We start from the raw sequence: 144,179 nt of genomic DNA on the forward strand, positions 1-144,179 counted from the left end.
GCAAAATATTAGAAACTTACTGAAGCTCAGTATGATCTAATTTGAGAAAAAAAGTCTATATAGATTAAGAGTTATCCCTGAGCAATGGGAGAAGGCAACCAGTCCCTTCTGCTGCACTTTTGTAATGTTTTTATAGTATCAATAGCTGCACAGTAAGACTAGATTGGCAGAATGGGCAGGATAGGTCTTTAATGGCTGAAGTCCTTCTTTAATAGAAGTGATAGATACTCGCTTGTCTTTGTCAAGTATTTTCTTATGAAGGACTCCTGTTTGACTTTCTGGTGGTCAACATCTATGTACAATAATTGGAGATAAATGAAAACAAAAACAGACTACTGGGAAGCTACAAAAATATCCATCTGCTCCTTCCTTTGCCCAGTGAGCTGTTCCTTTCCGATCTGATGACCATTTGCAAATTTTTTTTTTTTTTTTGCTAAGAGCCAGTTGGCTCAAGTTCAGCTGAGCAAAATGGATCTAGGCAGTTGGGAAGGTATTAAAATACACCACTTACAACCCCCACAGGGAAGTCCTAACCTGGAGATCGTCAGTAACCTACTACTGTTGATTAGCTTGGCCATCCCAACACTCTCCAGAAATTATCCTTTTCCCTCTCTCAAGCCTCATGACTGATTTGCTTTTCTTTCGGAATTCAGCTTTGTCTATGATGGAAAATGGAGCAGCAAATTGTTCGTTCATCTTTGTCCAGTGCTTTGAAGATGTAACGTATTTTTGGAAGCTGCTTGAAACAATTGCTCATATTCTCCTCAGGCAAGGGACTCTAACATTTGCTCTCCACGGTCTGCCCTTAGCCTGGGATTCAAGATGCTCTTGCTCCCCGTATGTTCCCGCAAGGTAATTGGATGTCCTTCCTGCCAGTTCTGATGGAGGACACTGATTCAAGGACCCCATATATGGAATGTGTTTGGCAGAGTTCCTCTGTTGCTATACTTTAGTTCTCAGCGTGAATCCTATCTTTCCGGCATCATTCCTCGCTTGTCATTTTCAGTTCTTATTTTTCACTATCTTTTCATTTTGACTAGTTCCTTTTCAAATCTGCACCACTTTTAGAGATTTGATTGGTTTAAAATTCGTAAGTACTGGTCCATGTTTTAGATTTAGCATCTAGGGTGCTTGATGTCTTCAACTGCAGTTTTCTGAAGTAACATAAAGTAAGTAATTCAAATACAGTGATAACAATGCTAGATATTTTACAGAATACAAGTACATTTCTTTTCAAGTTCTTAGATCTCTTGCTATGAAGTATCAGTAATCCTGTGCTAATAGACATCTGTGCTGTCTAGATGTAGCTGGTCATGGTTTTTCTTTTTTCAGCTAATAGAGCAGGAATTATTCCTGTGGCAACCAGATCCTGCAGGGTTAATACTATTTTTCTGAAGTCACAGCTGATATTGCTTGCTACATCTTTTTGTCATGGTTTTTCAAAGTATGTTCTCTTGCACAGATTGTCAGTTTAAAGGAACCCAAAATGGGTGCCAGGATAGGAAAACCTCTGTTTTAAAGCAGTGATAAAACTCTAATCTTACAAATATGAAAATGATATGCAGTGCACATAAGCTCTGATGAGGTTTTGCTTTTACAGTTCTTATAGCGAACAAGACTTACCCATATAAAACCCTTTCCATCCAGGATATAAAACTAATGATACTATATGTTAATAGCAGTACATTTTAAGACAGGAGTACCCTTCTGATATTAGATAATTAGAAAAGTTACACAGGTGCACTTCATTCCTTGAGTTGTCTCATTCACTTCAATTCCTCCGTTCCACCCTGACAATGATTTTCCAACACAGTACCTTGCTGTTTAGTAACATTTCTGTTTGCAGTTCTCTGTTTTTCACTATTAAATTTTTTTAAAAAAGCTTTAAAGCTTATTTTAAAAGTTTAAAGCTGTATTTAAAGCTTTATTTTAAAAGTTTACTTACAGTGGATAGCTGCTGCAGCCTATGCACCTAATTCTAGTAATCCATTACTCCATAAAAGGAGCAGTTCATCCTTTTTAGTAAAGGAAGCTGGCTCATTCATGACTTGTTTTACAGGCTCCCTCTCATTTCTCTTCATAATTTCACTTGTTATTTAGATGTTGGTAGTAAATAGATGCTTTTGTACATCTCACTCCCTTTATCTTTAGACATTTAAGTATCTTTGTAAATAATAAACATATTTAGGAGCCCCAAAACAGACAGGCTTTCAGAGGTGCACAGGACCTCACTTTTCCACAGCAAACTTCCACAGGTGATTTCCACAGCAAAACAACACAGATAAAAACTGCCATAGACAATAATCTAAATGCTTATAGGTTTAGGCTCCTGTGTCATTTAAATACTTTTGAAAACTTTACCCATTATTCTGTGTCACTTTCCGTTCATTTCAGCATTTCTTCTCATAAGATGTTTAAATACTGAAGTCAGTGCTTTTGTAAGCGCTGACCTAAATTATCGAAAGTGGTCAGTAATTTCCCATGCCTCAGCTTGCGGGTGCTCAATTAAGAGTGGATCTTGACTAGGTGGATCTTTCCCCTTTGCTTTCTGAAAGTCTTTCAGTTTCCCCTCTAAGGATTGAGATACTCTAAAATCGTTTGCTGCTTTTGGAAATTTCAGTAGGTGGGTAATGAAGTGAAAGTGAAATCCTCTTCAAATTCTATCACGTGTACAAATTGAACTAAAAAGCATTGACACAATGTAGAGGTTTGAATTTTCATGTACAAATTAGAAAATGCCAGATTGCTTTATTTGCTTGGACAAGTTCTATTTGCCCACTGAAATACAGTGAGATCAAACCATGTGCAAAAACTTAAATGGCAGCTTTTGAAAAATTGCCCCATTAACCTGATGAGTTTCTAATTACAGTAAGATGTAAAAGCTTTTTTTCCAGTGCTATGTAAGATTTTGTCCTAACAGTTTTTTAAAGGTACCCTGCTGTTAAAATGATTTAGCTGCAGTGTTTGAGTATAATTTGTCCTATATTTCTTTTGCTTTCTCTGAGGAGTTACATAACTTTTTCATTTCTAATGACTTTTCCTAAATATAAACTGTGATGTTATATTATGCACCTCCTTTGGCTCCAGACCAATTAATTTCAAGTGGTTCAAGGCCAAAGAGAAGTCTAGAATCACATCCTAGAAACTCTGGTGAAAGGTATGTTTATGCACTTCTTGTTTTAAATAAATGGTTCAGCGGTTAAGTCAATCTTTTGCTGAGATTGATCTTATCCTTAAAATGCATGTAATACCCTGAATTAACAGAAGGATCATTTGGGTATCTGCATGACCTTGTGCAACTTGCATGTCGTTTAAAATCCATTTTTATAATAGCCAAAACATTACTGTGCTTTTCTAAATCAGATAACTTTAGCCATTTAAATGAAGGTTTAAATCATAAGCAGGATTAACCTGGGGAGAGATCAGTGATCAACCTCACTTTACCCCTAAAGCAGTCATTCCCTGCCATTAAGTAGACCCCATCACTGCTCTCTCCCCAAATCCCCCTGCCAGAGCTCTGCCTCCTCATCGCCAGGACTGTCACCTTTCTGCCCCGGCTTAGCAAGGCTGCGGGTCTGGTGGCAGGGAGCACAAGAGGCTTGGAGCGCAGTCTGTCTGTCCGTACTGCCTCTCCCTCTCTCCTTCAGACCCAGAGCGCTCAACTCTGCTGCTGCATTTCTGCACCTTATCCTCACCAGGAGACAAGGCTGCAGCTCTACAGATGGTGTGAGGGGGCCTGGTGCATAATCTACCTTGCAGCGCTTTTCCCTCCTGCAGTATCTGCCAGCACAGAGTACTGACTCTCTCAGCAATGCTTCTGTTTTTTTGCTGCTTTACATTTTATGTCAGTGCATCACTGTTGTTTGCTTCATGATTTGAGAAATGCTGCTCCTGAGAATCTGAGTGCTTACAACTTTCTCCATTTCAGTATTGCTCCGGTGTAGACAATTTGCCTTCTGAAAAACCTTATTTAGGTGTCTAACTGAAAAATCACGATTTTTTGCGTATTACCATTTTCTGTTATCAGCAAGATATCCTCATCTGAAACTGTCTCTGACTCATTTTCAAGTCATTTTTGTTCATGCACAGGTTCACAGCTATTGTTTTTACACAAATGTCTGCTTATCCATTTCAGCATGGATTTAGCAGTTCTGCAATGGTTTGCATATAAGCCTCTCACATGCAGAAATGAGAGAATAAAATGCTAAAGAGGAAGGATGGATTTAATCATGTAAGAAGTTAAGTATTAGTTTAAGTGCTGTCCAGACATGGATTTACTGAGTAGACAGAAAGACTAAAGGGGCTATATACATCTTAGCACTGTAGCCATAGAGCTAGCTGCATCTGTCTGACTCTGCCATGCTTTTCTTGAATCTCCTTTGATACATCACTTAATCTCTGTTTTTTCCTATTGCTGAGTAATGGAGTTTAATATTAAGCTACAAGGATGCTGTGAAGCTTAATTCACCAATTTTTTCAATGTGTTTTCAGACCTGCAGATGGAACAAGCATATAAAATGTGCTTTTTTGAAGATTATTGTGTTATTAAGATGGACTAGTGGTTTGTGAGCATTTATCTGAGAATGCTATTATTCCTTTGGTATTCGCAAGTAACCTCGATACTGACAGGATGCACCACTGGATATTTTAGGATAAATAAACTGCTGGGACACCTGACAAATGACAATAGGTAGTACATCTTTACTTCAGCAGAGATTGTCCCTTTTCGTGAATGCTTATGTTGCACAAACAATTGCTGCATTGCACTACATCAGCACTGTTCCTAATCCTGATTTGGAATCATCAACTGATAACTTGACAAAGTGTGACACATGGTATGTTAAAGTGTTTTCAGCTGCACTAACACAACAAATTGTAATGGCTCCAAAAGAGCCATTTCACTTGATTGTGTCAATAAACTACAAACACAAAGATACGCGGCCAACCTGAATAAAGCATCATCAAATCCTAGTGTGTTAATGGTCACATTTTTTCTCTCGTTTTTAGAAGAAATATTTTTCAGAAAAAAAAAAAAGAGTGTATTTACTGGAGCTTTTGCCACTGTTTAATAAGAAGTCCAGCCCCATGGCACTTCTCAATCTACATCATTTTCTTCATTTCCATATGTAGAGAATGCCTAACTCCAATCCTCATACTTCTGCTAAAGGCTTGACGTATGTTCTCAGTTTAGGTCAAAACGTAGGCTGTCTCGTGCACTTGTTCTTTCTCCTGTTTTTGTGCGACATAAGCCTACTGTTATTTAAGGAAGACTTCAGTATCATTTCCTGGATGAATTGCCAGCAGGCACAAGCTTAGTATTACTGCCTATTTTTCCACATTAGGCAGTTCATTAGGAAGGACTACACCTGCTTGATGATGGTCTAGATTTTCTCCTTTCTTAGTAGGGCTGATGGTACACACAGAGTAAATTCTAACCTCACTGAGACCATTAAGGTTTCAGAGTAAGTAAATCAGGGTACAATTTGACTTAATGAGACTAGCCACCAGGTCATCAATCCAGCAGCATGGGCTGCTTTTTCTGTTGCCTGCACACCAGTCAAAACCCACAAGGATCTATCACATTTCCTCAGAGATCACTAATGTTAGATAAAGATTGATGTCCATGACTCTTAAGTGCCTCAGCAAGGATGTGCATCATTTGTTAAGCACCTGGAACTTGCTGAGTTACCCTGTAGCAGATACACATATGAGGACAGTCCTTTCCCAGAATTTACAACCCACTGAACAACCATAGTAAAATGACCTACAGTAGGAGCCCTGGAGAAAAGAGGTGTGTTTGTTCTGAAGATAAATTTTTTTCAATATTCTTTATGTTAATATTCAGCTCTTTGCATCCTTAAGGCAGCAGCTTCTGACTAGGGAGCATGGCTGTTTTCTTGATAACTTATCTCATTCTTTTTTCTAAGATCACCAGGAGCAATCCATCATTGGTTATTTGACACCAGAAATGAAATCCTCTGACTGCTTGTTTCACATACCTAACAAGTGAAGATAATGGTTTTGTCACAGGTATTTGTGTGTGTGTATGTACATACATACGTATAGATACACACGCATCTTTTTATCTGTCGTATCATAGAATCTGGTGTGAACTGCACTTAAAATGAAATATGGCAAGCTATCTGCAATAGCACCAAGTGGCAACAGCGGAGTATTTAGCTGCCTAACAAAAACATTATGTAGGGATTTTTCTGCGTAACTACAGGACTGAATAAGACTGCATCTAGTCAGCAGTTCATAAAAGGCTGATTTATCATTAAAGAAATGCAGTGCCAAAGAGAAGAATAACTTATATCATAGGCAAGCTATCCAAAATTCTCCTTTTCTCTAAAACGGACATTAAAACAGATTTCCCTGTGAATATGCTCAAATAACTGAAATAAAATGCCTCAGCAGTAAAACGGGGAATTTATCTCCATACTTCTTAATCTGATACTGAAACATGAGCTTCTTCAGATACATAGTTAATACACAATTGCCTGCTGCTTTTGACTATCTTCAGCCAACAGAAGGGCCCAAATATAAAATTACAGAAGTTGCAAATGAAAGGTCCTAGTCAGTCAATTTGTTAAACCACTTGCCATGTTATCTTTGCTCCCTCTAATATACTGTCAAATGTACTTAAAATCATCACTTGGATTTTTGATGTCATTTGCATTCTGAAAAACTTTGGCTTCACGCACAAATGAATGGATTACGCTCATGCATCCGTAGGTTATTCATCTGTTCAAGAACATTTATTTGTAAGACAAGGGTATTGCCACAATTAAATAATCAATTAAAGTGCTTCTTGTTTTTGAGAAACCCCTTCATTTCCACTTACAGGTGCAAATTTCTGTGTAAAATGAGTAACATTTTCTTCAACTTAACACAGCCAAGTATGATTTATGAAATCTTACTCAAGTAAGACAAGCTTATTTTACACTTTATTTACTCAGAACAGAACACTGATGGGAGAAATAAATGAGACAGACAAGATGATCCATAGTCAGAGACATGGGTTGTTTTATTGCACAGCTAGGAACAGGATCTGGGCCTCTTGCATCACAGACCATTGACCTCGAAAGAAAAGAGATGGAATGCATTTTGGATTGAACAACTGGAACAAACCACACAAAAAGAAATCAATATGTATTGAGAGCTAATGATCGAATGCTGACCTCATCTGACAGACACATGGATCAAGATGCTCCGAATATGCAAGGCTGCAAAAATACAGCACTGGGGGGGCATATGAATGCTGCTGCCCTTACAATGCTCAGAGGTAAATTCATTATTTCGGAGTCCTCCTCTTCTTTATTTGGTACGCTCTTCTACAGAATGACCAGAATTGCTTGCTCAGTAATTGAGAGAGGCACAACAATCAATTTCTACCTTGAAAATGTTTTATGTTGGTTTGGGAATATTCTGTTCTATATTCGAAGTATGCTACTCCATTGAAAATGTTTTAAAAATAATAGCCCACTGTTCATTCTCATCTTCCAATATGCTTATTTTGCTGCTGCAAAGGTAGTTATCCAGCCAGCAGGTTAACTAATTAAGCCATACTTCCCAGAACTGTGCTGACAACACTAACATTATCAGTGATGTTTATGACAAAAAAACAGAGCCAATGAAGGAAAATCCATTTGCTTTGTGTCCTCTGAAAAAGAGAGGAGAAAAAAATCAATTATTTGCCAAGCAGAAAAAAAGGAAAAGAGATGATAGAAACAGGAATATCTTCCTTTTTTAAAAGAATTGGGGAAAGAAAGTTAATATCATTTTAATCTGAGAGATTTCTTTTGATAGCAATAGGATGTTATACAGTCTTGAGTACATTTTTTCATTAATTCTACACCAGATTCACTGACATCTTCCTATCTTAAGTGAGTGAAATCATGGCTCCAATGAAGTCAACAGGACTTTCTCCAATGACTGCAATGGAACTCAGGTTTCACTTGTACTTTCAACACCCACTGAAGAGCTTGCATGAAAGCCAAAAAAGGACATAGGTGCCTAATGTGATTTTAAGTTCCTAAACTGAAAGCAATAGTCATAAAAATTAAGGACTTTTTGAGATTTGCAAAAAAAAAGCCCTTGGTTCAGGTTGCTCTGCATAGAAAAGCCTGAACTCCCATCAAAGTCATGAAATTCTGACTTTTATGCAGAAAGGCTCACTACTGAGATAGCTCTGATATTCGCTTCCACATCTGCTTTCTCAGATCTCTGCAGATATCTCATGAACAAAAACTTTCACTGGTAGGGGCGAGGCCTGGAGATCTTGCATTCCTACTGGGCACGGTGCTGCTGCTGCTGATCTGCGGGGAAAGCTCTAGGTAGCAAAACACATGAGCTTCTTTGGGAGCATGCGCAAAATTAAGGGGTCATATGAAACAGAAGGTTTACATTCACAGCACCCTACCAACCGGCACAGGACAACTTTTTGATTGGAGGGTTATGTTAAAGCTGGCCCTTTACAAAAATCCTGCACCAAGGTACTTGGTGGGTTGTGCAGGTTGCAGCAGGGAGGAAAGGAAGTTTCAGCCAACTGGGGCTGGTGGCTTTTACTAGCCTCAGCTCCAGACTACTGTCACTTGGCTCTGGCAGGAACTGCTTTTGAGGACTGGTACATTTAAATAAGGGAAATCCCTGAAAATGGATATGTATAGGGTAGCCACACTGCCATTTCAGAGTCAGCCCCAGTTCACCCATTGATGTCCATCCTCTGGTGCTTTTATGCATGGAATGTGAAAGCGGTGCTTGAACAGATCAGTTCCTAAGCTAAGCTGTATTGGCAGGGCTTGACTTGACCTGCCGCTCTCAGCTGCCCCAGTGCTGTCAGACATTGCTGGGGACTGACAGCTGAGTCCTGAGCGCTCGCTGCCTTCAGTGCCTGCCCCTCGGGGTACTGAGAAGAGCCTCGTTCAGATAGATAAACTAGTGCGGTAATGCCCTGAGCTCAGAGGAATTCGAAACAAGGATTGCAGCAGCGCCTCTTGTCACTTCATCGCTCTTGAGCGCAACTGAATCGTGGGTGTTCAGGAATGCTTTCCCTACAGCTGGTGCCTGCTCACAGTACAGGAGGAGCGGAGGGGCCGAGCCGGCTGTGCTCCACGAGAAGTGGCAGACGCGGACGGCAGGCTGGCCCACCGTGTTGGCCTGCCACGTTGGCCCGCCTGCTGCATTGGCCTGCTGGGCTGGCCTGCCACATTGGCCCACCGGGTTGGCCTGCCGCGTTGACCTGCCGCACTGGCCTGCCACGCTGGCCTGCCGCGCTGGCCTGCCGCGTTGGCCTGCCGCGTTGGCCTGCCGCGTTGGTCTGCCGCGCTGGCACACACCACACCGGCGAGGTGACGGGCGTGCGCGCTGCTGCCCCGGTCAGGGAAGATGGTGAGCGCGAGTCACTTAAAAACACACGCGATTGATATTGTCCCCTTTGCCTTGGGCCGAACGGCTCTGCAACATGCCTCCACCTTGAAGTGACACCAGTGTCACTGCCAATACCAGTATTTTTTTTTCTCCTTTTCCCCTTTGCTTTCCTCTGTTTCACTGATCGGAAAAGCACGTCTGTCCTTTCCCTGCAGGTAAAACTGGGGAGAAGAGGAAAAGCAGACGCGCCCAGGGGCAAAGCTACCCCCGCGGCGACCAAGCGCGGGAGCCCCAGGCCCCGCCGCCAGGCTGCCGCCGCCGCCGCCGCGGCCCCGCCAGGGTAGCGGGGCCCCCGGGGGCAGCTGGCCTCGCCCGGCCGCCGCGAGGTGCAGCGCGGCCGCGTCGCTCCCGGCCGCCGCCCCGCCGTGCGGCCCCGCTCAGCTCGGGGCGGGCCGTGTCGGGGCGGGGCGGGGGGCGGCGCGTCTCGTGCCGTGCCGTGCTGTGCCGCGCCCCCCTCCCGCCGCCGTCTCCACCTGCCGCCGCTGCGCCAGTAGCCGGTGAGGGGAGCTGCCGCCGCCGCCGCCTCTTCCCGCGGGGCCCTTTGTGCTGCTCCAGAGCTGCCCGGAGCCACGCGGCGGCTGCGTCACGGCCGAGGCGCTGCGGCCGCCGAAAGTCGCCCCGCGCGGAGCCCTCGCCGAGCCGCCCGCCCGCCTCCGCCATTTCTGCGCCGGCCGCGGCGGAACGACGCCTCGCCGCCCCTGAGCACGGGCCGGCAGCCGCGGGGGTGAGTAGCGGAGCCGCCGCCCGGCGCCTCGCCGCCGCCCTCCCGCCGCCGCGGGGGCCGTTGCGCTGCCCCGTGAGGGGAGGCCGGGGCTGCGCGGCGGCGGGAGGGCGCGGGGAGGCCGCTGCGGGCGGGGGGAGCCGGGGCCGGGCGGGCGGGCGCCACCGCTCCGTGAGGATAACGGTTCGCGGGTCTGCGCGGCTTTCCGTTTTAATTCCTCTTTTAACTCAAGCGATAAAGGCGTTGGCGGTCGCCCTTAGTCCCCCAAGCCCCGAACGGTGTTCGAGTCACCGAGGTCAGCGCGTATTTTTATTTTTTTTGCCGTGAGGCGTTCCGGGCTGGGGCTGGGGCATCCCGAGGCTCTGACACGTCTCTCCGGTTTGCGTTTGTGTGTGTGTGTGTGTGCCCGTGTGCCCGTGTGCCCGTGTGTGCGCCTGCTCGTAGGAAATCCTGCTCTCCTGGAAGAATGGTGAAGCTGGGGAATAATTTCAGCGAGAAGAGCACAAAGCAGCCGCTGTTGGAGGATGGATTTGACACCATCCCCCTGATCACACCCCTGGATGTCAATCAGCTCCAGTTCCCACCTCCCGATAAGGTACGCCAGGCCTCGGCTCCCACCCTGGGGAATCACACCCAAGTCTCAGGCAAACAACAAAAGAATAGGTTACGGGTAGCAAGTGGCTCAGAAGTCTCAAGTAATGCAGGGTATTTTAAGGAGCAGCAAATCCATCTGGGGGGAAATATTGACAGTTAAGCTAATGAAAATCCAGTAGTAGTGATCTGCATTAAAATTACGTTAGTTATCATGAAAAAGTAGTGGAAAATGTTAGCAATAAGCATGTTTAGATTTTGATGCATACATACTAATGCAAGTGTCTCGATGCTGTATTGTCATATCCCTTCTTATTCTATATCTTTCTTTTCAGTATATACCCTATGAATTACATTAATTTTCTCTGTCCTGAAAAGCCTCTACTAACGGGGAAGGGCTGCTTTATCTCTCTGCAAGATGTATGTACGTAGGCAGACTGGCCACAGAGAAGACTTCCGTATTCCTTGTGTGCTTCAGTGGGACTCCTTGCTAGCCCCAGACAAGCTGAAATAATGAGATGAGAATAGCCTGCAGATCTTCTCTTTGCAGATTATTTGGCCCAAAACTTCCAAAAAGGGGATTCAGATGGTCCTTGGCTGGAAGGGGACAGCCCAAGGTGCTGCTTATAGTCTGTGTTCTGCATTCCTCATTACACGACTTGATTACTAAGGATGTAACGTAGGAAAATGATGTGGTAGCCTGCAAATATGCTTCTTCCCCTCACAATAAAGAATTTAGTAAACGTTGCCATGACTAACATTGCACTACATCCAGTAGTAGGATACTTTTTCAGATACTCACTTTTTGGATATGCATCTGGCAAAAAAGCTGTATGATCTTTGGAAAATACAAAACTGAACTGGGGAACGGTCAGTAATATCTTTTAAATGATTTTCATGATTTTATTTTTGGCTTCATGTCTTCCAAGAGCTAAAATCTGCTTCTAGATGAACTGATAGGTAAAGTTCCTCATAGCTTAAAAAATTCGCATATTCTTATGTTAGGGGAAGAGAATTTCAGATTTTTACCCATGTTGGTTGTAGGCAGTACAAATACATTTGTGACCTCCATTTTAAAACCTATCAACATCATTCTGTTTTGTGCATGATACCAGTTGGCAGGCATAAATACAGTAAGCCATAACAGCTGCTCCAGAGCCTTAGGGCCTGTTTTCTGCCCTCAGTTACATGGGTGTAAATCTCATAACTGAGGACAAAATTGCACCCTAAGGCTTTAGAACAACTTAAGTCTTACTGTGTCCGATATGCCTGCCAGCTGGTGACTGGACATAGCCAATTACTGAGGACCGACATCCAGAGGCATTTGTTATGTTACTCCGCTGTCATGCAGGTCTCAAAGTGTGGTCTGTGTGGTCAAAGCTTTAATTTAACTGGCGCTCCTGTTGCAAAGCCTTGAGGATCTGTGCTGCTTTCATTACTCCTAGTTCTTTGGTTGACAAAGACTAGAATTGGGCAGAACTCCTCCCACCTTCACAAGGTTTGCCTTGAACAAAAGCAAACATACACCTAGACTTGAAACCTAGAAAAGGAGTATTTGATTGGCTTTTCTACTTGTCCCATTTTCCATTTGTCTGTTAGCTTTCCTTTTCTTCTGCAAACATTGAGGAAAAATAAAAATATATACTGGCTTTGTTCTGTGACTGTCTGATAAGTCATGTAAGTGTTTCTTTGTTGGTTGCTGTGGACTAAAAGGCAGTAGGGCAATTGATGTGAAAAATAGCAAACGTAGTAAGTCAGGATTGACACACAAATCAAATTCTGAAGTACAAAGACACTCATGTATAATAAATAGAAGTACATACTTCATATATCTATGCTTATTATTCACTGACAAGGCTCCAGTATGGCAGTGAAGCATAACTTCAAGAATAGTAGCGACTGTAGCACTAAAATTTTGATGATTTTGACAGCTTCTAATTTAAGTGGATGAATTGATTTAAATTCATTTTTAGGTATGTTAAACAAAAGAGGACATTACATAACCAAATAGATAGAACTGTATGTTCAGTTCAGTAGCAACTGAATGTGATGTGAGTTGCCTGAGATTATGCAACATAAGGGGGAGGAAGGGAAGTAAAATGTTAAAAACATTCAAAAATCTTCAGTTCACTCCCATGATGCTGTTGGGCAATCAAAGTTATATAATTATAATTATTATCTTATAATTATAGCTGAAAATAGGTTTAGAAACTACTTTCCCTATGCCCTGTACATATCTGTGTAGTATTTTAAAAGTATCTAATAAGCTTCTTGGTACTGGGCCTAGGCACAACTATGTGTTCAAGATATCATTTCAGGGAAATGAGGAGTGGGGGGAACCAAAAGCTTTAATTTCAGTACTTGGCTACCTGTAAGTGTCACAATCCTAATTTCACAATAATGTAATTGCCATTGGTAACAGTGGCACAATAATACCCGATAATGTAAGGTAACAATAATACCTGGTTCTAACAGTTTAAAAGGAATCGCATATTTATTCTTTGGAACATCAGAAAAAATGAGTAAATTTAAACAGCACTGTCAGTACAATAAACAGCTCGCTATTTTGAGAGTGATACTTTGAAAAGGTCCTAAAAACTGTAGAAGACAGAAGTGAGGCAAATAGGCTAGGTACGTGAAAATTTTGTACAGCTAGATTGCCTAGGAGAGCACTAGAGACATGGCTGAGGTAATGAATATTTTAGGGATACAGGTAAGAGGCTGAATTTTGTGGCTTGAAGCAATAGCTCATAGCAGGAAATAAACAGAACTTAACTCACAAGGGTTTCTGTGCATCTTGCTGCTTACAGCAAATAATCTAAAAGTTATCTGAGACTTTAAGAACACAGTGCAAAGAGCTATATTCTAGCACATATGGAATAGCAACTAGATGGGTCATTTCACTTCTTTCAAACTCAAAATGGTGCCATCAAAAAATATTGCTACTGATGGTACATTTCTAAGGGCCCTCTTAAATAACCATTTGATCCTATTGGTCTCTGGTTTGAAATCACATTAATGGAATCTCCTGAAGGATGGAGGTGACTATTCTCGAACTATACAAACAGAGTGGGAAGAAGTTGATGTTTCATGATACATTTGGATTTGAACTAAATAAATGCCTGTGTGGTATAGCAACACAGTAACAGAACAGTTGAAAAAACCTGAACATTTGAGAAATGGTGTTGTGTAACAAGTCTTCCTTTAGGTCCGTCAAAAATACTTTGAGAGAAAATTTACTGACGATTGCTATGAAAAAGTAGATAGGAAAAATAACTAACAACTTTTAGCTTCCATAGAGGAATTACACACAGTGGGAAAATGACTGGTATTGTGCTAGATGCCCTTGTAGGCAGGTAAGAGAAATAAAATCATTGGTATGCTTTTAATTGCATAGGGAAATTGTTTCCTGAGTAAATTAGTTAATTCTTGAGTAAATAAGAAGATGGCTAGTTTCAGGCTACTCTAGGCTTGGCAAATGCACCTGAGGATGTGCTAGTAAGGTACTGACAGCTTTCTTTTTGATTTTTTTTTTCTTTTTTTTAAGGTTGTGGTAAAAACGAAAACAGAATATGAACCTGACCGCAAGAAGGGAAAGTTCCGTACTCCTAAAATAGCTGAATTCACAATCAGCATCACTGAAGGGGTTTCAGAAAGATTTAAGGTAAGCAGTGCTATCTGTAGATGGTAATGACTCAGTTGTGCTCATAGAGGTGCTTATAATCAATTGCTGATTGTACTCTAAACTGGCTATAACTAACACAATGGCTGTTGTAGGTATGGCTGAAAATAAATGAAAAGAAATCAATGTTAAAATAGTTCAATACTTAGCAATGAAAGGAAAAGCAAATCCTGCAGCATTATTGGTTTTAATCCCTCACTGGCAGATCAATTCAGAAGGCACCTCTGTCAGTGTGTGGATTTTGGGACTTCACTGGCAGGTGTGTATGTGGTCTGTGCACAGTTAACTCTCATTACATGGGTAAAGCTCCTGTTAGTGTTGAAGGGCAAGAACCACAAGAGTATTTGTTTTCTTTTTGGCTTATTATTTTTTACTGTAGCCAAACCATTCTCATAAAAGCACTGTCATATTCCATTATGTATTTTTTTACAGTTAAATGTATGACTTGGCAGCTCAGGGACATACACCAGAGCTCTTTGCTATCAATTTTTCTGGTCCTGTTGTACCTTACAGCTTGGTGATGACTGTTGCTGGAGGCTGGCAGTTCAGCAAGAATCGGTGACTCAGGTTTGCTCCTTAGTGTCCACACCCTTATTCCCTTGAGTAGTCCCAGAGGAAAGCTGGGAGCTTAACTGATGCAAGGATTGAACTACCTTTCCTCCTCCTTGCTGGAGGATAGGTTTTATTGTTCTATATAAGCAAAGCAGGAAAGTTTGCACTTCTGATCATGTTTTCATACCTATTGTCTTAATAAATGAAGACTATCATTTCCAGTGCTGTTAATTAGGCATCCTACCCAAGGATGCCAAGGCATTTTTAAACAGTAGGCAATCATGCTATTCAGTGCACAGGTACAAACAAAGTTGGAAAGCCTAACATTTAGTCGAAGCAGAAATGCAAGGTTGCAATAAAAATGTGTATTCTCATTACATAGCATGTATGTAACCTCTGTTTGTGTGATGGGAATTTAGGATGCACCCAAGGATCCTAATTCTGTAACATGGAGAATAAAACACAGGAATTGTGCCTGGCCCGTGCTTCTAAAAGCTCTCTAGACCCAAGCTTACCTTCAGAAATGTATACACAGCTCTACCTGGAATCGGAGCAGGCAAAACCAACAAAACAAAAGAACAAGGTGAAGGCTCAAGGAAGGATTTAGCCCACATTTGCAAAGGGACTTTGTGGAGTGTTGCCATGCCACCTGGTAGAGTCTTCAGCCTTATAATGAAATCTGTAGGTTCTCTGTAAGCTGTGTGGGTAACCACCTCAAACTGGCTAATGGATGATGTTATGGAGCGTGACAGGGATTTACTGAGGAAGTGAGACCTAGTTTCAATTTTTCGTTCATCTGATTTGGAGCAAGGACATCCCATCCCTCAGAGAAAATCCTGCTGGGAATTCTGACTCTTGTTTTCTCTTTCTCCTCCTGAAGCCACAGTTCTGGTCCTTGAGAGTAACCCCCCTCCTCTCAGGTGAGGCTTACACCTACTATGTTGTTGGGTAAGATGCGGACGGACAGCTCAGGACAAGCAGGACTTTTGTTTGGCTTTCTTTTGTGCAAGTCCTGAGCTTGAAAGGACTCTGAAAGAGCTCTGAAAATGCTTATTACATTGCAGGAGAGAAAGGCGAGAAAGTGTTTAGTCTGAATATCCTGCTAGGATTTAGGTTACAAGCAACCAAGCAGAATCTATACTTGGGTGTTTTGCACTTATCCACTAGCAGAAATATAGGGAATAATGGACTTCATCACTCTAAAATTAAATTGTAGATGAGGAAAGATTTTTGAGTATCTCAGCTGCGTCTAAATGTTTTACTTAAGAATATACATCTCTTTGTAGATCTGGGTTATTTGTGTCTTTGGGAGAGCTGAGCAAAGAACAACAAATAAATATCTTGTCATGCTGTTGTGTAGTCATTTCTAATTTGTGTGGCTGAACAGTTAGATGCCAGAGCATTTTGATGTTGCATTTTATATATCTTTGGATGGCATACTTGAAACAAAATGTCTTTTAGATACTACTTTATGATGATCACTCTGGGATTAATCTCATGCTACAGGGTTGCTAGGTTTTGCTGCTAGGTAACTACTGCATCGGAGAGAGGTTTCAGTAATATTTCGTTTCTCTTGGGAATTGCATGATGATTCACACTGTGGCTGTAAGTCTAGGCTTCGAAAGGAGGGTGTGGGGGTTGATGAATTAGGAAAACTGTGGTTCAGTTAATTGAAAACAATAGTTTTATGCAGAACAGTCAGGTCCTAAAAATGTCCCTTAATTTCTATACAACAGTTTTTGAATTAAATTATGCTGCTTGTAACATTTTAAAAAGCAGGCATGATTGTCATATTCACCACTCCCAGTAGTAAATATTTCATGAATAATTGATGACATTTCATAAATATGTAGATGAAAAGTACTGATTGTGTGAGGTTTTCTCCTGGGTCCTTATTAATTGTGAACTATCATGTTAACTGCTGCTGTTGATTCTGAGAGCGCAAAAGGATATTTGTTTGAAAATTAAATATTTGCTATAATTATAAAATGCATTATTTAACTGGTGGGATATTGACTTTGGCTTGTGTGCATGAAAAAAGCCTCAGAAGCTGTTTTAATGACTTTAATATTCTACATCACCAATGCATAAGCTTGCCACAAGACACAATCAAATGTTGCACTAAGAATAAAAACAGTTGGTCATATTTACTAATAATTCATATGTGTATTCTCAGATGTAGTTCTTAAATAAGGACAAAGCAGATAGCATTTTTGGGATTCAGCAGTGCAGATCTCAAGAAGCACAGCTTTAGATGAAATTATGCATTATAACAAATGAAGCAACTCCAGCATGTGCATATGTCATTTGGTGTTTTAGCAACTGAGTGAGTAAGAAATTAAAAAATGTATTCTCTGCATTCAGTCCACATTATGACAGTTATAACAACAGAGCTGAGAATGTTTACAAAGAAAAACGCAAGTATGATTTTGTGTATTAAACCACATTCTGAATTCAAATTAGAATCTGTTTCAAGTATCCCAACAGGTCAGAATGTGAAGACTTCCTGATTCTGTGAACCCTTAGTTTAGTTTTATGGCAGTAAACACACCAAAGATGATGTGTTTTTTCACTGAAGATCATATTTTTCATTGAGAACTAGAAGTCTCTCTCTCATTCTTTGGACAGTGTAGGCTAATGTGGGGAGCTGGTCCTTCACATCTGGTAGGAAGTTTTCACTGAGGCAGATTCTTCTCTTCTGTAAATTGTCCACTGTACAGAACAGCACAGCCTGGCTGGAAATGTCATTTCAAAAGAGACTTATGAATCAGGTGATAGGAGGAAGTTATTGCAGGAGAAAATTGATGGTATCAGTTAGTTGAGGCCAAACCTCTGGCTCCATTGACGGAACAGCATTTTTACAAACTCCAGTTGGATTTTGTAGGTAGGATGTCTGTTCTGGCTCTCATTGAATTGGACTACAACAGTCAGTTGCATGCAAGCACACCAATTTCAGAAACAATCTGTTGTACCAAAACAGGAAATTGTTTTTATCTTTGGGAAAACCTGAATAAAGAACATTCAGTAGTATTTTGAAAGCAAATACTTCTGTTTCCCAATAAATTTCAAGCAGGCAAAAAGGTTTAAATAAACCAAAATTGTGGTATACCTTAAGCCCTGTGGTTTTATACAAAGGCAAATCAATTCTTCAGGCTTTATCCTTGACATCTATACACATATGTAACTGCAGAGCCAAAACCTGATGCTTTCTTGTGTGGTAAGACCATATGGCGCAAGCCATGTACTATCAAGTAGGAAGCAGTCGCCTAAATGTACGCATGAAGTTATGGAAGAGGACTAGAGATCTTCTTTTAAAATTTTGCTCGGTTATTTTAAAAGGTGGAAAAATGTATGTGTATAACACATATTTAAATGTTCCATTATTGCTCAGTCTTAAAGGGACATCCTTTAAATCATGTTTACCTGTTTTTCTTAGTATTACTATTAGTTAGTAATACTCAGTAATACTATTATTGCTGCAAAAATAATCAGAGAAGAAGAAAATATTTCTCTGTTGGTTTCTGTGTGATTACTTTGGATAGCACTTTGCTTCCAATTTAAGTCTGTTAAATGCATGAGATAAGTCAGCCCACTCCTGTACAGGAAAGCACTTCCTTAAGTAATTCTGTGTCTGTCACTTAGTGCTGGAAGAATGGCAGGTACTTACTGCCATGAGTAGTTCTGTTTTCTTCAACAGAACTACTCACAGGATTAAAGTTGCTCACAAGTATAAGTGTTTGGCAGACTTTAGGTTTTGAATCTTTCCTGTGTTACTTAAGCAAGAAGAATAAAGGAAAACCAAGTAACAATTCTTTTATTATAGTTGCTATTTTTAAAACAATAGATGTAAGTAAAGGCACTGCAGAGCAGCTATCTTTATTGCTCTTTTTAAATCCTTTTTCTTCTTTAATTCTTTTTTTTAATTTTTATATTCCTTTTCTTATTCTGTTTTTTAAATCTAATTCCTAGCTACAACTGACAATTTCCTGTTAAATTCCTGACTGAAAGGAGTCTGTTTACAGTCAGAGTTGGAAGATTTAAGTCAAATGGGTGCCTAATAGCAACTCCCCTGGTCTAAGTCAGGCGTCCTGTGCCTTTGTATTAATTAGAAATCCTTTTTTTGGAGCAGGGCCAGAGAGTCCAGTGACACAGAAGATGCTTTGGTTCTCTCCAGGTGTAAACGCCCTTATGGCCTTTCCTCAGATGTAGTAACCTTATCTAGTCTCTCTCCTGGCCTTACTAATCCTTTCTAGATTTTGTATGGGAAAGTAACAAGATTCATACTTCAGGGCTGTAAGGTTTCTTGGTCTGCTTCCTCTGACCTCTGTAGCTGTAACACTATTATGTGGTGCAGCATGATAGAAGGACATGATGGGGACACTCTGTGCCATGAGTAGTTATGTCAAACCATGAAGCTGGTCTCTCAAGGCCACCGCCTTGTTACCTGCCTTCTGGCAATATCTCCCTCAGGTTTCATTAATCAGCTCCCTTGCAGGCAAGCTCTTGTTGCCTTGCTGTCACTTTTAGGAAGAACTTGGTCTGTAGCTTCTGCTCATTTTCAGTTGGTGTCCATGAACCTACCTTTTTTGCTACTACTCTGTCATCTCCAGGTAAGCTCCCAAGCCAGTGCTATCTTCCTCTTTGTCATCTCTGTTTGAGAAGGATAGTCTTTTGATTTCTCTTGCTTTTTTTGTTACAGTCTACCCCAAGACTCTTATCCTCTTTGAGCACAAAGGTTTGGTGGGGATGTTCTGGCAGAGAAGTTGAGTTTAATAGTTAGATGCCAGTAATACAGCTAAATGTGATATGTGATGTTAGAAATGCCCTCCTGAAAGGAGGCACCTAGTTGTCTTTTGAGCCACCAGTAATATTGTGTATATTCCCATAGTGGTTTAACCAAGTTGTTCTATATAATTGGGACTGCTGTGTAAATGAATCTGGGTCAAATCTTGCATGTGGACATGTGAACATTCCTTTTTTTTTTCACATTGCCATTTTCTTCAAGCTGAATCTTCTTTATTATCCCTTACCTGTATTGTTTCAGGCTCATCTTGCATGTAAACTTTTATGGACAGGCCCAGGTAAGAGCAAACAAGAAAGTTATTTTGGAAAAACATAAATGTTAGGGGAAGTGGACAGCTGATTTCACTGTTCTATAACATGCTGGCAGAGGGCATTGTGCAGTTGGAGATGCAGGATTTCAGTGGAGAGAGGTCAAATTGAGGTCATGGCCATTTGCAGGGAAGTCAACGTGATGTTTTACAAATTTCAGTCTGTGGGATGTAGCCAGACTCAATCTATTGTAATTACAGTCTGCCTGCCTAAAATTCTGTAGTTTAAATTGGATAGCAATAATCTTAATTTCCTGTCCTAAATGGTTGTGCAGAGTTGCTGTATTTCATCCCAGAGTGCTTTGCATTTCACTGGTGAGCAAAGCATAAATTGGTTGTAAATCATTTCAGATGAAAGGTGCTCTATAAATGTATGTCTTCACTCTTTTTATTTAGCACCAAGTGTGTGCTAGCACTTTGCAGACAAATCAGAAACAAAATTTGTGTTCCTAAGAGGCTACAATTGAAATACATAATGCATGGATGTAAAATAGAGATGAGATGCGACCAAGTGCCAGTGATAGAGCAGTGAAGATTAGTGCATGTCGTGTTAGTTCCACCTTAGTTCCACTTCTCATAGCAATATGAACGCTCCTAGGTGGATTTGTATGCTTTCTGAAAGGTGCGTGATGGGAAGAAAAGCTTGAAGGAAAGCAGTGCAAAAAAGCACAGAGTGGGTTAATGAAAGAATTTCAGGCAAGAAGAGAAGGCATGAAGAGAAGTGTGGAGGTGATGGCACAGGAAGAAACAGGTGGCAGCAAGGCTTTAGTGGGACAGTGAAATAAAGGCATAGTGAAAGGAGATGGGGCTAAGAGGAGTAAAAGAAGCAGAATTATGCATGGCCTTGAAACAAGGCCTATAATTTGTTCAGAAAGGGACAGAAGCCAGGAAAGGATCTGAAGAGAAGCAGGCACAGTTGGTGCAATTGATGAATTTTGCTGTAGCATTCTCACTTGATTAAAATGGGAGCAAGATAAATGTTAGCAAAGTGAGGAAGGAGGAGACTGCAGTAGCCAAGCAGAGAAGAGAATACATCTTGCAGTGTGTTGCAGCTGCAGCGAAGTAGGATGGACTGATCGGGAAGATCTCGTAGCAAATCTCGATGGTAAGCCCTTATCACCAGCCGTTCACATGTTAGTGTAGTTGTCAGATCCGGTGAGTTTAATTTGTTTGGCTAAATGCTTACACAGTCTGAAGATAGGTGGATTTTTGGGGGGTTTTGGGGTTTTTTTGCCATGGGTACATTTAGTTCATTCGTTAGTCATTTCTCATTTTGATTACTGTAATGGCTTCTGGCTAGACACTGTCCTTCTTCTGCTCTTCACTTACAGTCCATTCAAAAATCTGCCACATGCATAATATCTTGTCGTCTCTTCTGTTCACTTAGTTCTGCTGCCAGATCTCCTTAAAACTAACTTTAAAGGATGCCCTGAAGATAAAAACAAAACCACACTGTAGGTCCCTAGTTAAAGGAAAGGCTTGATAGTGCTATCTTGTAGTTATTTCATAAAATGTATGTTAAAAGACAGTCACTCATGTGGTGTGACAGACACCTTGGTGTTCTGCGGGATGTGTATGGCATTGCATTATCACAGTAATTCAAGAGTTCTGCTCCCACTGTGTGGGGTCCTGCCTTCAGCCAGCTGGCTGCCACAAGGAGAAGAGATTGAAGGTTTTCGTGTGGGGGGAGAGGAGTGGTGCTTGCACATGAATTGCATCCTCTGCTATCTTGAACACAAAACAAGGAAAAGTTGCTGCCACGGCTCCTGTAGGAAGAAGAAAACTTTCCCTTAGCTTGTACAGCGCATACAAAGTTGCTGTGGAAGAAAGCAATGAAATGTCAGCTTTGGTAGGGCTTGTGGACCAAAGCAGCAGCTTGTTACCTTCCCTCTTCCTGTGCTTTGGTTTGTGAAGGGCATTTCACAGGAGAGAGCTCGAAGGCAAGGCAGAGCGGTGGGGTTATGCTGTGCTGCTGGCAGGGGAGAGACACTGACTGGCTCGGGTTCAGAAGTGAACCTGGGATCAGACAGTTGTGGACCATCAGTGGTGGGTTTTTGTGGAAGTGAAGGAAAAAACTGTTAGAAGGAAGAGAAGGATTTTCAGTTTATAGGAGAGAAGTGAATTGGATTAATAATGGGATCATCTTGGAATCTACTGCTGGATTTCTTTCCATCTATGTCAATTGTATGTGCAGTTCTCCTTTCCTTGCACACAAGTTGCTTGTATCCTGAAGGATGGTAAGAGAACGGAGCTTCTGTCCTGTTAGGAAGGAGACAAGAGTTTACTTGATTAGGGATTTGCAAATGGAGTGTGATTACAAATTATTGGAGATAATAAGAGTAAAAATTTACATGTTAATACAAAAATTAATAAGATTAGGTAATTCAATAAGTAAGTGAGAGAGAATGATTATCTGAGAATTAAGAGCCAGGAGCCCTGAGAGCTCTTCTCAGTGGCTTACTGCGTGGCAATGGAAGGACATGTTAGATGTGACTTGTAAGAGCGTTGAGAACTCACAGCTCCAAATTGGTCACTGAAACAGGTAGATGTTCTGTGCCTCAGCAAATCAGCCCTGAGGCCGTGACTCTGCAGCATGCCAAACTCCAGTAATGTGCGCAACACTGGGCTTTTGAGCTCTTTCAAAAAGTATAATTACTTTCCAAAACAGTTTCAGAGTCTTGGAGAGAGTGATCGTGCAATGATTGTGGAGTTATAAATATCTGTGTATTGTCTAATACGGGGTTTCAACTACAAAATAGCTTGTCAGCTTTACAGTGTGTTCCCGAGGCCTCATCTGTATGTCAAAACGGTCACAGCTGGGAAATAATTGTATAATTTTACTATTCCCTGCCAGTAGGGGAGTTTAAAATGCTTTGAAATTTGTGAATATTTTTCAAAACATTTTAAACCACTTACCCCTATCCATGGAGGAGATGAATGTGAGCTGAACCAATCTGTTTTTCTGCTTGGCGGCAGCATTCAGCATCCTAGACCAGTTCTCTGAGAGAAAGCCAATTTCTTCAAGGCCGTGCAGAATATATCTTGGAGGGCACGAGAAGCCTCGGCAATAATCCCACCTGGTCATCTTCTTTCCTCTCCCCATTTTCTTGTATCTTCTCTATCATTCTTTCTTCTTTCATCTCTATCCCTTTTCTAATGGGAAGAGAGATGACTGCCAGAGTGGACAGAAGAGGGTAATGCATACTTTGAACCAGTGGGTTGCAGGGGTGGGAAGTGAATGACCCAAAGGTTGCAACTTGGAGTGGACCACGTGTGTGTTGTGGAGCTGCTTGGCTTGGTGAGGATTGCTCCCTCTTTCTCCCCGGTCCTTCATCACCCCATGTTGCCCAGCTCAACAGGGGCAGAAGGCCTTGGGCCCATGGCCCCACAGGCAGGCTGCAGTCCTGTTTTGGGGCAGAGGCACGTTTGGGCCCCTTGTCTTGGTTGGGGATGCCAGCAGTGTGTGGGACTCAAGGATACCAGCAAGGTCTTAAAGGAAATGGGACAAGGAGTCCAGGGTGGCAACTGCAGCATTAGGGAATGGTCAGTTTTGCTAGAGCCTGGGGTACAAGGGGAATTCCTGGGGGAGAACAGAGAATAAAGCTAGCTAACTTGTGGGGAGGGGAAGACGCTTGAAAAGGGGAGGCAAGGTTTGGGCCAAGCCAAGGGCCCTTGTATGTGTATGTGTCGGGGGGGTGGCTGAGGAAAGATGGGAAGGGGCCCAAACAAAGGCAGAAGGAAAAAAGGACAGACCTGCTCTGAGAGAGGCTGAGCTCGGAGGTGGCCGGGGCAGGAGGGGGGGAGTGACCAGGAAGGAAAACATATCTAATCTCTTGGATTCATGCATGGCATACTGAGACATGGGCTGAGCTGAAGATACAAAGTTGGCAAGACAGAGTAATCTATCCACGTTAACCTTTGTCTATGCAAACGAGTAATCAATTTGGGGAAAGACTAATTGGATTTGAAAACTGATGTCAATGTGAGGTTTTCAGAGTGTGATTAAAAATTTGATTTTTTTTTTTTTTTTTTTTTAATCCAATGACTGTTCTGGGAAACTGAAGATGTTACTATATTAACCAGAAAGGTCCTTTGCTCTATGTCTCATTTCGATTGGCACAGTTACATTATATTTACGTTTCTTCTGCTAAATTACTTCCTGATCTGTGGTTCTCCTTGCCCTCTCTTCTGGCCCTCACTTTTTTGCTTTTTTTCTGTCAATTAAAAATCCTTGTAAAATCCTTGGCTTCTGCAGCAGACTGTGCTCCCCAAACTGGTTTCCATCAAGAAGCTTAGCACATGCTGTTATCTGCCTATGGTGAAGTTAGCTTCCCAGCATGAGAAGTCTGTGAAAGTTCATCTCAGGCTTTCAGTATCAGTACTAGTCCCACCGCCAGACACAGTTTGCAGTGTTACAAATCCTGTTAGTTCTGGGGTTTATCATAATGCTAGTGTGAGATATTTTTTCCCCAAGAGGCAAAGCTCCAATATTTTTCTTGCTTCCTAAAATATCAGATTATTTTTCTTGGCGTAATTGACCCTGATATGTCGAAGTTCTCTTTTTAGGAGGCGTATATACCTGGCTCACCCATATTTCTTTAAAATATAGATCATATTATACTTTGTTTTAATTTGTTAATAACATAATTATGTTTGTTTCTATTTATTACTGTTTTTTGTGCTGGAACAGATGCTGGCTTCTTTCTAACTTGCCAAAAAAAAAGCTCAACCACTCTTATTCTGTGGTCTTCTTGTAATCTCTGGGAGCTACTCATTTGTGTTTCAGTAGAAGTTTTTGAAAAATAAAAATGCATATCTGGGACATTCTTCCTGGGAGAATGAATGCTATTTGCTCAGCTCACACCTTCCTCAGAAAAAGAGATCTGATCAGGGAGCTTTGCAGTGTGACTGCTAGGCCAAAAGCTTGCGCTTTTTCTGGCCAATGGGAGAGGTAATACTAAAGCTAATTTTATGTCCTGTATTACTTAAAAGGCTGCCCAGTCTCCAGCTGCTCGGAGTTTAATCCTGGGAAAGTTAGCCTGATACTGAAGCTAATTTCAGTTTGAACTTAATGGTGTGTCTCAGACTTTGCTCGAACACGAATTCAGGACCAGAGAGGTACTGAAGGACATGGGGAAAGTCAGTGCTGTGCAATGCAGTCAGTAAAGTGCAGTCTGTAAGGTGCAGATTTGTAGGCTTCTCTGTAAGCGCTGTAGGGATGGTTGTATCTGGACTTTCAACGCCCTACGTTGAATGCGTTGATGCATTCCCTTATGGATCTGGCAGTGAACTACTCCTGTGCAGTCTCCGCATGGTGGAGAAGTCCTGGTTTGACCTATAAATTCAGGAGCATTGGGCATCCAAGCATGCAGACTACTGGTGTAACTATCCATATGTAACGGGTGTAACAAACACTTCCCCTAACAAGAGGGGACAGACATTACTTTCTCTTTGCCCTGCTAGTCACCTTTATTATTTGGATGACACCTGTGTTAATTTATTATCATCTGACTCCATTCTTGGCCAGGCATGGGGTAAACAAACATGTTTATCCAGTGGCAGCTGACATAAACTAGACTTGCATTTACATCATTCAAGTACTGCAAAAGCAGCAGACCCAAACCACCTTGATGTGTCCTTGTGGCCTCATGTGTGCACTGAACAGAAAAGCAAGCAAAAAAGCCTTGCGGTGCAGAGGCAATGGGCCACTGACCAGATGATCTGCTGTCTTCTCTGAGAAGGGGGGAGGCAGAAGCACTAATGTGCCACTTTCCTCATCTCCCTCAATAATTAAGTAGCCGTTCTTATTCTTTGCTTGCTTTTACTGTAAAGCGTGTTCGTAACTGACCTCTGCCACCTGCAATAACAAACAGCAATATAATAAGCAGCGCATTCCTAACTTGAGTGTGTTTTGTTTGTCTTTACAGGTAACTGTGCTGGTCCTTTTTGCCCTTGCATTCTTAACGTGTGTTGTATTTCTGGTAGTCTACAAGGTTTACAAGTATGATCATACCTGTCCAGAAGGATTTGTTTTCAAGGTAAATTGCATGCAAATTCTAGAAAAATAGAAGAGCATGTAATATTCTGTGTGCTGTTTTCTGCATAACCTTGATTAAGTCATGCTGCATTGCATACAAATTTGTGGTTGTCTCATAGGTTAATGTGCTTCCTGCTGTTTTTTTCTGCTTAATTTGTAAAGGGCGTTGTGACTATCACACTATTTTCATAATGTTTACTGTTATTTCTGTTAATGCACTAAACATCGAAAGTATAGCAACAGTCCCAACACCAGTGTCCTTCAAACCGACTTCATCTGCAGCAGTTTGAACAAAGCCCTTATTTATTGGGTCATATATTTGGATGTTGCATGTTCCTCCAAATTCATACGTTGTAAGAAGGAACAGAATGATAAATCTAAAACCTGGAGAAAAGCAACTGGCTCTGGAATATATGTCACAGAAACAGGAAAGTAATCATTCCATTAAGAGTAGCACAGTTACATAAGGGCTGTAGAAAGAACTTCCTGTTCTAGAACAGTGACCTCCAAGCCCTACCGCCACAGGCCAAAAATGATGCCAATAAAGGGAAACATACATTTATTTGGAAAAAAATACTTTGGCTCACTGAAAGGGATGCGGGGGCTCACATAATTCTTATAAGATGGTAGTGCTGGCTCTTCAACTATGACCTGGGCTGAAAGTCAGAAAGGAAACATTGATTTCTCAGTTGTGAATTCAGCAAGGTTGAACTTCGCTGTAATTAGATAAGAGAAGTAGTGTTGATGATGGCATTCTTCCCTCTAGATATTCTTTTAAGAATATCTAATCAAAGGGGTATCTATCTCATATGATTTTCAGAATGATTTCAGTAGGAATGGGTGCCTCAGCACTCCTGGAAAACCTGTGCAGAACCTTTTGTGCCTGTCACTTTGGGCACATGCTATACTGGATTAACTTAGCTCCAAGCATTTTTAGGTTACTGTTTTCCCTTGGTTCAAGAGAAAAAAAAATACCATGGTTAAAAGATTTGGTTGGAACTCAGGAGATTCAGCTTTTGGTTCTGCTGTTATTTTTTGTGTTGTCTCAGACAAGCTGTGAAACCTCTCTGTGCTCATGTCTCGTGGGATGATAGCTTTTTTCCTAAGCTTTCTCTTGGCTTCAAGCACTTTGGAACATGGGCTGTATGTTCCTACAGTGCGTATCTTGACGCGATCCTGACTGGATGAGAATGGCCAGTTAAGTGCTGCTGTCATAATTCTAGTAACAATCTGCTGCTTCTGTGTCCTTTCATATCATGTCGTCCCTTCCTTTGAATTGCAGCCTCCTGTTTTCTTTTGCCTTTTCCTTCTGGCATCACAAACATTTAAGGGGAGGACAGTTTCTTAGTTGTATTTTAGTTGCAAAGTTGACAGAATCTGACTGGGTTTCTCTTCTTGGGATCCTATGTTTCAAACAGAAGTCAGGCAAGATGTCCCATAGCTTATGCTTTGTTTCTGAGGTGCAGCACATACAGTGCTGTGTTACCAAGTGTTACTCTTCCAGCGATGGGTTTTGTGGAGGCAGTTTCCTAGGTGTTCAGTGACATAACGCTAGAATTCACAGCATCTTTAGTCACTTAAATCTATGAGTTTTACAGGATAAGCATGTTAGCAAGCTGCAAGGTCTGAAACTAGCAGTGCTGACATGAATTTGGTTTGGTGCGCATGCCTGTTTTTGGGAGAGTCTTTAATATGTCATGGCATAGCTTGACACAGATGTCGCAAGAGAGCTTAAGGAGAAGTTCATGCCAGTTGTGATGACTTTGTGACCGATGCCTCTGTGGACAGGCTTCGTGCTTCAGGTGAACTTGGCAACATACTCTGGCCTGGATGTCCCCAGGCTTCGGACGCTGATGTGATCTGCCTGTTAAGGGCAAAGGTGTCCTGCCTCAGGAAGTCTGGTACCGTGAAAATGTCTGCCTGAGCTACCATGTCCGTGAGTCAAACTCACTCCTCCCTGCTTTGATGCTCTCAATACACGGAGCAGTTCCAGAGCTTTCACTGTTTTCAACCCTTCTGCTGTCCTGTGCATCCAGGGCTTTAAAGTCTGCTTTAAAAGGTGCTCATTTCCCTTTGTATAGAAAACTTAAAACTGCTTGAGCTTTAAATCGCAGTCCGCACTGATTTGTGATGGCTGAAGCTTTGTGAGACAGACATAATACTGCTGTTCTGATAAATGAATTCTGGCTCTTCATTTGCTGTTGTGTATATCCCTCCTCTGAAGCACTCTTTACTGGCTGCTGGGGCGACACACTGGAGTTTATCCCCAAAGACCTGAGCCTGCTCATATCCCTGAGACATTTCTCCAGGGCTTCAGTATGCTCCATACTGTATCTGTGACTCTTTACCTTACATGGCCAAGGCATCTGCCTTCTGCATAATCAACAAAGCAGTGTCAGTGCATTAAAGGCAACAGAGTCATCTATTAAGTTTGGAATTACTGACCCGGCAAAGTTAATAAAACAGAAGACACTTTTTAAGTGAAACATTGATACCACTGGGGGCCTTCATATCAAGGGAACTAAAGTAGCCATCTTAATACAGCCAAATATAGACCGGCAACCAGGATTTTATCAGGCACTAAAGGCCTTAATGCATAACTAATTTCTGAAATAGAAGGGCTGTGAAAGAAACAGGACTGCCAACTCACTCTGTAGCATCCTTTTTCTCCTCCTGACATTCCTTATTACTTCTCTAGTGGTTCTGGGAACCATGAAAACAAATAAAAAGGATAGAGAGAAATGTTCTGCATAAGCTGACAGTCATGGGCAAGCCACAGGGTGAGACTCAGCACCAGTTCCCATAGCTCTGTAACTGCAGAGTGCTGCTTTGCTCGCCTTGAATTGCAGCTAAGCGAAGGGGGCTGTCCTTGGGCAGTATGCAAAGAACTACTAGTAAAAGGGCAGTTTTGACCATCTCTTCTAGAAACACAAAATCCTGGGAGCAGAAATACACTCAAGGTGGCATCTCTGATACATGTTCCTTAGGCCCTTCTGTGACTATAACAAAATAACATTACTGGGTCATTTTGTCTGTGACAAAGCAAAGTGCTTCCATTATCAATTAAAGATTCTGTGGGGGTTTTCTGGACTGGCAGTAATCTTGGCTTGTCTTCAACACTGATGATTATATTCCATTTGCTTGAATTTCTCTGGTGGATTTAATTAGATCAATGGATTGTGTTCCTTCCCCCATTTTAAACATTCAGAGTTGTGACTGCATCCTATGACTGGGTGAAATAATCACTATAAAGATGTCTGTATTTAAGTCATTTTATCATGTCTGAGGTAGTGTCAGTTATCCCAGCATGGTGGCATGGCTGATGCATGTGAACACACATAACCAAATAGCTCTAATCCAGAGTTGTCTATGATGTGATGTTTTTTAATTTAGGTCTTGCACATGCGTGGCTGACAATTATGTCTGTGTGGAGACCTCTGTAACATTTAGTGCTGAATAGGCATAAGTCTGCTTAGGTGGAGTGATATCCTGTCTTTTAGTTCATACAAAACTTTGAGGCAGGATTTGCCCTGGCTACTAAGTTATAGTAGCAAGGGCCAGTGATAACACAAATAAATTGAACCTTGCTGGATGTGGTAATGTTGAACACTGTCATGAGTCTGACACACTTCTAAGCTTCTATCACACAAGCAGGTTAGAAGGGATGAGGTGTTAACTCAGTGGGAGGCTTGTTAGTCCTGTGACAGTGATTCTTCCTGCAACAGTCAAATCTGCCATAAAATTGTATTCATGGGGGCAGGTTCATAAAACTACCTATAGGCCTATTGTTTTGGCATTTCTTGCCTTTTTCTTTCATACTATTTGATGCTTTCTTCACCCTAAATTTTTTAGGATGCAGAATTTATTTTAGGACACATCACCTGGTGGACCTTCCTCCCAACCATTTTGTTTTGCATTTTATGATTTTAAACTGTTTGAAACAGTTGTTACTGATGCTAATTTATGCCACTTTTTTTTTTTTTGACTAGGGCAAGGTTCAACCCTGAACTAAATGTGGACATGTTTGAATTAGTATGCGATCATTAAAACCATGAAATTCTTGAATGTACTTTTGTGCTCAGAAATTTCCAGTGCAAAGTTTTGTTTGCCAAATTCTATGAGAACGGTAACTGTTAAAGTTGCTTTGTATTGTAATATTACAAATTGCAGAGGTGGTCTTCTAGTGCTGGAAGTAGGAAGATCTAACAGCCTATTTCTTTTTAAAACAGTTGTATTTAGGTTAGACGGGATTAAACATTCTTTCCTTGAGCTGGTCTGGGTGTTGCAGGTACTCGCAGCTTGGATTTTAGAGGGTCAGTTTCATTGCCGAAATGACTGTCCCAGCTATGTGGCCAGACTGCCTGGACTGGCAGATATGATGGAGGACCTGAGCCCTAGTGGAGCAAAACCTAGAGGATTGGCAGGATGCATCTAAATCATTTTTTCCTTCAGTGCAACCAGCTGCTTCATAGGCTTTTACTGCATCATCACTAGAATGCTCTCTAAAAGCTACCCACAGACTAATGCATTGCACACACACATTCACCTTGATTTTTAAAAGGAGAGTAAAGTTATAATCCTATGTAGTATTTAACCATCTAAATCAGGTATTTGATTTTCAAAAGCCTGGAGCACCCAGCAGTTCCTACGTAGTACTCTTAAACTTCTGGGAAATTAAATAATATAGTCACATTTAAAGATGGATTTTAAAAGCCTGTTGTTAGCTATGTCTTTCTGAAAATGAAGAGCCAAGTATTTTGTATGTACACTGTGCACATAAGCTGGGCCACCCATGATGTTTTCACTTTGTGCCTTGTTTACTATGCTATAAAACTGCTCATACCTTGGCACCAATATATTGGTATTAATTTCTACCACACAGACTGAAAACAACATATTGAAGTGCCTGAAGCTAATCTAATGATAGAAATCAGGCATTTGTAATTGTAGATCAAACAGCTGGAACTATCTATCTGTGGTGAGTAGAGAGGGAAAGGAGAAGAAAGTAGCAAAATATGGCTGCAAGTAGAGATTTAATACTTTTAAAATTAATTTGGGGCATGCATGTTTCTTGTATGTTATTATTCTGGAATACAGGCCCAGATTGGTCTTCCTGGCAAATGCATGAAGTCTAAGGACTGCAGAGAGAAGAACTACACTGTAGTAACTAACTAACTAACTGCTGTATGTTGCATCTTGACTCATACAAAGTGAATGCTAGCTTAGACTAATAGGAAGAAATCAACCTCCATCCAGTGTGTTTGGAAACATATCTGTAATCTAAGCGATGGATTTTCTTTTCAGAATAATCAGTGCATTCCAGCTGGATTGGAAAACTACTACTCTGAACAAGACTCCAGTGCTCGAGGAAAATTTTACACAGTCATAAACCACTACAATCTGGCCAAACAAACCATCACGCGCTCAGTGTCTCCGTGGATGACAGTACTGTCAGAAGAGAAACTGTCTGAACAGGAGACTGAAGCTGCTGAGAAATCAGCTTAGTTATGATAAGCTAATTATTAACAATATGTCATTTGAAGGTAACTAAGGGACTTTAAGGAATTTTTCATTAATTATAATTATGGATAATTTAGAGGTTACTCATGTTTATGGTGCAATTGCTTCTGTTTGCTGATACCGCTTTGCAAAAAACAACCGAACAAAAACTTGCTGCAGACCATTCATGGGCATAAAACAAGGTGCATATCAGCATTGCTTTAGAGCTTTGACACCGTTTGCAATGTTAAAGAAATCCAATGTTATATATGGTCTTGCAATTTATTGGATGCTGACAGATTTCTTCATGGGATTTTTCAGGGCTTGAAACAGATAAATCATGTGTTCTGTTGTCTGAACTGACACTTTATTTTTTTTTATTGTTAGTCATTTTGCAAACTGAAACACCACAGCCATAACTAGAGTGATCTCTTGTTTAGCTAAGAGCTATATTTATATTTGATTTTTGCTCAAGCAAGAATGATAATCAGCACTGATATCAAGGGCATAATATAATGATTGGTATGGAGAAAGAAAAGATATGTCAGGTAGCATTTTTCTTACATTTCTTTGCTGTTGTTGATTTGTAAGTGATAATGAAGTTCTCTGCAACATGGCATGCTCAATGTTTTATTATTGCTGTCAACAGAATTTAACTGCATTTCCACTGTGGCTTTAGCATCTTGGTAAGGATGTGCACTGAAACATGAACTAGATAAGACACTATGGAAAAACACAGGCATTTTTAGTGATGGATGTTGAGGATAGTGGGGAAAAAAAATGTTAAGTTAAGGATGTTCTAATGAGAAATGACATGTTTTAATTATATTAAGAGGCAGAAAGCCTATTCACAGTAGATGTAGTCCACTGTAATTTGTTGGATATGACAGATGGAGTAATGTCTAAATTTGCTCTTTTATTACATTAACATTTTTCCTTTTATATATTATGAATCTGAGTTATATGTATGTTTTGCAGTTTGCTACTTCTTAAAACACAGAGCATCACAGGTGAAACAGTAGCATACTAGATAACACAGCTTGCTGTTTTAAAGCTACATGTGAAAACTGAGTGAAGAAGTGTAACTGTCGCTGTATGGCTTGGGACAGGAAAAGATGTAGAAGAGCATAGTATTGTGGATTCACGTTAAAGTTCCATTGTAATTACAAATTTCTCATCTATTCTTAGTATGAAACCGTTTTCATTTTTATTATAAATCTTAAATATATATATTACAAAAGAAATCATCCTATTAATTTATAAGTTAAAGTAAGTGTGTGAAACATTTTAGGTAACCAGGACACTTTTCTTTTTTTGCTCATGTTACTTGAATGTGATATTTCTGGTGGACATGTCAAAAGTTCCATTGTTTTTGTAGATACTATACAAAAATGAAGGAAAACCCATCAAGATTGTTCCACTACATATCTTGAGAAAGAACCTAACATGGTCACAGTTCCACTTTTATTTTTCTCCAGTAGAGTTGTATTATTAACAACCTTTCTCACCAATACACTAAAAATAACCATTATTCCTTAATTCTCTAGGTTTGATATGAAATGTGCATTACACAGTAATATCTGTAAAAGGCTTTTTATTATGTCATTTTGTTAAGTGGAATGCATAAAAAGCAATAAATTATGTGCCAAATTGTTCTTTGCATTTAAAATTTCAAGTTTATGTTAAAATGTTCAAAACATACCATGTTTGCATTTTCTAGTAGGCAAATACTTTATTGAATGTAATTAATTCACATGTAACTTTTGACATTTTCACTCTGTACAGAATAAAGAATAAGGATGATACTGCTTGTGGCATATAATATATAGATACATACATTTCAGAAGAGAGCCAGCAAAACAAATGGTTCATATCAACATATTTACAGAGACCATTCAGATTTCACAAGATAGAAAGATTATCCTACATGGAAGCAATTCATGATATCTCCTCCTCTTAAACTTAAGGTAATAAAAACAACTTTATGTAATAAAGTAATTCAAGTTAATACAGATGAGAAACAATCAGACAACTTGTTTCTCTCATAACAGTAAACATTAGATAGTAAAGCTTTACTATCTAGTGAGACATCTCACTGCAGTTTCTCCTCCAACTTCCACAGGCAGCAGTTTATTGATTTGTATCTACAGGTGGTTTTGAGCTTTTTTTGCATTTAACAAATTGCTCCCAATTTTAGTACTTTGAAGAGTGTGGCTTTAATATTGTCTATTCTTTGGCTTTGTTCCAACATCTCAGAACATCTGTTTCATTTACACAGTCTTTTTGTATTATCTTCTTTGCACCTAGAAGTAAAGTGTTTTAGTGGGTGTTTTTGTTTTGTTTGTTTTGAAATCAAGCACCTTTTTTGATCTCTGACTAAAGTTGTTTTCAAAGATTAGAAGTAGAGGTCATACATGTGCAAAGTGATCATGATGTACTGAGGTGATACGATTAAAAGTCTGAGACAGTGTAGGTGCTTTTGCACAGTAACAATTTTCTCTTGAGCTGGTCTGCACACAGAGGCGGACTTTAAATATCACAGAAGTGTGAGTGACTGATAATGATAATTTTTTTTTCTCCTGTTAGCTATGCTACAGCTCATAGCTTTCTTAGCAGCTGATTCAAAGGTTTCTAGTTCTTTGCAGGACTAAGTTTGATTTTACATTTGATAAAGGGACTTAAAATAAATGCTATCAGCTCCCTCTGCACTAATGGATATATACACATACTTATTTGTTGGAAAATACTTCCATCATAGCAGTATAAAAAAATGCATAAAATATGCTGGTAGGCCTATCCCATTCCATAGGAAAAAATGTCAAAAGTTTTAAAAACAAAGCAGGTAAATAATGTTTTTAATTAGTTATCATACCAGTCCAGGAAAAGCAAGGAAAAGGAACACATCACAAGAAAGAAGAGGATCCATACTCTAAATCCAGCATTGTTTTTGATAGCCTGTGAAGAAAAGAGGAATCTCCATTACCATTTCCAGTAAAGGTTCAGCAAGTATTTCAACAATGCCAAGCCTAGAAGACTGTTAGTGGCTTCAGCCTTCCCTAGCACAAGGGAGGGGACAAAACTTACCATTAATTTCAGATAGATAAAAGTCAGGCTGACTACACCTCTTTAGATTTACCCCACTAAAGTTTTTCTCAAAACCAGTCATTTAAAAAAAAAAAAATAGTCGAGGTTCCAGACAATGGAACTGTCTCTAAAACATGGAGAACTACATCAAAAATGTACATGGTTATTTAAAAATTAGTTTTAAGTTCCAAAATTGAAATTCTGTTATCAGAAGAAGTCAGTCTTCCATCATTCGAATAACCATCTTCCACCTAAGAAAACCTAACAACTATTTTTGGAGGTTGACGTAGCAATGTCGATTAGGTATTTCAGTCTCAAAGCAAGTAGAGCAAGTAGCAATTATAGCAAATATTTTTCTAGGATTCTTCTTCCCAAAATTGACACTTGCAAATACTAGGAGACCTATTTTACACTTTCTTCAGATTTATACATGTAATAGAATTTTTCATGTAATGCAAATATTAATAAGAGTGAAAGGTTTTGTATTTAGCACCTTTCTCTGTTGTTTCCTTAGTGTGCTTTAGGAAACATAGTTCTACCTACAGATATGAAAAGTGAAGTAAAAAAAAGTAAATTCATGCCATGTTGTGAATACAGTTCTCTGACTATGAACAGTGGAACAACCAGTTGACAGCTCTATGCCCTCAAAGTGTCCCATGTAAAGTGCTTAAGAACCATGCTTTAAAAGCATAGTAACTCTATGCTGAATAGTAAAACCACTGGTTTGGGTTAAAAAAAAAAAAAAAATCCCTACCATGTGCCATGATACCATACCTTGGACAGATACTGAAAAAAAAAGAAATACTGTAAGTCTTTTCTACTCTACTCTAAAAAGAGTGGAAATATATTTGCAAACAGAAATTACATTTTAAATACATGTTATGCTTGCTAATGTATGTTTATGCACTTTAAAAGGGCCTGATTTTCAGAAGGGCAAGCAGTAGACAACTCATCCTTGAATTATATATTCTATTTGCTTTTAGGAGAGAGGAAAAAAAAGGGAGAATTGAGCCATTTATTCAGAATCCTAATTTAGGAACTCTTGTTACTTAAATTTCAGTTCCTGAAAGAAAATATCTCATTCTAATTAAGAAGACAATTTGGATATATTTGTTTACTAGGAGCATGAGATGCATGCAGCATTGTGAAAACAGCCTTCTGATAATGCTTAACATTTAACTTCAGTTCCAACAATTTCAGCATCATCTTTTATTCTTTGTCTGCAGTTTCCATGTGTTTTAAAACAATACTTTACAGGTGCTTAAGTGCAGGGCAGGTGACCTTCATGTTAAAAAATAAGTGAGGCTAAGGAGACTTCTGCAGATCAATACTGCTATTCAGATCATGGTTAGTGAGACAAGCAGCGCACCCCAGTGCACCCTGCACCTGTAACTTGTGGGTTAACTCACACATGCTCTTTCTTTAAAGCAACACTTGGACAAAAATGAGAGTTAGGAGAAAGAAGTGACAATCTAGAAACATTACCTCTCTTATGTCTTCATTGCCTTCTTTGATATTCTCTGTTGCACCCACAACTAATTGATGGATATTGTCAATCTCAGTTTCCTGTTAAGGAAAAAAGAAAAGAAAAGAAAAAAAAGAAACAGTTGACAAAGTTTAGGGAAAACAAATAATCTCTAAGGGTTTTGGGGGCAAGCAGATCTGAAGTACAGAATAAAATCTGGGCATTATTAACATACTAGTTTCATTTATGCAGTCTTCAGTGACACAAAGGTATAGAGATAATTAAGTGGTAATTCCCCTACTCATGCTTTTATGAGACTGAACTGAGGCCAAGTTCAATAGGAAGTCTCCCATTTATCTAGAATCAAATTTAACTGCCTAATTTTTGCCAGCTCTTTTGGGACAGCTGCCACAGTTTACAGAAAAGATGCTCTCTGAATTTAAACAAGTTAACAGTACACTAACTGAGACAGAGGGATCGTCATGACTCACATGTTGCATTTTTCATTCCCACTAAGAACATATATTAATAAGAATATAAGTAAAAATAGTAAATACCATTGTGATTTTGCTTTTGTAAACAAGAAATCCCTTTTTCCCTTAATGCTTGCACTAGAGATTCATTAATCTTATGTTTATATCTTGCCTGCAACCAGGACCAAAATACCGCAAGAAAAATCTTCAAGCTATATTTGCTGCTGTAATATTAAAGTATACTAACCTGTTGCAAGACTTTTTCAGTGAATATCTCTTGTAATCTGGAGATTTCTACCACTTTTCCTTCAATTTGTCTTGATAAAGAACAGAAATATTCTATCAGAAACTAGTACAAACATTTTCTGCTACTGCAGATTCACATTCTCAAACCCAATAAATCGGGCTATTCAAAAGGCATGCTTATTTTGTTAGCAATTTATTCTGTAGCAATAACGCGTGATTACTGCTCTGAAAATTCACTGTTGGAAGACGAGCAGCCCACAGTGGTGCTCTGGGAAGGGCACCACACACAAACTCTGCGATGGCCTTTTCTGCGACAGCTTCATTTACTTCAATAAAATAGTCTATTTTTTGCATAATATGAAAAAACCCCACAGTGAACCGTAAGTAATTAATTTTGACATACCCTTTTTATATGTTACTATGAAGTGTGGAATTCATCTTGCCAAATACTAATAATCTGAAAAGGTTCTAGTTTGAGCTAGGTACTTGGTTTAGCAAGCAGAGAGCAAAAGGCACCACCATCCTGTCATAAAGACAAGTATCTGTGGGGGGTCATTCATTGTACCTCTCCTTCCATTTTCTATGTATGGAACAGACAACTTGACATGACTGGAAAAACTTAAGCTTTTAAAACTTAGGTGAGAATGTAAGCCTTTATTTCAAATTTAACCAATACTATTTCGGATAGTGCATGTACTGCTAGGAAGCTGCTTTTACACTCTGGAGAGCATAATGTATAAATTCATATAGCTCATCTCCAGAGTTTACTCTGAACATGGGCGTTCCCATTTCAGCTCTCCCTCCACCGCAGCATTACAATTTATGCAGCAAGGTGTCCTGCAGCAAACAGCGCACGCGTGGAGTAAGGAGCACTGGTTATGAAACAGCAGTCTGTCAAATGAGAGAAAGTTGTACCTGACTTCATCAAACAGATTATTCATTTCACCAACAAGTCTCTGGTTCTCCTGTTCAAACTGGAAGAGAGGAAAAAAAGAAATCCCGCGCTGGAGGTCACAGTTCACACACTGGGGCTCAGCAAGCTTTCGTCAACATCCCCCTTCCCCCTAATCAACCAACTCTCTCACCTTTCATTACAGTCCATTTACAATATGTCACAACTAAAAAGATCTTCAAGAATTACTAATATTAGCATAAAAAAGTACCAGTGCTGTGATACCTTCAAATGGCAATATCACTGCTGTCTGTAGTGTTGCTTTCTACAGAGCAGAGCATTTGTTAAAATTTGATCATCGAATACAGTGACATTTACTTCAAAACAGCAGATAGTTAAAGGTGTTTTATCACTGCACTCCTTTAGCTTCACCACGTAAGCCTCTGATTTTAGTGGAGTCGCATCAGAGCAAAGCTGAGGACGAGGGCAAAGAAACATCCATGAGGTTCAGCACCGAGGCGACTGGATGGTCATTAACTAAGTGGCACAACAGAGCTGTAATCATTTTTCTGACTACTGTAAGAATAACTATTTCTGCACAAATATTCAGCACTAAAAATTCTATACTTTAAGCAGCCTTAGTAAAACCCAAGATGATAACCAATTTAGAAGGCAAATTTTCAATAAAGAAACAGTGAATGCTTTTAATCCCTTACAAATAGCACAAATCCACTTGAGAAGTATTATAATAAAGGTCCCTTTGATATTTAAAACCCTCCACTGGCATGGATTTCTTTTTAAACACTGCTAGATAAACTCTGCAATTTGAAATCATGGCTGATGAATTACTGGTCTGAGACAGCAGTAAGATATGAGAAAACAGTCAATTGAACAAAAGGGTAGAACGCAGAACACATCATATATCAGTATGTCACAAAAGAATTTACATGATAGGAACATAAAACAGACTATAGCAATCAATACAGCTCAACAATTTATGGCTTATTAAAGTAACTTTTTCATGAAAGTAAAATATTCTGTTACCAAAGTATGGCACAAATTGACAAATTGCATAGACTTTTCTCAGAATCTAATGACTAGAAGAAATAATCAGAGTATTTTTCATTATCCCACGAGATGAATCATTAAATGTGCTGTACCTGATTTTGGTTAAGACAAAAAGTAAGATGAAGAGAGTCAGGAAAAATGAGACATTTTCACAATTCAAACGGCAGGAACAATTTTTTTTCCACTCAATCTGACCACAGCACATCTGCTCACAATAACTATAAAAACATTAATATACCTGTACTAAGGGTTATAAACTGAAATTTATTGTGCGAATCATACAATAGCCTGCAACCATTTTGAACCATGTAACGATCTCTCCTGTGGGTGAAATAACAAATTAAATTGCTGTTGTAGCGATGTGATAGGGCTTTAATTCATTATTTTACCCACAGGAAGGACCATGAAACCATCATTGAGAATCGTAAGCACAATTTGCCACAACACATTCCAATTTAAAACCAATACAGCAGTTTCTACGCTGTAACCTATCCTCTTCCTTCTGAGCGTTGCTGGATTTTTTTTGAGTAACTTAAACGCAGTTAGTCCGCTCTTCACAAAGCAAACATTTAAAAAGTAGGAATCAAGTTGTCTGTAATGGCAAACATAATGCAGAAGAGAAATAATTAACTGTTCTTTTAGTGAATCAGTTATCTAAAACTGGGAGGGTTCCTACATGTTTGTAGAGAACCCTTTAATTTCTGCACTAAAAGCACAATAAAGTCATTAAGTGTTGCAAAGCTGGTATGAAGGATTTCATTTGACAGTGTCCCAGGGCAATGAAAAAAGCAAGGCACATACTTGAATTTTTCCCCATTTACACCAATATTTATACCTATTTACATCTTGGACCCAAATTTACATAAAAGTTAGAATAATGGATCCAGTGACTTGTCATTTCCTTTTAGTGTCTGTCAGGAGTGGAAATTACACAGTATCCAACTTTTACCGATAAAGGCCAATGTACTGAAAGGGAGTAGTTTCACTGGGGAAGAGTCATCACACACAGCCTTAAGACTTAGTACATTACCTAATTACGGTATTCATAAACTGAAAAAAAAAGTCACTTCAGATCCACAGAAGAGAATGGTTTGCTAAGCTGTAAATATCGATATATCAGGTGGCAAAGATTTCAAACGTAAAGCTGTAACACCACAGCAAACTGCCTGTTGTTGCACACACACATTACAGAAATCTGCATCTCGTTGTTTACAGTTTGGCAACTCCAACATAAGCAAACCAATTCAATTCTAAAAAAATTACCACAAAAAATTGCCTCCATCGGGGAGCATTAACTAGAAACAATCAGCTCATTTTCTACTTGATAACTACGTAGGGAAGAAAGAAAAAACATCTATATTAATACTGCCATGAATGCTGACTCACTTCAAGTCATAATAAAGGTAGTCTCCTTGCAAGGTGTACTGTGGAAGTAACTGATGCTTGTTAATATTAGCAGAGGTAGAAAGAGAGCCTGTATTTCTTCACACCAGAGCCAGAAGCATAGACTCACACTCTGTGTGAGAAGCAGCTGAGATGCAGACAACTGATTACTGGTGGTCATACAGATTAGGGGTCATCCTAGAGTGGGCTAAAACAGGAGAGAAGAGCTCCGGATAAGATCAGAGCCGCAGGAAGATCCACTAGAAGATCCAGCCCCCACCTCAAAGGGAAAGCAGCCACCCGCTTCAGGACCAACTTTCTGCGAGGAGACAGTTCTAGTAGCAGCTTTTTTCAGTTCTGGTTTCCCAGTCTCACTACTAAAACGCAAGTACTAAGGAGTACATAACCACAATACATTTCATGTGTGAACTTGAAGAATAAAATATTCCACAAGACCAGTAATAGTATTTCAGCATATTAATATATATAGGACTGCAAAGTATGTTTTTTTCCCACTAAGATTTTCATCTACTGCTTTTCTATCTGTTTTTCCATTGAACAGACAGGTAAACTTAAAGCTGAGGTTTAAAGTTTCAAGCACAAGTCATTCCTGCAGGCTTAGGCACAGCAGTGATATTGAGGCAGTGTAACATACAATATATTTTCTTGCAAACTACAGGCAGAACGATGTAAGCTAGGGATAAAGACATTTGGAGCATCAGTGTTATTTTTATACCACTTTTCACAGGAAGTGCAACTCCTGAAAGCACAACAGAAGTGAGTCAGTGTAAAACAACCAGTACAAAAAAAAAAAGCGCATAACTTCAAAAGGGTAAAGAATAATAATGGATTTTCTAAAAATGTCTAATATTTCTCCCTTAGGAACAACTGGCAGAATGCCAGACAATAAGTAGTTTAGGACTGGAGATTTAGGAATCTAGAACTCTCAAACTATGAATCTGTTTTTTTCTATTTCTTAGGGTAGAATCACTCCACCTCACAAGTCAATAGAGAGAACTTAATCCAAGGAAAAATTCAAATCTTATGTGGGTAAAATCACCATCTGCAGATGCTTATCTTCCTTCACTCTTGATAACAGAAGATTAAAGAAAAACTCACAGACTAAGACAATTCAGTTAAGTTGTGAAGTATCTGCAGACTTACTCTAAAAAGTATAAAAGGATTCCATGAAAAAGCAATGTATGCAGTCCCAAAGTACCGTGGCAAGGGATGTAACAGGTTTAAAACTTACTACAGCATGAGGGAGGCCTCCAAAAAGCAACCTATCTAGTTTCGTAGTCAATCATAATAAACCCTTACAGAGCTATCACTTCGGATGCTTCCTCCTGATCCTCTGGAAGCTTACAATAAAGGGGTTCATAATATTGTGCCCAAACAATGAAGAGAGAAAATAAAAAAATAATAAAAAGAAGATGGGAATAAGAAAGTCTTCTGATTCAGACTGACATTCAGAAACAAAGTGATGGCATCTAGAGCAGCCTCCAAAGCATCTTTTCTCTTTGACAAGCCATACCACAATTATGTACAACTTGCTCATCCCTGACGGGAAGAGTGACACATACTCCGTTCGGGAACACCGCTAATCATTGCCAAGGAAGCTTCAAATATTCATACTGTGGCAGCTCTTTGCCTTTGTAAAGCTCACCATTTTGAAGACTTTACATCTACTGTCTGGTTATAAATCAGTTTTTATTTCTTTATATAAAATAATGCAATAGGTGTTAAAGAGGTTTTCTAAGAATTTGGGACCATGGGACCACAAAAGAGGTGTATTTGGGGAATATCAAAACTCTAATCGATAGGATGTCAGCAATCACTTGTATTTCAGAAATCTAGTATAATAGTTCAGTTATTAGCAGAACTGGATCGAACAATACACAAAACAGTGGTGATAGCTGGGGATATACAGAAAAGGTAACATTCATGAGATACTGTTGTGAAGGAAAGTTTTCAGCTATTCCTTCTAAAAGCTAAAAAAAAATAAAGAGGAATAAAATGAAATATAACTATTTAAGCTGCGTTCTAGGAACAGTCAAAGCCAAAGATGACCAGTCACAAAAACCTTCAAAAATTTGTTGCTTTTCTGATGTTGCCTTGACTTCTATTATGCGCTGACTAAAAAAAAAAAAAAAAAAAACAATTCATAATTGCAATTTAAGAAGCAGTTTTAATTTCAAAGGGCAGTTCTAATGGCTGAAAATAGTTGGTACTAATATCATGGCTGCACAGAAATCTGTTTTTAAGTAGTCTGTAGCAATTTTAAATACTAGTTGCTACCAGAAGAACGAGGAAGCCATGTGCAAAAGGCATACCTTGTTACCGAGTCACTCGGCACAGAATGAAAACTGAGAAAGAATGTGGGTGAGTTTACCTTTCTTTAACACATAGGGATAGAATAGAAGATATAATAAAATGGACAACAGACAGAAAGTATACTTGCCATTTGTATTTCTTCAGGTGACAGCTCATCTTCACCTTTGCCATCCCCCCATAATCCAAGGTTAGTACGGGCATCAGGCAAATTCCTGTCTGTAAAAGAACCACCAAAAACTTCAGACAACGCAGCACACTGAACAGCAAAGTGAAAAGCATTTTTTATTCATTTCATAACCCTGATGAAATTATTAGGTTTCCTTTCTTGTTAATTGAGATTCATCCTATATTTACAGCATCCAATTATACCAGTAACCCTAAACTTCTAGACTAGGACAGAGGTCTATACATGTATTTAATTTTGTGAACTATGATGAGTTGCACTGCAATAGTGATAGTGAAGCATGTAAAACAACTCATGATGCTCTAAGACTTCTTAGGGCACAAAACATTGTAATACTTGAATTTTAATGGAAGACAACACACAGTTTTCAAAATGATAGTCTATATACAAAACTACTACCTTCCAGTGAAATTTGGCAGAACCACCAGCTCCTCATTCCTCAACATGAAACACGGACTCTCAAAGAAATTTTGAGCAAAGTTTCTTGGACAAATTCTGCTGCCCCACACTGTCCACACTGCCTAGTACGGTGCAAATCTCACAGCTCACTGTGCAAGGGGTCACCCTGCATGTAGCAAGAGCGAGATCAGATCCCACAACCTAACACTTGCACATCATAGCTGCTTCATTGATTGCAGTAGCACTTCTCCTTTGATTAAAGCTAATCATCTGCATAAATCTTACCAGGAGTGGGGCATAAAACATCTTGAAAGGCTATTTCTAGGATATTCCCTCTGGAAGCTTTATTTTTAGGATTAATTATATACTTCTGATTATAGAGAGAAAAAAGAAGTTAAAATGGGAAAGAAAAGAAACTATCCTACAGGAACCTACTCTTTCTGAAGCTATTTTAGCATCAGCCTTTAAAATCCTAAAGATATGACTGTAATCTTGGGAGGGCCTTTCTCTTCCCCACTCGCTGCGGCATTTTTACAAAACCCAGAATACAGATTTGTACTGTCCCACAACGGATTCAAAGCTGTACCTGCTTTGAATTATCAGACACAAGTTAGAAATTAAAATAGAAAAAGATTTAGTTTTTACTTTTTCATAGATTTCAAACTTGCTGTTTATCACAGTCATTTTTTCAGGCATATATTTCATGTATTTCTATTTGCTTTGTTGCAACCTTTTAAACCTAAATTCTTTCAGTTATATAAGCAGCACTGATGCATCATCATTCAGACACTGACTTCCTGGGAAGCCACTAAAACTACTCCTGTTTGTTTGAAAAGTATAAGGAGAAATTTCCCCCTTAATAATCATTATAATATTAGTGAAAGCTCCTGAAAAATAAGTATTATAAGAGTAGTGTTATGCATTTCTCCTTAAAATTGTACATTTTGCATCCCAACAACCAAACCAGGATATAGAAACAATGACAATGTTACAAATGAAGTATAAGGAATGAAGAATAAGGAATACAATTTTTTTTTTTTTTAAATAAAAACAGATCTTTTATTTCTTACAAATAATCAGGCATAAAAACAAGCTTATTTTTAAAGATTGTTTAGAAAGGTTTCAATTCATTGTTTTCCATGGGGCATCATCAGTATTTCGAATCTATTTCACAGAGACACAAAACTGCTTTGTTCAGGTAATCAATGTATTTATGCTACACCAAAATTATAATGAATTATTTACTTGATTCAAAGAAAAGACGATAATTAGTTTACGGAGCAAAGAAGTAATATATATTCCTTCCTTATCCCAAAGGAACCAATTACTTTCGGGCACTGTCAGCACTGTGAAGAAACAGCACCTGTATCCAATGTGATTGCTAATAAGCAAATACACTTATGGTTAAGAGGTAAGTAAGAGACACACGTCTCTCCCCAGAGCTACTCTTGTCACTGTGGTACATTCCAGCTACTGGGAAAGTGTATCTGCAGCTGTCGTGGAGCTGATATTAAAGCTTTTCTACAGTTCATCCAGCAAAAGCTAGACAAAGGAAAAACAGTTAGCTCCATTGCCTTTGCAGAAATAGAAGTAGTTAATGCACGATGGGAATGTAAAATAACAATCAAATAATCTAAACCCTTTTCTGTGCTGAAATGAGACAACTGCTAAGCTAGTGACCTGCTCAAAAGCTACTCGTTATTTACATTTATTTCCATAAACTAAGTGGTCAATTTTTAATATGCAAATAAATACTGACAGCATATAAAAATAATCTCCAGAGAGAGTATTTTCCTGCAATGAGGCATGTTCAGTATAATTCTAATGTAAACAAGCATTTTATCTCAAAGCAAAAGCAATCACATTTTGCTTTGGTTTCTGCCCCCCCCCCCCAAACCAACCAACCAACAAACCCCAAGTTGTGCTGCAGCACTCCGAGTGAAACATTCAGCTATTCATCATAATGCTCAAACTGAGGTCAGGGCCCCAAGCTACTCTCAGAAGAATTATCTTTGCAGCTGAAATATTTACGCAAGGGACCCAGGCACTCTGGAGACAGATGCTTCATAAATACAAATGATCACCGTTCTCTAAACCACTGATAACCTGAGGATGAAATAATTTATTTCTAAACATGATCATTTTTCCAATTTCTTAAAAATTTGAAAGTTACTTGTAAAAAACAAAACAACCCCCCCCCCAAGATTATAACATTTAAACTGAGCTTTCTGCTTTCCAGTCATCATGTTCATGTTATTACCACCTCTTCAGCAAACATCTATCAGTGAAGTCACAAGGCTGATTTCTATAAACAGCAGCAACCAGCACTTGCACATAAGAAAGGAACTGCAGATATTGTATGCATTTACAAACTATTTCAGGTAGATTTATTTTGATATATAAGTTTCACAGTTTTCTAACAGATTAGCCAGCATCTCCTCATAAGCACTGCATCAGCATCACTTATGGAACCGGACATGCGATCAACTACGTTTCATTTCTGTTTACCGTAGTGGTTTACTGTGTCCAAGGCGACTGAAGAACACTGTTTCCCATGGTGTGGCCCAGATTTCTGAGCTAAAAACTGTAATGACACTTTTGTGCGGTGGCAGTGCGCGCTTTCAGAGACTGTGGAGACATTCAGTACCAAGGAAACAGCACAAAAGCATGAGGATGCTCCTGGATTGCTGGTTCTTTGCTGGCACAAGCTCACAGCTGTGAAACACTGATAACATGTTAAGGTGAAGCTTATCTCTGTTTCTGTGCGCTGCGTCACTTAGACATACTATAAAAATGTAGTGTGCACTAGAAATGACACATAATCAAAACCTTTACCTCTTACAGTAAAGTCTGTCTCAGGGGAAAAAAAAAAAAAAAAAGGCATACTGATAGGACTGCAGAAGTATGAACTGGTTGGGTGGATAAGCAAAACCATATCAGAAAATGAAATGGTTTGCACACTGTGAGGTAATTCAGTACTGGAGTCTTCATCCAGAAATGGAGGACCCACTTCATATAAATCCACCCTCTGTATGACCCGAAAGTCATTACCTAAAGGAAACTTTCAACAAAAATGAGGCAGCAATCAATAACTGATGATCAGAATAACACAGCCATTCAATGCATTTTTTCTGCCTTGACAAAGCAGTAAATCTCATGTAATGTCACATTTAATACAGTTTCTGGTGCTATCTAAAAGTAATTTTCACACTGTAATCACACCATATTCCAGACTCCCCTAGACAATTGGAGAGCAGAATTCAAGCCAGGGAAAGCAAAACGGGAATCCCAGAAACAAGAGTTCTCTTTAGGTACGAAACCTGAAATTATCTGCACACTGATGTTTCTCAGAAAGGCAGCGGCAAGGAAGTTCTGTCAGTTTAGACATCCCAAAACAGATCAGGGGGCTGTTCTGAGAAACAGGTGACACAAGGGACTTGCATCCCACAGCCTCAGAAGAAGCAGGCCATTAGGGAATTACAACCAATATTCACCAGTTCTGTCAAGAACAGCATTAGCTAAAAATGAACTGTGATCAGAGATACTGCTTTAGACTTCTGGGTATTTCCTGCCTACTGCAACACTAGATGCAATCTTTCCAGGAAGGAGATTTAATGCTCCAGAGAAAAACATTTCCTAAATTATTGAATCTGGCTATCAAGTAACCTCCCCTCTACAAGCATATTCTACCTTTGTGCTCCAAACCCTGTTGTAGAGGCGCCCAATTCAAAATCTCCAAGCTTACAAACTAGAAAGTGTTCCTAGAGAGCAGCTGAGCTACTTTCCAATTTCTTTCCATCAGTGAAAAGAATCTAGATAGTTCTCAGACATTAGGGGGATATTAAAAAAAATAAATAAAAGGAAAGTTCGCATAGAGCTTACTGTGAGGAAGAGGCAATCCAGCAAGACATCAGAAGTCTTTTTTAGCTGGTTGGAAAGTGCACCTGAAACATGTCAAAGCTTAAGATTTTGCTTCCTCAGTCTCCCAACATGCTTCACAAAAGCTTCATCAACCCAGGAAAAAGAAAATTAAAAAACTGCAAGTCACAGGAAGAAGCCTTATAGTAGCCCTTGCAATATGAAGAAAGTACTATTGAATGGACAGTGCTTGCCACAAGTAAAATCTAACTAGATTTTATTCTTACCTTTGCTTTCCTCAGCAGACAGCTTTTCTTCAGAATCATCTAAAGAATTCTGTGAAAGTTTTTCAGGGGAAAGAGGTGATTTGGACATGTTGCTCTGCTCAGGTTCAAGTCTGGAACTAGAAGCACAAGAACCTATAATTTAAATGACTTCATAAAATTGGATTGCTCTAAAATGAGAACAACCACCGATTACTTAAAAATTTAAACAAACTTTAACCTGGCCTTGCAAAATTCTCATTAAAGATTTCCCAATCAAGATACAAAAGGTACTTAACAACTTTCACCAAATTTTATTACAAAAGCAAAGACAGCATGAACCACAAACAGTTCTGAAGAAAACACATTACATGCTCAGAGTTGAGTAGAATTTTGAAAGCTATAGCATTAAGACACAGACCCTTTATTAAACTTCCTTTCAAAAACCTAGAGTAATATAATATGAAGTCTTATGGCTTTTTTTTTTTTTTCCTAAAACAGTTCAGTCATATTGAGAAGTTTTTAGTAGCAATAGACAACTCCAATACTTTTTTTTTTCCAAGTAACATTTACAGTCTTACTTTATATTGCCAATTAACATTGAAAAGTAAGAAAATACAAAAAAATTAACTATTTTTGAACCAAGTATTTTTAGTTAACTAGCTAAAAAGAATAGTTTAACCAGGATGAAAGTGATCTTTACCTTGCCTGCCAAAAGACACAACAGACTACTTAGAAGAAAAGCTGTATGCAATGGACAGATACATACTACATGAAAATCCCTGCCACATAATTTTAATAAGAAGCCACTACAAAATATAGGAAGCATATTCAGTGATTATATAGTAAATATTTGCCAAGTTTGTTTCACCATACCACCAAAAGAGTTTAAAATTAATAGCAATATATTTTATTCAGCAGACTACTGTGGTTTACTTTTGTCTACAATGAATTCTGCAACAGCTGCATAGTAGATATTTAGATGCCTAATAATTATGCTATTAGAGAAGCTAAGGAACATACTAAGACTTTTGAAGGTTGGTGAAAATTTGCAGCTCAAGAACACAAGTGACTGAAAACCAGTACCAGGCTGAATTGCCTGCTGTGCCACCTTCGTCACCTCCTCCCCTCCCAAATACAATCAACAGTTAATCTCATTACGATCTACAGTCTTCCCCTGCTGCTTAACAGAAGGTGTTGCATCTTGTGTTCCTTTCCTTCTTTTTTTTGTGTCTAAATTCTAACTCTTAATTAGAAAATGTTGAGGGGAAAACAGAATATAGGGCATTAGTCATCACTGAGTGACTACTGTATTTAAACAAGATGAAAGGTAACAGGGAATCCTTCTTAGTTATAAAAACTACCTGCAAGTGCTAGGGTTTGGGCAAATTTACAAAACAAACAAACAAACAAACAACCCCACCCACCTACTTATTCCCCCCCCCCCCGCCCCCAGTCCCAAATTTGACTAATACTGAGGGGAAAAAAACAGACTTATCTGGACGCCCACTCAGTTCAAATAGTTCTGATACTAATAAAATGCCAGTTCCCCAGATATTAAAAATCAGCTTTATTTGAATAAAAGTTATGTTCTTTTTTAAGAATTGCATACATCATGCACCAGAAATTCTAATGAAAAAAGAAGTTTAAAATTTGAAATGAAATGTAACTTTGAATTACCCATAAGCATAAAAACTTAACATCGCAACAAGGTACCTTTACAAAAAAAACTGGTTGTATTTGTATTCTCAAGATTTCATTCTTGGAAACCCATCCAATGTAACTGGAAGAACTTTTTACCAAAAAAATGTGAGTTAAAACATAAAGGTAAGTTATATTACTTAAGAAAATTGTAACACTCAGGCAATAAGTTGAAGAACTTAGAATGCTTATCTGTATAAAAAGAAAACATAATGAAGTAAACTTTTACTGCAAATCTTTCAGTACTGTCTAACAAGTACGTATTTTATGTTGACTAAATTGCAGGAAAGAAGATCTGCACTAGGATTAATTTCATTTTCAATATACGTACACCTTTACTGTTTGTTGTCCTGACTTTCCACAATATGCTAATGTAAAGTTTGCAAGGCATTTTATTCATTTTTAATTGAAATGAACTACTTAAGGAAACCCTTGCTCATTTAAGTGATAGAATATATACTTATTATCACATAAAGTGTCTACTGAAATCCTTGGGGAAATTACAAATTAACCAGCTGAAGACATATGAAAAAAAGACAATATTTCTTCAAGTCATCAGAAAGATGGATTCACACCTCATGATTTATTTAAATTGTATTTTCATGTAAATGGCAATTTAGGCATTACATCACATCTGCAATGCATACAGGCTCCACCTGGCTAACATCCATTTTCTAGTTTTTACATCTGTACAAAAGAGGCATACAAGTATCTTCCAATATTACATGAAAGAACCACATCTTTGGGGTTATTTTTTCATGCTTTATTGCTGCTTAATTAGGTGATATTTTAACTTCTGACATGGCTCTTTTTCATTGCTCTTTGTTTAGCGTACACCAGATTGACTTTTCTCCCCTCTGTTTAGCCCCCTGAGAAAACATGATACTGGGATTTCATATGGAAACAGTAGCATAAGAGTACAGCAAACAGAATAGCTGATATTTGTTAGCCCATTATGTAACTGCAGGAACCATGCTCTCTTACTTTGAAGTTCTTTAGCATGAAGAACACCGATAAGGTTACGTATTCTTGCACACTAAGAATATCACACAGATTGTTTCTATATTATTATCTTCTGAAAAGTTATAGGAGTTACAAAGACTACCAAGGGCTTATCTTACTTTTCTCTCATAATTACTTTACTTCTTACCAAATTGCAGAGCTGGTTTAGTGCATTTTGTTCATTTGTTTTTGGCTTGTCCTATTATTCATGTCCCAGAAGGATAAATTTGAGTGAACCCAATTATGTTAATCATGTTGAATCACTCCAAATAAAATGTACTTCCCTTCTGGATTTTTGAATACATCTCTCTAGTTTTAATGTAAATAGCTGATCTAGTCAAACACCAAACTGATAAAGCAGCATCAATTCCTGGAAAAATACTCAAGAATTTATCTGTTGATGTATATGTTATAAAATTCCTTATTTTTATATGAGAACGCCCGTAAGGGAACTTACGGCTAGAATTCAAATACTGCAGACTGAGAAGACAAGGGAGGTCTTCTGAGGTATTAAAGAAATAACAAACTTGCAAACTTGTGCATTCTCACTGTCACTCTCACACCTGAGAGTGTGCAGTAAAAAGAAACTCGTGAAATGCTCTGGTTTTGATACTTGGCTAGAAAAAACAGACAAAAAAGCCATGATGGTAAGAAGCAAAAACGGCTGTCTTCCAATTAAAAAATTTTGATTTTTATCAGGTTTCTACATGGCATGAAACCTCACCATCTCAAGTAGCATTTATTTGCAATCTAATCACTTGCTTTAGCAGAAAGATGGTGGCTTTAAAGAGACAGATGAGAGAAAATTGAACATCCCTTGTACCTAAGCAGGTGGTATCTTGGTATGCTGAACAGCATCTTTGAGACATACTATAAATGTGTAGGATTCCACACTAGATTATTTTACACAGATTATTATTAATGGCACATATGAAAATATTTTGATGTCTTTCTGATGGAGTTCTGATGTAGAACTCCAACAGGTTTATTAACATACATTTTACTGATTTGGTGGTTTAACCATTTACATATATGAAAAATACAACAATACATATTGTCATTCTGACATTTACAGACTTAACTTCTCACATGCTAGAAACATAAAAGAGCTTTGGAATGCAGCTGCTGATAGTGGGAGTAGCATGTCCAGCTATGGCTTTCCATCTAAAAGAATCTCATTAGATTCTAAACATGAATAATTGTTCTCTTGAATGTCCTACAAACTAAGGGTACAGTTAAACAGTGTTTGGGTTTTTTTTTTAAACAATGAAGGCACACTACTCACAGTCTCTTCTTGTCGATTACTCGTTTAACTCGGATGGCTCTTTGTTCAGAGTACAGCTTACACACTCCTGGTCAAAATACCATAAAACAAAATTTGAGGTCAGAACAGCATGATTTCTTTCTTGGAAAGAGCAACCAAGCATTCATCTTTAACCATTCAATACTGCAGAAAAAACGCTAAGTACTTTTTAAATAATCTTCAACGAAGTCCAAGACAGCTGTCCGGTGCTCCTTCACCTGAGTAGACTGGACACCCTTGTGTGCTGAAATGCAAAAGAAAGACACAAACTTTTAACTTTACATTGAACTACACAAAAGTCTGCGTTTTCAGTTTATATGCAAGCTGTATTCAAAAGCCTATTTAACACTTTATATATTTTAACATAGCTATACTTTATATATAGATCTGTAAAACAGCAAATTATTACAACACAGCAAAACCCCAAACCACTTACTGTCATGTGCTCTTTATTTTATCGATTCTTGAAGTCCTATTGTTATATGTGCCACTAAGTCATATGATGTCTATTAAATTTCTAAACAAGAATACATGTCATCAAGGTAAGCATAGCAAAACAGATCTAGAGACTTGGCTTGCCTAAGATGTTGAAGTTTTAACATTTTAAGTTCTCCAGTATTTAGACTATGCACAAAGCTTTGGTTCTTATTGTGTCAAGCATCCTTTTAATTCATAAACATTAAAGTTTCTTATTTTGATGCTACAAAGTTCCTATGCATGAATTTCTTTCAATGATTCTGAATCATACTGCAAACATGTTTAGATGGCATTTCAAATTTGATGAAATCTTTGGCATACTTAGCCCACACGGCCGCGCTGACAGAAAGCTTACTTTCTAGGAAATGTATCCTGTGTTTCCAGACAACACCAGAGTAAAATGAACTTTTACAAAAAGGAGAGATACACTTTATGTTCTAGTTTCATTTCCCAATAAGTGCCTTCATTTTGATGACAATGAATTACCAGTTCAAGTATTTTTCTTCTCCCGTAATTCAAAACTCATCTTCAGATACTGATAAAACACACACAGAAGGCAACTCAGTTTGAAAATGGCAAAACAGAAGTCAGCTCTTGAACTCTCTTAAGACAGTTCAGTAAAGGTTTCATCTCATCCTCAAGTTGTCAAAAATGCCCTGTTACTTTGCTGGAACTATGTTTAACAGTGAACACATCAGGAAAAGCAAAGTCAGTAGCACTCTTCATAATGAAACTTATGCCTCTTGATAGATTGGTAAATTTTCCGTAAAATAAATAAATAAATAAATAAAAAAGGACAGGGGAGGGGTAAACATACAATATTTACTGCAGGAATATGCTAAACCACCACTGAGTTCTGTTTTTCGCTAGAGCTCAAATTTCTAAGAGCTATACTCATCAACTCAAGAAAATGTTAAAGATTAAAATCTTTAACGAGTTATGATAAAGAATTTGTTCCATTGCATTCAGTGATTTGATTATCTCAAACATGGAAAAGAATCTATACTTTTAATCTCTTACAGGTGGACAAGCTAGAAGGAGATAACTATTGATTTTTGTGAGCTTTGGTTCAGGTCTCTGTGCCACAGTGCTGAATTACTATTTAAATACTGAATATTTAAGACTCATATCATTTTCACACTTGCTAACTAGTGTATTTGAACAAATAAATAAAATTCTATGTGCTGGCTTCTCCTTTCACTAACACTAAAATAAATCAAGAATAGCATTAACCAGTCAATGGAATTACATGGGTGAGAATAAAACAGAAATGAGACTTTACTGTTCTCTTTTTCCAAACGCATTTCAGATTCTAAAACACCATCCAATATTCAGCATTATATTAGCTTTCATCAATAATGAAGAAAAACTATGTAGAAGTTCCTCCTCCAGTTTACCTTCTGTTCTCAGCTGATGAATGGCATCTGCACACGTTCTCATAAATATCTGAGCATCTTGATCAATCTGATCACGCTCTGTATCCGTCATCCTCACGTATTCAGACATAATATGGCTGAAAAACAAGACAAACTGTCATTTAAGAAATCCTCAATATACAATACAGAAGTACACATTTTAGACCTTCCTCCCACTAACCATCTCCACAGATGCTTTTTGAAACACTGATTTTCACAGAAAAAGAAGATATAAATTATTCTTAGAGTAAAAGTACAATACCCATCACTCTGATAAAAATGCCACTTTTATAATGCTGTGAGTTTTTTAAAACATTTTTAGACTAGTAAAAGATTTGGGAAGAACAATTTAACCCATTATCTCCTATATAATCCAACAGTGAATAGATAAGGAGAAAATACAACTAGAAACTCAGTACTTATACCAGTTAGGCATATTTCACTTCTAAAAACAAGAAAACAAGTAAGGTAGAAGAACAGCTCAGACACTGAAAGGAAGAACAAAATACTGGAATGAATTTCATGTAAATGCATGTTTTTATTACTCAAAATGCTGAACCTCATTTTTAAAGTAGGGGTACTATACCATCTGTGAATTCAAACAGTAGTAAAGAGGAATATTGGAAAATAATGTATTTTTAATATGAAGTAGACTAACATTTATTAAAACCTCTTCTGGCTGTTTACTTCTAATTTTAGATGATACATTACATATTTAATAGTTTCTAATAAGATTGATATATCTTTTGGTTAACAATTTAATAAAAACAGATGTCAGCTACAAGAGGCCAAATAATAAGAGTGAGTTTTAGGCAAAGCTTTCCATTCAATGTTATCCGAGTCCAATAAATTAACAGGTACACTTCAGAACACTTAAGAATTTTTTTGTTTTCTTTCTTTTAGTAAAATATTAATATGTAGTAGACATGCATTAAAAAACATACTACATGAAAGTATTTAATAGTGGTTCCACTGCTGTAGATGGCAGGATAATAAAACTTTGCTACAGTGCCTTATCCAATATTCATCATGGGCTTCCTGATCATATAGTCATTATAGCACATTATATTTTCCTTTAAAATCAGGAAAGATGACCTTAACCTATATCCTCATTTTCATGTAGATTTTTGTTTATATGAGAAAATTTTTCCACTTGTTCAAAGTATGTATAGTATAATATACATATAGACAAGTAAAAAGAGCAGATCTTCAATTTGCAAAGCCAGTAGAGCCTGATGTCCTAGAGCCACCTCTTACATACTTCACCGCAACAATGCCAAATCCTCTCTATAACCACTACAGTCCCTGCCACAGGAATGCTTACAACCATTCATAGTTTCCACTATCATCTCACATCACATACAATACAGTCAAATCCTTCCTACATCTTCAATGCATAGCCAGTGTGATGCTCCCAGATTTCCTCCACATAGTTGTATGCTTACTCCAATGTTCTTGCATGTTATGGCAAAATATAATGACCCCCCTGATGTACCCGGTGGTATATAAAAAAAGCAGCACATACTGCATCTGGTTTGAAAGCTGGCAACTGCTGGCTGACTGGCTAGCTAGTACACAAGTACAAATTAGCTAGCAAACAGAAAAGCAAACTAATTAAAAGTAATATTCTATATTTTATTCATGTTTGTTTTCTACACATTCATCTATTTGCATGTAACTGTCAGGGCTTTTTCACCCTCTGATTAAAACTACCCTAGATTTATTTATTTTTTTTGTAACTTGTAACTTACAGAAAAGCAGCCGTATATGATGTTTTCATTTATATTTTACTAGTTAAATTGCTCTCCTTTAGTCAGGACATACAGGTTTCACTAATCTGTGGCAAAATTTCTATTGGAAGTCTCATCAGTGGTCTTCTAAGCCACATCTCTAATTTGCACTCTTTTAGCAAATAGCTTCAGAATTATGAAAGATTTGAAATTGTCTAATTTTAGAGATACCCGGTGGAAAGCCTTTCCACAGCCCGATGAAGATGACATATTGATAGTTACATATGGAATATAAGACAATCCATGCTGTTAAATATATTAGGACAGACCTCCTGCCCTACTCATACAGAGTTCTTTTATTTACTATTCTGAGGCATAAAGCAAGTTCTCAGCATCTGTAAAGCCAGCAAAATCCTTTCGTATACCCATCTCTATGCAGGCCCAGACAGAAGGGGACCAGCAAGATCATCTGGTATGGGATAACACATAGCATTTTTCAGCCAGCCCCAACTAGAGAGTTACTTGAGCATGCTGGGCACTCAAATTCAGACAGAAAAGTAGGATGGAATAATAGCTTCATGATGGCTCCTCGACGAAGCAAAAAATCTCCACTATTCTGTTTCAGGGCACAATAATCAGTTTTGGCTGCTCTGCTACTGAACAGAGTATAAAGTTCTTATATTTATACGTCTAGGTTCTTGTACCCTGCCCAACTTTGTGGTATTTGAACAGTTCTATGTTTTCCATGCATTTTTTAACATGACAGGGTAAAATAAAGATTACAAAATCCAGACCATAATTTTCTTTTAAATTAGACTTTAAAATACATGAGAAAACTGCCTCAGGCATGCTCTATTTTTAATAATAGGGTAAGTATTAGTAACCTAGTTATACACTGAGGATAACTATAACAGCCCTGGCACTGGAAAACAAGTTGTTCAGCTACTTTTTCTAGTTGCCAATATAAAAATATAGTAGACCAAATTTTTAAGTAGGAGGATTCCAGCTTCAAAGGTAGCAAAATGCAGCTTAACCCAGAAGAAAAAAAAATAGCTTTTTCTTTATAATTGCTTATAGCTTACATAGTATCTGGTGCCAGCACTTCTGAACAACATTTGGTCAAGCCACTCAGAGTCAAGGATCCCTGAAACCCCAGGCTCCTTGGGAAGGCAAGAATGGAATCATACAGATACAATCACTTCACATCATGTCAAAGCACATATGGCATCCAATGGTACTGACAGGGTAACAAAGTCCCAATTACACTCCCCAGTAAAACTGCACAAGTAGATTATACTGAAAACCCATCTAATCACCATTTTCTAACCTTACTGTGAAAAGAAATACTTGTTTAGAAAGAACAGGCCAAGTGGGGGTGGGGGGAAGCTGTGCCCTGTACATCAAAGATACAAATACTTGCTCAGAAGTAATAACAGTACAATCAGAGCATAAAACACTCCCTTGCTAGAGCATGTAGATAAAGAAGATAGGAAAAAACAACTAAAAATGAAATTCTTCTAGATTTTTTTTTTCTCTCTAATAAACAGGAGGAAGCTTTGGGCTGGAAGGCAACTTGGGTTATTTTGTGATTCTTAGGAAGGATAGTGAAGAGTAATATAAGGATAATGTTCATCAAGTAGGCAAACTTCAATTGTGTAAGAAAATTAGTCAGTAAAATTGCATAGAAAAGGAAAACCTAAGAAGGAACAGAAAAAGAGTACAGGCGAACTAGCAGTTATCTTAAAGAAATGATATTAGGATAATTTGCAATTATGCCCTTGATGAGAGAGAAGGATTGGCTATGCAATAGGAGACCAATTTGGCTATTTCACGAGCTCTTTGTTAAGCTCAAGCACAATGAAGCAGCATATAGAAAGTGGACAGTCTGATTGCTAATGATAAGTCTAACAGAACACAACATGTAAGGACACAATCAGAAAAGTTCAAGTCCAGGATGAAATACAACTAGCAAGGGATGACAAAGATAACACAATATTAGCCTGCAAATATTAATAAGAGAAAGACCGAAGAATGTGTTAGCTTGTTATTCAGTAGAGAATTAAAGCTTTCCACAGGGTATGAAGAAAATCAAGATGCTTTTTTGCATTAACTTTCACCAGTAAGATCAACTGAAAGCTACACTTACTACTTCCTTCAGCTTACTGCTTCGAGATCATCTGGGCCCAATTTAGTACCTCTGTTGTTCAAAAAATATATAATTATTTATTGAGGTTTTCATCAGAAACAACAAACATCAGATGGTATGTTAATAACATGATGCTATTACGTGAGTGAGCACAGGAGCATGCGTGCATGAGAGAGAGCGAGAGAGTGAGTGAGCGAGAGCGCAAGCAAGAAGTTGAGATTAACTGGTTCTAAAATATTGATACATGCTGTTTGTAACAGAAATATGCTCAATTTATCACCTGAAGATATTCCTTTACAAATATATACACAGACACACACACATATATATTTGTGTGTGTATTTATGTATGACCGTAGTTGTAAATACAACAGATATTTAAAAAAACTTCTTCCCTTTGGACATCTGGTATGTTTTAAATCATTTTATTTAACTACTACATTTAAAAATTATTTGTTTTGTGCATTTTAATTTACTTCCCACTTCCATCCAAATACTGTTTGACATAAATCCAAAGTAAAAAACTTGACTGCTCAAGCAACAAAACATACCACAACAACATATGACCTGGCTGAAGGAGGAGAGTGCACCCTCAGCAAGTTTGCTGATGATACCAAACTGGGAGGAGTGGCTGATACCCCAGAGGGCTGTGCTGCCATTCAGAGAGACCTGGACAGGCTGGAGAGGTGGGCGGAGAGGAACCTCTCAGTCTTCTCTTCTGCAGGCTGAACAGGCCCAGCTCTCTCAGTCTTTCCTCATAAGAGAGATGCTCCAGACCCCTAATCATCTTTGTAGCCCTTCGCTGCACTTGCTCCAGTAGTGCCACATCCCTCTTGTACTGGGGAGCCCAGAACTGGACGCAGTACTCCAGATGTGGCCTCAGCAGGGCTGAGCAGAGGGGGAGGATCACCTCCCTCGACCTGCTGGCAACACTCTTCCTGATGCACCCCAGGAGACCATTGGCCTTCTTGGCCACAAGGGCACATTGCTGCCTCATGCTTAACTTGGTGTCCACCAGCACTCCCAGGTCCTTCTCGGCAGAGCTGCTCTCCAGCAGGTCAACCCCCAACCTGTACTGCTGCGTGGGGTTATTCCTCCCCAGGTGCAGGACCCTCCACTTGCCTTTGTTGATCTCACCAATATATACAAATATCTAGAGGGAGGGTGTCAAGAGGATGGGACCAGACTCTTTTCAGTGGTGCCCAGTGACAGGACGTGAGGCAATGGGCACAAACTGAAACACAGACACTTCCATCTGAACATGAGGAAAAACATCTTTACTGTGAGGGTGACAGAGCACTGGAGCAGGTTGCCCAGAGAGGTTGTGGAGTCTCCTTCTCTGGAGATATTCAAAACCCACCTGGACGCTATCCTGTGCAACCTGCTCTAGGTGACCCTGCTTGAGTAGGGGGGTTGGACTTAGATGATCTCTAGAGGTCCCTTCCAACCTCAACCATTCTGTGATTCTGTGATATTTTAAAATTTCTTTTCAAAGACTGTGGGGAAGCTTATTGAACCACTTCAGCTACTAGTACAGGCAGTATAGCCATACTTGAATTAGTATTTTCAGTTTTGTAAGATATTGCTGAGACATTTCAGAATGCTGCTACTAAGAATTGCAGTTTCTAAAATGAGATATTTGAACTTAGTAAAAGCCAAAAAGAAAACAATTCATTTGAAAATAAATCTCTGGAGACCAAGCAAATACCATATACACCTCCATGAAGGGAATGCTAGACTTTCTTTTTAAGTCCTTACTGGTCACCTATGTATTTAACTATACTAGTATAACAAAGCCATGCTTCTTGTAAAAAAAAAAAATGATTAAATCAGCACAATAAAGCAGTCTGGCATTGCACAGGAGCCAGTAAGAGACTATTTTTACAGTCCTTTAATGGCTACTTATTTTCCATTATTGGTTACATCAAGGGAACACTCTCCACAAAATATAGAGCAAGTGCTCAACTATTTTGTATGAGCTGGCAAACATAATTGATTTATTGCTTTTTCCCCCCCCCCAACATTCTTAGGCACGCAGATGCTAGGGCAAGAGGCATAATTATCTTCTTTAAGACAGAAAGATAATTCATTAAGATTTTTTTCCAATTTATATTATCAGCTATAAACAATGTATGAAAAGTTCAAACACTTAACAATACATACGACCAACAAGAGTATGTAACAAAAACAACAGAAATTACTCATCCTGCCTTTTCCATGGAAAAATACCATTTCTATTCAGAACCAACCTGCACAACACTGATTAACTACATAAATATCTCTGTAATTGCAAAAGACAATAAATTAGATGTCTAACAATCCCAGACAAAGTTTGTCTCTCAAATTAAAGGTTCCCCCTTCAAGTATGAGGTGTTCTATGGTCAAAAATCTGGAAGTCTCTCAAGTAATTCCAAATGTCTGATTAAAGCATTAAGAATAACTAGTGGTCTTTAAAACACCTCAACCTTGAAAGATCCTTTCCTCCAGACCACGGAGGAATCAAAGAGAACCATTTCAAATTTATAGGTCGTGATTAATGCACCACAACCAGTTCCTAGAACAGCATTAAAGAGGAACATAGAACTGCCTTGGTAGTTCAGTGGTCAAAGCCACAGAGGAATCAATGTTCAAAAGCAGAGGCCCAAGTTCTTCACAGATGAATCATCAGACAATTCTACCGAAGACTGATTAAAGGATCTCACACAGCAAAGCAAGGAAAGCAATGCAGGAAAGAGATGATATATGGATTACAGTAAACGCACTGAGAGAGGAAGAACATATAGAACGTATAGCAATAATACACTGAAAATGGGAAGGTAAGTAGCAATCTGCATCTGAAAGGGATGATCGCAGTTTGCTTAATAAGCACAAATAAAAACACCACCACTGGAATCAAGAATCCCTGCCTCCTCCTTTCCAGGAAGGATGATCAACCTGCGCTGCTGGAAGCAGTTTATGACTAAATGGAGAAGGAAGAAACAACCATCTACCCTTAAAATCTAATTTTCTATAGAACTGAAAAACAAAGAGTCCTTTCTTTTTTTCAGCTATGCCAACAACATAAATGAGAAATTATTCCACTAAAACCAACAGTCTCATCAGCATATAATGTATAAATCTGCTGCTCAGACTTTATAGTTAGGAAAGGGGGGTTTTTTTGTTTTTTTTTAAAGGTATTGTTCACGACTAACACTCATTAAAGATACACGTTACCCGAATTCTACATTGCTGGGGAAGTCCTTAAAGATCACAATTTAGCAGGGATAATTTTCTAATATTAAACTTCTTATATTATCCATATTTACTAATCAATTGCAAATATATTTTTTTAATTATCAAGTAAACTTAAAAAAATTAAGCAGTTCTGTTTTAAGGAAAAATTCTTGGTTATTCTTCTTTAAAATATATTATGTGCCTCAAATATCTACACCTCATATGTGCTTTCCAAACACCAATATGAAGCTTAATAAACCTACTCAAAAAAGCTGTTGAGAAAGTCCTTGAGATAAATCGGATATTAAGAAACACCCAAATATTTTTCAGCATTGTTGTTTCTAAGTATTTTCACAGCATCTCTAAACAGAAACTGATTAATTTTCAAATAACGCCTGAGGTGCCTTAAAGCATTACTAATTGATGGACTGTACTTCCTTCCAAAGATACTTGGAGAGTTACCGCAGTTAAAAAAACATCAAAAGGAAAGCTCAGTGATCTCTACTATCAGTGGGAACAGTGATGCAATGTCACATGATTTAGCTACATGTTTCTTATAAAAACCACCCAGTTTAATGAATCTATTCATTGATCATGAGTATGACACCCAAAAGACTGTGAGAAATTTTAAATTTGCTTTGAAATGTGTAAATATTAAGAGAAGTAATTAAGCCATAAAGAAAATATTTGAAAAGATCTCCTATAAAGTATGTTATTTTAAAAAAAGTTAGTTTTAAGACAAATCTCTAATGTTATATACAAATAATGTTGTATTTTACATTATGGGTTCTTCCCTTAGTAGATACAACTGATAATAACATGAATCACTCATACCCTTTGCTACTCATTCAGTGCCCTCATTATATATAATTTTTCTTTAAAATGTTCATTGTAGAGAAAGCCCAGATTCCCACTGTTATTGCCACAGCTTTAGAGAATAAAACAACCCACAATTTTTAAGCTAAATTACAAGAAATAACCATACATTTGGAGTTAAGCTTGAAGGAGGAGCTGCTGCATGTACCCCTCTGTAAATCAGAGTCTTCTAGCAGGCCAATTTCCAGAGTATGTCTTCCATCATAACTTGTGTTGTCAGTGAAAGATTATTCATCGTTTGTATTACTAAAGCTCTTAGAAGTTCTACCCAGAGATCAGAACCACAGTAGACAGAACACAACAGGAAGGAAGACAAAACAGCAAGATTCCTTAACACAGACAGCTGAAAAACTAAGCGTAAGAGACAGCAAATAAATCCTGATAAACAGGAGAGGATAAAGGAGCAATGGCATAATTTTGCTTAGCAAGCTCAGATGACTGCAGCACTCCATTTAAGATGCTTTCCCATGCACATATTTTATTAATAAAAGTCAAATCAAGAACGACAACAAAGGAGGCAAATGAGCAATTACTAATTCTTAAGCTTTTTGCACTCAATTTAGGCATTTCAGTTAAGTATTTACACTTGATAAAATGGGTCTGGGCCTCAGTTTCAATTAACCCTTCCTACAGCTGTCTTTGCCATTGCTAAAAATCTTTCTCTAAAAATTAAAGATCTCCCCTTTGTAGCAGGACATTTTATGTATGCCAAAACTAAAAGATGTTATTAGTAAATAATTTACAGTCTGCAAAAGTAAGATCAAAGAAGCAATGAAACACCTAGATCTAACACATCATGAGAAGTTTTACAAAGTTGAACAATTCAATTAAGTAACTTGAAAGCCAAATTTCACCAACACATTGTGCTATAGTTGAAAAACAAATAGCAGAACTGACAAAATAGAGAGTAGTCAAATGCCATTAACAAAATAAAACCATCCACAAAATTTCCAGGTTAGCCCACTAGCATTCTCCCCATAGTTTAAGTATTGAAAAGCTATTAAAATTGCTGTTTTGAATGACTAAGGTATTTGTTAAAACTGGGAGACTAACAGGCTGGAGGCTACGGTTCTCTTTTATCCACAAAGTAGAATTGCATAAGTAATCTACAATAGAGTTTGACAATACTATCTATTTTAAGTTTGACCTTTAATGACAGGATCAATTGGAATCAGAGATGAGATCTGGAGGGCTTTTTATGGTTTAAGAATGAAAAGCACTCCTCTTTCTTTTCCCCCCTTTAGCTAATGCCTGAGGAAAAAAAGAAAATCACTGAGAATTACCATGATAACTGGTCAAAAGAGAATTTATATAAAAAAAAATAACAACTTTTAGAAGCCAAAATAGCTCGGACTATCACTTTTATACCTGTTATTGCCAATAAAAAAAACATAGAACCCAGAAGTTAACTGCTACTGATGGCTTGTCCTTACTGTAATTATTTACAGTTTCTCAGTTTAGGCATTCATATTAAGCTTTCACACAATAGAAACAGTTATTTCAGTATTAAATTGGTAGCTCCACCTAGTGTTGCTCATTAACTATCCCAAACAAGAATTCAAAAACAGAGAGCCGGTCATATCACATAGCTGTATGCTGCTTCCTCATATACCTTTCATAGAGAACTGAGATATATGTACATATACACAGAAAGTGTGAGAGCACGAGAGCGCTGAGCTTCATTTTCACGGGTACCAATTATGAACAGTTCTCACTGTCTTACGAGTTTAAAATATGACAAAATCTTCATTTTTCGGTTTCATTCCTGCAATAACAAAATGCTGTTTTTAAAATCTTGGGGTGGGTGTGGGGGAAGGTGCCAGAAATCTTCTGGCAACTTACTTAGGGACACATTTTGACACCACTGATCATACAGTATTGCTACTGCTATGACGGACCCTTTAGGCTTAGAAGTTTTTTCTAAGACTGTTCCTCCAATATGGACAGAGCCTAAGAAACAGCAGATGGCTCATCTGTTCCCTTTGTCTTCTTACATGGGATTTCAATATCTCTGTCTGGATAACGTTCCTGTTTTGTACCTGTGAAGCCTTTCAGAGAAAGGCATTGAACTAATTAGGGACTCAACATCTTCAACACTTGGATAACTTTAAGCTGTATTTTCTCTACCCTGATTGCAGCAACAGCTTAGTTTACTCAGGAGTGTGGCAAAATCAGAACGTAGACAGGGATGACTCAATTTGTGCGATACTGCAGTTATGCTGATGGACTGGAGAAACATGTCACAGGAAACTGTGGAGTTCACAGCAGCTCCTTCAAAGGGAAAAAGTTTACCTACGCTGTTTCACTTGCATATACAACAAAAAAATCCCGCATAGGTCTTTACTCAGATGACTGTGGAAAAAAGATGGCTAGTTTTTTTAAGTGATTTTTTGAGAAGGGCATTGCAGCAATGATCCACTTCAGTCACCTCAAGAATACCTTGATGACATTCTCTTTAAAATAAATGGCTGTACCCACAAAATCTGGAAACTCCACTTGGTAGAAAATTTAATGGCTTCTTCATTAAAGGTTGCAACCCCATTCTTTAATGCATCCCAGTTACGATGGAAATTTTAAAGTGTGTTTTTTGAACCACGAATCTCAAAATGAACTGGAGTGACCACCTCTTTCCCTATATGTAAGTAGGGTGGGCAACTCATCCTGATTTTAATGACAGCGTGATGAAGGCATGGCAGTTTCGATGAGGATTTTTCCACACACATTTCCCACAAAGACAGCATTCACTATAGGTTATACTGCACTGTTCATTTTTTTTTCCAGACGTAACTACAGACTGAGAAGGGCAAAGAAGAGTTAGAGGGAAGATTAGTTAAATCTTGTGGGGTCTGCACTATGACGACATGAAGAGGCTATCTACTTATTTCAAATAATTATTTATAACAGTCATAAAAAGTGTGGCACAAACCCATTTCTACAATAGGAAATAAAATAAATTGGTTATTAGCTCAACGAATTTTTAAACTGCTCTTTACAATAGCAGAGTTCATTAAGTGGAGATACCTACGGAGAACTGTCCATTTCCGGAATGCAATATTGTGCAACCTATAGTACGACTAAAGTTTGCATGTAACAAAAGTTTCATTAAAAAAACAAGTTTTCTGTCTCAAATGATTTGATTATTTATACTCAGCTCTTCAAAATACAAGTTGCAGTAATATTAAACCTTTAGATCTTAGGGTAACTTGATTTACTAATTCATTAAGAATACTAAATCGGCAGACCATAAGATACTTTTTTTTTTTCCCTCCTTACTAGCACCAACCTGTAAATAAACTCCGCTTTAATCTTCTAAAAATCCTATTACTAAAGCTATCAGCCAGTAACCAGATTCAGTGGTTTTGAGTGTTTTATAATGGCTGAAGAGAATTAAAACTTTCTCCACACAAGTATAACTACCAGAACTAAAGCCTGAATTTTTTGTCACAGAAAAGCAAATAAATTCTGTGCTGGTGTCCCTGACCACGTTCTCAATGACGACCTTCATTCAGAATTCACATTTCAGAATCTCAGGAGTTCACATCACGCATCTCCAGTATCTGTTGATGCTACTAACTACATACTTAGTGGTAATACATAGGTGTCACAGACTTAAAACAATAACCTGGATCACTAAATCTAGTCTTGTACTGTCTCAAGATCCACCTCAGAAACTTACTCTGCTTGTTCTTAAAAGGTGCTGAGCTCAGACTGCAAGGCTGTTTTGTTTCAAAACTCACTCCTAAGAGCCAGCAATCATATTCAGATTCTGAGCTTCATTTTATTTAGGACCATTTTCTTCTTGTGGCAGCATTATTCTTCATCTTAAATAGCTTACAGTAAGCCAATTAATCAGCAAACTACAGCTTGTTTGTAGTCACTGTGCCTACAGATTTTTAGGCAGTCCATTTTATAAATCTGAAAATAATAATAAAACAACTATTTAAATACACACCTACCTGTAAGCATTAATGTAATCTTTTCTGTGTTGCAGAAGAAAATCTTTCAGCTTCCCAATATTAGAAATCTAAATAAACAGAGGTCAGAAATGTTAAACTTTATAGTCAGAAAAATGATTATTTTTATATGTTTGAAGTTCAGTAATTCCACAGATCAAATACGAACTAGTTAAATCTATTTACTTATTCTGTAATTCAAACAGAGTCATAAAATCTCATCTCTTTTCTAGCATAATTTTCACATTTTACAAGCAGTCGATACATAAAAATAATCTAAAGACGATCTGTTGTGTGAAAACAGAACTTGGAGAAAAGTAGTAAAAATACATTTCTTGTGCCAAAAAGCATATATTTGGTCACTAAGCATCTAAACTGCCATTCCAGAACCTAATGTATATTTCAGAAAATAAATTTTTTAGAAGAGCATACAAAAATTTTAAATATTCTATTGATGAGGTAAAAAAAATTATTCAAGTTTAGTTTAGAACTTGTAGAGCAACACGCTGTTCCCCTCCTTTCTATTTTTGCAGCAATATAGTGAACAGTTTGTGCCTGAACTCAAGTAGTTTCTCTGGCATCTGACAATCATTCCGGAGGAAATATATGCATAAAATAGAATCTGGATTTGCACTTCACTGCAGATACATTTTCCTGTAAATCCATTTGTTTTCCTTAACAAAAGACATTCCAAAGACCCTTTTAAATGGAAAGATGAAAAAACTCCTAAAAATCTCAAAGAACTTTTGCAAACTTTAGTCTAACTCAAAAGATTTTGTGTAGCATAGGATGCTATTTATCTTAGAAAATGGATGAAACTACACAAATCTAGTTTGAATTAGCCCCAGAATGAGATGACTACCAATATGACTTTAGCAAGTCTTGAAGGAGAGAGACACAAGAGGAGGAAAAAATGATACACATTACTGGTACATGATTTCAAGGGCAGGGGGGAACTTTCCTAAAGCATATTCTCTAACATTTATTAATAACTCAGTGTTAAAAAAAAAAAAAGCATGCAAGGAATTTTACATAACAATAGCTGTTTTGGTTTACAAATACAATAAATGTGGTTTACTGCATGTATCTGGGAAAAAACATCAGAAGCTGTTCAAGTCTTAAAATCCTATTTTCATGCAAATGTTCCTCGTAATTAAACAAACAAAAAACCACACAGAAAGAATACAGAACAGTTTGGATAAATAGAAGATTAATTCCCCCAATTATTTTTAAAAAGATCAGCAGCTCTCTGAAAAAAGTAAAAAGAAAAATATACTTAGTAAGACCTCAGTGATTTGTACAACCAAAAATAAGTGTTTTCTTTTTGCAAATAAATATGCATACACTTCATTATTATCTTTTGCTGTTTTTCCTTTTTACTACAACTCATGGTATCACAGAAGAATTTTCCCAGGTCTCATGTCTAAAGTCTTCCATATGATTAACAGAGGGTGAAACTCCATCCCATCCATATCAAACTGAGTTCTGTTAGTATCTTCAGTAGATCCAAAGCTTTCTCCACTGTTTTACCACTGCCATAAACAGCAAGAAGAGAAATACTGAAATCACTGCTCAAGATCAATGGGGCACAAAGAGTCAGCTAAACCATACTACAGATGTTCCTTCTCATTGCCACTGGAGCTTATTTTTCATGTACCTAATCTCTTCCTCAGCTCAGACTTGGCATGTCATGACATTTGCTTAATATGTAAATTAAGCGTCACTACAAAAGCAAAACATTTTAAAACAGTCATACAGTGTTTCGGTAGAACAATAATACTAATAGGCAGAAAGAAAGTACTAAAGAAGACAAAGAGTAGAAATGTAAAATAAGAGACATTAAAACTATTTACATTAATATGCAAACAAACATTAAACTCAAAAATAAATTAGCAAAAACATATAAGTAATAAATCTTAATATTGCAATAGCTACAATTTAGGAGTGATTAACAAGCAGAAAGAATCAGAATGACAAGCAAGAACACTGTCTTACAGTAATTAATTCATCTAGTCACAAAGAGCATTCTATTTAGGCTAAAATTGTCATCATGTGTTTGAATTGCACTGACCCCACTTTGCCTCTCCTTCATTTGTAAAGCCATTTTCATGAATTTAGAATGACACTATTATGCCCATACTTGCATCAAGCTCTTAGTTCCCAAGATTTGCATCAGAAGTGAAACTTCTTGTTCTACTTTCCCTCAAATCCTAACAGCAGCTTCTGTGATCTTGAGCTGATGCTGTATCTCTTTTGCTTTTTCTTACCATGCGTTACCGGCATAGTTTTGACTTAAATCTCTCTTTACCATATCAACTTAATCAAGCAATTTTATGAGAAATAAGGTCTTGCTAGTGTTAAATAAATGGAATGCTGCTTTTATCAAAAAACTAGCCAATATTTTAGGTACAGTGCTTCAAATTCTACAGACTCAAATATCCATGAAGATACAAACAAAAATTGTGAAGAAACCTCCAGGGTCATCAATCTGTATTTACTCCAGATTATCAGAAGCACCCTATATACTCTTTATAAAGTTATCATGTTTTATCCCAACGAAAATAAAGCATATTCCTGTTCCAACTGAATGGCTGTATTAGACTGACTGCTCTTTATTATGAATAAGAACCTTTAAATTTCCAGGTTTACTAATTACTAACTTCCATCCATCTGTTCTTGTTCCAAAGCAGTCCTTTCACTTAAAAGCTCTTCTTCCTTGCATGTGTGCTTTTGAATTTACAAACCCTAATCCTATCTCCCCATAACCTTTGTAATCCCAGAAAAAAAAAACAAAAAACAAGTTTCTACTCACAAGATAGTTCTGAAGTTCCCTAATCATTCTCATAACTTTTCTTTGCATTTGCTCCAGTTCGCATCAATCCTTTACCAAGGTAAATGACGAGAGGTGCATACACTGGTGTTCATGCTTTGTATGAGATGGAAATATCTTTTCTTCCATCATTTTCATTTATTAGCTTCCATCTTATTCTTGTTTTTGGTCCTTAAATGCATATTCTACTGTTGAATTTCTCTCTTCTCCCCAAAACTCCAGACCTCAGAGTCATTCAGCACTTTCTGCAACGTATCATGAGCCTCCCTCCTCCCCCTTAGCATTCCCTCACCAGGAAATTTTACCAGACCAATCTTACTGTTTTAATGATAGAATGTGAAAAGTATTAAAGCAGCTGAGTTTTGAAATCAGTTCCAGAACAATTCAACTAGTAACCCCTCTCCAGCCCAATACTTCTCTGAACACAACCCAGCACTGCTTCTGCTAAAGCCAGGTCTGTCTTAGCATTCTCTCTGCTCGTGTCCTCCACACCTCCTGTGGGCACTTTAACAGACACTTTACTAAGTCCTAAAGAGGTCATCAGATTTTCTTAACAAAGGAAATGCAGATTTTCCGAAGTATCAAGATAGTTGGACACATTCTATCTTTAGTGAGACAGTAAATCGTACTGCATTATAAACATAATATTTACCTATTTTTTCCCCTTAAACTCTTTTCTAAAGTCTTGAATACTTCTGTGTCAGACTAAAAGGTCTACTGATACCATAATTAGTTCCCCTCTGCTGACTTAAATATAGTCATTAAATTTGCTGTCCTCTGATCAGATGGTACCATCTCCAACTCAATGTATTTTTATTAAAAATAACTACCTTCAGATCTGTGATTTCTCAAACTCATTCTGTCTGAACTCTGCCTAGAGATTATCTAATAACCATGATTTGACTGCATTAAAGGTCTGAGATTTAGCCTCCATCTTATTTGTATGAATTTCCGCTTCCACACTCTGGATCCCAGTACATATCTCACCTTTACCCTGCTGGGCCATGGCTTCTTCCTTATTGAAAACAGAAAAAGTATTAATTTAGTTTGGAGACCATACCTAAACTCTTCTTAATCTGTACTCCATCTGCATGACAAATCCACTTTTTTGCTAATTCTCCTTTTATTTACATAGCTAAAGAATATTTTAAGGTTTGGTTTTTTTTAATAGTACTAGTTAACTCATTGTGAAATGTGACAAACCTGAGATTATCCATACAAAGCCTTCCTTCTGCAACAGTTTTCTTGGCTGATCAGTCTCAGTCTCTCACTCTGTCTCCTTTTTCCCTCTGTAGCCTTTCTGGGCTAATTTTTTATATCTTCTCTAATTAATCTTTGAAGTAGACCTGGAGCAATCTTAAATCTCACTTGCATTTCAGCCTAGCCGTTTTTCACTCCATTCACACATCCATCACAACTGCAACTTCCCATTTGCTGCAAGTGGCATTTTCAAAACGATTATACCACCAGTCTACACAATCTTCGAGAGGATAGATGAAGGCAATTTGAAGACTAAGCACAAACGCATCTGAGTATTGGCTTCCTGTCATGGTTCCAATCCTCTGCCTCTGGAAATTAGCTTTCTTCCTCTCCGAAAGCCAGGAGCAGAGAAATGAGCCTCTCTTTCAACCTTCAAATAAGGAAACAGTCTCCCCTGAAGGGACAGGATGGCTTGAAGAGATGCCCTTCATAGTCGCGGCACTCTTTCATTACATAAAAGTAAAGTTTTATGGGTAGGAGCTCTACTGAACTTCCATATATAACTGACACCTTTATGAGAAACACGAGAATGAATTACATTTCCTCCCAATATTGCCAACATCTTTTATACCAACGACACGTTTTCAAGCTTCTACTTACTACCAGCATAGTGAAGGTTACATTCCTTTTGACAACGAAGATTACTTACAACATCCCAGACTTTCCCTCATCCCTTTTCATTCCTACCTGCGCGCTGCAATTTGGCACTGCCTTGAGGGTCAGCCCCATAAACCACAACACTAAAATGATTTAATTTAAATTAATCTTTAGGAGAGGGTGGTAATAATGATTATGTAAAGCTAATTAATATAAGTGATCTGTTCTTTCATTCAGACCCCAAAACACCTGTATCTGCCCAATGGAGAATACCAGCTGGATAGCACCAGCAGGGAACTTCCTAAAATGGGTCTGCCATCAAAGAAGGTATATTTAATTATAACTGAAGAAATTTAAAATAACTTAAAGCTCACATACAAAATTTAGAGACTCCAGCAGCTGCAGCTGTAGAAATTTTTTGGACTGCAGTTTCTTACACGAGGTTCTACACTTTGAGAAAAGCTGAATTCGGAATTGAAGGCCTGATTTATTGCAGAAATCATACATGACAGCAGCTTTCACAATGGTGTTCATAAAGCTCAAACTTCAGTATGTAGCAGTATAAACTTGTCAACAGGAAACAGAGAAAGTTGTAAAGCCCGACATCTTGGCCACAGCTGCCAATATCAGACTCTACAGCCCGTAAGCCTCTCCTTTCTGTCAAACAGCCAAAGCCATAGTCATTCTACCAGCGGTACCACCACCAAAGAGAGCAGCAAGACCACTGTTCTTTGCTACCCACAGCCTGAATAGCTTTAAAGCCATATCTTTTATCTCTAGGGAATGCCTTTATCAGAGTAATGTGTTGTAGTTTGAGAACATTTTCCCATTCCATCACTTTGCAAAAGGGAATTCAGAATAAATTATTCCATCAAGAATTAGCAATGAAGAGCACAACTCTCTAGCTTAAAGATGAGAATACCCACCTACAAAAATGAAAATCTGGAGTCCAAGCTGTGCTCCCACAAGATGAGGTGAAGCACTGCAGGAGCTTCTTGCTCCCCAAAGCACAAGGGTTTCGATCTCTTCTACCATCCATCTTGTTGCCCCTCACTCCCAACCACGTGCTCCTGCCAATTACCCTGTATAAGCTCTGGCACTTGTTAGAACCATCCATGAGCTTATTCAACCCACTACCTTTACAAAAAATTAACCCAGGAAAAAAAAAAAGGATAGTTTTTGTACATCTGAAGCGGTATGCATCAAAGTAACTTGCTTATGTTGCTGCAGCATGTTATAATTATCTCAAATAAGTAGTGCACCACGAGATCAAGACCAACAATTTCAACCGAAAGCCAATTAGAAGTCTGTGCTTATTAAGATAATAAATCTTTGCAACCAACCAAACTTTGTTTTGAATCTATTTTACCTTTGGCTAATCTATTTGCTGTAGGATTACAAAAAGTTAAATACAAAAAAAAGGGAAAATAGTAATTCTAGAGTATTACAGTAACTTTCAAAAGTGATTCTTCAACAAATTGAATTTTAAACAATCACAAAATCAAGCGCATAAATATCACTGATAGTTACAAACTCCCAAGCATAGGTCTGATACTGAAAACCTGAGTGACTCTTTGCAGTAAAGCAGCAGCAATTATCTACTGGGTGGCAACAAAAGTGTCAGCATTTATGCAAGCAAAAAATACTCTGTAAATTCACATTAAACTCTGTAAGGTAACTTTTTAAAGTTACTTTAGGTGTCAGTGTGCACTTTTAAAAATTTATCTTTGTTGTACACAAAATATTTAATGCATATGTCTGTTTTGTTGCCATTGTAGTTTTTTAAACAACTCTTATTAAAATGTAAAAGCAAATATTGCATTTAACGCAGGTCCAACACAAAAGGAAGCTGTGAATGGCTGCCATCTGCTACCACAGGTGGCATGCATGGCTCTATTTATACTTGGGGCCTTCACTAGAAATGGTGGATGTTCTTCTATCTGGAGATTTTTCTTATAACTTACAGCAGGATATATTTTTAAATAAAAAGAGAAACAGGAAAGCATTCCCTACAAAGGGGCAGCGGCATACACTTTAGAACAAAGACCCCAATGACGTTTCAGTATCTTAGCAATACATACATTTCTTTCCACTCACAACAAAGAATTGATCACTCATGAAACAGTAGGTTCCAATTTGCATACGTTTAACCAGTGCAAGAAGCGGCAGCATTGTTTACGATTAAAATGATTGGGGTAGGTTCCCGTGACATATTGTAGGGAGAATTCTACAGCGCTGAATGGTCATTTTAACTGAACAAACATAGCGTTTTATCGAGTTTACTCTTCCACCAGAACAACACAAAACTATTTACTACCATAGTCCGAATGGTACACTTTGTATTATATTTTAGTTTTGAATTTTTCAAAAGTGTACTTTGTTGAAGAAAGCTTTAAAAATACTTAAAAGCAAAACGTAATAGAAAGGCTTTTGTAAAAGTCATAAGACACACTGCATTTACTGTTGATTCACCACTATTGACATGGACTATTGATGGAAGTGTCCTATTGACCACAAAAATTAAAAAACAAAGCAAAAAAAAAAAAAAACGTTTTATGTTTGATTTTTTAATATGCCTAAAAAAGCCTGATCTTCAAAGATCTTGTCTAAAGAGATCCCATTTATAGATTCATGAAAAGTGTCTCAATATTTTACAAACCCTTTTGCAAGAGCAAAAAATTTAAGATTGTTATTCTTGTAATATTAATATCTACGTAACTATCACTGGTTTTAAATCCTAAATGTACAGTCCATCTTAACATATCCACTGCCTGTTTCAGAAGAAATTAAGAATTTCAATAAGAAATTACAAGATGTACAGGGACTGCATGTTTCAAACTAAAAACCCCTTAGTCTCAGTAGTACTAGGAGATGCAGCAATTACCATAATAAAGAATTTTTTTTTTTAATTGCAAAAAGCCTGTTTCTAAGTAACATAAAAATTCTCATTTTCTAGCTGAACTTTTCCATGGTTAGTGCATGCAAAGGCAAGTGTTTCTTGAAATCTGTAATGAAGTCTAATGAACAGAATAGATACTATAAACAAAAACAATTTATATCAAATATGTTTTAAAATATAAGTGTGAGCTCTTACCTAGATTATTACAGTCAAGAAAGACTAGCTTGAAAGGGTTTGATACAGAATGACTCACATGGAGAAGTTTTCCACTAAGAACTACCTTTGATTTGATAGGAGTTATGAACTTTTTAAAAATTACACATGAAAGCCCAGATTCCCCACAGCTTCCATGTGTGCATTATTCTGAGCACTGTAGGCCCAGTGAATTCACAGAGGTTTCTGCAGGATTGGTGCCTAAGCCCAGACAAAACTTTGTCTATACTATTACCTGGATTTCTACATATACGTTTCAGAAAACTGAACCTTCAAAAGACTAAATGATATAATTTCCTGCTACAATGACATGCAACAAAGATTAAACCCAAATGTTCAGCTTCAGCTCCGCATTTCCTTAGTAGTGTGAAAACAGTGTTATTCAAGAAGTTTTTGACGGTTACTTATTTCTAGTCCATTAGGTGGTGCTGTCCTATTTGAATTTACTGCAGAGAAACATTGCATTGCCTCAAAATGACAACTGGCGAGTTTTCAGATGATTTGTCTCTGGAGGGTATACATTTGGTTTAAGTTTCCACTGCGAATGTTAAAGCCTCTAGAATAGGTCACGCAGATCAATTGCTCCTGTAATCTGAAACCCAAAAGAGCAAATAATATCTAAACAATGGCATGGGGGTGGCCCTGCCCTCAAACCGGGAAGCCCAGGGCCAGGAGACAGTCAGCCTGGCTACCTCTAATCTCATGAAAATTGTTACTTTGTTCAGTTTCTGCTTTACATCAGCATATAGGTTACAGCAGCAGCAATGTGCAGTGAAAAGTTTAAATCGCATTTTATTAGTAATCTTGCATTTGGAGCAAAGTAATTACTATAAGCAAGGTATGCGTTTTATTAATAAATGCACAGTACGTAGGTGTAAAGATGTTCAGAATCAAATGAATTTTTCTAAAAGCCATGAGAACAAAGACGAAGGCATTTTGACTCTTCCAAGGTAGAGATGGTACATAACTTAAAATAGATTAAAAATATTTTTCAGGTGTTTAATACTGAAGTATTTTTCTCATTTAAAATAATACAATATTTTCTGCTTGGGTAAGGCAGAAATAAGATTTTAAGCAATCACTACAGCATTTGCATTAGCCACTGTGGGATAGCAGAAGACAGACTATTTGCAGAATGGCACAATCAGCACTCAGCTGTCATTAAGAAACAGAGTATTTCTGACCTGCATTAAGAAGCAAACTCCATTTCCTAATGTCTGCTCAACAGCAGAAAATGCTTCATTTTGCTCAATATCAAACTGGCAAAAATGAATGATTAAAAAAGCAGTCTTGCACAGTAAAGAAAAAAAAGCTTAGTTTTACAGGAAACAGTTTTCATATTTTAATTCCTGCTTTACTAAGCATTTATTTACATACACTGCCTATGGTTCAAAAATTCTAACTCATGTTGATTTTTACTACTCTCAGTTCACATTTTAAATACTTAACCTTTAAAAAACACTTCAAATGTGCACTTGATCATTTTGATTTTTATTCATTGTTTATTATATAAAACTGGAAAATTTGGTGATAAATAACTCACGATCAGCCCAAAGTTTCAAATTTCATCTGGCTATATATTTCTTAAAAATAGCTCATTGGGACATGGATAAGATTTGGTGGGGTACATGAAGAAGAGACTATTTCTGGAATTTTCTGGCACAATCGCATAACATTTCTATGTCAAAGACTTTTAAACTTTTTAATAAGCATAGAGCAAAATTAAGACCTAACAGCTGGGAAGCTCCAGTTCCCCACTGACCATAATAAACACTGAAAGCAGCCAGCATTATCACTGGATTTAGGTTTTATTGGAGTGTTATTTGGGGGTGGGGGTGCTGCATTTTTTTAAAATGTGTATAGTTTTTACAGCAAACTCCAACTCTACAGAAAATTATTTTGAAGCTATTGAATTTTTTAAAGATTGAAATTATCACAATGTATAATTTCATATCCATAAAACCACTTTAATAGTTTCAATACAGGTTTAAATACAGAAAAAAATCTTATTTAATAGAATAAGTACTTAGAAACATTAAAGTTTCCATTCTGAATCACAAAACTGCAATACATGTATAATTTCAAATAAAGAGGGCTATATTAATATTGTCATTGTTTCCTTAAGTCTTGCGAGAATACACTGGTTTGATACCTGCATCTACAGAAGCACATCTAAATATTCTGAAAGTGATCTGTAAAGGATCAAAAGGAACACAAGATGACCTCTAGAAAAAAATAAAAGTAGATTTTCTAAAAGGTAAAATCATGCTACATGTTTTTATTTAACGAGTCTTCATTTATTCTCCCTATGGCAACAAACACTTTCAATAAAAAAGCAACATCTGATCTTAATAAAACTTACCATTTCCCTTTCTCTTGTTTATTGTCCAACTCTAATCATAACTTTCCTTAACATTTGTATTTTCACACAATCATCCAAAACCTCATTGACTAAAATATAAACCCCACAACAATTGCAGGGAATGTTTTGGTTGAGAGATAAAAGTAAACTGGTCAAAAGGCATATTTGCAATAATTGGCCTTTACTATTGCTGTTCAAAACACTCCACTTACATTTCAGTAACTGCATTCAACTTTGCTTGTGTCTTTTTGTAAGAGATATTTTTCTCATCCCTTGTTCTCACAGTCTAAACTCATTTAGTGTTAAGTATTCTTGACTCAAATGCATTTTACAATATAAAAATGTTTCCAGTCTCATTTAGGACACATACAGTAATAAAAGGTTACTCTATCTGAATATCATTATGAAATTCAGAATCCAAGTTTTTACGGTGCAATTCATAGAGACTTACATGTGCTTAACTTAGGCACTGAATTGATTCAACTTCAGGAGAAGTCATCACAGGGCACAAAAGCAGTTGAGCATTTGGCATCAGCTGTGCAGACTTAACCCCTCCGCTTAAGTCATGGTAGAATCAGATCCTTACATACGAAAACACTGAGGCAGCCATTTGTTCCCCCTGAATTTGATATACGTTTTCAAGCATTAATTTCAATAAAAGTAGAACTGTAACTCAAAACCGTAAGACCAGTTAGTTGGCTATAGGGTGCGTGTAACACATGGTGTCAAACGGAAGCACGGGACCATGAGACAAGACCATCTGAAAGAAGAACATTTAACTTTTAAGAATGGATTAATCTAGTGGCTTTTAGCCCATGATATTTTATATTGAAACAAATCTCTAATTATAAGGCATCTTTGGAATATAAGACTATTACAATGTAGTTCTTAGTGTGTGTTAAAAAAGAAAACAACCACCAACTCAAAATGGTCAGTCTTTATGCCACTGCAAAAAGACTAGCAGGCCCCTGAAACTTTGCTAATTGTTATACTAACTATACTTTATCACATACTTTATCAGTCTGTTCAAAAGTACATGGTCAGTATAACTGCAATTTCTCTCATTATACTGTCCTGCAGGATTTTTACTGCTAGATTCACCATTCTGAATAATGAAAGTATTTCAGCTTTTTAAACTCATTAGGCAACAACCCAGGTACAAGCCAAGCACCTTATCAGACATTACACATCACTCTATTCCAAAAATATGAACCCATGGTGCTGGCTGTTCTGAGGACACCAGTGATACTATTTGGTATCTTTCTTTAGTTCCACGCTTTGCTTTCAGGCCATTTCCATGCGAACTCTACGCTTGCAGTGTATTTACACTGAAACACCCATACAGTGACGCAGCACCTAAGTGACGCAGCACTTGCTCTGTCTCAAAATCCCACCAATTTGTCAAACACAGCTCTGGGGTTTCAGCATCATTTTGTGTCAACGTTCAAGTATTTTTCTGGATTTCCATCATCAATACAATACTGTTCGTAGTACAAAAATCCTTTCATTGCATTTCAATAGCTCCCATTTATTATGCAGATGTAACATTTTTTTGGTACTTTTGCTTTATCATTTGTGTCAAACAATCAATTTCTTCTCCATTAAATCACCAAAAGGACTGGACAAAGAAAATGTGCAGTCTGAGATGAGAAGGTTATGAGGCCTTACCTAAAAAACATGTACAGATCATGGGCAACAGTGAATAAGTAGATGTGCTGGAAAAGAAGATAATTCTGTACATGAAAAGTTTTGTGCAGAGATCTTCGTGTAAAGATTTTGATCCTAGCAAGTTCTTTACAATATCAGCAGAAAAATTAAGAAGAGGGCTTTGGGCTCCCTGCACAATATGACAGGAAATTCCAAGACCTGGATTCCTCTCTCCTAAATCTCAGGAGCCTACCGGGCTGCCTGGTCACCCTAACTCCTTAAGTAGGCAACAAGGGAAGCACTGCTGGAGGTTGTTCAGATCTTAGCTAAACCTGCACAAAGTCTATAAATCAGGCAATCGCATCTTTCTTCTATGCTGTCTCACATCAAATGGAAAAAAACCCTACCAAACAAAAAACCCTTCTTCATCCCTGGGGGAAATAACTCCTTTCCACCAGCCCCTAAAACAGCGACAATTTTGGCTCAACTGAGGTGAGGAAAAGCACAACAGCAAAACCATAAATAGGACATACAAACGTACCGGACAGGGACAGCAAGAGAGAGTCAGCCTGACAGAGACTGTCAGGTCTGTTCCTGTCGCTGTTCCCCCCACCCACCCCCTTTGCAGGCGACAGAAGTGCCTTTTAAACGGCCGTTAAGGCAAACTCTGACAGGTTCTCAACTCGATAGCAAGGGCCAAAGGTTTATCGAAGCACAAGGTGGCTTGAAATCCTCACTGAGGACGGAGGCACCTTACTTTGTTCCCACTACTTCTATCTGACACAATCGAAATCCAGCCATAACGTCTGAGAAAAATCTCTTCCCGGAGAGAACACCACCCTGCCTTATTTCTATGAAGGTAACAACCAAATGAGTATTAGCTCCATGTGGAAAAGCATAACATGGCACAGAAAAATGTCTCTGGACCCCTTCATTTGTTCACCAGAATTTTATTTTTTTTTCCCACTTTAAAGATGAATTCTGACAGGGATATCTGGCAACTGTTTCAGCCTATCCAAAAAAAAAAAAAAAGTGAGGGGAGGAAAGGGAGGGGGGACGACAGCAATTTCTCCTGGAGGGAATTGCAGCAGATAGTCATGCAGAAGTTTCTCCCAAGGAAGCGCTTTCAGCATTCGGGGCAGTAAGATCAGTTCTAGCCGTAATTAAAACGGGAAATCAATGTTATTCTTTCACATGTGAGTAATGCTGCCAATTCAAAAGTGTATTTTTAATCAGTAAAAGCAGAAACTCTTGACAAGAATTTAGTTGTGAATTAAGACACTATTTTCTCCCCCCTCTAAGCCATGAGTCTCAGTAAGATTTTTTAAATGTCTATTTCCTGTAATTTTGGTTATTTTCGAGTATAATTATTTTACATTTTTATGATGCCTTTGGGGTATCATTACAAATATTTTTTAAAGCATTTAAACTTCAGAAAATAAGTAATAGCTTCTCTTAAGGAGAGGCTGTCAACCCCGTTCTGAATAAACAATCCCTTTTAAAAGCAATCTAGAGATTTATATCCCCTGTAACCATAGAAATTAATCTTGAGTTTAAACAAAATAGAGGAAAACATAATTTATTTAATGAAAATCAGAACACTGCTATTGCAAATGAAAGTCGGGTTTCTGTTTTTTTAATTCAACAGACAGCTTTGTACGCAGTCGTAAGATTTTACTTGATGGGCTACTTCTTTCAACTTAATCATACTCACTCAACCAATTTGAACAAAGCATTCAGATTCCTGTGTATTTTAATTTTACTCAAGATGGATGTCAATCAGTAAGAAAAAAGTCATTAAAGAAGCTGAAATTAAATGCAAGAAACATTTTTAATGATAAAAAGCAATCATGAGAAACTACTATGGCACTGTGAGGCCAACAAGAAGACAGCACAAACTTTTTTTATGAGTTTTCATATAACGAGTTCAGGAATGACAGAGAAGAAATAACCACAAGCTGGAAAACATTTTTATGTCAGCATAGCTCTGAAATCACAGTATGGTCAAAAAAACCCAAAACAACAACAACAATAAAAGTGTTTACTATGGAATAAGAGTATTTACAAGGTTGCATGAAACATTGCAGCAATCTGCAGACTCACAAAGACAGTGATAATACAAAATGTCAAGGTTAAAATAATTAAATATTTATAGCTCAGTTAAAAAAGAACTAAGGGAGCACTAGTATCTACTGTACTTTCAATAAGTAGGAAAAAATCCTGACCAGGTTCACAAGAGGCAACATAGATATGCTTCACAATATAAAATCAGAAAAAAAGAAAAAAAATCATAGCCCAAAGCCTAGAAAAATTTTCATACCGCAATAGACTGAAATTGTTTCCTCTAGAAAGTAGTAACAGCCCCATATATCTAATAGAATTGTGAAAAATATACAGGAGAAGGCAATCCTCAGCAAAAAGGTTTAACAGACCACTTCTGTGTCTAATTTCTACAGGTACTATGATAGCCTACCATTGTGGCGCTTCTAGCTAGCGTATGACTTGCACATGCTAGCTTTTCCTGAGCCTGCTTTAATCATATGAATAGGAAATTAACAGGACATATGAGAAAAAGTAATTTCAACCTTATTTGTGACTGGAAAACTTACTATACTCTAAAACCAACTATTCTCTACTACACAATGAATGGATATGTAACTGAAAAAGAGAAAGAAAGAAAGAAAATTAAGCTTTTTAAAAGCCAGAAATTTCTGAAAGTACAGTAACTGTCCATAAACTAAAGTAACAATTCTGAAGTCATCAGGAACCCCCTCTACACTGGCTGACTCACTTTCTAGCTTTCCAGTTAAAAAAAACCCAGCAAGTTGTTTAGATATCTGCTGCTTAAATATAAGTTCCCCATAATTTAAAAAAAAACTTTATTCCAACTTCAGAATTTTTTTTCTTTGTCTGTGAGAGAGAAAAGTTTTTCCAGAATGGCATCACTCCTTGCCTGGAGGTCCTTTAAAGAAGGAAGTATACAACATGAAAGGGCAACAGTTACAGAAGTTTTGATTTTAAAGAGTAATATCTCATTACCAAAACATAAAATAAAGCCATTCTCTATCCAAATGTATGACTGGTTCTTGGATGCACCTAGCAATCTAACCAGACTATAATCTGTTGTGTTACTGGTTTCCTCCAAATACTTTTGTCCATAGATCCCCTGTAGCACCTCATTTGAGCAAAACTGGAACCTGGCTCTTAATTCACAGCCAGAAACCAAAGTATTACTCACAGCAGTTTTAACTTTTACTGTCAAGAAAACAAAAGGTAATGCAATGATACATTGCCAATATTTTAACAAGATCTCCCTCCAAAATCTCAAACAGTAATGCATGTGACTTTTCCTGGCAAAGTAACTTTCTCCTGTCTTGCACCAAAAGTACATTGCATGTTCTTCTTACCCTCCCTTCCCCCCCTTACACACACACGTTCCCAGGAAAAATGTCCAGTTCTTCCAGCTGCACCCATAACCCAATGACTCTTAACTTACCACACGTTCCTCTTATCAGCACCTCACAGAGGTTTTCATAAATCTCTCTTTATCTAGCAACACTCCTTAGCAGCAATGCCAAAAACATGTCAAAATTACACACATTTAGGGCCTGTAGCACACTGGCCCAAGTTGATGCTTACTCTTGCAAAATCATTATTATTAGTCAGGAGAAGACGAAACTCTGATCTGATTGGGGGGAGCTAAGCAACTGTGTAATGCAACACATGAATATGCATTATCCTAACCAATGCTAATATGGGAGATAAAAGCTTCTGATCCCCCTCCTTTTCCCCCGGTTTATAAGGGGAATGATCTAGGACACTCAGTCAAACTCAAAGGTCATCCTAAGCCCCACATGGACATACAAAAGCTTGGATGTTAGACAAAGGGGAAAGAAGAGACTCAAAGAAGTGAACTTTTTAAGGCCATACAGCAAACCAGTAACACACCTCAAAATATGAAAATTCAACAATCCATTCCTGTGTCCAAGCTAACTCACCTGTTTAATAAGCTGCCTCTTCTTGCAACACATTATTCAACTAGGAAAGCACTATGTCTATCTTTACTGAGCCTCCAAACTCATAAGAACTCATAACTTATACTAGCAGGTAGCTTTTTAAGGTTATGAATCCAAAGAAAAGAACACACACAAAGTCCAAATAAGGAAAGAAAACAGAAACAAATCCCAAAAAACAAAGGCAAAAAACTTAGCACAGAAGAACATGAGGAGGAAAGAAAGGGGTTGGCTGAAATAAAAGTAAGCAACATGTGCACTAAGACATACCACAACCTTATACTGCGGTGTTGAGGCAGAGGTTTTAGTCAACAATAATAATAATAATTGCAAAGAAGCTTCCAAGAAGAAAGGGCTATAAACTACTAAGTTATCTTCATGGCTACTGAATAAAGCAACACAGTTTTCATTCTGAAATTACTAAGTGACTATAAATACAAACCAGAAAAACCAAGCATGCAGTCTCTTGTGAAACAACCTTAGGAAACAAGGTGGTTATACACACACACATATACATTGGCAGATATGTGCTTGTGAGCACTCTGCAGTGGGCGCAGACTCTGGGTATTCAGCACCTAACTACGCATGCTCAGATAAGAGCATGTTAACCCACAGTCGGAGGAAAGGGGTAATTCCTGTTCTCTAAACTCTTATATATCAGAAGACCTTCAGAAGACAAAATCTACTAAAACACTGTGTTGCAAAATGAATTTGTGTTTTGATTTTACTCGAAGAGATCTGCTGGAGAAAAATCAAAAAAGCAATTACTTTCCTCCCAATTTTTAAAGATGTGCTTTGTGAGCAACATCACAGTTTTTATACAACAACTTGTGGCACAACCAATGTTTCAAGAACGTGTTATAGTTTTCAGAGAGGCCTTACTTTCCACAACTTTATGCTAATCTACATATGCCATTGTTGTAGGCAATGTGTAGGGCAAGGAGAAACCATCAAATAACCAGAATGATAACATGTCAACAAGCAAATATGTACAAACTGTGTAAGAGATTATAGGTGAGGCCGTAAGGATTACTGAAAAGATTTTTGTAAGATTAAATGGCCATCAAGCAATTTCATCGTGTCTTGCCAATTTTTATGTAGTAAAGAAATCAATATTTTTCTATATCATTCTGTCATAACAACTAGATTGTCCAGGTTTTGTTACAGTTGACATATACTTTCGGAGGGGAAGAAAGTAACAAGAACAACTGGATAGAAAATACTTGTATCTCAACAGATATGAATATGCAGAAATGGGAATATCTATCGTAAAGACGGATAGAGTTTCACATACAATCTTCACTCAAGGGTAGAGTAAAATGCTATTGTATTTTGTGACATCAATGTTTTACAACTTTTACACAAACTCTGTGGGCAGTCTTGTGTGTCAAGGACAGTGGTGCTACCTTTGCCAATTTTTATTTGGTTTACAGACACTGGATTTACAGCTCTCATATTGCTCCTCCATAGTTCTGTTCTGCATTACTGAAGTACATTTAATCGGTATCTCAGCATTCTGTCCGTGCACGGGTATGGGGTATTTAGGTGGAGAGAAAAGCAAATATAATGTACCTCTCTATTGCAGATCTACCTCAACAGTAAATTTAAGATGAAAATTTTAAAGTGCTACTGAAATCCAAAATACTGTGAATCAAAAGTAAAAATATTAGAGCTGAACAGTGGGAGGTGAACTTAACATAAGCAGACTGGTCAAGATAAAGTATGGTAAAGGCCTGCAGAGGTGTAGATGGAAAGATGGATAAGAGTAGGTGGAAAGACAGTTGATAAGTTTACTGTGGCATAGAGGTGAAAAAGTAAGGGCAATACTGAAAATTGAAGGTAGGGAAGAAGAGGGAAGAATTGAAGGGACAAGGGAGGAGATAAAAAACTGCAGCAGAAGGGCATGGACTGAGATTAAAAAAAGCTAGGAAAAAGCAAAAAAGTGCAAGATATATCTTGGCTAAAATAATAATCATGTTTTCAGTGCAAACACAAGACACAGGAAGAGCTAGCATGCACTTAGAAATACCCAAGAATGGGGACCCTTTAGGGCAATGAAGCAAAGAACAAATAATAGGGGGGAAAGAAATAAAACCCCAAAACTGATAAAGAAATTTACTAAGATGTAAAATATTCTTCTTCAAGAAGGATCAGTAAGTGAAAGTCTTCAAAATAGCCTAAACAAAATGCTCTCTCTCAATACGTGTATGTACACATACTAGCAGAGAAAGGGCTCACATGACCTGAAGTCTTTAACAGCATGTTCTACTTCCCAGCTGATCAGCATTAGAATCAAAGCACCCCAAAATTATCCTTCCCCCTCCCCAGAAACACACACTGAAATACAACCAGCCAATTGCAAATGCCTTCATCTCTAGTATTATATCAATAGAAAAGCATATCGTTGAATGCACTACATAGCTGCATCTTGCATAGCAAGAAAAAGCCACGATATCAAAGCAGTCTGAAGATATTATTCATTTTTCATTTGTCCCGAATGTTCTTCAGTCCATTTAATAATGATTCAAACGCTATTTCTGTGATAAGCAACTCAAGTGTTTGTCTGACAGGACTAGAGCAGCAATAAGCATGGAACAGAAAGACAGGCAAAAAATGATTAAAGAGAGAAAAGACAGAGAAGGAAAAAAAAAAACCTTGTCTATATTGAAAGTTATAACTGTAACTTTGTTTTCAATGGTATAGTTGCACTGCATCAGCTTAGCCTAACCCTGACTATGAAGTTTTGCTAACTCTAGCTTCTCACATTTAAACTGATTTAAGGAATTTGCATTTGACCAAATAAAAAAGCATAGCTTTAACAAAACATATGCAGCTTTTTATTACTTAATCAGTAGCCATTATTAATACTGTGAATGAGGCCAAACAAAGGAAAAAGTCAAAAAGCAAAATCCGAGAAATAGAAGCAAGATGAGAACAAATGACAAGAAAGGAAAAATAATTTACATAGATTAGATCTTCACTTGGACAAACTGTCCTTTATTTTACTTATAGTTTCTCTAGGACAAATTAGATAACAAAAATTAGACAACAAAACAATAAATCTGCCTTCTGCTGCATAAAGAAAGCAGAACTATTGACTAGATAACTGTGGGCAACCAACTTACCTTTCCTGCACCTAAAATTTTCTTACCATTCAAATAAACAAGCAACTCTTAGTTCTGTGATATGTGCTGACAGGAAATCAGGAAACAAAGACAGTGACAAAGAAATCAAATGGAATGAGAGCCAAGAAAATACCACATTAAGAATATCGTGACACAAGAATTGTTAAGGACGGATTGCGACAGAACAAAGAGCTATGACAAAATACAGCAAACAGAGCCAGAAATCAAAGCACACAACTGGAAAAAATAAGAGTTGGAATGAACAAATGAGGGCAAAAAGAAGCTGCTCTTTGTAAGTGAAGGAAATGGGAAAGAATGGGATGACTCCTGAAAAGACAGTATTTTTACCAAAGTACAGTCCAGAGATTGCAATTTACTCAATATTCCCTTTAGAGTTCAAAATGATACTACAAGGAAAATAAAATAATTTTAAAAACATGTTTACATGAATGAAGGCAATTAAATAAAAGATGCATGCTTGCCACCTAATCTTGCATCCTCAGTTCAGATACAGAGAATATATATGTAATCATAGGAACTGATTTAAGTAATCTGGTTTGAAAAATTTCCACTGAAGCACGAAGGACAAATACTTTCACTTCAGAAATCCTCCTTTCCATTACACTGTCAAAGTGTTACTTTTTAAAAAGTAATATTGACTGGTTTTCTCTTACATTCCTTATGCTTACATTACAAATACATACTATATGGAACACACATGGCAGAATGTCTCTTAGGCAGCATTAACTGAACGCGACATCCTATTCAAAATTCTGTACTTCACTGCATCATGCACAAAAGAAAAAAAAGTGTGCTAATGAGCAAGGAGGTGGAATCATACCACCAACCCCGATTTGGGACAAATACAGAGATGACAAGGTCATGAAAAAATTTTGAGAGAGACTGTGCACTACACAGTGAAGAGATCATTTTCCCATTTTTACTGTAACTTTTTTTTTTTTGGTCAACTGTAACAGGTATTACTATTTCACTAAAATGATTACTAATTGTTAGGAGCCTTAGCATTTAGGGTGGGAAGAGGAGTATTGCCACATCTTAGAATTAAAATTACCTAGATCAGAGTGGACACAGTGCAAAATCTAGACTTATCATTGCAGGTAACCTACAGATTGAAAGACATTGCCTTTGTTTACTTTCAGAACATGTAGCTTTGGGTCTAAAAAGCTTTAGTTTCTGAAATGTTGTCCAACACTGAAGTTCTATAAAATGAAATGAAGTAACAGATTCAGCATCAGGGATGTAGTAGTCTTATTCTAACTGCTATGAAGCTATAACACAATTTTATTAAATAAATTACAAAATCAAAAATTGATATTTAATATTAAATGGACTTACTTTCAATTATGAAACCTGGTGATATGCTGAAAGCTAGTATAAAGTTTACTAGAATTTTCAGCTGAATGGTTTATTCATTATAGCTATTATGGTAAACAGGAAACAAAAGTGTTGGGGGGCTTATAAGAGTTTATTTTTTTCAGATAACATGTTTCTATCTTACATGATACACCTACCAGTAAAAATATGATTGTACAACAGATCATGATGTTCGCCATTATTAACGGCTGCAAGGTCATCTCAGCTCCTAATGTGGAGCTAAAGGGAGAAAACAACAGGTTCTCAGTGCTTCTTTAAATAGGATTTTGACAAAGGACTGGAATTGAAGTAGGGATTTCCTGGCTTCTGGGTGTAGGGCAATCTTTTTTCCCCCTCAGTAACAGGCTGATAAAACTGCTACATGTTTTTTCATCATATATTATTATAAATTTTGCTTTAAAGTTATGATTATGAAAATAATCAGATATATCTCTTATTATCTTATCAGAATATTATCATTCATCCAGAAAATTACTACACACCACAGAAGAAAAATATTAGAGAACTTTTCCCATGCTTATAAAATATAGAGACAAAATACATTCAGGATAATCACATGCAATCTCTTAGGCATCTAAGTTTTACAGTTATGTAACATTTCATTCTATCATTTTTTTTCTAAAGTACTACAAGGAAAGCTAATTAAACATCAAAGGTTGTCACAGCAAGCTTATTATTCATTGGAACAGTATGTCTTATTTGCTAAATACGTCTTGACTTGGAAGTCATCCTCAACTGCATTCTTAACTAATTACAGCAACCGCTACACAATACTTATTACTATTATGAATCAGTAAGTTAAATTAGATGCATCAATTATCATAGCCTTTATTTGCCAAGAGACATAATTCCAGAAAAAGCATACTGCACAACTGTATGTTAAAAATACAGTGTTTATTCTGCCCCTAATCATTGTTCCTCTACTGCTACCAAAGAAATAGGAAATGTGCTATTTTAGCAACAAAAGTCTTCCTTGCTATGGGCAGTTTCTGCGCAGCTCAACAATTTTCTCTGCAAACAACACAGCTTTATTGCAAAGAATGCTTTTCGAGTTAAGGTTGCATATAAACTATCCCATAAGGAACCAGAAGGTCATGTTGGCAGTATTACTATTGTATAATACAGTGAAGACAGCACAGCATATTTCTCAAAGACAAGTATATTGTAGCGTGTTTTATATATTTTGTGGGATCGTACACACCCCCACCCACACACCCCTTGTAGTTGTGTATGTATTCTTCGACAAACGTATATGGCTGAATGGACAGTCTTTTTGCTCCAATTGAAATAAATAAATAAATGAGCTGAAAATACATTTTTGGCAGTTTCTAATCAATGTCAACTACTGGCAAAATTATGGCCTGGTAGGTTTGGGGTTCACTTTTCTAAAAGAGCAAAACAACACCAAAAGGTTTTTTTTAATCTGGACATCAAATACATCGACGTGAGCACAGACTATAAATTATATAATTTTGTTCAGACTCTTTCATAATTTGATTGCAGCGATATTAAAGCGAAAGAATCAAAACAGCTGAGTAACCAAAATTTTGTCACATTTAAAATGCTTTACCCAGTAAACTCTTAGGACTTGGTGTCATTTATTAACTTCACTGAGCTAAAAATGTAGCAGTAAACACCAAGTCAAGAAGCAAGAACTTTAATGATCTGGCAACTAGGTAGCAAAATAAATCCTTTAAGAACTATCAAACGAAACTAAAAATAAAATTAGATATAAATTCAAGTTTTAGACTGTGGTCAATTGAGGTCTAGACAAAACCCTATGTTTGTTCACTGCCTAGTCTCCAGTCTGCTCCAAGTTTGAAAAGGTAATTGAACTCAGTCTATAATTACTGGATTAGATACAGATGGGCTCTGTACATTTCAGGGGAGGAAAGAGCTGTTTTGATTCATTTTATGATTGCCTGTAAGGTCAAACTTTTCAAAATGTACTTTCATCTGTTAAATGGTTTCTCAAATTCCCAGGGGGATATCTTCAATAACTGATGTTTTAAGCAATTTGGGTCTATCAGATCCAGTCTTTGAATGTAATAAGCTGTCCATTTTCTAGAATTATAAATGTGCATGTAGGTTAATTGCTACAACTCTTACATATTTTCAAAAATGCACTTTTTTTGAAAACCTGCAAGTTTTACCCAAGTTTATTATACATAAATATTCTTAGAATTGTTTTGTTTTAGGGTGAAGAATATCTTTGAAAGTATGAATAAATAACTCAATTAAATTAGTAATGCCTTTACTCATAATTCTGTCCCATTTGTCAGAAATTTATGAGAATTCTCTCTTAGGACTCAATTCAATAACATATGAATAGTCCCAATGACTTCAGTTCACTTTTAGATTTGTAAAAAAAAAAAAAAAAAAAAAAAGCGAAGCATGCACCTTACTAAAAAGAGGCCTAAAAAAAGAACTTTAGAAGACTACTAGTAGTATCTTTTTGGAGCCTTCATCCTCACAAGATATAATGTGGAACAAACAATGAACATTAAACTTTTACTCTGCTAAGAATTTTTTGTGAAATCTTATCTTCAGTCAAATCAACCATAACTTTGCAACTTATTTCAGGGCAACCAGGACTTCATCCCAAATCTTCCCCTACCTCTTTGAATGTCTGGTTAGTTACAAGCTTAAGTGCTCAGCAAAGATGACCTAGCCCTGCTCTCAGTTCGAGACTCTCCGAGCTACTGTAATAGCAGTGTAAAGCAGAGAGCGTACCATTCAGTCAGAAGGCTCTATAACAGTTCAGCTCATAGCCTCAAAAGATGCAGGAAACTTTTTTTTACTTCCAAACAACTTGCTATGCAGAAGGCTGAATTCAAATAAGAGTATCTTTGTGAAAAGATAAATCTGTGTTTCAGCAATGACAATACCTCACTGGGAATATCCTCAGTCAAACTGCCGTCTTTGTAGGATCAGACACCTATAGAGTTGTACCATGAGAGATTTAGCATTTAAGCACTGGTAACGAGGATCATAACAAATATGTTAATGTAATCCCCCTCCGTCTCCAAGTTTGCTAATGAAAGAGACTTAAGAGCGTGGCCATTCATCTCATATAATTTCACATGATTAGCATTTTGTTTGTCATATTTCAAAGTCTTCCCAGTAAGGGCCAAGTCCTGAAGTCAGGGCCAATTACCACAAAAGCTCTAGCAGCAAGATGCTTCATAAAGTAAAAACAGAGTTATTCATATATCTGCACTGACAGAAGATTTTGCCTATCACCAGAAAACTGTATGGAATTCTCACTACAACTTACAAGCCTCATCGAATAAAGAAAACTTATCTCTATATTTTAAGAACTAATTGATACAAATCAACTTGTTCAAAATAATTCAATCCATAAAATGCCTGCAAAAGAATGATAATGATTTTTTGTAATAATTGCTCTTAGATCAATAACAACCACTCATAGCCAAATCAAAAGTTGGTCCTTGAAGTAAACTAGTGACTCTTGTTAGCACCGAAAACAAGCAGGCAAATTTACTCAAAAGTTAAATTCCATGTAATATTTGTATTATATTCCTTCCTATATCTTTAATGGATGCTTTTACATGTACTTCTTTATAATGGGGAAAATATTCTGGATTACAATTTACATATATTGCATATACTTAACATATAAGGATAGTTTCTTATTTTAAGAGCTATATAAAAAAGGCCACGTTTCATTCATTCATTGTAAGTAAAAAATTTCCTTTAAAAAATTACTTGTTTTATTTTCCCTACTAAAGAAAATTATACTAAGTACTTCAAGTGTATTGTGTGAACCCACAAACCACTCCTAAAACTACTGTAATTTTCCAGGACAGGGACAATAAATTGCCAAATGATGCTAAAGTCACAGTCAGACCACAGCTCCATGTGTTCTGTATGCCATAACACAGAAACATGTATGATATTTATGCTAGGCCACATTTTAGTCAAACTGACTAATTCTTCAAAACTTTTTGCTTTTTTCCTTCCCTTTACATATTATCTCTTAGATGCACTTTCCTGTATTTTCTTTATGTTCCTTTACATATGATGGCTATATGCGCAACACAGAATACAGCATCTGAGTTCTAAGCATTTCCCATCTATACTCCAATGGATTTCAGAGTGAGCTAAAAATCTTAGGAAGTGGAAACAATTTCATTAAGAGAAATAAAGTGTATTTTTACAATAAGCCGGTCTCACTTACTTTACGGCATATCATGGTGTCTTTACGCAAATCAAAAAACATACAACAACAAAAGTAGCTATCCAATACATATGATGAAACTCAGTTGGTATGCAAACTAGGGCAATGAAGGGGTACTATTTAATCACTTAACACCTCACATAGGTTAATGCTTCCTTCGTTCTTTTAAAAATGAATTCCTTTAACCATCTTTACACATCCATACATCCTCTGAAATTTGTGAAGAATAAATCAGAAGAAAAAATTATATAAAAAAGAGGTTGCTTACTTTGCAGTAACTTCAGTAGTAGATAACTAGATTAAATGCCCTATTAAATTTAATATGGCTATTTTGTTTTAGCAATACTTCAACACATTGTTTCCCCTAAGTTCATTTATTATTAAAAACAAAGGCAGAATATTCATACATTCACAAAGTCTAAGGTCAGACTGATCAGAGTCACAGGTCACCAGAGCAGTAGTCAGGGATTTGGGAAACCAGTATCCAATTCTTTGCTTTGCTCTGGAGCTGTGTCCCACATGTAAAAAGGAATTCCTCAGCCATCCCTGCGCATTAACTCCTGCATTACTTGTTGAATTGAATACTTTTAGAATATTTGCACGTGACTTAGAGATTTCAAGTGATGGAGAATCTACCAAATCAAGGGTCAATTAAATCATACCACAACAAATTCATACTTTTTTCAGCACTGTGTCTTGTTTTTGCTTTTCTATAAAAATCCATGGACAATCAGAGATTTCCTCTTGTGACCATACCCCCTAGCTAAATAGGATGAGCTTATACTTCTCACCACAAAGAAGATTTTCCAGACTTCAGATCATTTTTGTAGCTCTCCCCTGAAAAAAATTATTATAGTTTTGAAAAAGGTTAGCATCAGAATTAAACGCAATATTCTGTCATTTTGATAGTGCTATACTCTTTTCCTTTACTTGATAATCCCCTCCACATTACGTTAAACTTACATGTTTTAAAAGTATAAGCTTCACTATTTTGATATTGACTCCTATGTGCAATATTTACTATAAGCCAAGGAGGCCAAATTATACTCTATCATACCCATGACAAGAACCAATAAATTCCCTTCTCATACATGCAAAAGTAATATCAGGCCCAAGAATCTTCACATACACATAATAAATCTTTTATATAGTTGAATTAGCTGTGCTTCAGTTTAAGTCTACATAGAGAAATGCTTTCCCTTCAACAACACAACAGAAAATACAGTATCTATCACACTATCCAGCTTAATCAACCCAAAGAAAAAAATACATAACAAAGACAACTGAAGAAAGGAAAGTTTTAAATTAATCAAAAATTTGTAGCTGTTATTTGAAAACGGGTATACAGCTAAGTTCTAAAAGAAGACTATCCCAAGAACACGCACATCTGTTTAATATTACAAGCCAACTGTCACAACATCTTAAGTGAAGTTTTAATTTAATATTTTTTCTTTCTTGATGTTTTACCTTTAATCAATGCCTTGTGAGAGTATCAACTTTCTATAAGAAACTGTTAAATATAAAGAAATGTTATTGTAGCATGTTTATAAAATCATAGTTCGAGAACTTTTTACTTTTTTAAAGGCTGACCACAACTTAATTATCTGCAGGACATTCCAAGCTCACAATCGCAAGCTCCAGTTCCCAAGCAATTTTAAATAATATCTACTGTACAGGACATACGGCACTGCAAATACCACAACATGGTAATGTTTCCAAAAGTCAGCATTAGAGCCTTTAGACATGGTTTTTATTTTCAATAAATATTTGTTTCCCCACTAATCATTAAATGGTTTTCATCACCATTACATGTTTGTCTTTCACATGTCAGTTTGCTATTATGGTTTACTTTTAATGTAAGTGAATTAGTTATGTAAAAGACAGATATAATGTATAACATCCCTTATGTTATACATAAAGTGTCATAAGGCTCAGCAGTATATTCCTCTGCAGCTCACACTGTTTTGTTTCTTCTTCAGGAAAGAGCAAGTGTAAAGGGAAGGAGAGAAAAAAAAAAAAAAAAAAAAAGTAAATGGGAGTTAAGGTAGGGGGAAAAAAATGACATTTGAAAAGAAAGTTTGAATTTCCTTAAAGAAGAGAAATATCAAAAAGCCTGGAAATTCAAAATTGTTTCTACTTTGTAAGACCACCCTCACCACCTGAAAATATGCAAGAGAAATACAAAATCCATGATGCAGTTATGTCCGTATTTTACATGTGTCAAACTGAAACCAGCAGATGATACAATACTACTAGAACTACTCAGGATTATTTCAAAAAGTATGTTTTTCCCAACCAAAACACAAATGTTCTGTAGAACACCTTGATTTTACCAAGTTGCTGACAAACTCCCGTGTCTTCCCATTCCTTTAGTCAGCCCTCTGCTCCTCCGAGGCTGTCCGAGGACTCCCAGCGCCTCGCGGCTGCCTGGCACGTGCTGCCGGGAAGCCAGATTTGCGGGCGCCCCACAGCACGCTTGGTGCTCTGCCGCACAAACCGGCCTCTCTGTTCTAAGCCCCTCCGTTACATGCACAGAAATCCCAAGAAGTCAAGCATTAGATTATTTCTGATTTTCTAAAGTAAGATATCATTCAATCTCTCCTGTACTAAATATCTGAGGACTTAAAATTTTTCAAAGACTTCTCCATAAAAAAAATTAAATGACCATATTCAAATTCTAATTAGAATACTACTCTATATTAGAATTCTAATAATCACATTAGAATTTCATTTTTAGCAAGTCGCAAAACAACACCCCTTCTCTTATTTTCAATCGGAGACCAACATAGCCTTAGACTTTCTGGATTTCCACACAAAACCACTACCAACCTTCCCTGGAAACCCGGTTCTGTGGCATGCAGCCCAGCAAAGTGGGCCGGCTCAGTCAGTTGCCTTCTGTACTACAGAAATGAAAGTCAATGGAGAACCAGTAAGATTATGACCACATCCAAAACAGTTTAAAAGTCAACCAAAAAAGGAAATACCTGGTAGAAAGTGTCAAGCAGGCAATCTATTAATAATGGGAAAGGGAAGATGGGAAGGAAGATGAATTAGATTTAACTGTATCTGTTAAAAAAAAAAAAAGTACAAGACTATCTGTGAAAATGGAGCAGGTTTAAATCTGAGCAGCTTCAGTATGTCCATATTTCTGTATTGCTCTCACTGCCCTCTGTCAAGGGGAAGGAGGCTGAGTCAGAATGAAAGGACAAGAGGGGACAACAGAAATACCTCAAAGTTGGCATCTGACAGCCATAAAGTGTCATTGCTGGCAGACAAAAGGCTTTGCCACACCACCCTGAAGCCGGGAAACCTACGTTTTCAATAAAGTATCCACAATTTAAAATTCTATGCAATTATATTAAACTGTAATATTTTAGACATTAAAGAACATTTTCCCAAAATTGTTGCCAACAATTCCTATCCCCAATTTTCACCCTTTAATTGCTTTAACTGCTGAAGCTATCATTCCAGGCTTTAATACTCTCCAGCCTGAAGAATATTTTCAAGCATAATGGTCTGAAGTTTCCAAGGCAGAGCATACAATTACCTGACCTTTTATTGAAAATTTATATCCTTTCATCTATGGCAAAGCACCTAAAACATTAATCCACTCATTATCAAAAATCACTAGGAAGCAGCTCAGCATTACAGCAGTAACTGATCAGGATGACTGAAACCAGTCCAGACCAGCACCAAAAAGACAACAGCCTCAGTACTACTCGTTGAAAGCAACGACTTGTTACCAATTTGTGTGTGCAGTCTCAAACTGTTTAAGCTTTGAAACACCCGAGATTAAGAGGGCTTAAACATCTTTTCTGCTGATGACAAAAGTATAACCATAGCTAGTATCCTAAATTACAGTATCTCCCCGTTTTGTTAATATTTTAATGCATCACAGAGTTCAAAAAAAGTTAACCTCTGTGATGGCTCAGAAATTGTTAGCTAACTGTCATAGGGGGGAAAACTCTAGTCCAAGTCTGGATTTGGCAGATACGAACAGAATTAGTATTCTTCAAACATCCTAAATAAAAAGAACATTCCCCTCTACTTAACGTAACAAGCAGGATACACTATGCACACAGAAAATGACAACTGCAGTACGTTAGGAAAAGTCACAGTAAGTTCTTCTGTGTGCTACTATCCACCAAATTTGTCCCATTTAAAAGAAGAGAAGGAGGAGGGGAATGAGAATCTTAAAATTACTAGCTTTCAGGGAAATGCGCCTTAGTTTCCTTAGTTTTGTCCTCCTTGCTAGTATATGGAAAAATAAATCCCAACAGTTACTTCTCTAAGGAACCACACTGATATTCTTTTGGGTCTGCTTAAATTTAAATTTACTTCTGTCCCAAAAATGAGATCATAGTTAAAAAAGTACATAAAGGTTGGGGGTTGACTACAGGTTGGGGGTTGACCTGCTGGAAAGCAGCTCTGCCAAGAAGGACCTGGGAGTGCTGGTGGACACCAAGTTAAGCATGAGGCAGCAATGTGCCCTTGTGGCCAAGAAGGCCAATGGTCTCCTGGGGTGCATCAGGAAGAGTGTTGCCAGCAGGTCGAGGGAGGTGATTCTCCCCCTCTACTCAGCCCTGCTGAGGCCACATCTGGAGTACTGCGTCCAGTTCTGGGCTCCCCAGTACAAGAGGGATGTGGCACTACTGGAGCGAGTGCAGCGAAGGGCTACAAAGATGATTAGGGGACTGGAGCATCTCTCTTATGAGGAAAGACTGAGCGAGCTGGGCCTGTTTAGCTTGGAGAAGAGAAGGCTGAGAGGAGATCTTATCAATGTGTACAAGTATCTGAAGGGAGGGTGTCGAGAGGATGGGACCAGACTCTTTTCAGTGGTGCAGAGCAACAGGACACGAGGCAATGGGCACAAACTGAAACACAGACACTTCCATCTGAACATGAGGAAATATTTTTTCACTGTGAGGGTGACAGAGCACTGGAACAGGTTGCCCAGAGAGGTTGTGGAGTCTCCTTCTCTGGAGATATTCAGAACACGCCTGGACGCAATCCTGTGCAACGTGCTCTAGGTGACCCTGCTTGAGCAGGGGGGTTGGACTAGATGATCTCCAGAGGTCCCTTCCAACCTCAACCATTCTGTGATTCTGTAAATAAAGAGCCCAAGACTTCCAGCAATATTCGTTTATCTCAAAATAACAAGCTCTTTTTGTTCTACAAACTTTGCTAAAGAAATCAGGGAAGCAGTAAAAAGCATAACTGCATCAATTAAATTCACTAACCTAAGAGTAATAAGTTTCATTCTTGCTCTTCTTCCATTTCCCTTCCTGCTTTCTATCCTATTTTAGATGTATTCCATCATCCTCTACATTTTTTCCTTTTTTTTCCCCACTCTTCTTTTTACATCCATATTTCTATCCTCATGTGTTAAATTGTTTCTTTCTCAACCTATTTTATTTTCTTCACACTCAGCCTGCTCACTTTCTGTTGTCTTTGTCATCATTCTTCTGTATCGTTTCAGCCTTTCAGATCCCCAAGAACCTGCCACCCTGCCCCTAACTCTCCTTTTCCTTCTTCAGATGCCATGCAAGTGGAACCGATGTTTGAGAAAAGAAGGAGGCCACATATGACAAACTTCAGATTTCTTCTACTTCCATATGCACTACAAACTTCTATTAAGCTTATCCTTACTTGCAACAAGATGTGAAATCAGCAGCTCACAGGAGGCGTCAACAGACAACTACAGGCTGGAAAGAGTTTATACCAGCTCCAAGTAGTAACAGTTCCTCCAGCAACTGCATGTCAGGAAAGAACTGCCTCAGCCACCCAGGCCCCGCGAGGGGGTGAGGGAGGACGAAGGCAGAAGAGCTCTTGCCTCCAAATACAAACCGCAGCCTCAGAATACTTTTGGACTCCTCAGCACTGCATGAGTTCCAGCCAGTCAAAATAACAAAAATAATGCGCAACTAAGGAAAACTGTCTCCCAAGCTAGCTTTCAATCCCGTCGTTCAATCTGTATTCTGAAAATAATTCCCATGGAGTTAAGAATTTACTTAAAACAAACAACCAGGGTGGGGGGTGGGGGGGAGAGCTGAATTTGTACAGACATTTCAGAAGTTCCCAGAACTTTGGTGGGTTCATTACTCCTTCTCCAAGGCCAGCCTATATCCTCACCGCTGTTACTGATGTCAGTTTTGCTAAAAACAGAAGCATCACATGGGGAACATTAGTGACTTGATATTTAATCCCATAGCATTAAACAAGGTCAGCTTTCCATTCCTCTCCAAAAACTGTAAAAAAACAACAAAAAAAAAACCCAACAACAACAACAAAAAAACCTCTGCGATTTCCTTACTCTGTCTTTTATGTTTCTCCTCTCCTAATTAAAATTATCAACTTATTTGCCTTCCATATCTCCAGCTAAATTTCTTCTCTAAGAAGAATGAAGGAAATGAGAGGTAAAAAACAATAGATGTTCATAACACAAAACTAACATTAACCACGATTTGCAAGGGGAGAGAGATAAATCTGAAATATTAGAAAACACTACACCATATCTACCCATTTGAAAAAAAATACAATTCAGAATAACACACCCTACTCACAAAATGGGGGAGGAAACGTGTGTGTGCTTTTGTATGAAGTACAAAAGGCAGCACCATCAGTGAACTTGGAGAAAAAAGTGACTGTTCATAATTGTATGAGGGGGGAAATCAGAATTAGGTCTAATGATCTCAGCTATGGCCCAAGTGTATTAGAACTTACCTCTCATTAAAAGTTAAGAAGTGAACTGAAAAATCACTGGCTGTCCAAAATTTGGCATAGTCATTAATTTCTAATAAAGACTATGATTGGCTATACCAAGAGCACTATATGTCTTATGGGAGTTATTCTTATGTAATCATTAGAGTCAAAAATACCATATAAACTAACATTAGTAAATCAGTTTAGAATTATTTAATCTGCTTGAGTACCAAAAAATATTAAAAAAAAATTAAAGCACACCTTTTTAAGCATTTTTGGTCATTTCCCTCATAGCACTGGTTAGTATCATCCATTCAATCACAACAGAAGTAATGCACTGCATGAACATACAGTCTTTGACTTACAGGCTGTGTTTTGCCATGTACTTTAAAGTTATTACTTTCAGAAATGGAAGTTTTCAGGACTGGACCCCATTCAGATCTAGTCTAGATCTGGCAAATACATGTCCCATCCTATAACCAGCTCACTTTAATAACATTTTGATTTTTAACTGACACTTCCAACTGAAAAAAACACTGCAGAAGTTAAGTGGAAGTTGATAGTGTTTTCTGATAAATACTGATGTGTTATTAAACATGCCTACATAATCAAAAAATTCTGAGCAATTACATGCAGGCAACTAATACTGAAATTTTGATTCCCCTGGCAAGAGAACATAATAGTTCTGAGTTTCACTTGGCAATCTCCTTCTCAAACGTAAATTGAAATTAAATATTGATGTAGCTGGGGTTGACTACAAACATTTATCTGTGTTATTTGCTGTTTCAGGCTAGCTGACACCAGTTTTTCCTCCTCTGTTTTTAGTATTTCAGATATTTCTTGGCCTTTTAAAAAACTTAGATGTAATTTGATATATTCTGCAACCACCAACCTGAAACTGACTCAGAACAGACGGTGTAATAATTAATTTCATATTCCAATAAAATGTTTAATACTTAGCATAAGTATTTTCATATACCTTTTACTATTAGAACAGTATCCAAGCACTAACTACCCCTCACCATGACCCTGCGATATGAAACGGATGGTGTTATTATCTGCATCAACAGACTGGGTAGCTGAGGCGGAACATCGAAGCTACCTGCTTACCATTGAAGCTACTATATCCCCAAAGTTAGGCAGTGGAAGAGCCTCTGGACTTCCCAATTTGCAAGCCAACTCTTCTTTCTTATGATACTAAAATGGTATTAAGCATGAGGAATTCTTTGTTTGAAATTTAGCTCTAATTAGCTAATGTTTTCCAAACTTTTGATTGGTAAACCTCTAGAAATTTTTCAGTGAAAGCGCAGACTTGTGTTTTTCTATTTGTGCCTTGCACTGGATGCTGATTATATATTCTAACCAAGTACATTACATAATTACTGTGTCTAAATTTTTTGTTCTTGGTTTCTCTTCAAATAATTCAAGATAGTCCGAAAGGGATCAGAAAGAACATATGTTTAAAGCCATTCACTTTTCATCGTGCTATGTCAATAATCATGACATGCTATTCAAGGTGGTCCAATATTATCAGTTTGGGGGATCAGTTACTAGTTTGGGGATTCCCCATAGTTTTCTAGGCTGTATTAATGCAGTGACAGTGGTAAATACTTAGCCACTGCAAATACCATATACAGGACATCAGACCTACCTCCTCCTCCAACAACGATACTGTAAATACCAGACTGCAAAACATACATGTTTGCAACCAGAGACCAAACTCAGTGCTCTCTCTCTTCTAATAGAAAGGCTTCTAATAGCAATGCTATTTTGAATTATCCTTTGGGCTGAATTCAAACAATGAGACACCAGCTGGACTTCTGTAGACATACATAAAAAGGCTGTTTTACTCAATGCAAGTTAAAAAAAAGCCACCACTACAACAGGACAATCGCAAACTATTTGTAGCCACAGCAATATACTATGAAAGTCAGGTGGCCTTGTAATTAAAATCTTTGTTCAAAATTCATATTCAATGTCATTTGCTGCAGCTTTCACAAGAACTAGGAGGCAAGCCCTATGTGGGTTTTTTCCCTCCTCATTAAATATTTGTACAGAGCAGCCAAACATATTCTTGATGTGAATATTGGCCTATCGTACCAATTTTTTTTTTTTAATCAGTTAATCATCCTATAGAATCCATACACAGAAGTTATATGAATAGCAGATGTTGTAGCCTTATGAATCTGGCATCCTTATGTGTTCAACAGCTTCAAACATACATATTTGATCATTCTGAAATTTTGCATTTAAAGGCCCAGAAACATTTAACCTTTCAAATTTTCCATTCTCATGGATATATTTTCAGATATGTCTGGTATTACTTTTGAAGAATTTATGCTCTAGCACATCATTTTTTTAAGCTTTTCATAAAACCTTCAGCAAGAAGTACTTGCTTAATCTCCCTAGCCAAACAAAAAGCTTCATTCATAGTTGTAAACAAGCCTATCATGAAATTCTGTTTGACCATTAATTTGTCTTTATTTATGTTAATAGGCTGTATTAGCCCTTACTCCATTTCTGTAACACATAGAGGTCAGCCGTGTTAAATTAAGAACTATTAAATGTTATCATTCTTTCGATATTTTCAAAGAAGCATATTTGACAGATGATCTTCCTAACAGCTCATACTTGCCATAAAAAGCAACAGGAAAGGCTTAAATAATATGTTTTCCTAAGATTGTGTCCTATGACACAATTTCAAGTCCCAAACATTTCCAAAACTGACAATCTTTTAAAACACCCAAAACAGCAGGTTTAAGACTATGGTAAAGCAGTAAACAAGTGTCATGTAAAGTAGGCCTATGTTCCATCTGAACTGCCTGTATTTGTTACTGAACACTTAATTCAAGCCCAATCATTTTAAGTACTTTTGCTCTAATCCTTACAGCTCTTCAATCACTTAGCAAAAAACTCAGTTTTATCTCAAATCTGATACCATACCAGGTAACCATGTAAAAGTGTGATGAGAAACAAACTTTAGTGTCCTCACATAATACATTTTAAATAACTGTGCCACAGTAGAAGTCTGGTGACAAAAGGACATCTGCTGCTTTTGTGTTAGTTAACCAAAAAGTACTAATACATACATAATAAATTCTAAGAGTCTTCTACAAATTACAAATATTGGAAAGTCCATCACATTTATCATAGCTTTCTTGCAGGGAATCCCACAGCAGCCAATTGTTACCATGGTCCTAGTCAGTATCTAAACGGCGAATAGGAGAGATGCCAAAAAAGATACCTCACACGTACAGCTTTATTCATCTTTCATTACACACTAGACAGCCCAATGCTTGATGGATACAGTTGATGGATGAAAAAACAGTGATGGGTTAATGCTGGGGGCAAAGAAAAATCCTTTGAAAGTTGGTGGCCATAGCACAGTCTTTTTTGATTTAGAAGAGCACCATATGCAAACTGGTCAGTTTTGTCATAGCTTAATAGCAGCCTCTGCAACTAACATTTTACACTGTCTCTAGATAACTTCGTAACATCCTTGTGATGCCAAGATGGTCTCAAACATATAAACTTTTGTTAATACCCCCACAGACTGCAGCAAGGCAGTATATCTGAGCAAAAAAACATCAAGCTTTTCAAACCACAAACTAGTTCAGAATATCGAAGTATTTCTGTGAGTAACACAGAATACCAAAAGCATGTAAGATGTACAGCCTCCCCAGCTGTACACAGGTTTTCTACACAACACTGATTCAAGTCAAAGCTCTTATGTTCCACATTCTTCATGCCTACCTCAATTCGTGTGTGTGTGTGTGTGTGTGTGTGTGTGTGTGTGTGTACACACACTTTAAGCCTGACAACATAAAACAGGACGTTAACTGTATTTCCCAGGTGCAGTGAAACTTTACCCAGTGGGCTTCTGTCTTTATGGTAAACACAGAGTCATCTTAAGCAAGATGCAAAACTGAGAAACAAAATTCCACAGAAAATAAGAAACTGTTACAACTTTGCTGGCTTCTGCTTCAATATGCCTTTTTAAACACCAATTAGAACCTGAGCCTATGAAGAAAAAAAACCACCAGAAAGCAAAGTAAACATTCCCCCAATCCTCAGGTCCTACCAAAACCCACACTCTTTGGGGGAAAACAAGGAGAAAGAAAATCTGCTATATATGCCAGAGATGGTTACATCACTTCTGACAGGTGCTCAAGTATATTAATAATGAGACACAAAACCTTCAGGGAATGGGCTAACTGAAAAACCCTGATCTTCTAGCCGGGTGGCTGCTTTCAGCAGGGCTGTGCACTCTGCGAGCCGTGCCACCTTAGCTACGCTGTGTCCATTTGGACCAGAGCCGGCTGGTGTGCTTGCAGCTTGCAGCATAAGCAGAGCAAGCACAGGTCTCTCTGCTAACAGCTATGCAAAACTCTACCCAGAATAAAACATAAAAAGAGTATGTCTGTGCATAGACCTTGCATAAATATTTCAACATTTCCATACTTGAGTGTCAAATGGAGATCTTCAACTATTACTCAACCAAATATGGCATAATAAAAGTTCTGACCATGTATAAATTATTCAGAATCTCTCTTGTTACTCTGGATTCTGGATTCTGACCATCATCTTTAGTTAAAATAACAGTTTGATATGTTCTTCAGATTAAAAAAAAAAAAAGTAACTGTATGTAGGCAGAGAAGGATTCGTTCGATTTTTTGGTGCTTTTAAAAATAGAAACATATTAAAGAATTAATGTGCATATCAAAGATTACACTTGCAAGTTAAATTGCTTTAGTCTTGGCAGAAGCAGCTAAATGTTTAACAGCAAGGCTATAACAAAGTATTTGAAAGAGGCTTTCACACATACATAATCAAGTTAAACTGTATTTTGCTGCAGAAAGCAAACAAAATTGTCATTAATTTAACTACAAATCCTTTAACTGTAGTTTATATGGTTTGTTTCCCCATTAGAATCAGACCTTAGAGAAGGCCTAAAAAACTGTTACAAATCCTTCTCTGGTCTGGCAGAGATGGCTCCACCATCACAAATACAGCTGAACTACAGGAGCAGAGATAGACCAGGCCCAGTCTATTTCACTCACTCCTACTTGCTCATCAGTGTGTTAATAAAAATCATGTTCAAACGTGCTCAGCAAGACTTTTAGCCTTGTCTTTTTCTCCATGTCACTGTTTATGCGCGTACCATGAGTTAAACCCATTCTCCTCTTCCCCTCAAAAAGAGGGTTCAACTTATCCACTGTGGCATTAACTGTTTACTTCACCCTAACAAGTTGCTGTAATTAATTTTAGCCACATCTTTGTCCTTTCTATTGCCTGGGCAGTGCTCCTCAGAAACTAGGAAAGGATGAGGAGCTTAGATAAGAGAAGACTGGGACCAACAGGTAATAATAGACGTAAGTAGGGGGAAAAGAAGGAATAAGGTAGGAGGAAAAGCATACACATACAGCACATCATCACAGCACAGGACTATGGCTGGGCAATGAGGAGAGGATGAAGGTGAGGCTAGGCCTGCGGCGGAACAGAACTTGAGAAAGACAACCAAAACTGGGAGGCAGCAAGGTCAAGGGAGCATTGGTGGTAGGAAAGGAAGACAGAGAAAAGAGTAGGAGTGAGGAAGAAGAAGTGGGCGTGGGTTCAGTCTGAGGCTATAATTTATTTCGAATACAGACTACTTCTGTGATCAGAAACCTAGAAATACAGAGATGGGCTGAAGCTAATGGAACTGAGAATGAGGAACCAAAGTGCAGCCACAGACAGCACTGGAGGCAATGGGGCAGAAAGTTAAAGCTTTGGAGGAAATGAATAGAAGTTCGTGGCTGTAAGAGTATCTAGAATGGAACCTAAAAATCTCAAGTTTCTCACTTCCTCTGCCTCAGCAAATAACTGTGAAACACTTTGGCAAAGTATCTGGACACCATTCAGTGCTAAACCCTTACAGGATAACAACCCGCTCCCAGTATTAGCCCCAGTGCTGGAGTTCTGAATAGTAGATTTAAAAGTTGCAACCGTGTTGATGATGCAGATAAATGCCAATACGATACCATGTGATAGAATTTCAATCCTTTTTTAAAATTCTAGGAATTCACACACGCACACAAATTGTGTTAAAAAATTAGAAAGGTTGCCCTGTTCTAGTGCAAGACTGAAGGAGTCTGTTCACTCTAAGGCTGCAGAATTTGGAACACCTTTAGCTAAAAATCAGCAGATGCCAGAAGAAGAAGAAGAAGAAAAAAAAAAAGTAAATCTCACGTTCAAAAATCTTGAATGTAGTTTTATGGACTGGTCTTATCCCTGTAGATAGATCCTTATCACAGAATTCACAATCAATACTAAGCAAGCTACTTGAATCAACTTTTAATAGGGGATTAATAATTATGTGTTCATTTAACATATAACCAATTTGACACCCTTGCTTAAGCCTCAAAGCAATCACCAAACTACTTAAAATGAAATGTTAAGTGTTATAAAACATATTAGTTTAAGTACTTTTTTCTGAAATTGGAAAAGTACGATTAAGACCGAAATTTAACACTAATTTCTGTCCTTGAAAACTAAACTATTCAGAACTCAGAAAGTGTCAGAAACAAGATTACCTGCATAGTGCTGGTGTAGTCCTGAACTTGCATGTGCATCATGCTGTGCTTTTGACACCATCATATGTTATTTTCTGTAAGACTCTCCTCAGGCAGCGCACTGAGCAGCCTGTTAGTTTTTCAAAGAATGGTCCAGAGCCTTAATAAAGGTGCATTATTCAAACCCTGCTGCGATGTCAAACTTCTCCCCTACCGTTTACTCAGTATAGAAGAAAATAATCTGCAACAAATTTACAGCACTACTGTGGATTAAGGATATTATCATTCCCGGTCAGCTTTAGCTCTGGAACTCCTTAACTCCTCAGCGCTTGGCTTTCCAACTCTTGAAGTGTTCTGAGAAGCTTTTCGCGCACAGCGTATAGAGAAATGGCCCTGCACAGCCATACTGTGCAACAGGAAGAAAACCTGCAGACCGCACATACATGAGCGCGCACCGAGCACGGGAGCGGCCTCCCGCGGCCGCCGGCCCGGGCACCTGCCGGCTGAACGTACGCGCCGGCGGCGCCCCCGGAGCAGCCCCCGGGCCCGGCCGCCCTCGCAGGCCGCCGGCGGGGCCCCCCCGAGCCCCCCCAGCCCCGGCCCGCGGGGGGGGCGGGGCGACTCCCCACCCCCCCGGCCCCCGGGGCCGCCGCTGCCCCCCGCCCCCCCCCCGGACGCCTGGGCCCCCCGGGGGAGGGAGGCACAGGGCGCCGCCGCCGCCGCCGCACTCACCACCTCTCGGGCCCGGCTGGAGAAGTCGCTCTTGGCGCGGGCGGCGCCGCGCTTGAGCAGCTCATCCCTGGCGCTGTCGCCGGCCGCCACCCCCAGCGCCTTGTTGCGGGTCTTCACCGTCTTCACGCTGGCTTTGAACAGCAGCGTGATGTCGACGGCCATGGCGCCGCGCCCCCCTCCCCCCCCTCCTCGCCAGCCGGCGGCCGGTGCCTCCGCGCAGCCTTCCCCCGCGCCCCGCGGCCCGGCGCGCGCGTTCCGCCCCGCGGCAGGGCCCGCCGGAGGGAAGGGGGCGGGGGCACCTCCGCGCAGCCTCCCCCGCGCCCCGCCGCGCTTCCAGCCGGGACCGGGGGCTGGGAGGCGCCCGCTCCGCTGCCTTGCGGGCTCCTCTCGCGCAACCCAAGAAGAGTCGCAGGTGCCCGCGCTCAGCACTGCGCGGGGAGCGTCGGGGCAGCGCCGCCGCGCCCGCCGGATCCGCCGGCTGCCGCCTCCTGTCGAGCAGCAAAGGCTGCGGAGTCAGGCGAGAGCTGCGTTTAGCCGCGGGGCGGGACGCCGGTTTTCCCGGCACTGGAGGCAGCTGGGCCCAGCCCCGGCCTTTGAATCCCCGCTCGGGAGCCCCTTCAGCCGCGGCGCCGGCTAACTGCAGTATCGCAGTTTGCTGTCCCAGTTCCGCAGCTACGTCGTGTTTCCAGGATTTTGAATGAGCGGAAAACACTTGGCTGCTATGAAGTTGCTTACATTTAAAGACTTGTCTAAGCTTGAAAGCCTTGCCAGAGCAGCGGCGTTGCCAGACCCCTCCACGTACGCATCCGCACACTTACCAGCACACGGATCGCTTTGTGGACATAAAATACTCCAGTTTAGCCAGTGAAATACTTTTATCAACTGCATTTTCAAGGAGATTTTGTTAGGTAGCTATGGCATGTAAAAAAAAAAAGTCATCCCAACAAAGCTTCGAAGTCTAGACCACCCAGCTGCGGTGTCACGGTAGGTGTCACCAGGCAAGGCTGTTATATAGTCATCCGAGTTTATAGTTCGTGCATGGAAAAACAGGTTAATTAGAGGTGATTGTATTGAATACATTGTAGCAGATTTGTACTGGGGTCTTGATTGGTACTGGTGTGAGATTTCCGGAGGAAGTGGTCATATGTGTATGTATTTTGATTATTTGTTCACAAACTGTATAAATAAAATATCCTTGTTACACCTAGAACGTGCAGCAAAGGTTTCTTCTCTGCTGGGAAGCTGAGCTTCAAGGTCTGTGAGATCTGACACCACTTAACACTGGGACAATGTCACACTGGTACCCCAAAGATACATCACACTGTGAATTATAATTCACATTAACTGATTCCGAAGAAAGCTTTGTGAAATAACCTTTGCTACTGTTGTTACCGAGACAAATTCATCACCACGTGCCGCCCACAGGTAGACAAGCTACTTGACAGGAGATCGCATGGCACAGAGGGGAAAACTTTTGACCAAATAGGGGCTGGTGGTGTTACAGGTATGCCACATGATGCTCCGGGGCCCGGCAGATACTATGTACTTTGTAACTGCTCAGACTGACCAGAAGTGCATTCCCGCACACAGGCTCCATAGAACAGAGCTTCAAAATTTTGCCTTTCCACAGCAGACTGCAACTTAATGAACTACAATTAGTTTTCCTATCTGCTCCATAGAAACAGGCATTCTTCCACTATCAATTAGGACCCTGCTTTCATTTCAATTCTCTTCAGTTTAGTCTTAGCTGTAGACGAGTGATTCCTTCCCAGTTACAGTGTGATTAGTATTCATTCATACTTTGTTAATATTGTTCTATTTATTCTAAATTGTGTTTTTATTGCAGTATGGATATGTATTTCTAATTAAAAGAATATACAGTTTAAGTCACTGTCCTCGGTGCTGGATTTACAATGAAAATATATTTAAAATATTAACAAAATGGACAACTAAGGAGGCTAGACTTTTCATTCCAAGAATGCCAATAGTATTTGAGGAAATCTAGAGCCAAATGCCTTTGCTCTTTTAAGATTAAGAAATACAGTATGTATTTAATAAAGCATGGAATTTACATTTAAATTAGATACTTTCAAATATATTTTCTGAAATTACTTATTTCTACTTTGCATTACCAAAAGCAAAGTAAGCACACTTAATAAAATTCCAGGAATGTCTTATTGATCACACTGACATGTTTGGTCTGAAATTCACTGAAGACAATTCTGACATGTAAGTTTAACATTGCTGTGTGTTAGGATAATTTTCATACGCTTTGATTCTGCCATCTTTAGAGTAACTAATGCCTCACTCCAACAAACACCTTCATTCACGGACATTTGCATAGGTAACTTCTTGCCAATAGAAATAAGAGGTTCCCAGCTTAGCCCAAAGTAATATGGTCCCGAAAATGTAAATGGCAGAATTAACCTCTTTTGGTGCGTATTTGGCTATATACCTTGTTCCAGTGTTTAATGAAGTTAACGTTTACACTGACTTGAAATATTCCCATTTATTTAAGTGCACATTGGATAAGAATGTTTGGGTTTTTGATAGAATGTTGCTTTTGTACATTTAAACTTTAAGAATATCAAAGTAATTTTGAAACTTTGCTCTTCATCTTACCTTCCTGGTTTTAGAAACAACAACTTATTGCTGTCTGTCATGTTATAGTTTGTTCATTTTCTAATGAAATTTAGGTACTTGTAAATAATTAAAATACTGTATATGGTTTTGGATAAAAAAAGAACCTTCAGTTCATTAAGGCAGAGCAAATTCTAACAAACAGTATAATTTACCTCCCAACTTTACAAAGATTTATACACATACTTAATCCCTGTGAATACTCCCATTGAGATCAATGGAGCCACATGTATCACATACAGTTAAGTACATGACCCTTTTATCAGATCAGGAGGTTGACTGTAAATTATTCAGGACCAAGATTGTGTCTTTATTTCTACTTTTACTTATTTATTTGGGCTTTATGTCCACAAACAACAGTGTGTATGTGAAAAAAAACCCAAAACAGTAACAGTAATATTATACAACCTATTGGTGAACTTATACAGTCTTAAAACTTCCACTCAGGCACAAGGAAATAAACAGAGATGCATTTTTTTAAAAGAAACACAGTATTAAAATTTGGTATAGCTGGTCTCATCTGTCAGAAATGGACTGAACAGTTAATCAGGTAAAGGAAAAAGTTAAAATACCTCTTTAACCTGAAAGAAGGTTGCTCAAATGGTCTAACTCATTAGGTATATAATACCCAGGGCCTCTGCTGTAGAGATAAATAGATAGCTTTGAAGATTACAACTACTTTAAAATCAGTTGCTAAGAACTGGTGCCCAGAATTTTTATTTGAACTTGATCCTAGCTTCCTGTACACAGTAACTGCATCTACTCAATAGTTATTTGCACTTTCACAGCCACCTTGTTTTGAAAGTTTAAAGCTAACTTTGGAGCAGATAGGTTTCAAGAGTACATGCTGGTGCTTCCTGTAATTGCTAAAAAGACTAACCTTGAAATCTAAGATTTTAAAGGTTGGAGTAAATTTCCAAAACACATACAAAGGACTACAGTCCCACCCTAAGTGCTGCAGGTAAATATGTAAAAATGCATGCACTGGGCTCTCAGTCATGCCTCAGCAGAAGCATGTCAGAAAGAGGAAGAGGTAAGAGTTTGCAAGTGTAATGGCCTCATACGCAGTGTGAGGACAGCATGCTGATCACCAGGTCTTGGTGTACCTGTTTAATAGGCATGTTCAGTAAAATGCTCTGGGCAAACCTGCCAGTCAAAAGGAGGTCAAAGCTTTGCTGGGGTTATCAATCAATATGTCCATTATAGAGGGGCTGATGGGGTTCATCTCTACTCAGAGACAGGTAACTCCATGATTTGTTAAGTTCCTTTTATGTGAGAGGTAAATGAATAGGATAAAGCTCCTGCACTTCTTCGCTTCCAAGGCACTCCAGCTACTAAGGTCCTAATTTGGCCCTGACAATAGAAAGCTATATCCAATGCATTTTATATGTTCTCTATTTTTTCTGGCATAAAAACAGTGACTTTCTTTATGTGATGATAATGTTACCAACTGAACGAAATATCAAAAGGAAGGCAATTTGCTTACAGTGCATATTTTTAATCAAGACAAACCAGAAGGGGAGAAGCTGTATTTGATGATTGTTTAAACTTTTGAGCTAATAGCATGCATGCTGATTGGCTTAAATTCAAAGTAAATACAGCAAATTTTTGGATGTGTAAAGAAAACTTCTTCAGTGTTTAAAAACAGGGTTGCAAAAAAGTGCAAACAGTGTACAGGGAAAGTATGTTCACTGTATACAATGACACGAAGTTCTGTGGAACAAACGGATCTGAACAGCATGGTTATAAGCAAGCTGTATTGTCTGTGGCAACAAATACGGACTACTAGAAACTGGTCCAATTGACATTACCATCACAGTTCTGTTATTCCTTTTGAAACTAGATCATTAGTATTCACACCAAAAGCGGGGAAAAAATAGAAATCTCTCATTTAAAATGCATTTTTGCCTTAAAATATTTCAGTATATATGAAGTCTAACAATACAAATTCAGGAAAAAATGTTAACTTGATATTCATATTGTTCAGAGGCATATTTAATTCTTATACACATTATATATAAAACCATTCTCTAACTCCTAATGTGATGTAACCTATCCAAACTACATCATCAAAGGAGGGGTGTGTGTGTGTGTGTGTGTGTGTGTGTGTTCAATGCAATTAAATTTGGACTATGGAGACATTAAAGACCTGGCTTTTGTATGCAGGAAGAATGTTCAGGAAACCAATTCTTCATCATGTAAATTGAAACACTGTCCCTGCCTTTTATCTGCAGTATGTAAAAAGCAGTTGAAATTTCAAGTGAGGAAGAAAACTGTACGTCTTCATCAAAAAAAATTACCTTATAGACCAGGTTTGATAAAAAGAAGGACTTTAGTTATATACTTGACCTATGCACCTAAATAAACATTATTTTCCAAAGGAATGAACAATAGACTTCAGAGGGTCTTCAGTTCTCTCCTTGCAGCTCAGATTATAAACCTGCAGATCCATGCACAACTTACAAAGCTTCTGATCTTACAGTGCAGTGTATATTAGGCTTTTTTTGGCCTTATTATCACTCTTGTTTCTTGACTGATTCAACAGCAGCAGTAGCTACAGCAAATACATGTGTAACTAACAACTCTGGTGGCTGCTGGTGTTTTAAGCAGATCATCATCTAACTTGGATAGTACCTGGCTAGTGGATCCAAAACAACGGTAGCTAAGAGGAAACTCAGGAGCAAGCCTTAGGTCAGATTCCCCAAAGGTAAACAGGAGCCTAACTCCTACTGAGATCTAACTCCCATTCAAAATATTTATATCTCATTTGATTTCAGTGAGTTTTGGGTGCCAGGACCCTGAGCGCACCTACATGCTTTACTGTCCCTGCCCACCCCCTAGCCTCCCCCTGCCCTGCCCAGACCCAAGCCCCCATTTCAGCCCAGCCCATGGCCCTCAGTCCCTGCCCAACGATGCCGCAGTGGTGCCAGTCTCCAACCCCACCATGGCCCAGCCACGTGCCCGCTGATCCTGACCCACAGGCTGATGTCTCAGCTTGACCTTGGCCCTGCCTCATCACCACAAACTTATAAGATGATCTGAGCGCTTGGTTAAACCTGGCTGCCAGCCCTGGCTTGCCCTCCTCTCCTTGCTTCAGGACGGTGGGATGGGGCCCTGGCTGGCAAAGCCCCTGCCCTGCTTTCTGTATTGTCATGCCCAGCTCCCCAGCCCTTAGGGAGCAGCCAGCCCTTGCTGTGTCCTGACATTGGGCACCTAAACATCATCGTTATGACTGTCATAATTAGAACAGATAAGGCCAGTAATACCCTATGGCACTTAATTCCTGCAACGAGCATATGTGCCTTGAAGTCAATAGAGACAATACATTCTTTATTTTTAATTCTGTTGTTGAGATTTCAGCACATTCAAAGTCTCTGGAAGCTTTAAGCTTGCAGAGAAATATATGGCTTATCTCCTTTGAGAATTTTTAAAATCCTCATAGCTTCTTGCAGACTGAATGGTTTCTTCTATGAAGCTCTGCAGGAAAAGAACACAGCCATGCAAAGAAGTTCAGTGCCCTGAATTCTGTGTTGACACTACTGCAGAGACTCACAAAGTTAAACTCCATTCTTACTTAGTTCTTCAACAACATAGTAAGCATATGTCTAAGAATCTGAAAAAGAAGCTCAGCTTCTGCATATATGAACATGACAATGTGTCATCTACCAGACGAAAAGGAAGAGTAACAAAAATGGAGAGATTTTTTAACAGTAAAAATTATACACACAGTAACAGCAGGCATTGTTTCCCAAGTGCTTGAGTAATCTTAAAAGAGAGTTGATAAAACAACCTTCCAATTTTCCTTGATGAATTGGCCTTTGAGAATAACCACTAAAACATTAGCTGTAGTACAAGAAGGCTTGCACTGTCACTACCCAAGCTGCTTTTATTTTGTGTGTGCCTTGAAAGCGTATTTTAGTTTGCAGGGATACATTACATTGTTGTAAGCAAAATACATTACATGTATTTTTAAAGAAAACATTTCACGCATGAAAAATGTGTTTAGATCTTCCAAAACTACTGACTTTGGAAATCCGGAAAAAAAAAAATGGCTGAGCATATACTCAGACCAATTCTATGCTGCATGCATGAAGAACCTCACGTGTCTTTTTGCTTTTAGACCTGCAGAACTGGTAGACCTGAATATTCTATAGTTAAATATACTACTATTTGGAGAGCTCTTTCCTTGGAGAAATGACAGCATTAAGAAGAAAAGGAATTTAAGAATGAGAAAAGAAATATAATGAACTTAGAGGAAGGATGAAAAGTGGAATAAAAGATGTAGCTATGGTCAATTAAAATCTTACAATAAAGACAACCTGGGAGCAAAATATAATGAAAAAGGTTTAAGAGACTAGAACACAAACAAGGGGCTGGAAGGTCCTGGAGCAGGCACAGTCAACTGCACGTGGTTGGAGAGAGGATTTTAGAGTTGTGAAAATAACTTGGCAAGAACCTACTTGAGACTGAGTTAGCTTTTCGAACACTCTCTGAATGGCACCAGTGAATGTATGCGGAGGCTTTGGTCAAGCACAAGAATGTCCAAATATCTCAGGAAGGTCTTGGGTTAATGCTTAACATATTCAAAACTAAGCTTTCTGTTCATAACCTTCCATAGGTAGACAAACCCTTATAAACTAAGCAGTAGCCAGCATAAAGGAATCTCAGCACAAGGTTCTTACAAGTATAATTCAATGTAAATAGTGAAGAGAATGAATATCTTTTACAACTACATATGTGGCTGTCCAGATAAGTGGCTTCAGAAATGAGATGTTATGAATACAAATCAGACAAAGGCCCAGATTTTGCTCACCATGGCCCACCACATTGGACCCAAGTGGATCTGCCTTGAAAATATAGGTGCAATAAATGTATATGTGGGATGCTCACATTGTCCTGCAGGCTCTGAGTTACTGGTTGTGAGCAGAGAAAAAAGTATATATGCAAGATATCCTTTAGAAATTCCTGAAGAAAAATAATGTTGATATATCTGCTGTGAAAACAGTAGGAGAGAGGCTGAGAAGAGACACTTTTCAGGACCCATCCTACCATGAAGACTAAAAAGCAGCACAGACACAGCAGTTCACAGAATCACAGAATCACAGAACGGTTGAGGTTGGAAGGGACCTCTGGAGATCATCTAGTCCAACCCCCCTGCTCAAGCAGGGTCACCTAGAGCATGTTGCCTAGGACCCTGTCCAGACAGCTTTTGAATATCTCCAAGGATGGAGACTCCACAACCTCTCTGGGCAACCTGTTCCAGTGCTCTGTCACCCTCACAGTGAAAAAGTTTTTCCTCATATTCAGATGGAACTTCCTGTGTTTCAGTTTGTGTCCGTTGCCTCGCGTCCTGTCACTGGGCACCACTGAAAAGAGTCTGGCTCCATCCTCTTGACACCCTCCCTTAAGATATTTGTACACATTAATAAGATCTCCTCTCAGCCTTCTCTTCTCCAGGCTAAACAGGCCCAGCTCTCTCAGCCTTTCCTCATAAGACAGATGTTCCAGTCCCCTAATCATCTTTGTAGCCCTTCGCTGGACTTGCTCCAGTAGAGCCCAGAACTGGACCCAGTACTCCAGACGGGGCCTCACCAGGGCTGAGTAGAGGGGGAGGATCACCTCCCTTGACCTGCTGGCAACACTCTTCCTGATGCACCCCAGGATACCATTGGCCTTCTTGGCCACAAGGGCACCTTGCTGCCTCATGCTTAACTTGGTGTCCACCAGCACTCCCAGGTCCTTCTCCACAGAGCTGCTTTCCAGCAGGTCAACCCCCAGCCTGTACTGGTGCATGGGGTTATTCCTCCCTAGGTGCAGGACCCTGCACTTGCCTTTGTTGAACTTCATGAGGTTCCTCCGGCTTTGTTTCCCTCCTTCTCCTTTCCTCTTTTCAAAGCCCAGCAGCTGTGAAGGAGGGGCAGTCGCATGCTGTCCTCTTAATATAGTCCAGATTTAATTTATTTCTCAAGGTTCAAGGGTTTAGGAGTGAAACCAACCTGGCTACTCTCTAAAATTCCAAGCTCTTAATAAAAACGGAGTAGAAAAAGACTGTTGTAAAATACTAAGATGAACTTCCGTCATGTAATTTCAGTCAGAGATGTTGGTGGCATTGGCCCTTAGAAGAAGAGGGGTAAAGGAATGAAAATGTAAAAAGAACTTGTTTAAAGGTAACTGGCAAAGGGGAGGAGGAGAGAAAAAGGAAAGAGCTTGTCTAAAATTATTTACAGATGGCAGTATGAGGAAGGAATTGTAAAAGACAGACCATTTTTGTTAAGTTTTTTTGTAAGAAACTCAAATCCTGTTGTGTCTCATACAAACCATGATGATTGGACAGGCTTTGAATGTATGTTACTATGAGTCCTTTAAAAGTAAAAGAAGAAAAATCAAAGTGGGATTTTCATTCAGATTGTTGAATTCTGTTTTCTGTTTGATGTTAACTGCAATGACCCACTGATATGCCAGAGTAAAAATACCTTTCTTAATGCTTGAGTGCTCCCCACATTTATAGGGTCAGAAACAACAATGAGCCCAATCAAAGATATTTCCATTGTTGGGATTTGAATCAGGCCCAGCATACATCACTAGAGACCCTATAAAATCTTTGCCAAAACCACAAAGGACTGGAATAACTTCATAGCTCCACTCTGACATTTCTGAGGTTAGGCAATGCCTCGCTATCTGTTAAATGTCAGTCAGATTAGCAATATGGTGGCATGTCATAGTGGTTTTCACAATAAATAAAGCACCAGTAAAGATACCAAATTAATTGACATTGCAATACTAAGTTCTCTTTAATTCTATTACTTATGACTTCAAGCTAATATATGTTCTCACAATATTTGCCTAGTTTTATTACAGTTGAACTACCTGAACTTTTTCATGGCCCAGTTATACAAAGCACTAGTGTGGGTATAAGGGAAGGGACAGGAACAAACAGCTTAGCGAAGAGAGAGGAGAAAGCAACTGCAGCAGTCCCAGCTTATATCGGTTTATTCTGTCAGTGAACAGACCCCCCCAAAAAAACAGCATAAATAAAATGGACAGACTAGTCTTAGAGAGAATCATTTTATTCTCATATATGTCAACTCAACTGAGCAACTCCATGAAGTCAGTGGAAGAAGCCTAGAAAATGCAGTGTCTGACTCCGTTCTTGCTTATCTTGGTATGTAGCAGCAGTTAAACCTGATGTAGAATATGACATGTTCATATCTTGCATAGCAGCACTGTATAGAGATCCCTGAGCTGGCTCCAAGCAGGCTATTATGTCTACAGTGTGCTGGATTCAGTGCCCCAAATGTTTTCTGCCAGGGTGTAATCATATCCCCCTAGCCTTCCAACTTAGCCTTGTACAAAGGCATTATTATTTCTATGCAGAATATATCTTACCTGATAGAGTCTTAGAGCCAACTTTTTCTTTTCATGTTGATGACATGATGATAGTCAGCATCTGGGACTTCTGGTCTTCTGTCTTTTCCAACTGACGAACCTCCACCTTATAGCAGAAATTCTTGATGTTAGTTCCTAAGGGGAAGAGAAGGAAAGGATTCCTACTCCTTAACTCTAACTATCTAAAAGGTAGTAGATAGTCTCAGCTCATTCTCTAGGCACCTCTATAGTCAGCCCTCCTTTTGGCAATGTGTACCATTCATTTCAAGGGACACCTGTGATGGGTGAGATGGATATCCTTCTTGAGGTGCCTATCTTCACGGTCTAGTTCAGACTAGCTTTTCAGCTTCGATTAGGCATCTAGCTTTAAAGCAGCCAATTTTGGGTTAGATGAATGCAGTCTTTCTTATTATTGCACTTCATGTGATAAAAATGGAATACACCAAAATGAAATCATTCAATACTTACTTGAGAACACTGGAGGGAGCTCACAGAAAGAGACATGAGAAAGAGAGAAAAGGTGGCAAGAGAATTTGTTCCAGTTATGTGAATACCCCATGAATATTTAGGCCTAGAGATTGCCTCTTACTTCAACCCATGTACAAATGTAGTAAAGAGGTATTTTTGTTTATATTAAATGTGAGCAATTTTTTTGTATTTGTATTCTGGCGTCATTGTAACTTTCTATTTTGAACATGTATATTTAGAAAATACACATAACAGACCTTTTCTTTTTCATTTAAATTGATGTTTATTTGAGTTCTCTTGTTTCTGTTCACTTGGCTTCAGTCTCTGCAGCCTGATATTTAATCTAAAATAGGGAAGAGGGATTGTACTGGGACTTTGGCAAACTGTAGTTATACATCCCCTAGGAAAATACCATCATCTTCAGTGAACACGATATAATGAGGAGGTGTCCTATTACATAATTGAGGAGACATTGTCTTTTATATGCATTCTGGTTCACCTTTCACACTAAATTAATCTTAATAAGCATCTGCTTTGAGTAAAGAGAGTTTTGTGATAATTCAACCATGACCTCTCTAGAAGTCCAAATGATTTCACTTTACGTTCTCAGACTGGAGTATTCTTTTGAAACATTTCCCTTTACTATATGATAATCAGTGTGTTAACATGAGCTGATTAATCCCATCAGTCTAACTAACACTGATATCATGGCTTTTGTGCCCTTTTCCCAATAACCTCATGGCTGCAAAATCACTGGCTTCTTAAATGAATTCAGAGCAGTCCTACAGATTATGTTATACAGGAGGTCAAACTTGATGATCACAGTGGTCCCCTCTGGCTTTATAATCTATGAATCTGTAATTCAAACTGGAAGAAATACAAATAACTGCACAATAGGAGTAATGGAGGAAATAAAACTAACTGCTTTTAAGAGAGATCTTGATATTTTTATGGAAGGGATTATATGAGCTGGTTGTCTGCAATAGCTGGAGCATGGACTTAATGGCCAGGCAGTCCCTTCCATACTTGTTTTACTCTATTTCAGTTGATCATCAGCTCACTCTTATTTTTAATATTTATTTAAAAACAGTTTTTGGTACAGTTACTAGGATAACAAATTATGGATGGATATTAGCTTTTTAAAGAAAGCCTCTCTTTCATTTCAGATGACAGACTGGATTGAGGCCTATGAATAATGCTTGTGTTGACCTGCCAAAATATGTCTTAGCAGCAATGAATTCCCAAATACCCAGGCTGAGCTTATTCATTCTGAAGTCAATGGGAGAGAAGGGAATACAGCCCAGTGCCGAATCAGGCTGCATTTTAACATTTCAGTGATAGTATACTGTGCTTTCTTTAAAAAAATAAGAAGACTTTGCAAAAGTCACCTTCGATTTTGTGAGTGTGAATTGTGCTATATAATTGATCTACTTAAAATTATACCACCATACCACATGTGTCAAAGGAAAATGTTAAAATTTGTGGCAGAGTTCCACAGTTTCAATTTTTTCCTGCTCTAGTAGTTTCTAAGGCTTGACAAGGTCACAGCTCAGAGAAGAGCTGGACTGGATCATTAAAGGAAATGGAGACATTTCCAAGAGAGGTAGGAAGGGGGTTTGGTGATGTACATAGTAACACACTAACGGCCTGATACAATTAAAATCATTAACACTGGCTCAGAGGGAACAAACACAGGACTGACCATTTCAAAGCAAGGATCTACCTTATTCTGGAGATATTTCTCACAAGAGACAAAGGGAGATTCCAGTTACTGTTTGTCATTAAAATTTCATGACACTTTTTATATGAAAAGCATTGCACACCATCATGCCTTGGCCAAATTTCATCTCTACCAACTGCATTTAAACACCTTAATTTCTTCCTGTGGTTTCCATTATTTATGGTGTTGCTAGGTTTTACTACCCATGCTGTATTTTCTTCAAGATACACATTTCAGTGGCAGGTAAGTTGTTCCTACGTATACTTTAGCTGCCTCATAGAAAGTTTTATGGGACTCTGTTTGTATTTGTGAAACAGTTTAAGCTACTTGTTTGAAAAAGAGCTTGGAGGTGCTGGTCTAAACTTATTATCACTGTAAATCTCAAATACAATTCTATATGTAAATCAAAAACTTAAAACAGTGGCATACTAAATTCTTTTATATTCTTTCCAGTCTTTTTCGCTTCTCCTTTCCTCTTGCTCTAACAGAATATTAAAGTATTTATTTTATCGTAGTGTTTGTATTTATTTGTTTGATTATTGATAAAGCACCACCAGATCACTTACACTGTAAAAGAAGCAAATGCACACAGACTCAGGGTACAGCTACATTATCTCTTAAAATGATGTAACTTCAGGCTGGTACAGAAAGACCTGTCCCGCCTGTGCCCAGCCCTCACAGTCCATGCCCACGTGCTGTCACTACCACTTGTGTGGCTGCCCAGTCAACCAGATTGCCTTGCATTTTCTGGATGGTTATATTTCCAGTAGACTGGCTTGCTCATGATCAAGAGTGCCAGCACAAATAATGCAGAGAGACTGCATAACCAGAGGCAACTGTGAGGTTACGATCCCCTTTTTCAGCAACAACCCAAAGTCAGAGTGGCATAAACTGATTGTGAAACCACACCTGGGACTTTCAAAGATCACTAGTGATTATGGCTGCTTCTATTTTAGTGTCTAATTTAAAGTATTTTTACAAAGTGCTGAATTCAAAACCCTTTGATAACCAGATCCCTTTAAGGTGCTCAAATTGAGCTCATCAAAAAATTAAATCATTTTTGAAAATCTTAGTTGTAATTCCCATTCTTAGGGATTTATATCTAGAGAAAACTTTCAGAAATGGATTATTTGGTTGGTATCTGTACAGAGCTGAGCATCAAAAAACCCTTCCCTATGACTATGAAGTACAATAATACAAATAGGAGATACCATAATAATAATAAATTCATATTCTAAGGATGGTATCAACTGAGTGGATTTAAAAGATACATTAAAAGCCTGGTTTGTTTTGTTTAAAAAACAAGTTAGTCAAATCCTTTACAGTGTATCACATCATATGGATTTTATGGTAATCTTTCAGCTAGTATCAATTGTTACAGGTTTATCAAGCTCTTACAACTTAAAACCCCTAACAATTTATTCCATGTTTTCATCTTTTAATATACAGGCAGCACAGTGGCACTATGGATAAATTTGAATTCATCTGCTTATGGAAAGGAGGATCCAAATCTGCATATTTTCATAATGTAGTTATTTCAGCTAATTTCCAAGGGGCCAGGAATCCCCACGTACAATATGAAGTTAGAACCAAGATTGTTCAGATGGAATGTACCATCAATATAATAATTTAAAATCCAATAAACCATTAGTTATGCCAACGTTCCTTTTTCACATGGACATCAACCATCATGCACCACCAAGCCCACTTAATCAATTCATTGCCCTCTTTCATTTCCTACCCATAGTTGCCCACAGCATACATGCTTAAACTTGCAACCCTAATTCACACACACTTGTCAGCACTTTTCCATTAACTAATTGTGAATTATCAACTTCAGTTCTATAGGTCTGACCACAGGTAAGTTTTCCCTTTGTTTAACACACTTTAGAGCTCAGATGGAGTTTTTGAATGTGATTATAATGGATAAGATTGTGTAATCATAGCAATATTCTGTGCTTGAAAGGACATTTTCAGACTTGCATGTTTGAAAACACATTTGTGTTTAACCCGTTTAGGATGAACCTATGGTATGCATATAGTCCTGTGCATGTGCATATGGGGTTATTCAGTTATTAAAAAGAATGTTTAGTAACTCTGTTACTCAAAAATTCACAATTGATATTAACCATAAATTTAAAAGTTAAGAGTATTTTAAAGAAAGATGAAATTCAAAAGAAATATAACTGTGGGCTAGAATTTTCCCTAAAAATTCCTTGGAGAAGAATATCACTTCAGTGTGTAGTAATATGGCCAGAGTGATCTTTCCAGGCGATTTCTCAGTTTTAGGTAGGAAGGTGAAGTGTCTCTACAACTCAAAACCAATTTCCCAAAGTTGGATGGTAGCACTGTTGGAGGACCCCAGACCTCCATTGTGTTTTGTGGGCAGAGAGGAAGGGGCAGTGGGTCTGGGTTGTATGCTCTGCTGGGAACAAGCCCACAGCTCCACGGTGTGGAAAACGGTGTGTCCCTCACAGCTGCCACTGAGATGACTCCAAAGAGCTGTATGGTGACCATGAGACTGAGAGCACTGAAGGACAGTCATATATGTTTTCAGCTTCATGAATTCAGAAACTTTAGACTGGTGTGGTTGCTGGAAACCTGTGGTCACTGGTGGACATGCATCCTTGGAGCCCTCTTCCTATGAAGTCAGTCTCTCAGTATTTTCTTTCTCATGTTCTGCCTTGAAAGAAGCAAACTAACTCCTCACTGTGAATTCAGTTTCAGTCAGTGTCTGGTTGGGCTAATAGCTGGTATTAATTGCAGCACGGAGCTTGAAGACATTGGTCTTCGTAAACGTATAAAAACTATTGCTAGACATCACTTATTAGAGAACACTACCTCCAAATGAAAACACCAACACAGTCAGACAACTCTAAAACCTTTCCACTGGCATTTATGTTATACTCAAATACGAACTCTGCAGAATTAAAGGCTATCTTTTCAGTTCTTTCACATCCTAAAAATTGCACTTTTCTCACTGACTTGATGATAGGAAGCAAGGGTGAAGTAAAGGTGGTAAAAATAAGTAAATATGATTTCTGCTTTTATCTGACAGGGGCCTAATTCTGCTTTTATTAAGGGCAGCAATAATTTGCTTTTTAATTCAATGGGTTGATTTGCTTTTTTCACAATTTCTGTTTCTCATTTGGTTTATTTTAATAACTCCTTATTTGCATGGCAAATTTTACAAGCAAAATATTTGATTGCAAAATATTAAGACTTCTGACAGCTTCTTATTAAAGTGGTGTCAAATCTTTAAGTCCTCGTTTAGCTTTTTCACCACCTTTCTCTGCCAATTCAGTGACTCAGTGAAAACTAACATGAAGAAAGCAAATACAGATTTTAGAATTTGGCCCCCAAATATCATTAAGTTGTTAAATTTAAATTGCTAAACATGTTAACCACTCAATTTACACACTTTTAGGTTTTTCTCATATATTTTAAAATAAAGTTGGTATAATCCTAGAGATTATCAGACTTTGTGTGAAAAGTTTTTGAAGTTACATCCACAGTCAGTTCTTGTTGAAATTTAGCTAAACTGGTAAAAGGATTCTGTTAAATCAGGACAACCCTTTCATATTGCGACAGCTGTATTAACACAAGCATGATCATAGCCTATGTGTTCACACTTGAATGAATTTATGACAACTTAACTATTTTGAAAAAGAAATGTCTTACAGTAATATAACTGCATCCAGACTAGGGATTATAACAATTTAATCTTTTTTTTGTTTGTTTGTTGTTGCTTTTTTTTCCAAATTATCGATTTGGTCAAATTGTTGGGTGCAAAAATTGAGTGTAGATCAGGCCTCAGATCATGCTCTTATTAGCAAACCAAACACTGGTTTTGTTTTTGTTGCTGACGTTGTTTGTTTTCATTGCTGTCTGAATGACCCTTTTATGGTCCCTGCCTTTGCCTGGCTGACTGCACCCGATTGTATTTAATTACATTTACTCAGTAGTTTTAGCCAGGATCCCTGGCCATTCCCTATCAAGGCCAATCACTATTATTCAAATCCAGCGACTCAGAATCGGAGAATTTATCTTTTACACAGTTATTGCCTCAACATCCAGCATAAACACGCAGAGATCTGGCGGACTTGTTCTGCCTGGGCTGATTAAAGGCAAAGAGCAAGATGGATGGAGGCAGTTGCGATCAGCAGGCTGCAGCGTCCTGCTGCGCTCCAGTCTCTGCCATTGTGCCGGCCTCTGGGTACCAGACTCGCCATGGTCCTCGCGGCTCTAAAAGGAAAGCTGGCTTTGTTTGCCTGTAAGCATCTGCAAACTGTTCTGACACATGATCTACCCTCTCAGCAAGGCCACTCATTAGGCTGATTATCACTTCAAAGTTTGTATTATCATCCATCTCTAAAGGCAATTAGGAATGGGTGGCTTTGAGTATCAGACACTGGGTGACACTAAGTGACTCATCTTTATTGATTCTTTTGTGAGCGGAGACAGTGATTGAGATGATAGGATTGCAGCCTACCTGCCCCTTTGACTGGTAAATACTGAAGAAAAACGGTGTGTAATTAACTGACAGTTAATATAGGTTCTGTTTAGTGTTCAGAAAGCACAATAGTGGAAGCTGCCCAAAAGGAACAAAGTAATGAAACTCCTTTGACAAGTTAAACTCTGAAGCCAACTGTGTAATTATCTGACAGCTAGCGGGGGGAGGGGAGGGCCCGGGTTAGTATTTATGAGACCAAAGGAATTCCTGGGCCTCCACAATGGGGACAGTTACAGACAATAATCATAACAGCTACACAAAATATTTGTTTGTGCGAGCCTGGCTTTCCAGTGAACAGCGACCGGCTCCAGGCTCAGAGGAAGCCTCGCGGTTCTGAAAGGCAGCGCTCGTGCTACAGCTCCTTGCTGGCCCTGCGTGAGAAGGGAGCCGAGCAATGCCTAGGCCCTGTTCTGCGCTGCCGGGGCTGCGGGCCTACACATTAGATGAACTAAGCTGCTGGTTAGAGAGTCAGGCCTGCAAAAACGGCTGCAGCCTGGTTTGCAATAAGAAGTTTACTGGCAAAACTTGACCCACCCTGGTAGTGTTCACCTGTAACGTTGTCCTGCTAACAAACCCTTCACTTTTTGCAGCACAGTCGTACGTATTCCTTTTTATGCAGTGCCACAAGCCTTCTGCCAGAACAAGTCGATCGACACCAAGGCAAGGCGGAGGCACACTTACTGGTCCTCCACTGCAACACAACGAGCTGTCCTCCCTGCACGCAATCTCCCACAATGCAATATTCCCTTCAGGAACAGCCTGTCTGGCAGCACTTGGAAATCCTCTGCACAGGGGTCACAGTAAACAGGGAAGAAATCATCAAATTCATTTTCAATTGCGAACCAGTCCCATCCGCAAAAAGGATATATTCTGTCACCTGAGACTGGAAGGCACTAAGGAGAAAGCTGCTGTCTTTTAAAAGTTCTCAAGGAAGGAGTATTAATACTGGAATGAGCCTTCTGGCAACCGCTGAACTCCAGAAGAGATGATCAGGGCATGCTGTCAGGAATGTCCATCTAAGCATAATCTAACTAAATATGACAGAGTTTTATAAGAGGTCCTTTTGGAGTCTTTACAGGACATTTTGTGGTTTTAATTTTGTATGCATTGTCAATGAGTAAGTAAAACTTTAAGATTCTTTGTAAATTGAGGATCTCAAAGCACTTGACAGACTTAAGAATGTCCTGAGAATGTCTCCATGAGATGGACAGAGGAAGGGAAGCATATCAGCAATATGGATTTTAAAAAGTATATGTACCTATAGGATATAAATGTAGACTACGCACATTGTTGAAAGAAACAAGAACACTGCTACAGCTTTTATGGTTCTCTCCTCTTCTACCGACTTCCTACTGACATTTTCCATGCAAGAGAGAAACACTCTTGGGACACGTAGAAATGAAGGTTAGGCCTTCTTCTTTTGAGCTGTCTCTCTACCTTCTGATATAAGTTATTTCACTACTACTAGAATTGATTGTTTTGTTGGACATGGATGGAAGTGGGACAGAAAAAGATCAGTAGAGTTTGTGGGATTCAGTGAAGGCCCAAGCAATCAGGAGGACTTACGGAAATGTGAGGTTGGGCATGGGAGGGAAGGTAGCTCCTTTGATGGAGGAGAAGATTCAGCTAAATGGGATGGTTGAATCATCAAGAAAAATTAGTACCTCTTGGCAGTGGGAGACCAGCAAGACTATGTGGATAGAGGTCTGAGGCACATACAGGTTATCTACTTGTACGCAGCTTAATGTGATATGGCTGAAATATCCATGGATGTGTCAGCAAAGGACTAGCCAAACACAAGAAAATATTTTTACCACTGTATATGGTCTTTCTGAAACCGCTGCAGAAGCAGAATATTATACCTTGTTCTGGTATTCTTTCTCCCAAAAGAAAATACTGACAAGGTAGAAGAAGTACAGAAAAGAGATACAAAGAATTACTTGGGATCTAGATGTATATCTTAATATGAGAGGCTAACGATCCTACTCTAATTTATCTAAAAAAGCTGAGGATTATTCAAAACCATTCATTTAGTTGGAAGATTTTAATCTATCAGAAAAATGCATAACAAGGCCTAGGGTTAGAAACTGAAATCTGACAAATTCAAAATAAAAATAAATCATACATTTTTAATTATAAGAGCAATTAGCCATTGGAAGAGGTTAAGTAGGAGTGCTGTGGCTTTCCTTTTGCCTTTTGGTTTCAAATCAACAAGTCTGTCTGAAAAAAAAAAACCATCCAGAAGGCATGGAGGAAGGACGCCATAACACAATTCTGTGGCCTGTAGAATGAAGGGGCATTGACAAGATAACTGTAGTTTTTCCTCTGGCTTTATTTAAATGAGAAGGTGAAGCAATAAGGAGCCAAGGAAAGAGTGAGAAGTGGGAAGGTTGCCTATACTGGCAGCTTGCAGATGCTGCTGAAACACAACGAAGCTCTGGAATCCTGGCCCTGCCACTGCCGGCCTGCTGTGCTTTTGGCAAGTCATGATCTCCTGCAAAGTTTTTTATTCGCCACGAATCCTTTGATTACCTTATCTACTTAAAATAAAGTCACAAGAGAGTGCTGCTTCTGAACAAAACAGAGCACAAATCTCAGATACAGGTATTATTGCAATATAAATACAGGAAAACAACAAAGGACTTCAACGTTGCTAGCTTCTCCCTTCCAAATCACATCCCAGTCAGGCCTCCGAGTGTTCTGGAATTGCAAAAAATGTAGGATCAGTTTCAAAGACTTGCACCGATACAACCTTAAAATGAATTGGTATGAGAAATGTATAGTAGAACAGAAAGTAATAGCACCCTGCTGAAGAATTGTCAGCAGGCAACAGTGTGATGAAGGGAGCTAACTGTGTTAACTATAATCGTGTTAGATTATTTTATTCTACCCACGACTTTTTCTTATGTTACAATAATAAGAGACATTTCAAATTCACATGATCTAAAGAATTTCCTTTGGACATGCTATTATAACTTACCCTCTCCCAGAAGGTACACAGAAAAGTCTGACAAAAAGATGAGAAAACTTCAAACAAAATGTTTGCTAATTCATTTTGACCTCCACTACTCATTTGTAAGGTCCATGCTACTTTCTCTGTCTCTCACTTTTACCTTGTTTCCACTTTAATCTGATCCAAACAAATTATACATGAACAGTCATTTTCATTTGGGTCTTGTTCATTGAGGTACTTAGCAAACAATCAACTGACGAACAAGATAAGGACAGCAAAAAAGATAAGCGTTTGTTTAGATAGTGCAATCACAGATAAAGACCTAAGTAGACCTGCACAAACTCAAGAACCAGTGCTATTATCTTTCAAACTATGGCACTGTGGTTGCCTCCATTCTATTTCTTTGCTATTAATACTCATAAAGCCTAATTTACATGAGGAGTGATTTATCAGTTCATTTAAAATGTACACAGTCTGAACGAGGTTTTCTGTTTTCCTTCTGGTTGAAATTGAGGGAGGAAATCTGAAAGGTAGATTATTTGCTTTTGAACCTTTATGTTTTTAACCTGGAAGATACAAAAAAAAAATTCAGCTGAATAGAGAAAAGAAGAAATAGAAAAGACAAATAAACGTGAACATTACAAGTTGAGAACCAGTCTCTTCATTAGGGCTTAGTGTTATTAGTGGTGTTGGAGAGCTTGCACCATGACTGTAAATGTAGTACCATTTCTATGTGGGTAAAAACAACATCACGAGAGGTGTGCTTCGCTTTCCAGTCAAAGATTGCAAAGCACTTTGTGAACATTAGCAACAGAAGCCTCATAGATACCAAGCATGTAGGAAAGACTGAGCCCTCCTCATGGATAGGCAAACTAAGTTACAAAGTGATCAGGTGACTTGCCTGAGGTTAAGCAGCAGATCTAGCAGGGTGGGTAATAGAAACCTGACCTCTTGACACAAAGCTCTATTCCCTAACCACAGGACCTATCCTTCTTCCCTAACAGTCCATGTAAAGTAAGTCTCTGGATGAAGCCGGTAGAAAACTGCTGTTTCTGAAGATACTTATTTGGCACCTTTCACCAGCACTGCAGCCACATCATCATTTTTGAAAAACACACTTCTATTCAGAATACCTTGAAAAATGTATCCAATTCATTTATTCCATATGTCAGAAAATACATGTGTACCATTAGAATGCAACCAAATATTTAATTTGATGAATGTGAACTTTATGAGCTGGTTCTGCAGAGAAGACATATTTAAATATTGTTTTACTAAACATATATATAATGTGCATAAAATGCTTCTGGAATATGTGTATTATTATAAATATGGCCTCAAATGATATTTAAATATGGACCTAAAGCTCCTTTTAAAGACAAGGAATTTAGAACCTGAGCCTTCAGCTTCTCCATTTCAGAGAAAGACGCTTTTTGTGAATTTTTGTTGGGATGTCTTTGTGCACTTGAGGAGATGTTGCCTTCCTTTAATTTATGTCATACAGAAGCTTTACACTATCATTTATATCATTACTCTGCTATGAGAAGACTGAAATTTCCAATGGACAGTGTAAAGACTGGATATATATAAGACTGGATATATATATAAGACTGGATATATGTAAGACTGGATGAGGAACTATACTGATTGAAGCCTTATGTTGACTGCAAACACTTCACAGTTACTGGGACTCCCCTCAGCCAATGCATGTACATGGACACAAGGGTCAACACACTTTTTTAAGAACTCTGAAAAGAGCTGTTGTTGTCTTTGTCTGCTCTTCTACCTGCTCAGGAGGTTGAAGCAGAAGCAGACATAAAATACAGGGAAAACATTCCATTTCCCAGAATCTCATGCAATAAAACTCAAAGACGGTGAGTAAAATTAGGCGGTGCTGGGGAGCAGATCAGTGCAACTGATCAGGGTAACTGAAGAAATGTCAAAGTGGGAGAGGTTCAGCATAACATAAGAGCAGATAAGCAAGGGAAAGAGGAGTTGCAAGGGGCCCTGAGGGTAAAAAGGTACGAATTTGAAGCAATGAAATGAGAGCAGCTAATGTAAGGATTCGAGGTGCCTGTATGGATCCCATGGCCAGTATGGCTGGCAATGACCACAGCAGCAGTGTTTTGAATGGGCCGAGGGTAGGCTGAACAGATTGCTGCAGCTGGGGACAGGAAGGGAGGAGGAGGAGGAGGAGGAGGAGGAGGAGAAGCAGGTGGGTAGATGTTGGAAAAGCCAAACATTGAGCAAGGAGGTAAGGGGAAATGTGAGCCACCAGAAAATGTCATGCTATGGAAACATTAGGGAAATAGCAGTAGTACAATTTAGTTGTAGCTTGGATGTTTGGGATGGAGAGGGATAAGCTGAGGAAGAAGAAATTTCAAGGGGAACAAAATCATTCTAAACTCAGATCTAGATCTGGCTCCAGGTTTCAAACATCCTCTGCTCTAAAGTTTTGGCTCACAAAGGGAGGAGCCATTCAAAACAGTCTTCAAATTTCAGTTACACTAAGGATACAAGGTTTTGGGTTGACACCTTCTTAAAAGAAAACCCCATATAAAACAGCTTGGAGTTAGGTTTATACAGAGGCCAAAATATAGAGTATTATGGTGATTGGTATTTGTTTGGGAGTCAAATTTGTTCTGCATGAAAAAGCCAGAGAAAGGGTTCCTCTTCTCTGATTCACTGAACAGAAGGTAATTGAAAGATCTCTTTATGGCAGGATTTACGACCCCTGAGTCTCAGTCGTTTTGAGCTAAATAATAATGCATTTGCATCGTAAGTGTATCTAATTTGAATTTCGCTTCCTGCCTAAACACTTTGAAAAGATGCATGCCTTGAGGTGTCTGCCTGAATAAAATTCCTGTGGAATTGAGGCTAACAAATAAAGTATGTCGTGGTGTGTTAGAATCTGCTCTGCCCTGGAGAATAGCTCCCCTGATAAACTGTCTGATTTATAATGACAACTGCTCCCACTGTTGTATACAAGTATACCTTACAGTAATGGGGAATTAAAGAGGCTTTCATGTGAACCAAATATTTAGCTTTGAAGTCAGTGGGAGCTGAGAGAGCTCAGCACCTCCCAGGATTAGTCCCTTGGGAATTAACCTTTTCACCTTACTATAGAGGAAGGATGAAATTTTAAGATGGAATTTTAATGGTGTGAGAGTGCAAGAGTACTAGGAAGGATGAGAATTCATAACAGCGAGTTACCTTCTACTTTAAAGAGCACTGGGGTCATTCTATATCAGTATATGACTCCCAGCACCTTGACTCCAATAAGACTTACATAGAATTAGTTTTCATAGAAAATCTAGACTGTGGTCCTTCGTCATAAGCTTTGTCATAGATTACAAGAGCCTCAGGAAGGAACTTTATGTGTTAAGTTGCTGTGTTAACTAACACACCAGCACTGCATTAGCCATGCAAAAACAATACCAGTTTTTATATTTTCCTGTGAGAGACTTTCCATCTGCTTTTTCCCTTCTGTTCACTGTTTGAATTAACAAAAGTGAGCATGGAAATCCAATGCATTCTCCAGCTTCTTGGTCAAAAGTGAGGGCGTTTTTTCCAGGTATTCTTTTGTTAATGATGATATTAAAAGTGACTTTTAAATTGACTGTTGTGAAACAAACAGAATCTGCCATTGTGAGAAAAGACAAACTGCTTATAATTAGTTCTGGCAGCTGGAGGATGGCACTCCTGCTGTTCCTGCTGCTGGCACCGTAAAGTACATCGTGTCACAATGCATGAATTATGTGGGGTCAGCTCTTCCAACACACCCAAATTGCTACCAATTATTAATTAATTAGTATCATTATGGGACTGCCTTAAGGGCCCAATCAGTCCTTTTGAAACAAATAAAGTGACAGAAAAAAAAGGAGGTAGAAGTGATTAGTGATGAGTAAAAAAGGTAATTCTAAGGACAATTTCATATCGGTCTAATCCTGCAAGGTACCTAATGCCTCCCAACTGACCTCAAGTGCTCCCCTTATGACCTCCAACTGCATTTGAGTTCCATGTGAATACAAGGAAATATAATATAATATTGCACGAGCAATGCCAGGAGCCTTACAGGTTGTTTCCTCTCTGGGGGATCTAACAATAAATAAAGTTTTCAGAGATGAGTGTTTGATACTAGACAATTCTTTTAAGCCATTTGAATTGCACTTTGAAAGAATCTTTAACAAGCTATTTCAATGAATTTGATGAGAACTATGTGATTATGCTAATAACATTGGATGCTAAACTTGGCAAAAATGCATATTGTCAGCATCAAAAGAAAGCCAGGTATTAGAAAAGCAGCCACTGTAAAAAGGGATAGAAATTTCAATAGTGCAATTTGCTGCTCTTTCAGGAGGCTATTAATGTTATGATGTATTTTACACACATTAGAGAGATTTCTCCTCAAAACTATCTATAATAGTGGACACTAATGCTTGTAATTCAAATATTTGAGAGAATTCTATGTCAAAATTCAGTTACTGCAAATGCTTCACAAATATTTTAGGTACACAAGTATTTAAGTAGGACAGGTATAAATTAAAGCTGAATAAGACCTATAAACACTTGGTTTACATCTGTTGACTGTGCATGTACATAAAGCTAATGTCCACGTCCATGACAAAGTCAAGATGCTGGCTCTGTAATGTATGCAGTACAAGTAATTTGTGCTTGCAAGACTGGACGTAACCTGATTTTGGTCAATCTCTTACTTCCACTATATATGAGGTGAATTCAACCAGTTACAGTTAAATTAGAGTTAAATTATTTAGAATGGTGTTTAGAACAATAAATGCAATGAGTAGGGAAGAAAGGTAGAGTTTGCTAGCTGGAAACACTAAGGTGATTGCACATTAAGTATGAATGAGACAGAGAATCTTTAATTCCACCCAAGTCCCTCTTTAGGAGCTCAAGTCCTTATTTATGGGAAAATATGGCCATAAGCATATACTGCAAACATTGCAAACATGCACAAATAAGTATATATCTAATGCACATGCCTACTGCAGATTGAGGTATGTTTGGGCAGAATAAAGGATGTAGAAGGTCAGTCAGATTGTCATAGCTCAGTATCACCAAGTTTTCTAAAAGTCTCTAGTAAAGTAAAGTGCTAATTATAAAACGTCTAAAAAACATGAGATGAGAATAAAGTGAGACAAGCAACATGAGGCCAGAGAAAAAAAGAGAGACGCTGTGGCTGGTATAATATGCAGGTTGTACGCTCCCTCACTACTGAAGAGTATTATCGATAAAAGTGTCTGTCAGCTGACGCAGAATAAAGAGAGGATAACGAGCCTGATAGATACTTATAGAGGGTTACCAGATAGTTCTTTAGCTCAGGTAAAAGACAAATGTATTTTTAGGGTATAAACCACATAGATTTTATCCTGAAGGTATTTTGCAGTCTAAACCATAAGAAACAGACATTTATATCTCTTAGGCTTTTCTAGGACATTCATCACTGGAATATCACTAGACCAGAGTTTCAGAAAAGCTCAACTCCCACCCAGACATGTTAGTGAGCTCTACATTTTCAAAAGTGCTTGGCACACAAGCAGCTCCCAGGGTAGTGCTTGTGGGGAGGGATTTTCTTCTGGTAAGATGTGCTGAAGTCTTGAAGATCAGCTCCTTATTTTGGCACAAAAAGAGTTCAAGTCTTCTGAAAATACTTCCTGAGGACCTCAACTCTACATGTGGGAATAAAGAATTAAGAAGTTGGATGAATTCAGTAATAAACTGTAATCTCTGTGTTCAACTCTGCTTCTTGCATGTTTTGCCACAAAACTTCAATGACAAGTCTATGCTGTTCAGCCTTAAATATTTCCCAGAAATGTTCCTCAGAAATAGGGGGACCACAGAGGAGACAAAAAGGCTAATCTCAGATCTAAATGATTTAAACCATGGATGCTCATTATTGTTTCAAAACAACTGTCTCAGGGAGGCTTTTTAAAATATATTGCCACTAATTTATATACTTGCTACAACTGCATATTGGGTCCATCACCCAATGTGGGGTTCTATCAACATGGAAGAACTCAGCTTCTTCTCTTTCTCCAAAACCATTACAATCATGATGATGGTTATAGTCATAACTCAAGAAGGCCAAAAGAAGAAAGAAGGAGGACAATCAGTAGAGAACAAAAAAAGAAAGGAATTTTCCAAGTGAGAAAACAATGTTCACTGTGTGTATTGCACTTCCCTGAAAATTGGGTTGCTTTGTTAGGTAAATGTGGCTACTGTCAGGCATCCAGAACCGAAAATTTCAACCCCATCGTAATTTATCCAAAAAACCCAGCCTCCTATGTTGACTCCTCATTTATTACTTTTTAACTCTAAAGATAATTTTGCTTAAAAAAGGGAGTGAGAATAAGGACTTCGGGATATGTCCACTGAAGAGAGTAAATGAAAGTTTGCCATTCGCCCATCCACATATGTTGGTCTTTCTCTTCTAATTTTCAAAAATTGTAATTAATAAAATTACATTTAATTGCTACTCAGTCCTAGCTGTGTTCTAGGACACCTTTCCACAGAGCAGTGCAGACCTTCAAATGTGTAGTATCACTTACCTATTAAGAATGATATCACCTGAGACATTTCATTACAATGAAATGTACCAGTGGTTTGTAGCTACAGTCTTTAGAAACAGCATCTTTTTTAATAGATTAATTAATTAACATAGAGAATCCATATTTTCCGTGTTGGACTTCTGTGTTGCAGCAACATCAGTTCATATTAGACATATAAAGTATATATTAGACAAAAAAAAATAGATTCTTGATAAATGGTTACATCAGGCTAGAAACTGCACTGTCAGCACTGACTTCCCAAATGACCTTCACAAACAGGCAAGATTTCCCACCCATGAGTCAGATATGATCTCTAGTATGCAGACACGAATCCAAAGCTACTCTTTTCAGTACTTTCTAAGTTAAGTGAAAGGAGAATCCATTCTGCCATGAGGTTAAACAGAACACAAAGTAGTTTTCTACAAGCGTTTGTTCCCCCAAACAGTCTGAAAATCAGCTTCAGTATGTTGTGACAAACATCATTATGGAGTGGGGAACTTTTGGTGATTTCTGCAGCATTTGGATGTTCACAATAAACTATGAAGATGTGTAAACAAATAATCTAAATCTGATTATTACCTGCGCCTTATGTTCTAATGACTTATACATAGAGTGCAAACAACTGTATTAGACACCTCCATGCTTTATCATTTCTTTTACATATCTGAGGTCCCAGTTCTTCAGCTCTTTGAAGGAACAGTCTTATTTTTATACTCACTTTAGGGAGAAACTCCCAGAAAACCCTTTGATACCAGTGTAATGCAGTAACTGCCAAACTGCACCTCCTACTGATCATGTCTGGATAGGTGCAATCCAGGCACTGGGATTTCTAGCCAATTCCTTGAGATAAATATAGACAAAGAAAAAGTCTTATGACATTCCTGTTGTTTTGATGTGGCTTGTCAGGCATGCTTTGTCTTCTCAAGCACTATGTACATCGTACCACAAGTAACAGATCCAGACATGACGGGGACACCTGCTACTGATAAGGTCAATATTAGATTACTTTCAGTGGAGACAAAGGAAGAGCCATTGAAAAAACATTCTTCAAGTCCTGATTTCTTTGCTGCATCAGAGGCGGTTAAGTTAACATATTAGTTCTTACCAGAACTGATATAAAGTCTGCACTTTTCCTCAGGAAACCAATATTCACCACAACCACTCTCAACTTGGCGGAGATTAAAAATACGTAGGATCTTTCAGAAATAGCAATGAAATTTCAGCATAGGTAAAAGAACATTTCATTTCAGCTGGGGTTTTTCCCATTACCGTTTGGTTTAAGCCTCAAATTAGGTTTCATGAGGTTGTTTTTTGAAAGAGTATGAATGGAAACATTGCCATGATCTGTGCTCATTATAAAAGGAAATGTTTTGCAGTTGAACATTCCCTTCCACTGTTGTGAATCCAGCTAACACTCTACGAGTGCCTGAGAACCAGAATATGAACCTAGCCAGAAAACTGCTATAAAAACATGGACTACTCTGTTTTCTATTTGCATTTAACTCAAGAGAAAGGTAATAAAAAGAAAATTGGATTAAAAAATGTTTTGGACCCAATTCTGTCTGGCATTTGTGCCTCCTTGTATAGGGATATACTAAATTTTACCTCCCTCAAAATCTTCAGAAAGCCCACAATCACTCTACAGAAGCTCATGAAACAACAGTCATGCCGCAAACTAGGGGGCAGAAATACACATTTTAGGGCTTGTATGTTCTAGTTTGTCATAGCTATATGTAGTCTTTTTACATTAGGGTGACTTGCACCCTGGAAGAAAAAGTCAACACAGAAGAAGCTTGTGTATGGCCACACTAGATAGAGCATTTGCTTGACAGCTGCTATTGTTATCTGTGCCTGATGAGTGTGTATTAGAGAGAATCTAAAATAGCACCACCACATTGAGAAACCCTGGATTTACTTTCTCAGAGCTTTTTCTACTCTTTTTTTGGCTGTCTAGAAACCAAGAGATTAATAAAGAGGGTCTGCAACTGTGCCCCAACTACTGCACAGAAGCAGAAACATCTGTGTTCTCATCTCCCCTTCACATTAGCAATGTTAATTTGGAAGGAAAACCATGGAGCTCAGGCATATCTCCCATGCAGTTGTGAAGACCCAAAGAGTTACTAACAGAACTGGCTCATTTTTTACCACAAAGTTTCTTTCTGTCAGAAAGTGTAATTTTCTTGATCAGAAGTCTGTTTTTTATGAGGAAATGGTTTGACTGAAAAGTTTTTCAAGAAAAATACAATTAAGTGGAAAATACATTTAATTTGAAAACACATTTTTTACATTTCAATTAGAAATTTTTTACATTTTCTGTGGAAAAAAAAAAACCCTAATATTGCTCCCTGCCCAAATAACACTTTTAAATTCTAGTCACTAGAGAGATGTAGATTTTTCCCCCCCCTATAAATACATGAATGTTTTGTTGACAGCCTCTCTATAAACATATATCCTTTTCTCATTTACACTGTCACACAAAAGTATTGGGACTGACAGCTCTTAAATCTGAAAAGGGCTCAACAATGCAGTCTCAAACACATTTCTGAAATGCCAAGAAGACGAAATGTAACCACATCCTGTTGAATATCTCTGGGTAGTAATGACACAGTACAAAACTTTGAGAGGATGTGTCCCAATCAATTAACCTCTTTGACCAGCTTCCTTTTGTTTGGTGCCAGTTGCCATATGGAACCTCTAAACTCTTCCCTGATCATGGGTGGAAAATTTACTGTGTAAATTATTTAACTCAAAGGTAAACCTGATTGTTTTTTAAAAAGACTCTTTGAGGTTCCACTCATTAATAAAATGCATGTTTTAGACAACAAGTTCAAAATACAATTCACAGTGAAATGTAATGCTTTTTACTGGTGTGGGTGAACCAGAACAGTCAAAATTAGAATGGATCTGAATTTTTTCCCCAAAGCCCAAACTGAATCAAGTCTTTTCTTAAGAAAATAAATGCATAATAATGTTCCACCAGGGGTTTTCTTAGAGGTTTTTTTGAAGTCATTGGCATTTACACTTGTCCCTTTTCTCCCTGACTGGAAATTTTTCTTTAGACTAGTGTTCTGTCAGCCTTGTCCTCATCTCAGCTAAATGCAAAAAACCCTGTAAGTCTCACAAGGCAGCAAACCTGCTTGAGCCTTAGGGCCTGATCATCTCCCTGCTGAAGTCAGTGAGAGTCTGTTAATTGATTTCAAAGGGAGCTGGATGAGGTCCCAATATCAGATATAACTGTTTGGAGAGATTGTTTGGAAGAGGGTCTGGTCCACCCAGCTAAATATTTGATTCATTACTTGAACCCAATTGAATTGCCAATGCAGAAGGTTCATCCATCATTAGCTTCTGCCTTCCAAGTTCAGAGCTCAGGGATTTATCTGTTTCTCTTTCATCAGTGAATCACATCACTAACATGATTATTTAAAGCAATGCAGAACAGACTCCTCCCCAGCACTTTTAGTGAAGGCCCTTGTAATATGGTAGCTACAGGATACTGTTGAATGAATACTGAGCACATCTGACATAAAAGGATCCACTGACTCTCTTCCTCTGGTTTAGCTAAACAAAGTCTGTACTGTCTAATATCACCTCAGCATGTTTGGCTGAGTAGTTAAGGAAGGGACTGCAGATGATCCCTAGCCAGAATCCCTTGGAGTCTGGAAAAGTTCAGACCAGTAACTCATAAGCTTTTACTTCAGGTTCCCCATCACAGCATTCAGACATAAGAGCTTTGTTACCAGAGGATATTCTGAACTCTATTGTCTTGGTTTTAGTAGAAAGACAGAGGAAGGACTATGCTTAAATGACACACCTTGGATTGCATTTTCAGTGAAGTATTTGTAATTTCTGGCTGTACATCTGTGTTCTGCTAGTGATCCAAGATTTTAAGGAGTTTTATGTGTTTAAAGCATTTTGGGTCACCTTTAACCACAACTGTCTATAACACAGGAGGACACTGTTTCAACTTCAAGAGCTCAAGGGTCTTCAGGGGCTTGGGACCTTGGAGTCTTTCGAGCTGGACAAACTAAGTGAGGCTACAGCCCCCAGCCCCTGCCACCCTACCTTCAAAGCATCTGTGGGTGCTCACACTGCAATTTCCTCCTCCATAATCTGACAATGACAATGTAGTCATGGGATTTTTTTCCTCTCTTTTCTTCCCCTGTTCTTGATGCCTTTTTCAGCTTTAAGGCTGCTGCACAGTTGTCAGAAGTCTGGCTTCAATGGTCTGAAGATAGACAGATACTGATAAATTTCCTTTTGATCTCTGCTCTGCAAAACCACTCAGTCAGAAAAAAATAGAGGGGTCTGTGTGCATAGGGGTTGGAGGATGTGAAAGGCAAAAAGCACCCTCTCATGCCGAAGTGAGTGCAACTCCCACTGCACATTAGATCTGAAAGAGGAATATAAAGAGTTTTGTATACATTTTGCAAATCAATGCACTGTAAGGAAATTAAGCCACTGAATAAAATGGGGGTAATGATACTGATCTCCTTTGTAAAGTACTTTGAGATCAGTTGATGAAAAGGACCGTATAAGAGTTAGGTATTATTATAGTTAAATCATTGCAATTGCATTTCTCAAAAACCTTATCTTTTTGTGGCACACTCATCAGGATCAGTGTTGAAAGGTTGCAGTTTATAATAACTATTCTGTTATACTATAACTGAGACTGAAAAAGAACTTTTGTTTTCATCGGGCTATAGAAACTTGCACCAATCATTTGAGGATGCGTCTATACAACTGTAGCAGGTGTCTTCCACTCAACTTTCTGCATCTACTTTGGTCAAAGGTTGAATGAAGACAGTGTGCCCTTGATCAGAGTACTAAGTCAGGTGGAGAACACATCTAAAACACAAAACGTTACCTTGATTATGCATAGGACAGTCATGAGTAATCCAGGAGCCATACAACTGCATTAGGCAGTACTGTTCCCAAAATAGTATACCCTGCCTCTCAGCAAATTTGACTAGCTCAGACACCATGTTGCACTAACGCATCTAACTGGTTTTCTGACTAGAGCAGGCTCTTAAGCAGCCATCTCAAAGTAGAGCAGAGTACATTCACATCTGCTGTATCTGTGGAGGCATTCTCATATGTTCCTTTACTCAAAGAATCTCAGTGTTGGTAGAACTGACTAATTTGTCAGCACCAGCAAGGGTGGAAAACTTACATGGGGGAATAAAAAAGTCCAAATGACAGTGCTTCAATAGGATTACACTAAAGGAGCAAAGGGCATCTCAACATGAATTAAGATCCACGGAAAAGAACCTGAAGTAAATATATAAATCTCAGATTAGCTTTTTTTCCCTTCTATAGCAAGATTGCCTCTTTTAAGTGCTGGGAGACATACTGCATAGAGTGTATATGCAGCAGAATAAATAAACAAATTTCGAACTGGAAGTCCAATGAAAAAAGTAAGGCAAATGAAAAGTATTTTTCCCTAACAAAAATGCATTATCCATTCTTTAAGTATCAGCATATATTACACTGATAAAATAGCTGGTAGTTATAATGTGCTAATAAAAACTGACAGCAAAATACTAGATATAGACTGTGTGGGTAAAACTAACGTGGCTCCTACATATGCTTTAACAAGGCCTGTGCTACATTATTTACAGTTTATAATAAAGTCTGTGATGTGCCTTTTGTTCATTTCACCACAAAATCAACATGAAGTAACCATATGGCCATAACTGAGTCTTCTAAATATACACAAACAGCAAAGCCTAGGTACATGCAAAGGCTCCAGCTGGGTTTCTGACAGATTTTGAAACAGAGCACAGTGAGTGTTAGTAAAGGACTTCCTATAGTATTTCTCCATCTTACTGTATGAAAAAAATATTTCTCATAGAGCTTTAAATTAGAGATATAGTCTTCTCAATTTAAATGCTGCATTTCCAGTGTTCCATGAAAAAATCCTTTATGTTTTTGACTGAATCAGTTTTTCCAGAGGTTTACACAGATGAAATACAAAAGTAGTTTTATTCTCTGTCAGGATTTTACGGATCATGTTGCAAAATGCACAGTAAATACATCTGCATATAGTTCTTAAAAGAAACCTCAGTTTAATATAGACATATTATTGGGAAAGGGATGAACTTTCTGTTTATTTACAATAGTTGTGAGAGGTCATTCAACCCCTCCATGCAGGCAAGTGGCTTAAATAACAGCAGCCTCCAAAATCAAAACACAGATCCAAATAAGAATAGTGAAGCAGCTTTGCTTAGCTTGCACATGAATGGATACATGTGTTTGTGTGTAGAAGAGACTTCAAATTGAGGAGTGGAGAAAAGCTCAGAAAGAGATTGAAGAGACAAAAAGAGCCAATACTAGTGTATGTCCTAGGAGAAGTCTATAGAGTGTGTTATTGGTGGGGTACTGACTGGAGAATGTATTATTTCTGGTAGCTTGAATCCCGCTGGTTTCAAGAAAGCAGGAATTTGCTTCTTGGAAATAAACCTTCTTAGAAATAAACAGAAATAAACATCAAAGAAAATTTACTCCATCAATTTCTCCATCCAATTGGAATAACCTATGAGATCTCAAAATATGGCTAGTTGCTTAGATCAAAAAGGGTAAACATATGTTTCTCACTATCTTTAATTCCAAAGAAGAGTAAATTACTGAAGAAGGCTTTAAATTCAAACAATTCCTATAAAATAGGAGTCTGGTTTATTAACAATTATGTGCATTTAGATACAGCTGAAATTCAGTTAAGCCTTTAAGGTATGGCTATCAATATTACTACTGAAATCAAGTGGTGCCTTAGTCATGGACTGAGACACAATCACGGGAAGAGCTGTATGAACAACAGATAAAAAACACAGTCCTGCCTCAAAGAGCATCTAAAGACAGGACAAGGGAACAGAGAGATTCAGACAAATGAGTACAAGGAAACGTGACAATACTGGACTAGTTTAATAAAAGTCAGTGATAAGTAAAGGTCTCTGCAGGCCAATAATCTAGCCATTGTCCAAATTGCCACAGATGTCATGGAAAGGGAAGATTTTGAAGAAGGCAGTGTCCTGTAGATGTTTGTGGGTAGCTCCCCCCAAGCATAACGGACAAAATACGCAAAGGAATGAAAGTACTTGTTTGAAGATTTGTGAGTAGAAACTGCTGGGAGAGCCAGTCTGCTCCCATTAATAACTGTGAGCCAATATCTTGATAAAGCATATGAGATACTAAGCACGATAAAGATACGTGGTCTAGATCAAGGCTGGAAAAAGCTCTGGTAATCACAGTTTCAGGAGAGTACAAAAAGCATTGCTTGGAAGAGATTCCAGGATGGAACCAGCGGAGAGAAACTTAATTTTTCATTCAGTGAACTTATAAATTAAAGTAAGAAGCAAATAAGGCAATTGTTGGAGAGACAGGAGTGGGGAGGTAACTGTGGGAGAGACTGAAGCAGGAGAGACTGAAAGGGGAAAGTGACAAAAGCTATGGGGAGAGCAATGGATAAAACGGAAGAGGGTGAGCAAGTGGTGGGATGGGGTTGCTGGAGCAAGCACAGGTCTGAGAGGAAGCAAGCCAATACGGCATCTCTATCTCAGCAGAAAAGGAAAGCAGTCTGGGGAGGAGAAGAGAACACAAGACCAAGCAGAAGCCTTTGTTAAGTTCCCCTCCGAGGACTTCAGTGAGATGCCATTCGAGGAGAGAGAGATGGATGCGGGAGGATGGGAAGCTTAAGGAGTGAGTCAGAGACATGGAAAAACTTACTGGCATTAAGTAGATTTATTCTGAAGAATATTACTTAGGGAAATGGCAGAACTGAAGGAGAAAACACATCTGTAGTACAGGAAAGCAGCTAGGCCACCAGGTTTCCTTGAAACATACTGTGCTGTGCAAGATTAGGAACAGAGGAAAGGAGTCATGGGAGTGAGTTAGAGTTTTGCAATTGGAGAGGGGAGGGAAACAAAACAAAGAGCAGAGGACAGGGATTCACAGAGGGAGCAATTATCACAGCCACTAGGGAAGAGAACTGAGCGCGAGGCAGAAAGCAAGTTTCCTTGGAGTCTGCTAGTCAGGCTTACAGACCCTTTTGCCCTCAGCCTGAGAAGTGGTGAGGGTTAATTTCTGTGAAGCTATCCAGATAGCCCTATCATGCAACCAATCAGACCTCTAATTATTTTTCCCTGAAAAAACTCTCAGAAATTGCTTTTGTAGCACCTTTAAGGGGCTGAAGTTAAAGAACAATAGTTTGGTAAATGGCCATTTGCCGCTGTTTGCCTGGTCCAAAAATGTCTCAAGTAATACAATTAAGCTTAAATTTGGAAGCAAAATTCTTTCTTACATCAAAACTTTATAGAAACACAGCAGAGAAAACACACTTTAATAATAAACAGATAATTAAAACCACTTGAAACCCATGTATGTGTTTTATTAGTGACTAAAATCAATGGTATGTTGCAATTTAGTTATGCGGGCTGATTTAGTATCATGTTATGTACCAGTTACATAGACATGTGCTACAGGCTTAGTCATAAAAGTGTGGAATGCACCACTAACAAATTCAATTTTTTTGCCCTTAACTACTCACAAAACCCCTCTTCTTCTAAAGGGAAACCACACATCATCCCTTATAAAGGGCTCAGTCAAAAGGGAAGCCAAAATAAAGACAGTACTTAATGGCCCAGTGTGCTTTCACCAAAACTATACCTTTTTGGGGGACAAAGAAAGAAAAGGAAAAACAGTTAGGAAAGTTCAGCCCATTCCTAAGAAATTGCTGTTCATAACAGAGTTCAAATATTACAAAGAGATGTTCATGTCACTAGGAAGAAATGAATGTGTAAAGGTCTAAGAAAATGCTGAAAATTAATTTTTCTATCATTCTAGCTACACAAATGGAGCACATGTTTGGCTCCGTAGCCCACTGAGAATTTCCCCCTTTAGCTTTGCATTGGAAATTCATACTGGAATTTGTACTTTCATCTAACTCATTTATTTGGGCAGACTTCTGGGGAAATAGGCCTTCCTTTGGAGCACAAGGTACTGATGCCAAAATGTAAGGAAAAGCTACTAATTTTGGAAGCCCCTGGCTAAATTTTCAGAACTGCTGAAAGACAGAACATCTGGAGAAGTCAGGAGTAAAGGAGACTTTTGGGGCCCTTGCCCCACATGTCACAAGGTGGGCATTCAGATATGAAAAGTATCTAGAATTATAGCCTATTTTCCAAAGTAGTTCAGCAAAAAAATGCTGCAGCCTTATCTGAGCATTATACAGTTTAACCTTTTATACTACAGTTTGTCAAGCATGTATTGTAATTCTTAACCTCTTCAAAAAATCCTGTGTAGAAATCATCTTGGCAATTGTATTTTTGATTCAGTAAATGGTTGCCTTTGTATTCTAATTATTTTTCTAGATACTGATTTTCAGGGAAAAGTGTGCTAAAACAGCTGTTGTATTTGCTTCATGTGTTAAAACTGACTGAAAATGAGAGAGAATTCTGTCCCTCAGGAAATTCCACTATTTTGAAATTTGTCTTCTTCTCAGAGTACCATAAAAGTTAAGACAGACACATTTTCACAGAGTATATGCTGAAATGCCTAGTTTTGGCCTGCAGCAATGTGTACCTCTCAGTGCCATGCTGTCTCATGGAAAGTGTAGATTTTGAGTGCCTCAAGCATCATTCTCCTTTACTGGCTGAATTTCCAAACTAAATGTCGTGGAATACACTACGTAACAAAATTCCTATACTTTGTCCGGTGAGCCAGAAGGGAAATGTGACCTTGTCATATCAGAAAACCCAGACCATAGAGGAGAATAAGACCTCTGAATTTTAACTCTAATGAAGCATTATGGCAAATGTATGCTAACGGCAAATTGATCCCAAAATGAAATGTATGGCTGGAAGAGAACTTCTGCCTGAAAGAATATAGACTTAGCAGCATTTCATATAAAGGCACTACTAAGTTTATCATATTTCATTTCATATCAAGTATTTAGATTAAAGCAAACTGCTATTTCTATAGTAATTTCACACTGGTCACAGCCCTGTCTTTCCCCATAGACCACCAAGGCCTTTCTCCATGAGAGAAACCAAGTTTTAAGTTTATGAGCAGTGTGTGAAGGAAGATGCACTTTAAGAGTATTTTGCTTTAAAATGTATTTGTAAGTTAAAAATCTGATGGGTATGAAAAGTAAATGCTACAGGAAGGGATCACCATGGAAATTAGTTATCTAACTGCTGTCGACTTCTGGTTGAAACTAAGTAATGCGTTTGAAAATCTATCATGTTTTTAGGTATTACACATTTATACTGAGATTGGCCTACACACTTCAGCTAACTCAGCCTCACTGTGCTAAAAGCTGTAGTGATCCAAGAAATGTCAGACCTGCTCTCCTAACTTATTTATGAAACTAAGCCTGGTTAAGTGAAGGTTAAAATCACATGTGTTCAAAATTTACACCAATACAACTACAAAAATTTGTAAATAGATTTAGTAAATTTCTCATATAGGTAAGGTGTTATACTTATTCAAATTCACTTACATTCGTATTTCCTCAGACACATACAGGTGATGTGTATGAAGATGGTTGTAAGTCACGGTTACCCTGATGTGGGTAATATGGACACTTTTCCTGTTGAATGTAACTTTTGTTGAGGTACAGTAGCAACTATGGGAACAGAAGGGTTAAATTAAAATTAAATAAAATTAATTTATAAATTCATAAAATTAAATTAAATACATTTAGATGCAATCTAAACTAGTGTGTTGAGATATACTAACAGAACAGGGTGTAAATAAAGCGTATTTAGCTTTTCTCTAGGAAAACATCTGAACCTAATTCCACAAGAAGGTTCTGAGGAAGCTCACAACGTACAGCATTCATAGGGAAAAGAAACGAGATAGGTTGTTACGGTTGCATAAGATTGGCATCACTGCTTTATTGCTTGCTTAGATGAAGGAAGGAAACCCTCTAAACACTAGGAAGATTTGGCGATCCCTTCTGAATAAGTTAGAGTATAACTTGTGTGGCATTTGCTTCTTTTAAAATGCCAGTATTATTATTCTCTTTCTGATGGGTTAGATTTTGTTCTGATTTTTGTCCTCAGGAAATACTTGTATTTCAGGCCATATGAGAAATAATACAAAAAAAAGAATCCTGACCAGTCTAAAGCTCTTGCTCATAAGTCTGGTTTAAGAATGTACAGGGATGGGCTTCACAAAATACAGTTTTTTACACATAAAAAATTTTAAAGAAATTAAGAGCCTACATTAAACCAACAAAACCCAGAAAATTCAGGAGTAAGGTTTTCTTCTCTACTCTCTACTCTTCCCTACTTTTTTTTAAAGGCTAAAATAAATGTGTTACAATGAAAGCTAGCTTCATTTACCTCAGAAGTTTATTAAGCTTAGTAGGGTGGTCAAGTTAGCCTTGTCACTTAATTTGATGTTCAGATGCTGAAATGATGGAATCCACTTCTAAGAAAAAAGACAGCTAATTTTTGCTTAGTCAGCTTGTCAGCTTTTAAATAAAACTTCCACTAACAAGCACTTTGCATGGCAGCAGCAAAGTTCAATCTTGGAATACCTAACCTTTCTGCTCTTTAATACTTTTACTGTCAGTTTCTGTGATATCATGGCTACCAGCAAGAGTGATAAGGAAAGAGATTTCCTATCTCACCGTGGAAAAAGATGTCCAGGGTCCTCCAGCTCAAGCAATACCAACTGCAGGCCATCTCCCTTCTCTCTGTCAAAAGGAGGGTAGAAGAAGCACCACAGAAGAACTTTCTAGGCTGCATCAGACAATATCAAAACAGCCACACTAATAATTTAATTTAACTTAACTGGCTTTTTCTGTGGTAGGTTAGCATGTACACGATTCTTTCCTCCAGGAGAGCTCTGGGGCAGTAGTACTCAGCAAAAGAGCAGTACTCTCATTTTCAGCTCATCCTAGTATATCTATGCTTTGCCTTAGGCTCCAAAATCCCCAGTGAATGACTCAGCCATCAGGTTCTTGTGAGGTGCATCTTCTCAGTCTTTCCCATGGGAGCTGTTCAAATCTGTTTAAAAAACAAAATACCTACTGCTGCTAAATCTTTCTCTCATATCGCAGATACTCATCTGGCTCTCACCTGGGGACTACTTACTATTCTAATGAGGGTTACTCTCCTTTTATTTTGGACAGGAATTCCACCTTTGTCAGCAGTGGCATACATATCCCACTGAGATGTTTGGCTTTTGACAAACAGACATTGATTGAAAACCACATGACAGAAAATCCCTGATGAGCTCTAGGTGTCACATTTGCTTCACAGGCACTGAGGATTCAGAACTAATCAAAAGCAGACAAGAGCTCACAGGCTGTTTTCAGGAACTGCCAAACAATCATTTTTCAAAATACTTTTCTAACAACAAAAGGAACTGAACCCCACACTCACTCTCAGTGTACCTTTTACTAAAAGTACCCAATGGTAAAGAAGTTACAACCAATTAATAAGATATAAAACTCCCAAATTATCTTAAACCAAATTTTTCCCCCAGAATGAGGTGCACTATGGATCCTATAAAATTCATATAATAGTTGGTACTTACCTTTATGTAAACGACCTTTCAAACCTACGATGATGGATAGCAGTATGAGCTAGAGAGACATTTTGAGAATAGGAACACTGAAGCTGGAACAGTTTTACACTAGCATAAGTAAGAGAAGAATCAGGCCCTGCAAAGCTTTATAAAGCTAAAATGGTCTTTTCTGGACCTTGGATTAATTTATATAGTTATTAGATTACACCTAGCAAAGATATATTAAAAGCAAATATCAAAGTCACTGTGCAGAATGGAGCAATATGTTTCCAAATCAGGGTGTTAATGCACCTGTGCAAGAAGAGAGGCTCATATATCACACAATCTAGCAAATATATTAATTATTTTGCCAAAAATGAGACAGCTAGATTATATCCCCACTCTTTTTTATGAGCTCTTTCTTTTCATTTTATTTTATCAACTGGTCAGTATGACTTGGAAAGAAATTTGTAGGGTTAAATGAAGTATTAAAAGTTGGATTGGTCTGAAAAAGACTTTTTATAATTACAATCTCCATCAATAATTTCTGAAAAAGCAGAAATTCCCTCAATACTTGTGGTATAGAAATAAAAATACAGAAAATCCCTTCAATGGAAAAAATATTAGACAGTATCAAATTAAACTGAAATTGACTTTATAAGTTATGATTACTATTCTGGTAAATTGAACACATGGGCATCTAACTTTCAAAGATTCAAAGTACTAGTATGACTAAGGTTTTTCAGTATTTTAATCAAAGTACATTTTAGTAATAAAGTACATGTAAATAACCATCATAGTAAAATAAGCTTTTATTTTAAAACACTGATTAACAGTTTGACATCTGAAGTGCTGCAGTGGTCTATATGGTTTTGTTTATGCTTCACGCCAAAGAAAATTTGTTAGACTAAGTTGCCATACTTTTTTGCATCTGGATTTTATGATGTTTGGCTTTGTAATGGCTGTATATAGAACTGATTCCAGTATTTGAGATTCTGGCTAAATGTAATTAGCTTAAGTGCCTAGAAGATGAAAGTTTATTTGCTTTATACTGGATTAAAGTGTAAGTAGCAAAGGTAGTATGAACAGACTGTGTAAGTTATCTCCAGCTATTGAAGTTCCAAAGATCTGCATACCAGTGCAGGACAGTGGTGGCCAGGAAGTCAAGGGATGTTTGAATTTATTAAATTTGCAGTAAGAAAACACCAAATACGTTCAATGGACTAAAGAGGTTAAGTAAAACCACAACTTGCATAATGATTTCTCTGATCGTATTTCTTCTCAAAAATTTTATCATAGATGCATATTATACATCAGTGCTTGTAGCTTGAACAATGTTATAGCTACATAAACATACTGCCAGGTTTTTCTCGCCTTCTGCATGGAAGAAGGTAGCAGTAATCCTCACTGTCAGAGAAGTGTTCAGGTGATGATTATTAGCATTAAATTACACCATGTCAGCCATGATTTATTTGAACCACTAGTGCAGAAGAGCAGACACCACAAAACTGACCACTAAGACCCAGACCCTGGCAACCTAATTTTACTGTTTATGAATCAGTAATATGCTAATGTACAGTTGTAGCTAAATAAAGATAAGATTAAAAAGAAGTCAGAGTGCCAAAGCAGTTCCACACGAGAAAGATCACTGTTGATTACTAGATGTGGAACATATACAGTCAGATAAAAACCCAGCCTTGTAGGCAGAGGCTACTGGCAGATGGAACAGTTATCTTTTCCAAGGAGATAAACATGCATGCTTAGATGGTATTCTGTATTTACAAGAGCAAATTAAATCAGTTTTAAC

At 38.1% G+C, this 144,179-nt stretch overlaps 2 protein-coding genes and 1 long non-coding RNA gene across 7 annotated transcripts; 1 reads left to right on the top strand and 2 right to left on the bottom strand.

The window, feature by feature from the left end:
* Positions 1-9,902: 9,902 nt before the first annotated feature.
* On the top strand, positions 9,903-34,033 carry NSG1 (neuronal vesicle trafficking associated 1). Its single transcript, XM_067298240.1, has 5 exons — positions 9,903-10,153; positions 10,595-10,745; positions 14,289-14,405; positions 26,014-26,124; positions 31,428-34,033. The coding sequence occupies exons 2-5, from the start codon at positions 10,617-10,619 to the stop codon at positions 31,626-31,628; spliced, it is 558 nt and encodes a 185-aa protein (XP_067154341.1). The 5' UTR covers positions 9,903-10,153; positions 10,595-10,616; the 3' UTR covers positions 31,629-34,033.
* STX18 (syntaxin 18) lies at positions 33,329-103,798 on the bottom strand. Of its 5 annotated transcripts, XM_067298237.1 has the most exons (13): positions 103,614-103,691; positions 102,903-103,011; positions 65,090-65,157; positions 53,152-53,267; positions 51,444-51,521; positions 51,260-51,326; positions 47,296-47,411; positions 42,695-42,783; positions 37,806-37,864; positions 36,892-36,961; positions 36,192-36,272; positions 34,495-34,577; positions 33,329-33,925 (listed from the first exon to the last, which is right to left on the bottom strand). In XM_067298237.1, exons 2-13 carry the CDS (start codon positions 102,942-102,944, stop codon positions 33,889-33,891), a joined length of 906 nt encoding a protein of 301 aa, XP_067154338.1. In that variant the 5' UTR covers positions 102,945-103,011; positions 103,614-103,691; the 3' UTR covers positions 33,329-33,888. The 5 variants fall into 5 exon arrangements, with proteins under 5 accessions (XP_067154338.1, XP_067154336.1, XP_013815439.1 ...); XM_067298235.1 differs by lacking the exon at positions 102,903-103,011 and having other exon boundaries at positions 103,614-103,798; XM_013959985.2 differs by lacking the exon at positions 103,614-103,691 and having other exon boundaries at positions 102,903-103,433.
* Positions 88,321-92,530, bottom strand: LOC106498716 (uncharacterized). The gene is made up of 4 exons (XR_001295024.2): positions 92,458-92,530; positions 91,096-91,138; positions 90,420-90,465; positions 88,321-88,365 (listed from the first exon to the last, which is right to left on the bottom strand). It is a non-coding gene; the product is annotated as an uncharacterized lncRNA (long non-coding RNA).
* Positions 103,799-144,179: the final 40,381 nt, after the last annotated feature.

This window comes from Apteryx mantelli, chromosome 5 (assembly GCF_036417845.1).
Source record: "Apteryx mantelli isolate bAptMan1 chromosome 5, bAptMan1.hap1, whole genome shotgun sequence".
Lineage (NCBI taxonomy): Eukaryota > Metazoa > Chordata > Aves > Apterygiformes > Apterygidae > Apteryx > Apteryx mantelli.

What these genes read in the sequence shown, in the direction of transcription:
- NSG1 (XM_067298240.1), top strand. Translation starts at nt 10,617, where the DNA reads ATGGTGAAGCTGGGGAATAATTTCAGCGAGAAGAGCACAAAGCAGCCG. An exon ending in GGGTTTCAGAAAGATTTAAG is followed by an intron (nt 14,406 to 26,013) that starts GTAAGCAGTGCT and finishes TTGTCTTTACAG; the next exon opens with GTAACTGTGCTGGTCCTTTT. An exon ending in CAGAAGGATTTGTTTTCAAG is followed by an intron (nt 26,125 to 31,427) that starts GTAAATTGCATG and finishes TTTTCTTTTCAG; the next exon opens with AATAATCAGTGCATTCCAGC.
- STX18 (XM_067298235.1), bottom strand. Translation starts at nt 103,775, where the DNA reads ATGGCCGTCGACATCACGCTGCTGTTCAAAGCCAGCGTGAAGACGGTG. An exon ending in CCAGCCGGGCCCGAGAGGTG is followed by an intron (nt 65,158 to 103,613) that starts GTGAGTGCGGCG and finishes CTGTTTATTTAG; the next exon opens with ATTTCTAATATTGGGAAGCT. An exon ending in GCAATGAAGACATAAGAGAG is followed by an intron (nt 34,578 to 36,191) that starts GTAATGTTTCTA and finishes TTTTCTTCACAG; the next exon opens with GCTATCAAAAACAATGCTGG.